This window comes from Carassius carassius, chromosome 6 (assembly GCF_963082965.1).
Source record: "Carassius carassius chromosome 6, fCarCar2.1, whole genome shotgun sequence".
NCBI lineage: Eukaryota > Metazoa > Chordata > Actinopteri > Cypriniformes > Cyprinidae > Carassius > Carassius carassius.
In genome coordinates, this window is record NC_081760.1 from 3,080,690 (window position 1) to 3,197,094 (window position 116,405).

At 36.2% G+C, this 116,405-nt stretch overlaps 5 protein-coding genes across 13 annotated transcripts in view; 3 read left to right on the forward strand and 2 right to left on the reverse strand.

Moving 5' to 3' along the window:
* The window catches only part of lap3 (leucine aminopeptidase 3), a 5,994-nt gene extending 5,197 nt beyond the window's left edge, over positions 1–797 (forward strand). The window contains exon 13 of the mRNA XM_059551929.1: positions 1–797. This exon is cut by the window's left edge and continues 15 nt beyond it. Within this exon, the coding sequence (XP_059407912.1) occupies positions 1–172 (172 nt within the window). The 3' untranslated portion in view covers positions 173–797.
* Positions 798–8,308: 7,511 nt separating this feature from the next.
* On the forward strand, positions 8,309–33,900 carry rbm47 (RNA binding motif protein 47). 9 transcript variants are annotated; one of them, XM_059551935.1, is made up of 8 exons: positions 8,748–8,991; positions 16,650–16,812; positions 22,546–22,697; positions 24,110–24,833; positions 25,049–25,517; positions 27,148–27,354; positions 28,362–28,552; positions 30,446–33,900. In XM_059551935.1, the coding sequence occupies exons 4-8, from the start codon at positions 24,141–24,143 to the stop codon at positions 30,689–30,691; spliced, it is 1,806 nt and encodes a 601-aa protein (XP_059407918.1). In that variant the 5' UTR covers positions 8,748–8,991; positions 16,650–16,812; positions 22,546–22,697; positions 24,110–24,140; the 3' UTR covers positions 30,692–33,900. The 9 variants fall into 9 exon arrangements, with proteins under 9 accessions (XP_059407916.1, XP_059407914.1, XP_059407918.1 ...); XM_059551936.1 differs by lacking the exon at positions 22,546–22,697 and adding an exon at positions 23,075–23,129; XM_059551933.1 differs by lacking the exons at positions 16,650–16,812; positions 22,546–22,697 and adding an exon at positions 8,309–8,325.
* A 686-nt stretch (positions 33,901–34,586) lies between these two features.
* Positions 34,587–43,653, reverse strand: LOC132142233 (5,6-dihydroxyindole-2-carboxylic acid oxidase-like). Its single transcript, XM_059551940.1, has 8 exons — positions 43,545–43,653; positions 41,822–42,177; positions 41,368–41,690; positions 40,028–40,232; positions 38,732–38,899; positions 38,382–38,561; positions 38,147–38,296; positions 34,587–35,799 (listed from the first exon to the last, which is right to left on the reverse strand). Exons 2-8 carry the CDS (start codon positions 42,174–42,176, stop codon positions 35,600–35,602), a joined length of 1,581 nt encoding a protein of 526 aa, XP_059407923.1. The 5' UTR covers position 42,177; positions 43,545–43,653; the 3' UTR covers positions 34,587–35,599.
* Positions 43,654–46,417: 2,764 nt separating this feature from the next.
* LOC132142113 (sodium/potassium/calcium exchanger 1-like) lies at positions 46,418–50,558 on the reverse strand. The gene is made up of 3 exons (XM_059551750.1): positions 50,330–50,558; positions 48,285–49,313; positions 46,418–46,617 (listed from the first exon to the last, which is right to left on the reverse strand). Exons 1-3 carry the CDS (start codon positions 50,391–50,393, stop codon positions 46,418–46,420), a joined length of 1,293 nt encoding a protein of 430 aa, XP_059407733.1. The 5' UTR covers positions 50,394–50,558.
* Positions 50,559–60,903: 10,345 nt separating this feature from the next.
* LOC132142234 (receptor-type tyrosine-protein phosphatase delta-like) lies at positions 60,904–114,145 on the forward strand. The gene is given in 38 exon segments (XM_059551941.1): positions 60,904–61,289; positions 63,554–63,576; positions 65,246–65,327; positions 67,266–67,305; positions 82,525–82,653; positions 83,714–83,859; positions 84,047–84,188; positions 85,407–85,592; positions 90,470–90,580; positions 92,075–92,344; positions 93,112–93,693; positions 93,805–93,947; positions 94,033–94,174; positions 95,472–95,618; positions 95,621–95,767; positions 96,089–96,282; positions 96,982–97,005; positions 97,379–97,496; positions 98,408–99,043; positions 99,501–99,598; positions 100,018–100,274; positions 101,337–101,430; positions 101,538–101,747; positions 102,021–102,181; positions 102,553–102,564; positions 102,674–102,789; positions 104,693–104,790; positions 105,032–105,155; positions 105,560–105,735; positions 107,912–108,031; positions 108,983–109,137; positions 109,779–110,064; positions 110,254–110,432; positions 110,566–110,692; positions 111,063–111,188; positions 111,333–111,487; positions 111,826–111,961; positions 113,293–114,145. Coding segments are annotated over 34 exon segments (5,766 nt in total). The 5' UTR covers positions 60,904–61,289; positions 63,554–63,576; positions 65,246–65,327; positions 67,266–67,305; positions 82,525–82,574; the 3' UTR covers positions 113,362–114,145.
* Positions 114,146–116,405: the final 2,260 nt, after the last annotated feature.

Sequence of the window (116,405 nt, forward strand, 5' to 3'; positions counted from 1 at the left end):
CACTGCCGCAGCCTTCCTGAGAGAGTTTGTGACCGCTGATCATTGGGCTCATCTCGACATTGCTGGGGTCATGACCAATAAGGATGAAATCCCATACCTGAGAAAAGGAATGTCTGGAAGACCTACACGTACGTTGGTGGAGTTCGTTGCTGGTTTGGCTTCTGAACCCTAATGTGAACATTGTGACCTTTGACCTGGCTGCATCAGAAGTATATTCATGATGTTCAGCGAAATGATAGTTTGTGTTATTAATATGTTTGCTACTGAAATTAGCAGACAAGTGATCAATGCAGTGAAAGAATCAAAGAAGTCAATGCTGAAATGTTGAAGGCACAAGAAGAAACTTTTAGTGCCAAGAACAGAAAACAATATATAATGGAAACTGTGGACAAGCACTGCTAGAACACACTGTATCTAAAATCTAGTTACTTTGAATAGCAAGGAATGAAACTGTAGAATATAAAAGACCAGTTTGCTGGACTTCCTTTTTAAAATGGTATTGTATAAAGAAGTGGGACAATTTTCTGGGAATTTTTTTTTAATTCTGCATATTTGTGTAATAAGATTACATGGTAGCAGTGTTATACCATGCATAAATGCACAAAATACAAGGTCAATAAAGTAATGTGGCAATGAAGATTGTGATAAATGTCACGGTGAAAGACTGGCGTGTTGGCATTGAGTCTGGATGTGCTGCCCAAATTATTTTTTCTCTTGAAAACATACGTTGAATTAGGTAAATGAACATTTTTCATTAATTTGATCTTTCATTAAACACTTCATTTATGCTTAAAAAATGTGCCGCCTTGTGTTGCCTTATTAATGTTGAAATGAACTCAAAAGTGTCATTATTTCAGGATTTGCTCGCCCTCATGTTGTTCCAGACTTGAATGACTGGCTTCTGCGTGAACATAAGACTTTGGAGAATGTTGGTAACTGAACAGTTTTGGTTACCGTTGACTTTCATTAAATGGATTAAAAAAATAATTCTTAAAATATATTTTTAGAAGAAAGAAAGTCAAACCAGTTTAGAATGACATGAGGGCAGGTAAATGATGACAAGAGTTAAAATTTTGGGCCAAACTATCCTTTTAAATGCTGCTTACTAGTATATTCCCAACCATGTCTTAAGATTGACACTGTGTCCTATGAAGAGGTAATGTTTGAAAAAAAAAAAAAAAATTATGTTCAAAGACTATTCATGTGATTTGGGTCATTATGTTGAAACTTTTGAACTCAATAACTGGAAAAGTCCAAAAAAAAAAGACAAGTGAGTCACTGTGTACACCACTAGATGGCTTTGTGAAAGTGAATGGAGGAAAAAGGGAAGGCTTGTGTTATCTCAGAATGTTCAGTGTTGTGTCAGCTGGGCCTGCGCACTCATTTACACACAAAACAGGACAATTTACTGGAATGAACCCCTCTCACACCATGCCTCTGTGTGTGTTTCTAACTTTAGGAACATTCTAACTATCCTCTGGGGACACAGTTGCTAAAAGATGCATCCAGAAATTGGCAAAATCTCAGAAAAACAATTTGATAACATCCTCAAAGATAAACGTAAATGTCAAAAATGTGAAAGTGTTTTTAAAAGAAAAAATCATTTTCTTTTAGAATTTTGGTTGGTATTCATTTTTATTTTCAGTCAGGTTTAACAGAAGTGATGTAAGCTGATGTAGAATTTGTGCAATAAACGTAATCTGAAAAGCGGGTCGAGATAGAGAGGAGAACGATTGTTCAAACAGTGCGGAGGTTTAAACGCACACACCCTGCTTTCATCCCACAATCCCCCTACACACACACACAACCCAAATATCCCCTTTACATGCATACACATTACCTACAGATTCTAATGAACAGCACAGCACTGTCACCTTTCTATATTTAAAATTTTTATTGTCAAGTAACTTTTACTCACAGTATTTCTGTAAATGTACAGTAGCTTTTAGACAGTTTTGCAGATTACATCTATTTTGCTGCATTTAGTTTGTAGTTGATTTATAGTCTGGTGGACAAAATCAGACTTCATTTATTCATTAAGGTGTGAATCGTATTAAGTCATCAAAGTTTCTTGGTTATGAATTGAGATTCTGTGATATGCCCATCTTGGGAGAGTCAGTGTATGGGATTTGAGAGTATAGAGTTATATGCATGAGACCTGTGTAAGGGTGAGAAAAAGCGCAAACAACTTTGATAACAGTTTTGTTCAAAAGTGCAGCCAGAGGACAAGGTCACCCTCATACAGTCAAAATATACTCTTTGCCACTTTGTTCATCTTTTCTTAAAGTGGGAAGGTTTTGTGATTAATGTAGAGCTGATATCCACCTCACAAAATCGTTTGCAACATGTTAAACTCTGTCTTAATGACACTATGAAAATGTGCATTTGGGAACTGTGCAATGATGAGGACTGAAAAATAGCTTACATTTAATAATTCAACAGACACGGCCAGTATTTTCTAAAATTTGACAATTTTGTATAAGTCTCCAGATTTTTTGTTGTTGTTAATTTACCTTAGATTTTACATTTACATTTACATTTCTGCAATGTCATACATTTGCAGTTATGCCAAAATTCCAGTTTCTGCAATCAAATGTCAGAGATTTCAATATTAACTTAAACATTTTCCATCAATTTCAAACTAATGAACTCAAAATAAAAACATTTAACATTTCCTGCCAAAGAAATGAATACTCTTAAATATCAAAGATACATTAAGTTGATCAAAAGTAAGGACATTTATAATGTTACAATAATGTTTCTTTATTTATTTATTCATGTTAAACTGTGTTGTAATGTGAATTTGGGAACTGTATGAAAAAAAACATTACAATAATGTATATTTTATATGTTTTTTTATTAAAAATAGTTGCTGTTCTTTTAAACTTTTTTTATTTTCATCAAATATCCCCCCCCCCCCCCCCCCCCAAAAAAAAACACAAGCGTTTTTCAACTGTGGTAAGTAACAACTGTTTCTTGTGCACCAATCAGCATATTGGAGTTATGGCTGCTCAGACTGAATCTCTGGCATCACAGAAATAAATGTAAAATGTGATAGTATTTTACAAAATTATAGTTTTCACTGTATTTTTATTGTAATAAATGCAGCCTTGCTGAACCAGAGACTTCTTTCAAATTTTTTTTAAAAACACTTACTGACCACCAATTTTAAAGTAAATGAAACTTGAATGAAAACTCCATTAAGCTTTAGCCACTGAAGCACAACCTCAATAATATTCATTTCTGGGTGTGTGTATGTGTTTTGGGTTGAGGGGGTGTTGCATGTATGTTTTGGGCCTGCAAATTACCTATTGTGTGTATGTTTTGGGCTGCATGTTAATGTGTGTGTGTGTGAGAGAGAGTGTGTGACTGTATTCCCCCTCTTCAGACAGGAGTGTGATTGGCTTTAAACAGATTAACATTCTAACGGTCAGAGTTTCAAATCCACCCAGTAACAAAGAACAAAAACGTCTCAGGTTACGAATGTACCCTTTGTTCCTTGAGTAAGGAACGAGACACTGCGTCCTCTAGGGGTCGCTATGGGGAACACCTCGTCGTGACCCGTGTCTGAAGCATACAATGAAAAAACGCCAACGTGTTGGCCGGCGACAGCCTCTAATGTCACTACCGGCGCGACCATAAATAAGCGCCTGGAGAGCACGTCATTTACTTCTTCGTCTGAAGCTTGCGTCCGAAGCATGGCTTAGGAAGCTAGAGGACGCAGTGTCTCGTTCCCTACTCAGGGAACCAAGGTTACATTCGTAACCTGAGACGTTCCCTTTCAAGTGAATTTCGAACTGCGTCCTCTAGGGGTCGCTATGGGGAACAGTATACCCACGCCGCCATGCTGAGGGGAGTGCAGGCCAGAACCATGGCAAACACTAAGTACCAACTTTACCATTTCCATGGGAGTTGCCCCTGGGACGTTTAGACGGCTGTCTGTGACATTATCCCTTACGGCCAGAGGCCTAGGCTACATACCCAACTAACCTGTTAGGGCCTCGACCCAGGGTAGAGCTCAAGGCTTGGAATCAAGAAGGATTCCTTTAAAGGGATATGGCTAAGAACCCAGTATTTATACAAGGTCTCGCCTGTCACACAGGGTTAACCACTTGCTCTCGCACAAGCTTGCTGAAAATTCTGTCTCAAAAGATCCCTAGCAGCAACACCCTGTTTAGATGGTTATCCGAGGATACATGGGTGGAAGGGGGCCCAAGATGAACGGGGCTTTTACCAACTCAAGAAAGGACACGAAGCAACCGCGCGAAGCCCTCACCATAAAGGATTTAAGAAAGAACGCAGAGCACTAGCGTGCGAACTTACCACAGTGTGGATTTCAGAAAGTGCACAAAGACCTCGCGTGTACACTTACCATAACATGGATTTCGAAATACTGTTCAAAGGAGGGGCTCTCGTGGCACTTTGATCGAGCCTCTCACAAATGGAATGGTGCAAAACAGTATGTTTGAGAGTCATCAACCCAATCTGAGCGCTCTGGGGGAAAAAACAGAGAACTCCGTCTCATATGAGAGGAGAACTCCGAATTTAGAGTAGTGCGCTCATAGGCGACCTTCCTTGGAAAAGGGGAGCGCTGCTAACTACCACGAGAAACACCCAGATATCCCCTCAACATTGAGGGAGCTCTGGATTGGAAAACGGTCTTAAAAACCTCTACGAAGCTACGGGTTGTGCCTTCTCAGAGATCACACCTACAGCCTCTAAGCTCCATGCGGGGGCGCACCCTCCGCCTGCGAGAGGAGATCTCTCCTGACAGGAACCTCCCATGGAGTACCGTCAAAAAATAGTAATCAGGCCCAGGAATCGTACATGGCCAGAACGGGGCTACTAACAGCAGCCGAACAACGTCCCGGCGCACTCTCTCCAGAACTCCCGGGTGCAGAGCAATCGGGGGAAAAACCCTACAGATGAAGCCTCGGCTATGTCTGTACAATGGCGTCCAGCCCCATTGGAGCTGGATGAGTCAGAGGAAGCCAGAGAGGACAGCGCGATGCTCTCTTGAGTCGCAACAGATCCACCAGAGTCTGGCCAACCCCTACAACTCTGCTTCATCACCTCAGTGTGAAGCCGCCATTTCCCTGGGCCTTGGCCCCTGGCTCAACAGGATGTCTGTTCCCATATTAAGATGCCCAGGAATGTGACTGCTCTCAGCGAGAGGAGTTCTCCCTGGGACCACCGTTGAGGGACTTAAGCGGCCAGGAGGCCCCTTAGGGTGATCTGGCTGGGCATCCATGAAATTCCCTGCAGTGCTGAGCCAGCTTTGATGATCAGCGAGGCTCCCGCAGAAGCCTGTGACCTCGGCCGCCTAATACCGGAGCACTGTAAAAACTATTTTTTTTTTTAGTCGACACATAACCACCAGCAATTTAATACACAAGTATACACAGAAAGGGTTACAATTTTACTTACCCACCCTCCTCAAGGGGCGCCTCCTTTTAGTCCGGACCATCAGTAAGGTGGTTGTTCTGTGAACATAAAACCATCCAAAACATCATAAGTTCAGCATAGAAGACTGTTATGCAAGAAATTCCCCACCTAACCTCAATTAGGTGGAGAGCTGGTGGTTACAGGGGAATTAGGCATAGGAGGATAAAAAACAGAAGTTAAAAAACACCCAAGGGAATGAGTAGCTACGTTAGGTATCGCTCCGATTCGGACGAGAACGCTGCCACGTCTGAATCACATCCCTCAGGTCCTGCTTACCTCCTCGTGACCCACGATTCCTCTTACCCTTACCTGTCGGCGGGGGAGGAGCGTGAGCCGCAACACTAGCCTTCTGCGCCTGTCTTTGATCCTCAGATCGAGACGGGCCAGGACCACTATATTGTTCGGGCTTGGACCTGGACCTTCGTGGAATGAGGGATTTAAAGGCAGCTGAGTGCGCCCTTGCCTCCCTGAACTTCTCGACCACTGTCTCAACGGAGTTACCGAAAAGTTCGGAAGGCGAGACCGGAGCATCGAGAAGAAAGCTCTTTTCTTTCCTAACGATGTCTGCCAGGTTCACCCACAGATGTCTCTCCGTTACCACCATGGCCGCCATAGACCTACCCATGGCGGAGGCGGCCTGCTTGGTAGCACGAAGAGAGAGGTCTGTGGTGCGGCGCAGCTCGCCCCCTCAAGGAAATCGCGTGCGTGCTCTTCACCCAAACAAGAGACGCAAAGACTGGGTGTGTCATCAGGTGTCAAATAACGCCGACACGGATGTACACACTGTCTAAACGCCTTACTAGTGGATGCCATGATAAACAGAGAAAAATCGCTCTTACCGTGGTCGTTCTCTCAGAATGCACGCTTCAAACAAAACAGTCAATGAAGACGAAGAAGATAAATGACGTGCTCTCCGGGCGCTTATTTATAGTCGTGTCGGTAGTGCAGCAGAGGCTGTCGCCGGCCAACGCGTTGGCATTTTTTCATTGTATGCTTCAGACACGGGTCACGACGAGGTGTTCCCCATAGCGACCCCTAGAGGACACAGTTCGAAGTTTCCTTGAAAGGGAACTGCTCATTAAAGCATGCTGACCCTACCGCATGTTCCCTCCTTTTCCTTTGAATATTTCATTTATTTTTTCTCTCCACCTGGCCTTTATGTTCAGATGAGTATATATAATTAGTCTCACATTTATATCTTACTTATCATTTTGTTTCAGCTGCATCATGCCTGCACATCCGGCTTAAGATAACTGTTTGACTGTATTAATTTATTTTTGTAATGCAACTTTCAACTTCCCCCTCATATTTCAGTAAATTATAAAGTCCAATACTAGACTAACATGTCATTTGTTTATATATTTTATAGTTTATATATCATGTGTATATATTATTATTATTTTATTATTATTCACTTTGAGGCTGGAAAAGGCTTTCATAGCAATATCATAAAACATATATAATAACATAATAAACATTCTTGGTCTAGTTCATGTTGATTTTGCTGTGTCACTTTAGTGCATAATGACTCTGCAACCAGAGATGAGGAATGTGATTTTGTCCACTCCTACTGCTTTACCTATGTGCAATTCACCTGCAAGTCATGTACAGCATTGAGAAAGTGTTTCTGATCTCTCTCTCTCTCTCTCTCTCTCTCTGTCTGTCTTGTTTTCTCTTTGCATTGTCTCTCTGTTGAGCAAGAAGAAGGTGTGTTGAATGCATTGATTGTATGAAAGGTGTTTCTGTGTTAGAATAAATAGAACTCTTCTCAGAGACTTGTATTTCTCACATGGTGGTTGGTTCATTTATTTTTGTTTACAGTCAAGTTTAGGGAATCTATGGTTTATTGAACCATTTTAATTAGTGATTATAGTTATTAGATGAATAATTTGTTTGCCTGGGAAGATGATGGAATATATTGTGAATGATATGACAGGGGCAGTTCACCAAAAAATTAAACTTCTCAAGTTGTTTAAATTCTGTACACTGAAAAAAGAAGAAGAAAAAATTGTGTAGAATATTTTTTTTATTTTTTAATAAAAAAACAAAGATATGGTACACTTTGAGCTAGACACTGAACATGAAATTTTGAAAAAGAAAGACTGAGATAATATTTTCTTGTTGAAGCATACTCCGATAATCTTTGATTTACAAAGACTGAAAGATGTTTCGCAAGTTCGGAAGTATTGATTTTTATTGAAAGGTAAATAAATATTTGAAGTATTTCAAAAAAAAAAAAAAATATATATATATATATACATTTAATTATTTCTTAGTCAGTTATTTTAATTAACTACATATTAAAGAACTACTTAATAGAGGGTTAGGGTTTGGTTTTGGGTTAATGTCTTTTAATTATGCATAATTTACCTTTATTACTACAGTAAGTGCAGGTAACAACTATGTCACAATAAAATTAAGTGTTATCTGCAAGTTAATGAGAAATGAGAATTTAACTTTGTTAAATAAAAGTGTTATTGTTATTTATAAGTTATTTTATTTATTTCTAACAAATTTTATTGTGGACATGACCATTTAAAAAAACTGCTGCGTATGACCACATTTCATGAATTCATTAAATTTGAAATGCACACACAAACACACACACAAGCTAGAGGTCAGTAAACTGGGTGAAATTGTTATTTTGGAGACAATTTCATTCAAACATTCCCAGAGGTCTATGAGGAACAGATTATGTGTTCATCTTTGTGTCACTTTGAGGTCTTAATTGCATAAATCAGAGAAACTCAATGGGATGGTAAGCTCTGATATTTGTAAGGTGTGTGTGTGTGTGGAATGCTGCTCTGGCCTGTCTCCAGGTTTCCAGGTTAAGGGAGGGATAGCGTTTCCAATCCGAGAGGCTGGAAGGATTCTGGTTTGGTGAGTTTCTGAGACGCACACACATCAACACACACACAGAGAAAGGAACAGGTTGCTCGGACCAGACCAGTGAGAAAGATGTGAGATGAAACATTTCCTGGTACTGCTGTAGACATAGACCAACACGTACGCACACTTTCTTTTCATCAGTGTCTGAAGATTTCGTATTCCTTACATATGTAGTGTTAATGAAAATTTTGTTTTTGACCTTTGGCATTTCAGACTGGTTCAGTATTTCTACAGGTTTTTTTGTTAATTTTTTTTCCTCCTCACAGCGGAGGAATGTGAAGATTATTTCAGTGAGAGGCAGGTACAGAGACGGCTGCTAATTACTCTCTCTCTCTCTCTCTCTCTCTCTCTCTCTCTCTCTCTCTCTCTCCACCCGGTCTCCCTCGTTTTCTCTCCCTCCTCCTCCTTGCCAGTGAAGGAGAGAAGCAGGGGAATGAACAGCAGGGACGGGGAAGTGAAACAGTTTGGAGACAGAAACCAAAAGAGAAAAAGAAGAGAAACCTAAAAGTTTTTTCATCACTGTGGACTGTCACGACCTGTGTGAACAGACACGGCAACGGGTGAAGTACAGAGAATCAGGGATGAATGTGGCTGATCTGCTGTACCTTTGATTAATGCAACACACAGATTCTCTTTGACAGCTACTTAAAAGCGCAGGTGCGTACATTCCCAGGCATGTCTTTTTGTGATTCTCTCCGTCAGTGTCTTATGTTTTGTCTGTTTTCCTTCCTTGTTCTCTGTGTGTCATCTTCTCACAGATGGTCCAGTGATCACATACTCCCCTCTGACCTTATTTATTTTCATAGAGTTAAACTGACATCTCTCTCTTTCCCTCACTCCCTTTTTCTTTCTTTTTTCCATCTCACAGTTGTAAGGTGTTGCGAAAACTGTGTTGAAAGTTGCTCTGCTGGTCTTTTGTGTGTGTGTTGTGTAACTGCACTCAGGGGGTGTGCTATAATTTAGTGTGTGTGAGAGAATCAGGTTTCTGACAATGAGATGGCTCAATCTAAGAGAAAAAACAATAAATAAAATCTATTGAGAGACGTCAAGGCCCGTTCTAGCCAATGTACAGTAAGACTTTGCATACTCCGTGTTGTAAGTGTAGACGTGTACTTTTTTCAAATGGGAATGGCACAACATGAACGGACAAGACACACACTTCACTTTAAAGATTAATCTCTGATTCATAAGCAAATTATTTTTCTAGAGCAGTAGAATGTTGTTGTTGTTTTTTACCAACAATATGTGGAAATGAAGTCCTGATGCATGTAAGAGGGAAGTGCCTCAGCTTCAGCTTAGTCTCTAAAATAATCTCCAAATGTAGCTACATCTTATAAAAGCCTCATTTTAGAAATGCCCAAAATATTCTTTAAAGGTAAAAATGATTCATATACTGAATGCCATGCACAAATGTATATTTTAGGGTTAGAGTTAGTTTGTTGCAATTGTAATTAGCTTTATGTAAGAAGAATAGCTAGATAACTAGCTAAACGTGCGTGTGGGTGGGTGTGTTTACTTAACTGTACATGAGGTATAATTTTGCCTGCAGAAGAGAGCTAAATCGTATAAAACCTCCCTTTGTGGACAACTAGGGACTTTTTCAATTGGAAAAATTATTCATAAATAAGCCATTTTTTATTCTAAAAACGTTTTCTATTAGTTAGCAGTAGTAATTTTAATATCTTTGTATGAAGATCATAGTCTGAGTCCCTATTTAGATATCTAGGTAAATGTCTGTGAGTGCCTTTGAATGGGTTGTTTCATGTAGGGGGTAAAGAGGTCAGTGGTCTTGAGAGCCGACCTGCTGTGGCTTTGCATTGTGGGGGATGTAGTTTAAAAGAAATAAATGAAGTAGAAAAGAAAAGACAACCTGCCTCTGTGTCTGCGTGTCTCCATGGTCATGTGATTCTCTGTTATTACTCTAAATACCGCATCTGTTAAATGTGTAGGCATGTTTATTTGGTGACAGACCTTTAGGGGCCCACTAGTGCACACACTTTGGCTTGTGTGTGCGTGTTTGAAATCTGATGTGTGGCTCTTACTTCAACCAGTTCTCACTGACTCCAGCTGCTTTCTTAGAAGGCAGCATATTTAGGTCCATATGTGTTTTATATGAATTTATATGCATTTCACTTTCATTCATTTAGTAAATATTCAAATATTTCCTTTTTATTTTGGTGATAAAAAATTCCTAAAGACTTCATACTTTTTGTCTCATGAATTGTGAGAATGAACGTTGAGACAGAGATGCTTTACTTGTATCTCTGGCTTAAACTCTCTTGCTGAGATTAGTTAGTTTCTGTCAATCCATTCAAACTTTCTGTTTTAATTAACTGATTAAAAATTTTGAACATTTGGTAGGTATGAGCATTAAGACAGGAGCAAAAATCCATGCAAAGTTGCAGCATTTGGATAATTTCCATGAATCAGTTCAATTAAACTGTCATCCCTCAAAAATGTCTAGCATTTTTATTAATGCAAATATTGTAATTTCATATTGAAAAATATAAGTTCATAATGATAGTTTTTTGTTAGTTTAGGGTTACATTTACATTGCTGCATAAAAATGTAATTCTGTTTGATGACAAAAAATAAAAATTTAGCTGTCAATATTCTTTTTTTTTTTTTGCCATATCGTCCAGTCTTATTCTCAAAATGTCTTTATTTCTAAACAAACAAACCAACAAACAAACAGTTAAAATCAGTCAGCTGCTTTCATTTCTTGATCCCCAAAAGCTCTAAATTGAATCGAATTGTAAGTTTTAGGGACATTTCTCAATTCTACATCTTTTATTGACTCAGTAGTTTTGTTTCCCCTTTGTGGGAAACACACAAATCTTATTCATCCACCTTCAGCACTTCAGTCAGCCTTTCTGACTTATTAAATATAAAGAAGGAAAAAGAGAACGATCAAGACAGTCCACCTCTCTTTCTGTGTTCTTAAAGTCATATGACTGATCATGTGACCTCCTCAGCATGACTTTAACCCTGACAGACATCTGGACAAGTGTGTGTGTGTGTGTGTGTGAGTGAGTGAAACAGGATCTCCTCTCTCTCCCTTCTGCTTTTCTTCCCATCTCTCTCCCTAACACACACCAAATACCTGCACTTCACAATGAATGCATTCTTACACTGTCTCTATAGACGGACTAGAAGAGCCGTGTGTGTGTGCATGGTTCTCCTACTTTGATTACTAGTGACTCCTGAGGGGAGGAGCTCTTTAAGACCTAAGACTTAATTTGGGATATTCTACCGTGTGCTACACACACACACACACACACACACACTAGTCTCCTTAGTGACACAAGTTCTGCATGTCTGAATCAAGTCGCTCAATTTCTCTCTGTCTTGCTAATGCTTTTATGCCGCTTCATTACACACTTCTCTCTCTCCCCTTTCTTCTTTTCTTTGTTGTAGAGAGTAATAATAAGCCCCGTTTATTAAACCAGTCACATTTTACTATAAGGTTCCATTCGTTAATGTTTTAACTAAAAGATCAAACAATGAACAATACATTTATTACAGTATTTATTCATCTTTGTTAATGAAAATACAGTCGTTCATTGTTAGTTCATGTAAATTCACAGTGCATTATCTATTGTTAACAAGCACATCTTTTGATTTTAATAATACATTAGTAAATGTTGAAATTAACATTAACTAAGATGAATAAATGCTGTAGAAGTATTGTTCATTCTTAGTTCATGTTAACTAAAGTAGTTAACTAATGTTAACTAATGAACCTTATTCAAAGGTTAAACCCAACAAACAGGATAAAATCAGCACTGGTGTGTGAATACTGATATATAGTACATGGATATTAATAACATTAACAGTAAATTTGCTATAGTGTGTGTTTGAGTGGAATGAAGGTGTGAGAGAAAGTAATGGTCCCTAGCAGTCTGTCTTCTTTAAATGTAACTCTTGCACTGATATTGAATAGTGACAAACTTACAAATGTTTCTTTTTCTGTAAGTACACCCTGTCTTACCCCTAAGACCTTCAACGTTGACTTTTTAAGCAGAAAAACAAACTAGTACAAAAATTAAACACTTTTCTCTGAACATTAATAAATAATGCATTGCATCATTGTTTAACATGAAGTGTGAACCTCTCAAAAATTGGTTTTAGTTTTGTCTGAACCTTCAATCGATGTGCAATGAGAAAAAACTGTTACTTGGCTAATAGTCAATCATTTTTAGAGTTGACGATCTGAGGCAATATTAGCAAAAGAGACAGTCTTCAGTAGTTAAAGAAATTTTTCACAAAAAAAAGTTTTGTCATTATTTTCACAGGTAATATTTTAGGTTGGGGACCAATTCTCGCTATAAGCTAGTTGCTTATTATTTTGCATTTTACTAGCATATTGGCTGTTTATTATAACCATATTGTAGATGCCGTAATCTTACTCCATACCTAAATTTAACTACTACCTTACTAACTATTAATAGACAGTTTATTGAGGCAACAGTGTTAGCTAATTAATGGTAATTAATAGTGAGAATTTGTCCCCAAACTAAAGTGTGACCTTTACACACCTTTGTTCCAAACACATAAGACTTTAATTCATCTTTGAAACACGAATAAAGATATTTTTAATGTGACCTGGGAGATTTCTGTCTGTTCTTTTAAATACATAGTAATAGTAATCCATATGAATTACCATTTCATCCAAGTCTTCTGAAGAGCGTGGTCGTATTGTACGACGAACAGATATAATTTAGGCTTTTATTCACAAATAAGCATTGATCATATAAATAAATATTGACTTAAAAAGCACATAATATATGGGTAAATGGAAGCTCGAATGTGCTTTGGATGTGCAATAACCAATTACCAATTATTTTTGTATGTATTATTTTTTATTTTGAGTATGGTTGAGCTTCTGTTTACCATATTTGATGTGCTCCACATTGATGTTTATATGTGAATAAAAGCCTAAATTATATCTGCTCATCATAAAATAATGAAGTCTCTTTGGAAGACTTGGAACTGCAAGCAGTCAAATTGACTATTTTTACAATATCTATGAAATTTTTGAAGTTAATTATTAAAAAATGTGGTAATATACCATCTTTTCCATTTTGCTGTAATAATAATAAAAAACAAATACAGCTTTGAAGTTTGTGTTCTTTAAATCTATGAAGCTTAGAGCCTTCATTGGTCCAGTATCTTAGTAATATATAAATCAGAGTTAACAAACTTTTGTCTTTTGTGTAAATCTGAGATTTTGTTGCTATTGGTGCACCATTGCACTTTGTAGCCCTGCCTACAGTGAAATCTCATTGGTTTAAAATCACGCTGTGTATTACACTTCGATATGGCTCTTCCTGTCTGGAGTTATTTAAAGCTCTCAGCGCAGTCACCATCAGATGACCTTGACTCAGAGATCTACTGTAGGTCAAATGTATTACTAGAATAGAAAGTCAGAGCGCATGTCTGTTTGCGTATCTGTGTGTGTATTTAGTGTCTTCAGTGTATTCATACAGTGTTGAAGTTTGAGTTAAACCTGTTTTGCCAGTTACCTTCACCGGCAATGTGTGACACGATATGTTCTAAACTAAAATACACATTTTTCTATCATTATCACCCCAAATACACAAATGCATGTCTTCTATCCACTGTCACTTGTTGATATATTTAATATGGTTCATATTTATCTAACACTCTGTCCCTCTTTTTCTGTAACAAACACACTCATCCTGAGGAAGAAAAGAATGTAAGAGACTTACTCAATAAATGAAGGTTTTAGATGTGTATAATAGGCACTGATAAGGGTGTAAATGCAGACTTTGCACCCTCTCAAGGCATGTTGACTCTCTATACAGCCTCCCCCTGCTTTATGACCTACCCAGAATGCATCATGTGCCCTGGTTTTATAATGTTGCTAATGATTTAAAGATAACTGGTGGTGCTATTTTACATCTCAAGTTTGCATTTTAAACGAGTGGTGATAAACTTCGGAAATGTTTCCATAGGAATTAATGTGTGTACATTATCTTGAGCTCAAGACTGTTGTAGACATTTGAGGGATCTATCCAACTGGTTTGCCACCCTTTTGTGTGTGTGTGTGTGTGTGTGTTTATTTTGTGTGGCTACTAGGTTCTTGTGATCAGCCAACCACCTAGAACAAAAATTGTTTTGCCTCTTAACCACATGCACTGTCATTTCCTGTTTATGATCATCCCCGGTCGCACTTCTCTCGTTTCCCTCCCTCATCCCACCACCATGATGTTTAGCAGTTACAGCTGAATGTGTAACAAGTGACCATCATCATATGACATCTTATTGACTCTGCAGGAAAATATAATCAGGTAGTGAATGAATAACATGTCCATGAACTTTGCTTTTTCAACGTTTCAAGATTTTAGTTTTAGTATGTGGGCTATAAAAGAAAGTGTAGCTTTTTTAGCATAATTTAGGTTTTGGGTTTGAGTTTTTTTCCCCTCTATCTTTTGTTCACCAATGCTGCATTTATTAGATCAAAATACAGTAATATTGTGAAATTTTATTACAATTTAAAATATCAGTTTTCTATTTTAATATATTTTAAAATGTAATTTATTCCTGTGCTGCAAAGCTGAATTTTCAGCATCAGTCTTCAGTGTCACATGACCCTTCAGAAATCATTCTAATTTGCCGTTTTGGTGCTCAAGAAACACACTTTAAGCTGAAAACAGTAATGATGCTTAATATTTCTGTGGAAACCTTGATTATTATTATCATGGTTTCCAATTTTTTTTTAAATGCAGCATTAATTTAATTTTGAAATATTTTTTAACATCCTACATGTCTTCAATTTAATGCAACAGTTTAATGCATCTATTGAAAAAAAAGTTGCAATTTATAATAAATAAATAAATAAACATACTTACAGACCCTAAACTTTTGAAGAGTAGTGTACAGTCAGATATTTATTTTATTATGGCGGCCTAAAATTGTATTCTGTATTCTGACTAAATAAATAGCTTTCTGTATATAAATAAATGCTATATTGAAGAATTTACACATTTGAAAACATAAATATACTTGTATAATGTTATATATAAAATAAAAAAAAACAAATGAATCTAAATCTAATGTTTTGCAAGTGAAAATTTTATTGAACGAGTCTTAAAAACATAATACATACATATATATATATATATATATATATATATATATATATATATATATGTTTTTTTCTGTAACATACATTTTCGCATCTGTTAACTTTAACATCACATCTTTTTTTTTATCCTTTATTTAACCAGGTGAAACTCATTTAGATGAAAAACTCTTTTACAAGAGAGACCTGGCCAAGATGCAGTGTAAAAAAAAACATAAGGAACAATTTCCATCATATTAAAAAAAAAAAAAAACATCAAAATACACATACATATATATCAGAAGACCCAGTGCTGAATAAGGCTTAATATAACTTTATGAACAATTACACTGACCAATGTTCACCTGCTCCACATTCTTCAGAGTTGAAACAAACTGTCTATAAGAAATAAAGTTAGTCAATTTCAATGATTTCTGAAGAAGGTTCCAGACAGAAGGTGCTGCAAACACAAAGGCTTTTTTGCCCTAATTCTGTTTTGACACGGGGTACCAACAAGTGTAGTACATCATTTGAACATAATCCATAATGGCCATGATTACTTGTTAAAATGACACTCAAATAAGTAGGAGCTAGTCCAAGAAGTGCCTTGTAAATGAAACATAGCCAGTGAGTGTTTTAGTCTTAGTTTTTGTTACATGCACTCAAGCACACACGCAAACACACACCCATCTGCAAATCAATGATTTCCACCTTATCAAAGTAACTAAAGCAAAGTAAAACACCCTGCGACTTGTAAGTACCTGTTTGTTAGGAACAGGAATGAGAAGATTTCACAGACCTTTATAGGTTTGAATGTGCATGAGGGCCACTAGGCTTCAAACTGTTCGTCTTGAAATGTTTTTGATTGCAGGAATTCAGGAAATTGATTTCAGGTTAGACTGAATAGTTTTCAGTATTTTGACACTTATAATGACCTTTTGCTCAGTCAGTGGACAACCTCATTCACAGCCCACCACACACAGTCACGCTCCTGCACAGACATCACGTTTGCTCCCAGAAAATTGGGAGAGAAAGGTTATTGGGTGTGACAATGAAAAGACGAAAGAAAGAAAGAAAGAAAGAAAGAAAGAAAGAAAGAAAGAAAAAAATACAGGAGAGAGGTGTAGGAGGGGGCACCATTGCTCTGCCCCACCCCTCGCATGCACTGAGTAAACACTCTTTTACCAACTGCACCTCCAATCACACAATCTGCTCCTCTACCCCACAGACAGTGTGTGTGAGAGCGAGAGAGTGACCGAGAGAGAGAAGAGGGTAACCGCTGACGCCAGACAAGACAGAAGGCCTGAGTGTGTGTGTGTGACTGTGTGAATGGTACACACACCAGCTACACTGCCACTCGGACACACATCCATTCACCTGAAAAAAAGCAGGTAATGCATGTGGGTTTTTTTCACCTGTGTGACCGCTGAGATTCTGAAGCATGTGTTTGTTTTCTGGTTGTGGGCACTTGTTTAGTTCTGGCTGATTTGTTTACTTTATGTCCTTTTTGAGTGACCTTTTATGACCTTCATAGGAACTTAAAACTCGCTTTGTTGAAAGGATACTCAAGAGTAATTGTAATACAAAAACCAAATACTGTTGAAATGCAAATAGTAATTTGACTAGCAGCATTGTGTGTTTATGCAAGTGAGCGTTAAATAACGTGAAATGTAATTGTGCGTCACAGTGCTGGTTGTTGGTCTTTGGACTCGACTTCTTCAGCCTTATGTTTGCTAATAGGGTGAGCCCAGACCTGCGCGTGTTACTGTTATCAGAATGGTTCCCGTATTTCTCCAGTCAGTGGCAGATATCTTGATTCTCCATGTGCAGATTTCTCACAGAAACCTTATCAAGAGAAAGTGATGAGACATCAGTGATGTGCTTCTTGGAGGCATTTTTGAGCAGATCATCAGCCGTGTGTGTGTGTATCAGCGGATTGTGTTTGATCAGGCCTCGTCACATTGTGTTGCAGTAAGTAAATTAGCTTCAGGAGTGAAGAGTTCACTATGCAAGATAAGAAACCTCAAGATTTCATCAGCATTTGTGGTTCATCCCAATGCTCTTACTTGTTCAGTGTAGATACTGTGGTAAATATAATTTAAGTGTTTTAGGTCATGGTGCATTTGTGATTCGTCCACTTCATTATGTGTGTGTGTATGCAAAAATGCCTTAATCGTTTTTAGTTTTCTACTTTTTTAGTTTGTTTTATCTTCCTGTTTTGTTATTGTTAGCAGTGTTAACTAAAACTATTAAAAATCGTTTTAATTCTTTGAAATAAAATAGTAATATTAGAGGAAAAAGTAAAAAATGTTGCATTTGTAATAACTGAAATGAAATAAATGTAGAAGTAAAAAATAAAGCGAAATAGAGATATTTAAAAACGTTTAAAAATTACAAAAGTTCAAATTAAATTAAAATGAAAGTATATAAGTAATAGTATATAAATAATACTAACACAACACTGATAGTTTAGATTATTTAATGCCGGTTTTTGTGTAGTTCCAAGTCATGAGAACTAAATCATTGTGAGTATTTTAAATGAATGACTACAGGAAAGTTTAGCTGCAGCATGTTTTCATAGGGAATTGAAACTGAGGATTACAGGAATTGAGAATGGTGTTGTGGGCATTATGGTCACCAACGTCTGACATCTTTCGACGCCAGTGTTGTCTCAAGGAACCACAATGTGTTCTTTATGTAATATCATAAAGCCATCACCTGATCATGTGCAATGCATATTTATAGAAGCATATACAGACATGCAGTCCTTTTAATTTTGAGTTTTCTTGTAACTCTGATCATTCTCAGTGCTGATTCTTGTTAGATTCTTTCTCATCACTGAATTCAAAAATGTTTAATTTCACAGTCAGGAAATCTAAGAGCTTAAATGTGTTTAATTTTGATTGTGGAGTGAGATGTGACATGTTCTTGATAGCTTTTTATAGAGATTCACTCATATATTTTCACATTTCTGTCACTTTCAGTATTTCAGATTGATTGTTATATGGAAGTCTATTCTCCATCTACATTAAGACATAAGTGCATTAGCTGTTCGGATCACATCATGAAGTGCTCAGATATCTGTTTTAACTGACATCAGGCCACTTTGGCCTTTAACTTTAACTGCTTGGCTGGTTAACAGAAGTACTAGTTCCCTCTTGTGTCACTTTCAAAATCATCCAGTAGCTTTTTCACCAGATAATCTCTTTAAAATGAAAGTTAAATTTAGTGTACTTTAAGTAAATGTTGTGAAAAAATTATACATTTTATTTCAGCAGTTCTATATTTTTCCTATTTAAAACTTGACCCTTCTGTAGCTACATCATGTACTAAGACCGATGGAAAATGAAAAGTTATGATTTTCTTGGCCAATATGGCTAGGAACTATACTCTCATTCTGGTGTTATAATCAAGGAACTTTGCTTTGGTAATTTTTGAGCGAGATGCTAACGGTCTTATCGGATTCAATGATCTATGCTAAGCTAAGCTAAAGTGCTAACACCAGACCCGGAGATCGGCTGAATGGTTTCAAAAATGGTAAAACTCTACTGTTTAACTCTTTTTTTTTAATGGAGTTTTCCTTTAATGTTAATGATCTGCACTGTGATTATGAAGTGTTGCAAAGGTCAATGCAATGTTTCTCAGAGATGAGGTTTAATAATTATAGGATGCCATTATACAGATCTTTTGCTTAGTCACTGAGAAGAACATAAGGTTCTGCACTTTTCGGTTCGTCATGTGAGTGGTTTCTCAAAATGAGCTGAGTCTCTTCAGCAATAACCATTAACTCACCAGATTATCTGTTGGCATGGCCACAAACTTTGACTCTTAATGGTCTGGTCACCTTGTATGGATGTTGAGTGTAAATGGAGTTAATCTAAACCTTGCTGGCACCCCAACATTCAGACACAGTAAACAACACACAAGTGCTCTCTCTCCCATGTCTTTCAGCCACCTTTTACCCCTGAGAGTCCCTCATGACACTCAGAGCAGCAGAGCTTTTGTGTATATGTGAGGGCTTTCATCGCTCTCTTAGTTGCTCTATGGAGTGTATATTGTTTGAAGAGCCATCTACACATCTACACACAAACAAAAAGACAGACACAAACAAAATGCAAAAAAAAAAAAAAATGCAATTCATACGTACAATAACTTGACTACACATCTTTTATGTTCCAAACCATGCAGGAAACATAAAACAGGCAATTATATTTATTGTATAACTTAATTTCATAACTAAAATTGTTTCTATTTTTTTATTTGGGGGGGGGGGGGTATCAAAAAGTCAAAAATGTCAGAATGATACAACTGTCCTAGTAGCATTATGGCTGTTTAAAAGGGATGAAATTCTTAATACTTACTTTTCTAAAGTTTTTTAATAGGGGAAATCATATACACACTGCTTATTAATATTTGAAAAACTGTTGTCTTTTAAATCAAAGTTTTCCAGTGTGACCAACATGCAAACACATTCAGGAAACATAGAACAGGAAATTATATGATTGATTATTATATAAATCTGGAAATTATATATACAGTAATCATAGATAAGACCACTGCACATCTTTTTATAAAAGCAAGGTTAAATCAGCTTGTGAAATGTTATTTGGTGCGACTTCCCAAAAATGACAAATATTTACGAATGCGTAAAGTTGCTTTTCAACTTGAAAAACATAATTGAAAATGTGTTATTTAGATTTGTACACTTGATCTTTGTCATTGTCTCAAATGCCTCTTTATCATCTGTTGTGAGAGAGTGTGTATTTGCACTTTATGGATGTATTCTTGCAACTGAGTAAAAATCACAACCTTGTTATTCATTCACACCACAGCCGCATAACCACACTATCTACAATCTTTTCAAACTGGATTACAAACACATGCACGATTATAGGCAAGCAAAAAAAATACTAAAACAAAAAACCTAGATGAGAATCTCAGTGAATTACTTTTTTGTAAGCTATTTGCTCTGCACTTTTTTTCCCCATGCAAAATGTCAACGCTGATCCATTTTCCAAGTCACAGTGACCCAGCTTTGTACAGCAGGTGTTTGTGTGTTTGCTGTCAGTTCTGGGAGGCAAGCGTGTATATTGTTCTACCCTTCTACATTTCACGCTTTTCTTTCACCGAGATCGAAGGAGTTTCACCCAAGAGATACTAATTGATCTGTCTGCATACAAAATCCTTGTGTGTGTCAGTATACACATGCTGATTGTCAAATATTGTCCTGTGGGTTAAAGAAGTCAAAGATCAGGTACTTCTGTCAATCAGTATCTTAGATAATCACAATATATTATCTTGTGATCACACACACAAAAACCCTCACACTTTTTAAGAATGGCCCTCCTTGATTTTATAATTTATTTATATCACTTGTTATTTAGTAACAAGCAAATTATTTAATAACTTTATAAGAAAAATTCTCTCACACACACACACACACACACACACACTTAAAATATATTAAATCAACCATATTTACAGTATCTTGCCTCATTCTCAAATGTAAGTACCATTTGTTTGTGTGGTAACACTTTACAATAAGCAATACATTCATTATAATATTTATTGATCTTTGTGGTAGTTAATAAAAAATTACACACACACACACACACACATATATATATATATATATATATATATATATATATATATATATATATATATATATATATACATATATAAAACTTTGGAAATAAGTTGTCATGATTAATTATTGTTACTCAGTTACCATAAGTTTAATCATCCAGTTTAATCTTTCTTTATGCTATGGAGACTTGAAAAACTATGTGCAATAGGTTTCCATATTTTCTAGCATTAGTTCAACTCATATGAAAGGCAGTAAAACACAAGTTTGAAATTCTTAAATGTTGAAATAACATGATTTGAATGTGTTTTAGAAGTATTTTTTAATTGTTTCTAATGTAGATAACTAATGTTAACAAATGGAATATTTACTGTAAAGTGTTACTGGTTATGTTTGTGTTCGAAATCTAAAGAAAAGAGTTTATGTGAGAATTTTTTATTTGAATGTTTTGTTCAAATGAATTGCACTCTGTGTGTGTGTGTGTGTGTGTGTGCAGCTAGTGATTTGTGTTGGTTAATCATCCACCTGCTGCTGCCTCAGGTTTCCTTGCACCAAGTACACACACACACACACACACACACACACACTGACTTATAAAGGTCAACCATTGCCAGGCAGGTACAATGAGATATGGAACCTAATGTTGGCTGGAAAATGAATAATCTGTTTTCCACCCACTGGATCGTTTATTTTCTCTGTCTTGCCACTGGTTTTCAGTTCCTGCAGTTTTCTGTATATCTGTACGGAACAAGGAAACGACCAAATAAATCTCACTTCCAGAAAAGGGCTACATGAGGAATGTTTCTCCAAGTCTTTATTTGTCCACAGTGATTTACCGTAATGTTAAAACATTCAATCAATATTTTAACTGAATTAATTACATGATATGCCGATTAATTCATTAAGAACCCTAACCCTTGTTGTCACAACAAAAGCTAATAACTTCACAGAAACTGACTTGAGAGAAAGAAGAGAGAGAGAGAGAGAGAGAGAGAGAGAGAGAGAGAGAGAGAGAGAGAGAGAGAGAGAGAGAGAGAGAGAGAGAGAGACTACCAGTTTGCTAGGTAAAGCTTGACAACTTAAGCCATATCAAATTAAAAACCTTGTCACTGAAGTCCACATCCGTCCGTTTTGATGCAGCTGATGCATGAGCTCTGCGTTTTCAAAACAGGTAATAATCTGAACCCCTCGGTTATATACATAACAGAAGTTTGAGCGTAAATTGATGCTTCAGTTGGAGTGGCTGGAAGGCACGATACTGTAGTCTCGATGCTTTGGGCAGTTGCGCTTAATGCGCTAACGTCTCGCGCAAGAACGGCGTATTTTCTGAACAAGTTAAATAAATGAAATTTTTAAAAACACGTCTGGATATATTGCGTTTTTATTTTATTTTTTACTTCATGTCTTGTTTTTGTTACACTTAAAATTAATTGCATGGAAATTGTCAGCTCGGCTTAGATTATTATACCCTACTACTATTTGGTACTTGGAGAATCACATTTTTCTCTTTGCCTTCTTTCTCTCTTTAATTGTTTAGTTTCTGGCAGAGATCCATGATCTCGACCTCTCCTTCCTCCCGAATTCTGCTGAATCAGCTTTTATTGTCATCCGCACACTTCCATTGACCCCACTTCTACAAAGAGTCTATCCCCAATTTAACGAACGGACAACCAGCAGTTAGTTTATAAAGTAAGTTGTTCTCCAGAAAAAGATTCTTTTTATTTTTTTTGGTACTATTATTGTTTAGGTTTTATCAAATTATCCCTTTAATTTCAGGCTGTGTTAGCTGTTGTTTCCATCGTTCCCCTTTTTTCAAATGAGTGATCATAGAAACATCTGCAGATGTATTTTTTTAAAATAATGTTTATTAGATGTTTGGCCTGTCCTCATGGCTTTTGATTAGTCAGTCTGGTTTTCTTCCTGTTTCAGCTTGGCCTTGAGCCACACATATACTGATTTTCAGTATATGTATGTGTGTAAGGGTGTGAATGAGGAAGTGTTTGTGTATGTGTGTGTGAGAGCTCTGGTTTAGTACTGCTGAGTTGCCTGTTATTCCAACCTCACAGTCACAGTCACATGCTCCTTCAGCAAGCCTCTTAGAACTCATCATGAAAACACCAGGTACCTACTTAATCATGGTGCGTGTAGTTGTTCATTTGTTTGAACTTTATTCCTGGAGTAAAATACTAATTAGTAACCTATACCTTTGTTGTTACTGTATGTCCTGTATTTGTTAGGTTTGCATGCGTTTTTTGTCTGTGTGAACTTAGTTGTGTTCTCTAGGATAAGCTGTGTGTGGGTCAGCATGCTCTGCATGTGTAACCATGGTTCCATTGCTAAGAAATCTAACTACTGTACCTTACCCTCTAAGCAGGCAGCAAGGTCCGGCTAACTGCTAAATTACTGACTAGAGCCAACAAACAGCAAAACAGTGCGATTGAATATGTACAGTATACTATATAATTGTCTCTATTCAGTAAACACACCAATTCCCCACAAAAAAATAACAAAAAACGTAGTGTCTTTATGTCAAACATGATTTCTTTGTCAAAGATCTTGTAGTTTACTTCAGTGCATCTGTGTTCTGCTTATGGAAAATTCTAGACTGTAGGATTTAGGCATTTTGGAGGGTTTTTTTTTCCATGCTAAAGAATGTAGATGTGGCTTAGTGAGGTTTATTAAAAAGCTTTAGGTGTAGAAGGGGATTTATATTTTTTCTGCATGTGTGTGTTATACAGAGAAAAAAGCACTTACAATTTATTATATTTGATAATTAAGTATATATATATATATATATATATATATATATATATATATATATATATATAATATATATCAGATATTGGATATTACATTGTACATGCTTATTTTGTCCATTTTTACATTTAGATAATCTTTGCTATCATCTAAATTTAATATTGCTATATCCCTAATTCAAATCCATTTTCAATAAAGACAAAACATGAAAAAGAAAAATGCTTGAAATTGTATTGTTTATGGAGATAGATTTATTAGTTAATTATGTGGTGATGCTTGTAGTTTGTTTCCAATGCAAGTAATATACACATACTGACCAGATGAAATCTTTTGGCTCTTTTTAGACTCCAATCCTGATTGGATGCTTATCTCAGAATGACAGCAGAAGACTCCGCCTCTGCCGTTGCTATGAGTAACCCTAGCCCTTCCTCCTCCTCTAAGGCCTCCTCTGGGCTTCCGCAGCATCACAGCGATATCCCCGATGGAGTGGCTGGGGCCCCCAATGAAGCTGCGCTTGTGGCCTTGATGGAGCGGTCAGGTTATGGTATGGTGCAAGAAAATGGACAGCGCAAATACGGCCCGCCACCTGGCTGGCAAGGGCCCTCCCCTCCACGTGGCTGTGAAATCTTTGTGGGTAAAATCCCACGTGACGTTTACGAGGACGAGCTGGTGCCAGTATTTGAGACTGTTGGACGGATCTACGAGATGCGCCTTATGATGGATTTTGATGGGAAGAACCGTGGTTATGCATTCGTCATGTACACGCAGAAGCATGAAGCTAAGCGAGCAGTTCGTGATCTCAATAACTTCGAAATCCGTCCAGGAAGGTTGTTAGGTGTGTGCTGTAGTGTAGATAACTGCCGCCTCTTCATTGGAGGAATCCCAAAAACCAAGAAGCGTGAGGAGATCCTGGAGGAAGTTTCCAAGGTGACAGAAGGGGTGCTGGATGTGATTGTGTATGCAAGTGCTGCGGATAAGATGAAGAATCGTGGCTTTGCCTTTGTAGAGTATGAGTCTCACCGCGCTGCTGCTATGGCCAGAAGAAAGCTCATGCCAGGACGAATTCAGGTTAACACCATTTTCCACTAGAATCATAGGAACATAAATACATAAAAACATAGGATAATAAAAATTAAAAATCATTGTATTTTTATTTTCATGTTATTTTTAGGTTAATTATTCCTTTATTCATATCATTTAGTATATACATCTCCCTTACTTTAAACCTAATGAGTGCATATCTGTTTCTTCGTGTGTGTGTGTGTGTGTGTGTCTGTATACAGCTCTGGGGTCATCAAATTGCAGTTGACTGGGCAGAACCTGAGATTGATGTTGACGAGGACGTCATGGAAACAGTAAAGATTCTGTACGTGCGGAACCTGATGATAGAGACTAGTGAGGATATTCTACGCCAAACCTTCGGCCAGTTCAACCCTGGCTGCGTGGAACGTGTCAAAAAAATCCGAGACTACGCCTTTGTTCACTTCGCCAGTCGAGAAGATGCTGTGGTTGCAATGGACAACCTGAATGGCACAGAGATCGAAGGTTCCCGTATTGAAGTGACCCTGGCCAAGCCTGTGGATAAGGAGCAGTACACCCGTTATCAGAAAGCATCGAAGGGAACAGTGGCTCCGACAACTACTGAAAACACCCAACAAAGTTACGTGTATCAGTGTGACCCATATACACTCACCTATTATGGCTATCCCTACAACACACTCATTGGACCCAACCGAGAGTACTTCATCAAAGGTTGGAAACCTTATTTTAACTTTACTTTCTCAGATCAGATTGAACACTGGGAGAAATGTGATTCTTCATTAGAAAAAAATCTATAGGATCTACAGGAAAGGCAATACCTTTTGATAAAATCAGAATTACATGTATACATTGGTAACAAGTGATTTTTCTTGATGACCTTGAGTATCATGCTGTTAAATATAGTTGGGAAACTAGACTGTTTTTCAACTTTCTTGGATTACAGTCTGTATTCACACATGTAATGAGACTTGATCTGTACAAACCAATTAATGTTAAAACTTTGTCCCCTTTAACCCAGAGCTTTCATATGGGAACCTCCTTTAAAACAGTGTTTCTCAACTGGTGGGAAAAAACTATGCTTAAAGTCATGAAAAGCAAAGGCCATGAACTGCACAACGTAAAATAATAAAAATAATAATATGACCCAGACTGCATTCAGGGGTGTAGGGTAATTTCATTTTTGTACTTCATTACCAATTACACCTAAAACAATTTTCCCTCAGATTTGAAGTCAAATAATAATAATAATAATAGTATTTTCTTGTAATACTTTAATGCAATAACCTTGTATTATTCATGTGATATTTTTCCTCAGTGTGTATATTTAGTACTTTTGGAGATTTTCTGACAGTGATTACATTTATATTTCTCAGAAAATCATGCATATTTTTATCATCTTTCTGAGCTACAAATATGTTTTTTTTTAAAGCACAGTAAAAGTGGAAAATTGTACTTTCATAATTTATGATTTGTCTCAATAGAGTATAATATAAAATTAAGATAAAAATAGTTTGGTTGGACAAAAAATTATTTGGAGCTGTGAATTATTGGCTTCCAAGAGGTTGCCTTCCATTGAATTTCATAATTGTCATAATTTGGCATATTATCTCATGTTAATGAAATAATATTCTTACTTTTCTACAATAAACAGCTTCGGTACTGTGTCGGCTGCTTTGAATCTAAAGTAAAATCCAGAAACGAAACCAGCTGAGAGCAACTGCTTTTAAAGATACATCCCAAAATAAGAAGCTCTGCCCTCTTTGTTGCTAATCACATCTTTAGCATGGCCACTAGATGGCATGAATTGTGAGATTGTTTTAGGCTTAAGAGCCGAGATCTCCAAAATGTATGATACTGAAACTAATGATGGGAATCTGGTATTATTACATTTCCTAACCCATAATCATCAATAACAAATGCTTGTGGTTTTGGGTTGGGTTTCAAACTGATCAAAGAACTGTGATTGCACACTCAATCTGAGACATGTTTGGTCATCCTTTATCTGATTAAAACAAAACTTGAACTTTACTTTTAATTTCAACTTTGCTCAAACACCACCACCATTCCCATCCTAAAGAATGGAGGGTAATTACAAATATCTCAAAGACGTTCACACTGACAGCAGTTTGAATTAGAATGCTGAAGAGTGATAGTCCCACACCCATTTCTCAGTATATTCAACCTGAATAGAAAGCTGACAGAGAAAGCTAATGACTTTATTTCAAATGTCTGCTCAACCTCAAACAATGGGGTTACCAGTACTTACAGTATACTGTATATAGGTATGTGCCTCCTTGTGGTTCTGTACCTGAACAGTGCCTCCTTTCATTTCTATCTTAAGCAGGTACTGTAAGAGGCCGTGGCCGTGCTGGGGCCAGTAATAGGGGCCCAGGGCCCCGCGGCTCATACCTTGGTGGTTATTCAGCTGGCCGAGGCATTTACAGCCGCTACCATGAAGGAAAGGGCAAATTGCCGGACAAACCTTACGAGATCATGTCCAATCTAGAGCTGGCAGCTGTGAACCAAGTGGGCATCAAGCCTGGCACAAGTCAGTGTGAAAATAAACCACATGCATACAGAATTAAGCTCTGCTGTTCTCCACTCCATCCAGTAGAGGCAGAATCTGAAATGATCTAGAAACAGAATCTAAAACCTGTTCATTCCGTTTCATTTACTAATGATATTTAGTACTGAAATGTATCCACCAGTTAGTGTTACATTTAACATTTAAAAATTGCAGTCAAGTAAACTGGGGTTACTTTAAAAATAAGTAAAGATAAATTTGTTAGATTCCACTGCCTCTACTGGCCTGGAGTGGAACAGCTTTCATTGCCATTACGGCTTACTCCAGTACGCAAGCTTTTGATTTTGATTTTATTGCTTAAATGCCTTCTTTGAATTATACAGTACATGTTCACACAATTCTCAAAAAGCTCTCAAATGAGTATATACTTCCAGATTAAATATTACAAATATACAGTCATCTGAATAGACTGTTATTAAGGATATTAACATAACAGAGGAACTAAATACCACTAATAACAATGCTTTGCGAGAGTTTGTTTGGGCATTGAGTTCAAGGTTCTTAATGACTTTTATTTTCTTACTAATCGGCTGCTCTGTGTCGAAACTGACTGATCTTGCACAATTCTGATCTGAGATCTGCAAACTCCTGACTGGAGTATTCTGACGTCACTTAAACCTACTAATCCTAAATCTAAATTAATGGGTGGAATGAAAAGAGTTTTTGTGCATGGAAACAATGTATGTGTGTGTGAAGGACAATGCGTACGTGGCTGCGTGTGGGTGTGTTTTTTCGTTGTTGTTAATCTTAAGCTGAGTCATACACTTGTAAAAGAGGACAGGTTGTGTTAAGTCCCAGTCTTTCTATTCTTGCACTTTCTGACTTATCTTTCACTTACCTGCATTTCAATAGTGCCCCATTTCATATTGAAAATATTTTGTTACCTCACATAGTAATATACTAAATGTGCTATTGTGTAATGTTCACCATATAGTCTGTATATTGTTCTAATTGTATGTATATATGTGTAGTGGCTCTTCCAGCTCTTGGTGCTCAGTACCCTACTGTGTTTTCTGCTGCCCCTGCAACTAAGTTAATGGATGAAGGGAAGATGCACTCAGTGGAGCACCTGATAAACCCTTTGGCCCTCCAGCATGACCCCACAGCTGCCTCGGCCACTGCAGCGGTCATACCTGCAGTCTCCACACCACCTCCTTTCCAGGTACTCACCTACACCTGAGTACATGAGACAGTTTACAGTTATTATAACACTCTTCTTCAATCCTAACACCATGAGCTTATTTGTGTTTTGACACTGAAAGCGAAAATGCTGTGCTGTATGACACATTAACAGCCAATGAAAACATTTTTGATTATTATACAGCTATGTAGAGCATGATTATGCCTCCAGCATCAGTGTTTTCTTACACTTCAAGATCCATCTAATACTTGCTGATTTGCTGTAGCTGTAATTCAATATTTAAATTAAAGAAGTAGAATTAAAAGAACTGACGTTTAAAAGTTCACTTAACTACAATGAATGTAACTAGAAAAGGAAGACTGTTGTCAAGACAAACTTTGAAAAGTCTTTTAATTTACTTAAAAAGACAAAAATATATTTTAATTTTAATTTAATAAAAAGACAAAAATATATATGTGTGCCATCTTTGAAGTGTAATTCAGTAAATTCCACTTTCTCTAATTCCAGTTCAGATTCCAATTAAACTTTCTGTTCAGTTCAAATTCCAACTCATAATTTGAAAGGTGTCCAGTTCTTAAAATATGAATCCTGACAACTAAATATGTTACAGCCTATAATTAAAGAATTCACCACGTGGTTAAAAGACCATGTTAAAATATTATAATACCAATGCTTGCTAAAAATACACAACATCTGGTCAAACTCCTATTGTCATATATTGAATATCACCTTCACAACTGCATGGATCTTGTGTTCATGCTGTCATTATGAGTAAGAAAAAAAAAGAGATGTTGAGAAAAGGAAGGAAAATGTCAACACCCATAATGCACTGGGCTCGATCAGATAATCCATGAGCGTGGATACAAACATATACTTTACAGAGCTCTGGAGCTATCAAAAGTCTACGTCAAACACGTCAGTAGTGGACTAATAAACAGGGATATCTTGGTGTTTATGTTGCTGGTTGAAAATCAGCAAACTTACCCTTTAAGGCGAGCGTATACGGTGTGATTTTTGCTGTTGTACGAGCTCACAGGCGATTTTTTTCTCTCTGGAGAAAATTGCAGATGCTCGCATGGTCGCGGCTCGCACTGTGTGAGAATAATTAGGGGCCGATCCGAGAACGTTACGAGCACCTCCCGACCTCCCGTTAATTTTCAAACATGTAAAAAAAAATCGGACACTGTCGGTCTAAATTTGTGTCATATATGTGGGTGAACGAGACTGAAGCTGACCAATCAGAAGATGACAAAACCCACATTTTATGTATATAAATAATCTATTAAGTAATTGTAGTTAATATTACAGTTCTATATTTTATTTGTTATTCCGAATTGTGCCAAATTTGCCTTTCAACTTTATGAATGAATAGGCTATACCTGTTGTATTTCCGGCAAAAGAGCAGAAATTCAGAAATACCCTTCTCACCTCAAGTTCTTCATGAAGAACAGAAAGTCCATGATTTTCTCTGCTTTTCAGCCATTCTCTTTGTCATGTCTTTGTTTCTTTTTTTTGACATCACAAGCCATAGCTGCCACAAAGAAAACTATTTCGTCCTCAGAATCCATATATTTATGAATGGCTCAAAACGTGATGCTTACATTAGAGTTTGTAAAATTGTAGTAAATTTGTGTCATGTGCGACTGCCTCCGTACGATTTTCGGATAAACTCAATATTGTCATGTGCAAGGGCTCACGACGTTCCGACCTACAGAATCGCACTGTGTATGCCTGCCTTTAATATGCAAATTTAGCTCTAAAATTAATTTAGCTGAGATTTCACTCTAGACAGCTTTACCTAAAATGAGACTGCAAAAAACAAAAAAAACAAAGTGACCCACCATCACTGTCGTTGTCAAAAACACTTTATTTGATTGTTGCTTTATCTTGTCTGTCTCTCTCTTTACCTCATAGGGTCGTTCTATAACCCCCATCTATGCCATGGCTCACAATATCCAGAGGATCCCGACTGCTGCCAGTCTGTATGGAGCCAGCTATATGCCTATTGCTACCCACGCCAACACGGCCACACTGGCAGCGCTGCAGAAGAATGCTGCTATGGCAGCTGTGCCAACCTATGGAGGGTACGCTGGGTACATGCCTCAGGCCTTCCCTGCCACCTTCCAGATGCCCATTCATGATGTATACCAGACCTACTGAGATCACAATGACTTACACTTACACACACCACATCACCACAGGCCATCAGACATCTACACCACTGTATGAGGTCTGCTGGTTAATTGAACCACGGAGAGTGAAACTGACATACAACAAAACTAACACCTTCTGACTCGTGTGAAGCTCCCTGGAAGCCTTTAGATTAGACGCTGGCAAAGCTAAATTATCTCACATCTTCATCAGCCCCTCTGGCCCACATTTATTAATCCAGACATATGACCTAGACCAAAACCATATTTATATGCTACTGATTAGCTTATCAAGACAGGTAGACTTTTGTGTTATATGTTATGGACTCAAATCCTGCAATGTGACCACAACCTCGTCTATTTTCCCTTTAGACCAATAGGAAACAGCCTGTCAGTTCGACTTCTTAAAGGAATCGATAACTCTTGCTGATTTCCAAAGCCTTCACACGACTGAATGAATGACAAGTTAACACTCATTTGCGTATTTTATCATTCATTTTATTAGTTGATACCCAGTAAAGCTGTGGACTGATTCCGAGTGATATGTTCATATGAAGAAACTTCAAATAAGACTTGCAAAGGCAGACCTACTGACACATCACCGTCTTCCCCACACACTCCAGCTGAGAATCGTGAGCCAGAGCGTCCTAATACCAATCCTCTGCATTCACGGCCACACGAATACTGAAGGAACATTGTACTATTTGTGGACTTTAATGAGAACGTATTTAATGCCTCTCTACGCTTTAGTGCATTTACTTTTGTTTTGTGAAGAAAAACAAAATTGGCAATAAACTGTAAAATGAACAAACAACTGCTGAGCAGGAACTTCAACAACCACAGAAGTAGAAGATTTAAAGTGTTTCATGAAAATGCTGTATTTTGAGTTTATAACATAAATGCATTGAAGATGTCCAAATGCATAATCTTCCGTCCGCTGGGTTTGCTGCACGCGAGTCTATATGCAAATACCTGCATTCGTTTTTTCTCCTTAACTGCTAATATTGCTTTTGCGTTTTTATATTTAGATCGTTTTAAAATTCTACTGTTTAGTTTGTTTGAAGAGGTTGTTTTTGTTTAGAAGATATTTTTCTTCTCTTAACTAGAAGATAGACAAACACTGTTTTCATGCGTATTCTCAGAGGCGAAATAAGTTTGAGTGTTCAACAAAAAGAGAAGTTTTTTCAGTCGGTTGGATAAATACTGGATAACATTAGTACTTCGTTAAAGGTATAGTTCACCCAGAAATGAAATCGTTTCAAACCTGTATAGCTTACTTTCTTCATTGGAACATGAGAGAAGGTATTTAGAGTGTTTGTTTTTCATATATACAATGGAAGTCAATGTTAACCAAATTATATTCTATTGTACTCTGCAGAAGAAAGAAAGCCATACAGATTTGGAATGACTTGAGGATGAGTTAAAGATGTTTTTGTTTTTGTGTAAACTATCCCTTTAATATGTTTTAAATGCACAAACCAGACTGACAAAAAAGTAGCTGGGTTGGAAAAGCAGCATTATTTATGATGACTATGTTCTGCTTACTTTTGCAGGTTGTGTTAGTTGATGACCAACCCTTATTTTTTCAGACCACTATACTGTGATTCCCAGCATCCAGTTCTGTGAAGTCTTATGTGCCTCATTAGGGGAACAGAGGTTCCCTTATCCGCTTTTGTGCCATTAATACAAATTATACCTGAAGTACTGTCCCATTTACCACTGAACCAATTATGTTCATGTTGTTTATTAACAGTCTTGACTTGCAGACCTTGAGTTGCAGAATAAAATCAGGTTAATGGCGCAATACTCTCAATCCCCCATCCGAAAACCTTCTATAGATGTGTGTAGACACAGAAGACGGACCATTGAGTTTTTGTTTTAGTTTTTGTAGTTCTAACCCTGCATTTTTGTAGATCACACTCCAAGTTGTGCTACTGTAGTATGGTATGTGTTAGCAGCGATGACTGTTCTGAGGTGCACTTAAATATTTTAGGGTGTTAGAAGTTCTTGTGTGTGTATATGCTGTGTGAGCAGTCACTTTTGTCTTTTTAGGGGTATTTTGATACTCCTAGAACTGAAATGAACTGGACCAAACTGAAACCAGGGAGCTCAGAGAACCTGTTAATATCCTCATTGTCTTTTCAATGACTGCTGTGTGTCACATCAGTGTCCTCCTGTGTCCTTCAGCAGGACTGCATATGTCACATGTGCCTTTATTCAGACTGCTGTCTGTCAAGTGACCTCTTAAACACTGTTTGTGATACCACAGTGCCTCTTCTGTCCTATTTTCTTTCAGAAAGTCTATTTTTTTTCTTTCTTTTTTGTGTGTGTTATACTGTTGTTTCTATGGGGGCTCTGAGTGTTAGAGTGCTGCTTTATGTTGTATTATGCTTTCATGTTCTAACAGAGTTAATGTTTTATTAAGTATAGCCTGTTTTTTTTCTGTTTTTTAAGAAGAGACTGAGTGAAAGTTTGGGGAAAACTTCACAATATACCAAACAAAGAATGACAATCCATGCAAGTCACATCACGTAAGCTAGAAACACATTTTTACACACTGCTGCGATCATCTAGGATATGGCATATCTGTGTGTTTTTGAGAAAAGTGAACCATCCCCAGTAGTTTTTCTCTGTCTGTTATCTAATCTTTTATTATGAGTAAAGCAGTCAGGATATATTTAATATATACAGTACATTTGTTTTGTGTGTATGAAGTAAGAGGAAATGCTATAATATATTTTAAGAAGATTTTTCCATCTTATACATTAGATGTGTTTAGAGAGTTTAACAACAACAAAAACGTCTTTTTTGACAAAGTGTTCAACTAATGCGAATGTGTTTATGTGTGGATATATAAATGTGGCTGTAAGTTGCCAGTGTGGAATAATACTGGCCCAGATTGATCACACATTCATTGACAAAACACTCTTTATTTTGCGATCATTTCATAAACACTACATGTGTAGCGTTTTTCTCTCTCTCCATTTTAGACTTGTTTCTTGTTACTAAAAGACAAATGAACAAGACAAGGTGACCTCGGCTGAGGACATTTAGATAATGCAAAATGTTATTGCCATAATATTCTTACCTTTTCTTTTTTCTTCTTCTTTTTTTAGATCTACTTAGAACTGTTTTCTATCTTGCATTGTTTGTTTTAAAACTTTTTTGGCATTGTTGTATTTATAGAGGTAGTTAAATAAAACATTTTCAAAAGGAAAAGTAAGATCTGTAGTTGTCTTTCCTATTCTTCTTTCTTCTTTTTTTCTAAAATGATTAGCAATTTTACTAAATAATTAAACAACTTTAAGAAAAAAAAAATTATATTTTGAAATGTATTATTTTACTTTTGTTATTGGAATTGTCAGATCATGTAAAGTTCATTTGTTTCAATTTCACAAGTAATAAGATTTGCAGATCTCTTTTGGTGATCGACAAAGTGTACCAAATCTTTTCAAGCAGGGATGCTCATTTTCAGTTCAGTTCTGTGTTCTTGGGGATCTCCATTAGCTGGTTCAGGTGCGTTTGATAAGGTTTGGAAGTGAACTTTGTGAAACAGGAGATTTCCTGGAATAAAATTGATCATCCCTGAATTAAAATGAAAATGTTACATTTAAACATGCAGTTCGTTTTTACCACTAAGGAAAGCAGTGCAGATGGACCAGATGTAAGTTTAAAGTGATGGAATGGCATCTGAACACCTGTGTTACTGTAATATGGCTGAAACTGACAGGTTTTGCTCAACATGCCCATTAAGTGCAGTGAAGTTTTTCCTTTTATTATTATTAGTATTAGTAGTAGTAGTAGTAGTAGGAAACGACTATAGCAGTGACATGCATGACATGATACAGCTTGCTGAATTGGTCAATACTGCCACACTGCAGTGGTGTAGAAATCTGCAAGGTCAATTGAGAGGAAATATACTTTATTTTAGGTCTTTTCTTCATAAATAGGTTGACATAGGGTGAAATGGGATGAATATGTTTCATGATTGATTGCCCTTTAAATATCAGCACAAAATCAAATGTTAATAGTTGCCACAAGGGTAGCTGTCATTCCAGATGTTTTAATCTGATCATGCATCACAGTGGATATGATCACGCTTTAACATCCAATTCATCTCTGGCAAATGAAAATGCTCCTCTTTAAAATAAGCCTCTTGAATACAAATTAATTACACAAACCTAGTTCTTAATTATTATTTTAATTATTGAATGTTAATTACGGAAAAGTATACTGTTCCAAAATTGCTAAATTATTTGCCAGGTTCTGTTGTCCCACTTTATTTAACCAAGACACTTTTTACTTTGCACTCTTGCAATTTTGTTCTGAAAGGTTTGATTATTAATCATAACACTATTATGGCAGTACACAATACATGTCATATGACAGTTTGAGCCTGTGTATGGACACTATCAGGAATGTTATTTTATAGTAACTAGGAGGAGTTTTTTTTCCTTTTTAAATAATAATTTATTAAAACATATATAAAATCTACTTAAAATGTTTATTTATAATTTTCTTATTTCAATATTCTTGAAATTTGTCTCTCTTGCAGTTGCTGTTGAATCGTTAAATAAAATGTTAAATAAATTTGAGTGTAGAGTACACAAAATCAGAATTTTTATATTGAGTAATATAAAATAGGCCACACTGTACAATAACCATAAGTCATGTGTTCATAGGGCATTCATAAGCAGTGCATAAACTCATTTAAATGTGTTTTATGGCGCATATGACTGTATTCTCAGTGTCTCACTGGACATGAAAAATCTGATAATAAATAGTCATAAATTGAGCCCCTTTTACTTTTATAGTGATTCCGAGTGCTAATAATTCATAATTTAACTCCTCCAGTACAGTGTGGATGCACAGTGTAAAAAAATAATAATAAAAAATGTATTTTTTATAAGTTTCTCAATCACACCACAGACTGAGAAGCATGCCGCTCCTCCTCTGTGTAACGCCTGAACTGTTCCCCTAGCAGTGGCTCCAGGCCCTCAGCCGAGCGGTAAGAACGAGCCCGAACAGCACACCCGATGACTCCGCCCACTACAGCCACAACAAGCACCACGGCAACAATCGCTATGGTGATGATCTCTGAAATAGTGTATGCCCGAGCTAAGGAGGGAGAAAGAGAGAGATTTTGTGTTTATATCAAACCACAAATGTATTGAGGTGGACAACATTTTTTAAATGCATAGTGAAATTGCCATTGCTTTCCTGTGTGCACTTCACTCTCCAGTCCAGTAGGTGGCAGAAATGTATCCTTCGGCATTGGTTTGCTAACCACCTTTAAACCAGTGACAAATTGTCTCTTTTAGGACCCCAAGTGATCCCATTGGCTTAATATGAATGTGTACTCTCTTTTGCATGATTTCAACACAAAATCAATTCTGATCTATGGAAAAACATTCATATTATACAAGGTTGAGATGTAGTATGAATTTACAATGTTATTTGTAAGAAAACGTGAGATTAAAAAAAAAGAAAAAAAGATTAACATGAAGGGCCACCCTGAGTGGGGAATAAGCAGACTATAAGAAAACGTTACAAATTCATGTCATGTCTTTAATTTAATTATGTGTTTCTGTTATAAAAAGAACCCTATAATGAAGAGTGGGAGAACCTGACACTATCTGACAAATTCAAAGGAGGTGAACATTTGTTCCACGTACTGGACTGCAAACAGCAAATCAATGGCCTCTGCAACCATTTTACTGTTAAAGTTGCTTAAAACCGAACAGAGCACTTGCACGTTCTTCATTGAGTGTTGAAGTGAATTATAATTTATTGCCATTATACTGAATTCACACAGCTGGATATTAATTCAGTGATCTACTTTTGTGATGCACAGAAGAAAAAAGATGTGAGGAAATGATGACAATCTTAGTTTTTGGGTGTACTATTCCTTTAACTTTAAGTTCGGTTAAACTAAAAAGGATTTCCAGAAATGAATATTGTTAAAGGTCCCATTCTTCGTTATCCCATGTTTTAAACTTTAGTTAGTGTGTAATGTTGACATGAATTCACAAAAAGGGGGGCGTGGTCTCCGACGGAGAAGGAGGAAGAGCTGCGTTTGTGTTTGTCGCCATGTCACAATCACCTTTGTTTGGGCTTCCCAGGGATGCTGTACTTGGAGTTTAATGGTTACAATTTATGTTTAACTCAATTCCCGAAAATTATAATCTACATGTAAAACTATGTGCAGCACATTTTGCTGAGGACAGCTTCCTCAATCTCAATCGGTTTAATGCCGGATTCGCACAAAGATTATTCTTGAAAGATGGAGCAGTTCCCTCTTTGTCTGGAGAAGGCGTTGTTTATGGACCACAACTGGTAAGTGTATTTTATTATTTAAGTTGGTGTGTTTAACAGTTTCTGTAACTTATTACACAAAGGGCAACGCTGTTTAGCTTTGTAAACTAGATGTTAGGGCTGTGCGATTTTCATGCGCATCTCGTCAGTAAAAACGCTCCAGTGATTATAAGTACATCTCCAGCACGTGCGTTCTTTTACTGTCTATGGTTCAGATCAGGATTGCAAGGTTTTCAAAAAAAATCCTACCCACTTGCTTCTCAAAACTAGCCCAATCGCATTTCCAGGAGGGTAACGTGCGCTAAGCTGCTGTCGAATCACAACACAGGAACCGCTGGCCCAATCAGAACTCATTACGTATTTCTGAAGGAGGGACTTTATAGAACAAGGAAGTCATCAGCCCGTTTTTATGACAGTGAAAACAGCGGTATACAGATGTGTTTTTTTACACGTGAAACATGAACACATGTTATATTGCACACTTGAAACACAATCAAAGCTTCAAAAAAGTGCGAAAAACGGGACCTTTAACACTTTAGAATAATGTTCTTTAATTAACAGATATTTATGAAGGAAGTAAAGCAGGACTAATGAGTGAACTACAAATGTAACACTTTAGCAACTTCTATTAGCTAGTATCGAAACAAGCCGAACTAATCAGTAAGTAATAGTGAATTTAGGAATGAGATAATTCCTTAATAGACAATCAGTAATTACTGAATGAGATGGGGCTAATTATGAAATAGCTATTATTTCGCACCAATTAATTACTTGCATTTTGGAGGAACTAGTAATTATCTGGACCATTATTTTAAGGTGAAGAACCTTTCTTTCCTTTTTCTTTTTTTTTAATAATAATCCAGATCACTAGTAGTTTTTGAAGCGTTAGGTAACACTTGAGTAATTAGTAATGCATCTTATGACCATGTTGAGAATAAAAAAGACAACTGTTGACGTTTCTGTTCTTATTTAATAGTAAGTGAAGTTTTAATGTAGTACAACTCATTAGTTCTGCATTTCGTCCTGCATAGTTATCTATTAATGACAGATTGTTATTCTAAAGTGTTACCGGGATATTTAGATTTGAGATTTTAGTTTATGGGCTTGTTATGGATCATTTTTTGCTGTGTTGCTATAACTGATTACTCACTTGGCCACTGAACCTCATAGGTGTAGCCCAGGTTGTCTGGGGCAGCGACAAACATTTCAGCATTTCTGACTGGTGGCCAGAAAGGAACCATATTGAACTCTCTGTTGTGCCCAATCGGAGCGTTTTCTTCAGGATAGACCACTGTTCCTGCTGTGTTAGTACAAAAATAACTAGTTAGAATGCCACTGAAATGTAAAACTCATTTTGGTTATTTATTATGTATGTGTGTGTTTACCAGCAGTGTGTCTCTGAAGCCATTCATCAAAGATGGCATCAGTGAACGTGTGAAGCAGGACAAAGATGGGGTCGTTTGGTGACAAGTGAGTCTGTCCACCTGTGCCATTGAGAAACAAATGAGCCAGGTTGTGCAGACTCCTCACTACTGGGTCGTAGTTTCCCTGGGGAGCACTGTAACCTAATGACACACAAGAACACCAATTAAAAATCTCCTCGCTTCTCCAAAATGCTGCAAAGACTTTATGCAGGTGGTTATGTGGTGTGCTAGTTCCTTTGCCTTTGGCTTCAAACATTTTTCAAAAAACTTTTTCAAAAGAAGTTTTATTTGCAGGTGTGAGTGTATCATACCCTCAATAGTGTTCCTGAAGCTCTGAGAAGAAGTTGAGTAATAAGGTGGTGTGTCGAAAGTGTTCAGCTCGAGACAGTCAATGATGTCCTGTGGTTCTGGTAATCTCTGAACCATGGGTCGAGCCACATTACCGGCAGGGTTTCTTCTGATTGGACTTGTCTCCGTACCTGAAAACATACCAGGTAGAGAACTTTTGATATACAGTATATATATATATATATATATTTTTTTTTTTTTTTTTTTTTTTTTTTTTAATTATTATTTATTATTATTATTATTTTTCAGAAACTATTCAAAAATACATTAAAATGCAATTCAAACATACTGACTTAAAAACACTTCAATAATTAACGTGTTTTTAAGTATTTTAAATTCAAATGTATTTTGATATTTTATGTGGGGTATGAAGTTAAATTGTCAGAATGATACTACTGTAAGGAATCATTATTTTTTTAAAGACGTCTCTTAAATGTCTCATATTATGTAGGGAAACACTTATAAGGAAATTAATATTTTAATATATTAACACAGTTGCTTCACTGCTTTTAATATTTGAAAAACTTTTGTCTGCCAAATCATGTGTGAACAGCACAGTCATGTGATCCAACCAACAAATAGAAAAAATAAATAATGTTACATAAAAATATATATTTTTAAAAAATTAAAATAATTAAATCATTTTAAAAATTTACAATTTTACAAAGAGTCATTAAATTTAATTTTTTATAAAAAAATATTGTAACCATGTGAAATCAAAATAAAAAAAAATGTCAAACTATATATATATATATATATATATATATATATATATATATATATATATATATATATATATATATATATAATTATTATTATTTTTTGTCTTTGATCTATGAATCAAATATCTTTTTGAGGTCCCACAGACTGTGAGAAAGAAGCATCATAAGATTGAATATTATACAATTCAGTTTGTCTACAGTTGTGAGTCACTTGCAAATACAATCATATGATCCTAATCATTTTGCCCATATAAGGTTTGATCTTTCTTCTGAGCTTTCAAAATGCCTCAAAGGATTAGTTCAAGCAGCATGTGAGCAGTCTTAGGTCTTGGAATGCATGTGTGTGTGTGTGTGTGTGTGTGTGTGTGTGTGTGTGTGTGTGTGTGTCTTATAGTTGCAGATGGTCTCCAATGTCTCAAACTCCCCAACACTCTCACAGATCTCCCACCAGGGAGAGGACACAAAATTAGACATGTGTTTTTGTTGTATTCTGTATATGTGCGTGTGTTCTTGGTATGTTGTGTGAGTGCGTCGTACTGTTGCAGATGGTCCCCAGTGTCTCATACTCCTCCACACTCTCACAGATGACTCTCCACTGAGAGAACACAGAGTTGGAACTGATGCCATTGGTGTCAAAGCTGCTTCTGGCTCCCAGCAGGTCATCTGTGCAGATATCACACTCACTGCCTCCTATTGCAAAGTTCCAGTATGGCAGGGCAAACGATGGATCCTCCAGCATGTCCTGTGCACACACACACACACACACACACACACACATGCGTATCCCAACATCTCCCATTAGCTGATACTTCTATCAATGGGGAATAGTTGGTATTTCTGCTTACTGCACAAGATAATCAGACTTGCCAAATATATTTTTCTGGAATAGAACATAAATCTAACAAAACTTTAGAGGATTATCTTCATAAAATAAGGAAAATGTAGAAATGAGGATTAAAAAATCTTTCATTTAATTAAATTCAAAACACATTCTCTTAATTTTAATTTTATTTTTTATATTATTTCTCAAGTAAAGTTGATCTTAGTATATTTTGACTTTAGAATTTTTTTGTTTGTTTATTTTTTTTTACGTATCTACTTATTAAGAATTTTTTTATTTTTTTTTATTAATTAATTTAAAGATAAATCTTCTTTGCAGGTCTTCTATAAGAATGAAGTATTGAAGCCTATTTCCGACACATAAGGAAAAAATTTAGTTAACCGTACAAAAGTTGAAATTCATTATGATATATACATTTATAATGATCAAATACTAAGTCAAAATTGTGACATAAAAAGTGATAATTATGAGCAAAAATTGTATCTGGTATTTCAAATTATGTCATCATGTTTATATGTCATAACTTATAACTTGTCTTGGCATGTAATAATTGTGACTTTTTATAACATATGATGTAACAAAGCATGATTACCGAAGGAAAGATTCAACCCAAAAAATTAAACTTCTATCATCATTTGCTCAACTTCATGTCATTCCAAACCTGTATGACTTTCTTTCTTTTTCTCTTTCTCTATTTTTCTTACTTCTCTATTGGAGATTTCAAGCTTTTAAAAGAACATCAAAGCATCATAAGAGTGGTCTAAAACCAAGAAGAGACACTGTAGGGCAGATGTCATCAAAGTAAATTTCACCTGTTTCTCTTCAGAAAACTTGATATTTGATACTTGTCATATGAACTTCTTTAATGATACTTTGTGCATATTTTTTACCAGTCGCTACATTTGCATGGAATAGAGCAACCAATGTACGTATTATTTAAAATATCTCCTTTTTTCCCCGTGCCATACAGTTTTGGAATCACATGAAATTATTTAAAAAATTTAGTTTTTCATTATTATTATCTGTTTTTGGTCACCTGCATGTCTCTCTCCAGTTGCAACAGGTGGTACCGGTGCCAAGTGACAAATCCTGGTCCTTCGTGAGAGAAATCCACACCTCCGAAGCTCTGCTGGCCCGGACCCATGTATGTCTTACTGACCGAAAAGTAGTGGGTCCAGACAAAATAATTATAAATGGTGATGTTCTCAAACTGTACACTTGCTCCATCCGGGCCGAAAATCTCCTGATAGCGGCGGGTACAGATGACAAGGTCAGGATGGACAGTTCTTTTAGCCTGGTCCAGGGCGTTCACAAAGGCTCTTTTCTCATCTGAAGACATCTGCATGACGTCACGTCTCACTGAAAACAGAAACAAACCCAGATGAGAAAGAAAGCAAAGCTTACAAACGTCACATACTGTATATATTTACAGTGCATATCTGTATACTTGTTTATCATGAGTATTCAAGCTTATGGATGTCTGTCCTCACCCACAGTGACTCTTTGATCACAGTTTGGCCCTGTCAGACCGTGTCGGCATCGCCCACAGTTAAATCCACTGAAGTTTCCATTGCATTGACAGGTTCTGTTGAAAAACCGAAGTGGCCATCGTTCTCTATCATCCCGCCCATCGTGAGGATACTGAGGCCCGTGTGGCCGGCGATCAGCAGTAATTGACACACATTGACCTCTCCCTGTGCTGGATCCACACTCATCATTGGGCAGTCCAGTAGGTGATGGGCAGCAGGTGCCACTCCGCAGACCTTCTGGTGTCACACACTGACGTGGGAACTGAGCGTGCGTCAGTACAACGCACATTAGCACTAAACACACACTCTTCCACATCCTAGAAAGACATTACAATATGGGACCACATGCGTTAAAATATGCTCAAAGGGATAGATCACCCAAAAATGACAATTCTGTCATCATTTACTCACCCTCGTGTCAATACAAACCTGTATCAATTTTATTTCGTCAGTAAAACTCAAAGGGAGATGCTAGGCAGAATAAAAATCATAAAGGTTTGGAGCAGCATGAAGGTGAGGGGGGATAAAATATCCATTTAAAAGTGCATAGATTGTGAAAGTTAGGTCGTTTAACTTGGCCAATATCTATTAGTAATAATATTCTGCTTTTCAGTTATGCATTCAGTTTATACTTGTAATATTAGCAAACTATTTAATTAGAACACAACTTATTTGTTTTTGTTTTCGGTTATTGTATCTAAACATCATATAACAAGATGAATATAGAAGCAACATTTTACAAAATATTAAGATTAAAATTTCAATCATTTGAATACATTATTTTTCTCATCCTGTTTGGAAAACTGTATATTATTTGTTTTATGCATAAACATCACAGAAGTCTTTTATATGCATGTAGTATACTTAAAAAAGAAAAAATTGCTAGTCAGTTCGTTTTAGCTTTTTGTATTTTGTCTTATTTAATTTTGTTATATTATTATTATTGTATAAATATAAAACATTAAATAAACAATATATAAAAATATAGCATTTTATTTTATATATTATTATCTTATTTACATTTATTTTGTAGTTTGCCGTTAAACTGGATAAATTAAGCATTGAGACAATTATTTCACTATGAAGAGTTATGGTTTGCTTCAGGAACCCCTAACCCCCCACCCCCCACCCCCAAAAAATAAAGAATACTGGACATTATGTGCAACAAAATTGCACTGAGAATGTTGGGAGATCTTTTAAGATCAGTGCAGAATGTGCACAGTAGGATACACTCTTACTACAGAGGATCAGAAAAATGGAAGAAATGTATCACTGTCAAAGAGAAACTATGGAAAGCAACAGAAGTACCATAGGCTTGCAGTTGTAAAGCAGCCTTTTAGAAGCGTATAAGGATATAAACAGTTCCAACGTCACTACCTCAAACTGTGTAACTCAATGACTAGTTATGTCCTCAGAGCAAACCCACACAAAAGGATTGAGTTAATGGTAAATGATTTCTTATATCGATTTGTCATATTGTCTCTTATGTAAAAAGTTCCTGACAAAAAAGTCATTTGCATTTATCTCACTGCATCTATGCTCAACATAAATTCTGAACTGATTTATTAAATAACAATTCATCCATGTCATGCCCTTAAGGCGCACAATGTCAGTCTTCAACCAATGCAGTGATATAAAGAATAAAAAATTATACAGGACATAAAAATAAAAGTAAAGTGTGTACCTTATATCATCCGTTCTTTCTTTTCTGCCCCAATCTTTCTTTCTCCCACTCTTTCTTTCTTCTGTGGTGTAGTGCCCCCCTGTGCTGCCCCCTGGCCAACTCTTTTATACTTACACCCCTCCTGACTGCACTCATCTCTCTGACCCCTGCATCCCGTGATCAGCAGTCAGGAGAGAGAGAGAAAGGGTATTGTATAAGACATTATACAACTCTCTTTTCTCTTCAGTGAATTTAGCTCTTCACTTGCGTCTTTTGGTTTGGCCTTTTCAGTGGTCTGATAGATTAGTGGTCTTTGCTTTCATAACAGGCAAAATATGGACAGAAACCAACCATTTATTAAAGAAAAGACACGTGTCTCATGTCTGTTACAAGAGGGTTGTGCAGGAAAGATAGAAAGACATTAACTCCTTAAATTTCAATTATTACATATGCCAAACTTTTATATATATATATATATATATATATATATATATATATATATATATATATATATATATATATATATATATATATATTCATAAAACATAAACGTATTTCTATGGAAATTGTTTAATGCAATACATTTGTGTGACAAGTAACTGTTCTGCATCAACAATACAAAACAGCAGAAAATCTAAACCCAAAATTTATTTATAGGCCTAAATTTCAGATTATTTGAATTGCATAAAAAAGTCCATCTATTACACAATTTTATTATCAAATAAATATCAAATAAAATTAACAAGCTTAATGTGTTACCAATGCATTTACAATAGCATTTTAGCAATACAATACAACAGCAATTCAAATGCATTTTAAAGACATATAAACTTTGATAGACTGAAAATGATTGTTCAAAGCTTGCCATATTTTTACCATGTCCATATATTTTTAACTGAATAAATGTAAGTGTTTTCACAATTAATAGTTTTATGCTGATCTGAAGCAGTTTAATGAAATGCATAAAACTAAATCTTACTTGTTTACTTTATGTATGACTGACAAATATGCATCAGATTACGTTTATTACGGGGGTTTTTTTTCTAGTTCAAATGGATGGAATTTTATATTCAACTCAGATACATGTCTTAGATTTAGGCCTAAATACATTTTTGGAGCGCAGGACAATACAATGGTACGTACATAAGTATTTTATAATGTTTTTCATTAAAAATATCCAAGATAAATATACTTGAGAAGCAAAACTGTGTAATATAATAAAACTTGTTTTTCTCAAATGAATATTGAGTTAAGTTTATTTCTCTTACCCCATGGGCAAATAGTTTGTTTATTTTAAACATAAACCATGTTAAATGTTAGATGTTTTAAACAAGAAAACATTCAATAAAAACTAAAACCTAAACATATTCTATGAAAACAAGTCTTAATATTTTATGCTGTTTTGCTTTAGCAAGTACATTTATCTTTTTACCCCCAAATATTTAAATATTTTAACTGTGAAACCAACCTAAAAACTGATATAACTCTGCTTTTTCACAATTAGCGGTCATACTGTACAAAGAATAACACAGGTGTGACATTTGGTGTCAAGGCTAACTGGACCGTTCAATACACATACAGTATAGACATACACACTCAGGCAGTCAGACCCTCAGTCAAATACACACACTTATATGATTAAGAATCATATTCCTTAAGGTCAGCAATGCTAAACAACTGAGGTTCTGGGGTCACAGGATGAATTCTTCTTTATGGAATCCAGTGGGATAGTTGTCATAGCAATGTCCTCCTGCTGGACCTGTGAGTACTCTGGAAGGTCATCTACAGCGGTTCTGCAAACACAAACAATCAGTCACAATGCATGTGTGTGTGTGTGTGTTTATGTTCCTCATAATCAGGGTGAGTATGTGTGGTGATATACTCACTGTTCATCGATTGAAACGGTGGTATCTGTGTTGTTTACGTCACCTTCTATACCTCCGTTTCCTCTAGCACAGATCTTCTTTAGGGCCACACTACTGCTAACAAATATATAGGAATATTATCTTTAAAGCAGTTCTTTCAATATACATTATCTATTATTAGCCAGAGGAAGGTGGTCTCTCGTTCTCGTTTTATAATTTGTTATAATCATTTCTCTTCTGGAAAAAAAAACATAACATATAATATATATATATATATATATATATATATATATATATATTTTTTTTTTTTTTTTTTCAGAAGAGAACTTATTCATTTTAAATGCATATATCTGCTAAAATAATAATCAGAACTACTGTTTTCAATGTGATAAAAATAAATGTTCTGAAGATTGGAGGAATTGGCTGCTGAATATTCCGCTATTTCATAACATTAATAATTTACTATTTTAAATTTACTGAAAAAATGTTTATTGTAATAATAGTTCACAATATTGATGTTCTTACAGAATTTTGTTTTAACAAATAAATGCAGCCCTGGTGAACTGATGCCTTACAAATTCTGTAAAAATCTCACCAAATCCAAATGTTTGAATGGTATAGATGGCTTCAGAGCTATCCAACATGGACTACAAATTCATTCAAGAACACTCCAGTCTTAGGGATCTTGTTATGTATAAGTCACTTTTGATAAAATCATCTGTCGAGTGGATTTTGTGTGTGTATTTATTAACACTCTGTAGTCATGTTCCAATAACCACTTCTCCTTTCAAAGATCCTTATATTCCTAGAATGCACACACAAACCTATTTGGCTTCGTCCTGCACTTCAGAATGTAGACAATGGTGACAGCAGTTTGCAGAATGAGAAAGAAAGCTGCTGCTATGGCTCCCATCTTCCATGCTTCCTGCCCTTTGGCTTTGGTCTCTGAAGCGTGAAAGAGAGAAAGTACTGTCAAATACAGAAAGTTACATTAATAAAATGTACTTTGGTTTGTTTAAATGATATTTCTCATGTAGCTGGCATACGTGTAGAGTCCATGGGTGCGTCAGTATCTTCGAGTCTCAGTTTGAGATCTGGTGTTGGTGGAAGCTCCTCAACAGTGTTCATCAAAACAGGCACACCATGATTATTCTTGTTTGGGTCCCTGGAGGTGATAATCTCATTTACATCACTGGACTCATGTGCTTTACCTGTAAAATCTGTCTTACCTGTAAAAGAAGTTTCCACACATTTATTGCATTACATTTATATGCAGCAGGCGAGAGAAGATTTGAGAGGGAATTTGTGTCATTAACAGCCTCACCGCCTGTTGCTTTAGACTTTGTGATAATAGTCTCCTGCAACTCAGTTGGTCCCTTGGTGTTCACTGCGACTTCTGTTGTGAAATGGGGGAGAGATTTAACAGAGTGGTGAAAATTGCAGCAGGAAGATGAGATGAGAGCTGGAGGATATGTATGGAATTTAAAATGACGCTCTCACAGTATATTCATCAGGTGAGACAACAGCTAGGTCTAAAAGAGTTCAGTATATTAAGGTGCTAAGAAACCTTTGCAAAGAGATGTTTTTTTTTGTCATCTTCAATGTGGTTTTTTGGTTTGAATGGCCGGAGATATGGGTATGCAACTAATCTTTGGCTTTTATGAATACTAAGGTAAGATTCCTCTCATAAAACATCTTCAGATCATGAAATCAGTCTTAAGAGATGCACATTTGATTCACGTATTTATCCCATGCACAGAAATAAAGGAAGTCTGCTTTATCTGAATACAGCCTATTGTGATTGAGGCCAGGTGACTCAGTGAAGCATGTAGTGCTTTTAGGAGGATTGGAGGGTAAAGTCTATGCTGTGTGGGAATTAAGGTTTAGGGGTATCTTAGTTTCAGCAGGATGAATGTGTTTCTCGATGTAGGTCACAGGAGCTGCAGGAGCAGAAACGTATAGGACAGCGTTTCATCAGAAATTAGGCTCTGGAGCTTTGGACAGACACCAAAACAGACCACACTCTCACTGGTTCAGGAAGATGTAAAAATGCAACAAGATCTCATTAATACTCATAGATGTTTTTTCATCAAGTGTGGTTCTACATTTTTGTATAATTGTATAGACTCTAACATGTCCATTATTAAAGCATTGTCTGTGTTTAATATGCATATGAACAACGTTAGAGACATACTGTATAACTGTGTATGAATTACTTTAGGCTAACAGAATATTGAACTGAAGGAATTAATAGAATGAAATTGGATTAATTAAAGTTTGAGGTAATGCATTTACCAGATGTTTGTGTGGGATTTAATATTCTCCATACTCCTAAATGTACAGCAACAACATACTTATCCTTTGATTAAAGAAAACAAATGCTATTCTGCAACATCATTCTATTCTGATCTATTCTATTATGTTTTGAAAGATTCTACTATAGTATACTCAATCCAAAATTGAAATAAAGTGATACCATCTGAATCCCCATTGATCACAGCCTGACAGAGCACTGTGTTTCAGTGTATTTCAGCGTGACTGTGTAATTAATGGTGGATAGATGACTCAGATTGCATCCAGGAGCCAGTCATCTCCAGAGATACATGTTATGAGCCTTTTCACTGCTATAAACTGAAGGGATGCCCTTAGGCAGCTTAATTGCTTTGCTGAATATTGTAAGTACAATGATCAGACAGTGAAAGTCTAATTGCATTAGACTCGAGGGAGGAAAACACCATCACAATTGGGAAACAATAGCTAACTAAAACTATGGAGTAAAACTGGTCTAGAAAATATTACAGCAATTGTAGCTTAATGGTTGGAGATTGAAATGTATCAAGATTTTTAGTTTGAAGTTGTTTTGGGTGCTAAATGCACTTAATTCTAGATTCATTACCGGGTTCCTGTTGAGTTTCCTCTGGAACTGTTTTGGCGGATGGGGGAACCTCCTCCTGTGTTGAAACTTTCTGGAGCTGTGCCTCAGATCTGGAATCTACCTCCTCTCTTCTTGCTTTAACTTCAGTCACACCTTCTTGAGTCTTTGCTACTTCCTGTTCTTCCTCTTCCTGTTCTACTTCATCCATATCAGCCACACCACCATCTGTACCCATCTGTGCTGTTACTGCCTGCCATTCCTCTTGACTATGCTCTGATTCCGTAGCCCATTCTGTATCTTGCCTTTTCACAGAGTCTTCTTCTTCTGGTGCTTGTACTTTAACCTCTATTGGCACCTCTACGTTCTCTAGTTCCCCTTTTGCAGTCTTTTCCTCCATTTCAGACAACTGAGGCTCTTTTTCAATAAATCCCTTTTCTGGGTCTTCTAAATCTTCGTCTTCAGCCTCCTTGCTTCCCTTGTTCATTTCCACAGCTCCTCTTTCTGATTCGTTTTCTTTTTGTGTATCAGTATACAGCTGGACGGTTGATTTCTCTGAATGGCTTTCCTCTGCCATTGGTTTACCCACTTCAGCAATGTCATGTTCTTGCAAAATTGATTCCACTGTCTCAAGAACCAGCTCCACTGGTTTCTCTTCGGACTTCTCTTCTGGCTTTGAAATTGATGACTTGGCTAGTCCTTGAATCTCCTCTGCAGGTTCTGTATCTTGAGTCAGTCCTTCTTGAGCTGGTTGCTGAGATGTCTGTTTACTTGATTCTGACATAAGGACATCCGGTTCTCCAGCAGTGAGCACTACTGCCTCCTCTTTAGCTGCTTCTTCTGTTGTATAATCTGCTTTGGTCTCAACCGCTGGTGACTGCTCTGCCTGAGTCTTCTGTGGCACGAGTTCACCTACAACCTGCTCCAAGGCCTCGCGTACGGTACCGGTTGTTGAGATCTGTACCGCCTGCTCAAAGGCTGCCTTCACTGCATCAATCATTTCACCCAGGCTTGGTGGGGCTGGCTCGGGGTCAGGAGAGGGGAGAGCATCATCTGTGCAAAGCAGCAACTCGAGACTTTAGAGCATATTTGACCAGGTAAACATTCATCTATCCATCTATCTATCTATCTATCTATCTATCCATCTATCTATCTATCTATCTATCTATCTATCTATAAAGCATATTTTGTGACACACATCCAAGTGTTTCGGATTTTTGAAAAAGAAAAAAAAAATACGGTGGGAACTGGTACGTCGATTATAGAAAATCATCAAAGAAATCTAGTTATGATAATGGATTAAACATTAAGAGGTTAAAACAACATCAACAACATTCGTTCGTTCACAGAAAAACCTATAATATGCATTTGTAAAGTAGGTGAATTTTTCGTAATTTTAAAGTATTAGTTGAATAAATAAACAGGAAAGTAGTGTAGCAACTACTTCTTTACTTTTTGTATAACTTATTTAGTCAGAGACATCTTCAATGGTTTTGGGTTTCACATCAATTTTCAAAGAAAATCAAATAGATTTGTGTGATTTCCCATGGAATGTGAGATCTCACAGTTGTTTTGCATGAAGGTGCTGGGAAACTAGCATGATTGAATCACTTTTATAGGCCTGAAATGAAGAAGCTAATGGGATCTCAGTCTTGAGTCTATAGAGATATTAGTTTGTTTGTACTACAGCCAATCTCAAGCTGAGGCTGCCAGTACTGTGGTTACCAGTCAGCCATGACAAACTGATTGGAAGTTGCTATTGGTTTCAGATGTGGTTGACATTGAAAACTGGGTTTCAAGCCAATCATCTGCAAAACTGTCTTTGTAATGACCAGGAAAACTGATTATGCAGATAACACTTAAGACATTGATTTTCAGCCTTAGACACAGTCCATGAATCAGTGAAACATACTGGCATCTAATGCTGACTCAACAAGCTATTTTGCCCTGAGGGTAATTCCCTAAGAATATAGTATCCTTTTTCTTTTCTTTATATATAGACTTTGTAATCTGATTCCTAAACATCTGCTTTCAAGCACAATTTCATATTAAAGGAAAAGTTACTATACCTTGTGCCTGGCAAAGATGAAACAGCAGCATCACTAACAATCCATTATGAGAACACAGTACCATGGTGGAAAATCACAGATGTCCAAATCAGGCTTCTTTTTGTAGGGTCTATTCGTTGTTTTTTTTTTTTTTAGTTTGTTTGAGTTGGATGAAGGAATAAGCTGGCTCAAGGTGTGTTGAACTAAAATGGGTCTCTGGACTGGGATCCTCGATCTCCCTTTGAATTGGCATCAAGAACAACAAGGATTTGCCCTCATCTGGAAAAGTCACAATGCTTTGCAGAATGCTGTGTGGAATCCTTGAAGCGGCTGCACCAAGCCACTATGACATGTCTCACTCATGTAGTAATTAAGGCCTACATGTGAGTTTGTCAGGGCAGAACATCAGGGCAATAGGTCCATTCAAAACTGAGAGAACATCATCATGGAGATCACATCTAGTGAGGATACCAATGTGAGATGACAAATATTTGCATTAATTTATTTTTCAAACACTCTTATCCCAAGCTAACTGCAGCAAATTTAAGACTTCATATGTTTTGTCAGTATACATGCTCCCTGGGAATCAAACCCATAACCTTTGTGTTGTGCTACAGGAAAGTTATTCCTACTGTTGGATGTTGACATTTATATTCACTTAGATTGAGATAATTTTTGTGTTGATTGTACAATATCTTCATAAATGGCTTAAAAACTGATTCGTTATTGTTTGCTGCTTGCCCTAACCTTCGCCTGTTTTGTGGATTACTCTTTTGTCTTGCCCTGGATTATACCTGTTTGCTGTTGTTTGACTCTGCCTGTGTTGACCACGATTCTAAGAAAGCCAGCAGTTGGATCGTCAACTCCATCGTCACGCCTCCCCATGCACGTTACAGGAATATTCATTAATATTCCATGTATCCATGTAAGATTATAAATTCAGAAAAACACATCAACATTTGTGTCCATAAATGTGGTCAATTGGTATTTCTTTCCTTTTTTTCCCCGCATATTTTGTCTCAACATTATATTTTTGTTACCTCACTTAAAAATGTAAAATTAAATGAAAATATACAATATTTAATTGCTTGCCATTTTCATGGATTACTCAAAAGTTGTGACTATGTCAGTTTTACATATTTCATTGTCATTTTTTATTTTATTTATTATTATATATTTTTGGGTTAGATGCTACTGCATATGTCTATATATTTTAGGACCTATCTATCTATCTATCTATCTGTTTGTCTGTCTGTCTGTCTGTCTGTCTGTCTGTCTATCTATCTATCTATCTATCTATCTATCTATCTATCTATCTATCTATCTATCTATCTATCTATCTATCTATCTATCTATCTATCTATCTATCTATCTATCTATCTATCTATCTGTTTGTCTGTCTGTCTGTCTGTCTGTCTGTCTGTCTATCTATCTATCTATCTATCTATCTATCTATCTATCTATCTATCTATCTATCTATCTATCTATCTATCTATCTATCTATCTATCTATCTATCTGTCTAATCTTTTAATTATGCTGAAAACCAAGATAAAACACACCTTTTCTTTAAAGAAAACTAAATGCACTACAGGTCATTTTGACAGCTGATTATATGTGCTTTTTCAAGAAATAAAGATTATTTTGACCCTGTTATGTTATCAAAATGACTGTAATTAAAATAGTTTTGTTGATTAAGTCTAGCCAGCAGCACCTGAAACTTCTGTTCACTAATGAGGCACAGCTTGAACTCCTCATGTGTTTGGTCTGCTGGGTTTTACTCCTTCAATTCAAATAATTCCTGGAATGCTCTTGCCTGAAGTTATCTGTTCTGAATGGGACCTAAAAGCAGGCATGATTTCAGTCATTAGTTTGTAATTCACATCATAACGAGTTCACATGACCATCATAGATTCTGGCGCATTGCCCCAGCCCTGAAACCATTAACCTTTTTGTAAGAAGTTTTGTTCCTGCACTTTTTACTCCTAGTGTTTCGGATAAGAGTTGCTTTGTGTTTGATAGCATTCGCTTAGTCATTCACATGACAAAACTGCTCTTATGAAAGAGCTCCATGAAGCCTTAATGTATTCCTAAAGGGATATAGAATAAGGGGATAGAGGACAGACCCCAATCAGTGGGTCTTGCTGAGATTGATGATGTCATCAAGTGCACAAAGGAAATTATGAATGTTAAATTGCTTTGAAAATAACAAAAAGTATTTGAAACCCACCACTGCAGACAGATACTTCTTTTTCAAGAGTTTCCCCCTACTTTATTATTCTCTCAGGCTTTTTTGGTGCTGTGGTTCGTGACTGTACAGAGATTAGACCAGTGTAGTCTGACAGTGAGCTATACTAATGCAGTCACATGCCGCTCACATTGTGTGTGCTAAGTCCCGGCAGGAGAGAGGCACTGTTAGCTTGTGACTGCACTGGGATTACTGAGCCATGCAATGCAAGACCCAAACACACTCATACAGCAGCAGGGAGCTGAACGTAAACACACACACACACAAACACAGACTTAGCTTTTTGAAGATGTTGTCATACGCACATGGACAGTGTGATTTGAGATGAGAGATCACCATTAAAAAACACCATGGGGAATGCTTTTGGGCAGTTGCATGACACTCATTTTTGTCTTATAAATTAATTTAGCTTTAAAAATGCAATTCATACAGTCAGTGACTTGACTATACAGTTTCAATTGTCAATATTTAGATTAGTTTAGTTTAAATATTTATAATATTTAAATTAGTTTATTTAAATTAGTTTTATCGAGACATTAAGTCACAAATATCAGGGTGATACAGCTGTCCTGATATAGTAATTAAGAAAAAGCCTCATTACACTAATTATTGAAAACCGTATTAATCTAACCTAACCTAGTCTAGTTGTCTAATAAATACAAATATTGTTGGTTCTTTGATGAATTGCTTTTGTTCCTCTTTACTAAGTGACTTTAGATAAAAGCGTCTGCTAAATGCTCATGTAAATGCATCATCCCTGATTTTTATTTCTTAGAAAAAACACACAGTTTAACAAAACTGCTTCACAGCTCATTAATATTTGAAAAACTTTTGGTGCAACCAACATACAGAAAATAACTCCCTGAAGCTTATAAATATATTTATAAATTAATAATTAATTAATTTGAAATTAATTTGAATTTTTTTCTGATATATGATATCAACCCTTTTATTTTCACAACATTACCTAGAGCAAACTCTTAATGATGACATAAGGGATTTTAAAAGGACATCTGAGTCTAACCTTTGAAGTTTCCTTAGGATCAAAGTGCAGGCTCTCCTTTAGCCTTCACATCTTAATGTCAGTGTACAAGACACTCTATACCCAAAACTGAGAGTTATACAGAGAAAGTAGGCATGCACACATTCCTAATATCATAATTGCAGACAGGGATCAAAATAGTTTATTCATCATCTTACAGTAGAGTCCCTGTGCAAGATGTGAACAATAAGTTTTGCGTATGTTCTAGCATGATTATGAAGTTGCAGGAAATTTCAAAGAGACCCGCAAAAATGGTTTAAACACCCCAACTGTTAGTGAATACAGAGTGTGATATAAGTCTCTTATTTGAATCATTATGACAGCTTCAGTTAAAAAAAATTATTCACTTTAACATACTGTATGCCATCCATGAAGAGAGCAACTAATTATTATTGAAAATCTGAAAGAGGTGATGTCATGGTACTGTACCTACATAAAAATTATGGCTCTGCTTGTGCCCCTGTGTGTGCATGTGAAAGTGGGGGAAAGAGAGGGAGAGGAGCATGTTTGATGTGGATTTCGAGGTATCTAGGACATCTTTTTAGGTCAAAAACTTTAGAAATCCTGTTTTCAGAAAGCTTCCATTTTTCATATGTAAATCAGCACCGTGGAAGCAGCAGAAACATCAGCACCAATGATACATGCGTTATTAATATTCAGAGAGAAATTTGTAATTTATGCAGCCTTCGTTAGGAAACTTATCAAAAGAAGAGAACCAGTAATGGTAGCATTACCAGTCGACAGGCATGCTGATTTTGCTGTGATTTTGTTGAAAGCTTTCTCTCATTACTTGTTCATTTTAATGCTCCAATTCAATTAGGAGAATAGAAGCCTGTTATTGAAACCATACCTAAGGGTTTGTTTGATGTTACTTTCCTTCCTTCTTAGCTTATAGGTTTTAGGCGTTTGCTTTCGAAAAAAAAAAAAAACATTCTCTTTATTTGTCTGACCAAAGGAAGATGGGGAAACCTTTTGGAAAACAGTCATTATTTGTGCATTTTGACCATAGTGGCACAGAAATTATACTGTTCAACTGATGTAGCTCTTCAATAATCAAAAGTATATTTCCTAGCTACTGAAATATGTATTATTATTTAGCTACTGCCAAATGTATATTTAATGCATGAGGGCACTTGCCCAGAAGGTAACTCTTACAGTAGAATCTCTACCGTTTAAATATGATGTTCTGCCATGGTGATTTATGGATGTAAATATGGATTGAATGGTCCTAATGTATTGATTATTATGTCATCCAAATGGAATATCATATAATACAAATTAATTACACCTTCAGTTTAGACTGAAAGCAAAAAGATCCACTCTCATTTGATTCTGGTCCAAATAAATTATCACGGTTTAGCTGGCTAGTAACTACATAATTCTTATGCCAAAAACATATTTTTTCCATTCAGAATATATGTGTGTGTGTGTGTGTGTGTATATATATATATATATATATATATATATATATATATATATACACACACACACACACACACACACACACACTTGCGTGCACTAGCTTGGTATAGAGCTAATCGATTAAGAAAAGGTCTGTTTAATTTTCTTGATTATATGAAATCATGATAAATTCATCATGAGTTCAAATATCAAAACTCATATTGTAGCATATAGTTTTTTTTCTTTTCTTTTTTTCTCCATTATTATTATTTAAGGATGCTACTGAGGCCAAAAGGTGAAGTACTAACTTGTTACTATGAAAGTAAATATCACGACTGACCCACCTGCAGCAAATTCCAAATAATTTTACTGGTTTTGCTTCTCAGATTCAGTTTACTCAGTAGTGGATGTGGGACAGCTTGCTCAGATTCATAGCTCCCTGTTCAGATCGCTTTATTACCAAGGATAGTTATCTGAGCTGTATGTAATCAGTGGAACCGACACATATAGCTCATTAAGCAATATTCTGTACTTAAATATAGCGCTTACATAAGCATTGTATATTACGTAAGAGGGATGTCTTTATTAATATTTCATAAATGTGTGGTGGCTTTTGTTTTCTGTTCCTCCTCGATTATCTGCGTCCCTTCCTTTAACATTATTGGTGGTCCACGAGCACGCGCGCGCACGCATGAATTCTACTGTGGGAGTGCGAGGGTGTATTTGCGATCATTATTTTAATAAAGACAATGTGTAGAGACAGATATACTGAGCCAGACTGGTAGATAACTTTCGTCATTCCTACACGGCACGCCCTCTTTTAAACAAAGAAATACTCGGAGGGGATTCAAAATGAGACACGAGGAAACTGGGTGGGTGCTGAAAAAAAAGAGTGCAAAAGTGGTGTCTTGCCAGCAGAGGGCGCGTGTGGCTTGATAGAAACCCCTCATTTCAACCACGTGAAGCCTGTCCCCTCTCACACCTCCCACTTTGCTCTCCATAATTTACACACTTTCTCACACCAACACCTCTGTTTCTTTATATTTAATTTTATTGTTTTAAACGGTCACTATTGGATGCATAATGTGCTGCGAGAACGAGAAGCAGAAGGAGAGAGAAAGGGGAGGAAAGAGAGGGGAAAAGATTCCTTACTGCATCTTCTCTAAGGCAGAATTGGGTCAGGCTGCCTCTAGGGTGTAAGAGCATCTACCTACCAGTCAAAAAACCTGTGTGTGTGTGTGTGTGTGTGTGTGTGTTTCTACACTAGAGCTGCACTTGAGTGTATAACAGTATTACATTTTCCAGTGATGTCTTAAGGTCTGATGTGTCTCAGATTTACTTTAATGACTCATAACTTTAATGCCAGCTTTCCCAGCTACCTGAGTCTTAATGGATTTGAGTGTGTACGCTATGTGAGATGGATGAATGTTATAGTGAATAACTGACTGAAGTTTATAGTGTTAGAAAGAATGATTGTCCTGTGCGTAACAGAAGGTTCTTTGCTCTTTGTAGGTGTAGGTCACATTTCGCCTACATCGTTGGGGTCCAAACGTCCCCACAAGGATTGTTTAACCTGAAATCTTACATTGTAGGGGCCAGCTAACAGTTCCTGCGAGAAAAGCTTTGTTAATCAACATACCAAATAGTTTTTTAATGAAAATAGCCTGACACTTAATTTGGCTATATATTGAAAGTTTATAACTGGTCAAAAGTTTGAAATAATTCTGATTTTACTTTGAAGTTTTTCAAAGGAGTATCTTATGCTCACTATGCATGGCTGGATTTTTTATTTTTTGGGAAATGAGCCTATAAAACAGTAATATTGTAAAATACTATTACAATTTCAAATAACTGTTTTCTATTTGAATATATTTTTGAAAGTATTTTATTCCTTTGATGGCAAAGATTCATTTTCGCATTATTACTCCAGTATCACATGATCCTTCAGAATTCAATTTGAGTACCAATAATAACTGACAATAAAGGCAGTTGGGGCAGCAGTGGCCTAATGGTTGGAGAGTCAGAATTGTAACCCAAAGATTGCAGGTTTGAGCCTCAGTACCGGCAAGGACTGTAGGTGGAGGGAGTGAATGTACTGTACAGTGCTCTCTGTACGACTGAGGTGAGACCCTCCATAACTGAGTATCAAATCAGCATATTAGAATGAGCTCTGATGGATCATGTGACACTGGAGTAATGATTCAGCTTTGATATTACAGGAATAAATTACATTTTCAAATGTATTAACATACAGTATATATATATATATATATATATATATTACTGTATACATTAATATAAAAACAGATATTTTAAATTGTAATAATATTTCATGATATTACTGATGTTACTGTTTTTTTGATCAAATTAATGCAGTCTTGGTAAGTATACGAGATTTGTTTAAAACAAATAAAAAGTGTATATATAACATGTAGTATTAACACGCAAAAATAAACAAGTGTGTATCTGTGTAGGCCTGTACTGTGGTTTGGTCATGTCATATATTGTACAAAACACAGGAGCAGGTGTTTACATGCCGCCATTTGGATGTGGTCACACAATTTCATCAACATGACACCTGAATCTGGTTCCTTGGCCGAGCAGCAGTTGTGCCTAGAATGACAGGCTTGTGGCAGGATGTGTGGATTGCTACAAGAAAATATGATATGGGTTTCAATCATTCATTTTCCAATGCCAGATTGAAAAAAAAAGCCCCAGTCGGATCTAGAAAAGGGGGATATGGTGAACGTAATTTCATCTGAGAGGACAGAAGGGCAAACTATTGCAGTATTATAAGTGGTAGACACTGGCTTTGTCCTATATAATAACACAAGTAGGTTACAAGGCCCAATTAAAAAAAATAAAAATAAAAGTGGTCCCAAAGTATGTGAGTAATTTTTTATTGAATATTGAAAATAGTAAGAGTATGCATTTATGTGGTAAAATTGATTGTTTTGTTTTTTTATGGATTTTTGTGGGTGCAAATTCTGACTTCCCAATTAGATTTGACAAATTTGGTGCATCCTCTTGAAAATGCTCCAACGCCCATCCCCATATCTGTCTCCTTTTCCATGGTATTACCATGTGATTTAATGAACAGATGATCAAAGCTGTTTCTGGGACTCTGCTATACGTCTAATGGTCCCTCTACTGTTTTAACAGTGTGAAGGAGGAGAATATGAGACAAAGACGATGGAGGAACATGAAACTTAGACTGTGCGAAAGAAAAAAACAAGAGAGAGAGCGCTAAAGTAGTAATGATGTGCTAGTGACAATGGGATGTAAGACAGGAACAAAATGCAATGAAATTATCCAGTGCATTGAGAAGTGTGTGTGTGTGTGTGTTTTCAGACCATAATTAATCTGCACACTGCCTCTCTGAAGGGCAAAATCATTAAACACCCAAGATAGGTTGAATTTTTTTAATGATCAATATTGGATCCCATAATTCATGTTTCATTGTTTTTAATTATGTACTTATGTAACCAGTGATGTTTATAGCATTATTTAATGCATATTTTATTGTTATTTAGATAATTATGAGCGATAGATGTTTAATGTGTCCAGCGTGTTTTGTGATTAGGCTTGATTATTTCTTCATTTGCAGTGGTGTGTATATGTGTATGTGATAAACAGTGACTCCTGTGTGTGTTATCTGGCAGTGATTCTTATGAGAAGTGAGACAGTCTTTCACTGAAAGATCTACCACCTGCAGTCTCAGCTGTATGGTGATGAGACACACACACACACACACACACACACAACCACACATACTTACACATAAGTGCTCTCTCACACATACACACAATCTACACACATTCTCCTTCATGCATATTGTCTCCATATCTCACACTCAGACAAAGTGAGACAAGAAGTGAGAAGAAAGGTGTTTCTTCTTAATTATTCTTGCATGCACAATCTTATATTTACTTATTAGGCTGGTCTTTTACTCTTGAGTGTTTTTAATATATTCATTAACATAGTGGCTGACACACACATAAAACCTCTCAGGGGATAGATGCATAAAGAATTATGGCTGCACTTCTGTGACCTGTCACCTAATAGAGCAAGGTGCTGAGTTGCAAGTGTGTGTGTGTGTGTGTGTGTTTGTGTGTTTGTGTTTCCTGACCTTAATGAAGGTGTAAACTCGACCTCTGAAGGTGAGGTCAAAGGTGTTAAAGGGATAGTACACCAAAAAATGAAAATGATGTCAACATTTACTCATCTTGATGTCATGTCATGACTTTCCGTCTTCTGTGTAGCAGAATATTTAGAAAAATGTCAGTTTTGTCCATACAGCCAGAGTTCAGTGTTGTTTTGAACCCGATAACTTTAATTTTATGGACAAAATATAGGAATAGCCATACAGATTTAGAATGAAATGTAGGTGAGTAAATGATGATGATTTTGATTTGTGTTCATTTTTATTTTAAGGTGAACTATGCTTTTAAAAACAAACACATTTCCAGCAATAAATATTTGTACTTTTGCCATCATCCACAAGTATCTGCATATTCTCTTGACTTTCATTTTTAAATATTTTAGCTCATTTGATCATGCTTTTTTGATATTTTAAATTGTAATAATATTTCACAATATTGCTATTTTTACTGTATTTCCCATTAAAAAATTGCAGCCTTGGTGTGTGTAAGATACTTCTTTCAAACACATTAAAAATAGTAATTATTCCAAACTTTTTACATGTACTGTTATTTCAATATATGGTGAAAGTAAAGGCATTAAGAGCATAAAAATACAGATCCCAAACTTACAGTAGTGTAGGAAAAAAAATTATAATCTGGTCCCAAAATGTATGAAAATTTTTCTAAATACATTCAGAACATTTCTGATAAGTGATATTTGGTAACATTACAAATTTACTGAAATGTAGGTGAGCAAATGATTGAATGAAGGTTTTATTATTATTATTATTATTATTATTATTATTATTATTATTATTATTATTATTATTATTATTATGTGAGCTATCCCTTTAAACACAAATGCATTTCAAGCAATAAATATTTTTAGGCATGCCATCATTCACAAATATTTGCATATTCTCCTGCCCTTTCATTTATTAAATATTTCGGGAGATATTTATAATAAAAAATATAACATAATATATTATATGATAAAGGAAACATAATATATATGCTTCTAGTTTCCAGTAAAAGTGTACAGTACTCTCAGCTCCCTTTATGTAATATATCATATTTTAAATATTATTATATTTCCATTTTGCAGATTTCCCCTCTGCAGAACTGCAGAAAGTGTGAAAAAAGCTGAACAGATTCTGTCTGGGCCTGCTTATTATTCACCTTCTCTAATCATCTGTTTCTTATATATTAATTTAGGCAGCCAGAATGTGAGAACAAGAGACAAAGATAAGATGAAGGCTTGTATTAGGTCATTTAGTGTGGTTTGCATGTTGTGTAATTGAGTATTTGATGTGTTTGTGTGTATTTTCTGTACACAGCCCCCATGAGCACAGGAAGCTCTGGGTGGGCTATACGACCTAATTTTTATTTTAACATGAACACATACTCTGAATATCATCTGCACAGTGATGATCATGGAAAATACATGAATATGTATGCTGTTAAAGCATTGTTGTGTTGTTAATGAGATCACACTTCATCTAATTAAGCCATGTGATGTCCTGGAATAGATGCACAGTGTGTGTGTGTGTGTGTGTGTGTGTGTGTGTGTGTGTGTGTGTACGACCGCGTGCGCTGTCTTTTGATGAGTTAATGAATGATGATGAGATTTCTATTGCTGAGCTCCCCTTCGGGCTTGTATTATCATGAGGTTGTGTTAAATCTCGCACATAAAAAAGCGGATATCCAGCTAAAAAACAGTTTATAGGCTATTGAAATGTTCTGTGAAAAAAAATCTATCCTAAATCGTCACCCAATTTACGCGCGCGCGCGCATGTGTGTGTACTGGCTGCATCCTGCATATATTTGTTCTTCATCAGATATGTGTTGTGTTGAGATCAACTTGCGCTCTGAATCTTCTGGCTCTGCGCGAGCCCGAAGCGCACCTGCGTGTGGAGAGTATTTTTAAAAGCAGGATGCGAGCACTTCGCGTGAAGCGCACCACTTCAAACGCTTCTAAAGCTCTTCACTTATATCGGGTTATGCGCGTGGACACGTCGGGTTTTTGAGAACCGTACAGACTGCACTCGTCTTCTGTCGGAGTTACCAGATCTTGAACTCTCACTCGGGCGGATAGAGAGACGGATCTCCACCGGGATCTCCTCGCACCGCGACTATACCTGGAGTATCCGGTAAGAGCTTGCGCGGCTTCACAATAGAGCGAGGTCGTCCGGTTCTTTGGTCAAGTGTGTGTGTGTGTGTGTGTGTGTGTGAAGGCTGGGAAATTCAGACGAAGACAAACTATTGCTAGGTAGTCAATTTATAAATGTCCAGGATTTCATAGTGCTCACACAGAACACGTCACGTTAAATTGAATTATTTATTAGAGTTGTTAGCTCTCTAGAACATTTTAGGACAGGATGAACTCATTAAAAGTCTTGAAGTTTGTTGGTTTTCTTAAAAATTTGCAATGACTGCGGGCTATTACAAACCACACTGTAAAAAAAAAAAAGTCCAAATATTATCAGGAATAATGGGCTACAGTAAAACTGTAAGATACCTTAAAACACAGTACTATATATATATATATATATATATATATATATATATATATATATACTTTTTATTTTTATTTTTTTAAAGAAAATGCATGCCATTTTACGTTGTAAAAATGTAGCCTACAACGAATTAATTAATTAATTTAATATGCGAATAGAAAATACGTAGTAATAAATATTATTACCACATGGATTCTTATTGTTGAAGTTATTTCGGTAACACTTTTGTTTAATATTATATTCCTACAACTACAAATTACTACACAAATATTATACAGTTTAATGACAATTTTTACCCATAATTGTAAAAATGTAGCAACAATAGAACTGAATGACATTAAATAATGTTTATGCATTATGCTTTATGTTAGTTTGGGACTCTTCATGTCTGTGAACGTATATGAATTCTCTTGAGAACAGGAGGTCACTTTATTCTGGTGATTCTCTGAGAGACAAGAGGCTTGCATAAGCAGTTTTTCTATTTCTGTTCAGCCCTGTCATATTTTGACATTTTCTCACAAGACTTGTGTAAAGTGCTGACTTCTTCCCGCTGCTCTAATGTGTACTGAAAAGGCAGCCCAGTTTGAATATCCAAGTTCTCCCTTCCATAACTCAGTCACAGACGGCCACATTATTTCAAAGTAAGAGTAAAATAAAATGGAAAACAGTGTGTTGGAAAAGAAGCTCTATAGGTGCTTTTCTCCAATTTTAGCGCCTCTAGATTTAGGCGAAGTGAAAATGAGAGAAAATGAGCTGTGTCTCCCTCATGCTGTGAGGATGACTTAGTGTCTCTCACCTTCATCCTGACACCTCATCTATTATCATTAGGCACACAGTCAAACAACTCTCTCAAAATGTGAGTGTGAAAGTGTGTGTACGATTGTGAGAGAGAAGATGAGTCTAAAAAGAAGATAGAAAAAGGGAGAAAAAAAATCATCTCTATCTGAGATCAGGATTGACAGTCGTGACCTGCTCCATTTTCACTCAAACATATGCATGCCTTTTTTACAGTGTGTGGTGGTTAGTGCATTGACTTGACGTGACCCCTTGACCTGTCAGCCAGTTGGTCCCTGAATGGTTTTACCTACCCGTATCAGTTCTGTAGTGTTTAAATTAAAGACACCAAACTCAAAATGTGTCCCTTTTAATTCGTGTTATTATCATAAATAATTGTAAGTATTATTTTTGTTTAAATCCATATGCAATGCAAAGCTGAACTCATTACTCCAGTCTTCAGTGTCATATGATCTTTCAGAAAGCATTCTAATAAGCTGATTTGCTGCTCAAGAAACTTCTTTTTTTTTTTGTGAAAACATTGCTTATTTATTTTAATGAAAATAAAGTTCAAAAGAACAGAATTTATTTGACAATCATTTGAAACACCATCTTGGCGTTCTTGAACAATTTAATGCATTGCTAATGAATAAAAATATGTTTCTTTCTTTTTTCTTTTGTTAAAAATAAATAAATAAATAAATAAATAAAATACTTTGAACATGCACATATTGACCAAACTGACACAAACATATCTTTAAAAAAAATAATAACTGAAAATATTATCTGCAAATTAGTTCACATTATTTTAATCATTTTTTAGCCCTAATATATTTTATTTAAAACCCTAGTTTCAGTTTTAGAGGTTTACCAAAGCAAAATCTAAATCTTTCCACGTATTCTCTTGGGTATGCATGGCCCTGGTTGGGAATCACTGTGTTACAGTACATTGACTATGACAGAGCATCTGATATTGCCACAGTTCATGGAGACTGCATTTTTGATCTTTTGTATGGAAAACAGTTGCATGATAATGAAGTGTTGGTGTAATGCTGTCATTTTGGATGACTGTATTCATCTCACTCTCTTTTTTCTCTCTCTCTTTCTCTCTGTCTGTTTTTCAGATTGACTCAAATAGAACACAGAGGTAAGTGAGATCTTCATACTGGTATTTTTACAGCTTGGAAAAACTAACAAGCAGGGTGACAAGAGTGAGAATGAGAGGTGATAACTGAAATGCAGCACATGGCAGAGATCAATCTTTAAATTTACTGCACCAGAAACCCTTTTAATTCTAAGATAGATGAACCACCACAAACTGAATCTACTCAAGACTGGAACGACCATCTACACTTACACCACCACTTGTGTTAGTTTATTACATATTTTGTGCAATTTGATATTTCTTTCATCTATGAGTGAAAGTGTAGTTCTAGCAGCTCAGCTTCACATTTTACTGAGTTTTTAATTTCGTAAATTCAGCACAGAAGATGTGAAAATTACGCAGATTCCTTCTGGGCCTGGCATGAAAATGGTGGTATTCAAAAAGGCCACTTTTGCATCTTTTTTTTTATTAAATAGCCAGTAGTAAAGGCTTGTCTTATCTCATATTCAACACTCTAACAGTGTTTAGATGTTTTAATGTGCCTTTCTGTACAAGGCCATGCTGGAAGGCACTGATGTCCACTGAGATCAATAAAACCTCCATTCAGTGGGGGGGGTGAAATGTCATTAAACCCTTTTGGTCTCTCTCTCTCTCTCTCAAACACACACACCCAAACACACACACACACACACACACACACACAGGGCTGATTGTTTTAGGCTCTTCAGTCTATATACTGTCTGACTCAGGAACACATATGAGCATGCACACTTTGTGTATTAGACCCTATAAACCATGTATTACATAAACATAATACTTAATAAATAAGCAGTGCTGAATTTTTGTTTCCACCACATTTCTCAGGTAATTTTACAACCAGTTTGTGATCAATACTGTTGGTCGGTGAAAGAAAGTGAACAGCACAACCTAGTGACCACATGTTCTTACTGCATTCCCACCCCTTTGTCCTTTAAATCCAAAATACAACCCATCTGTCACAGCAATCTCACACTTGAGCGTGGTCTCTCGCATTTATGGTCTATATTTCAAAATTGAGCCAATCCAAATGTTTGCAAATGATACAGCATACAGTGGGATTCCAAAACTCTGAGACTACAGCGAATTGTTTCTCTATTTTTGCCTAAAATGACACGTTTTCTGTATTATTTCTAGGTCACTGATCAAATGTAAACAAATCTGTACCAAACGCCAGATGCTCAGTGGAACATTCTCAAATGCTGAATAACATTGTTATTATTATTATTATTATTATTATTATTATTTATTTGCTAGTGGATATCGCACATTTCTTTACAGTAAATTTTTTTGTCAGTTACATGTGTCCTTGGCTCTTGCTGGATACATATAAAAATTTAATAAAACAAAAATAAAATAAAATAAAATCTTACTGACTGTAATGTATATATACTGAATATATGACCATTATCTGTCATGCAGATTACTACAAATCTAATAGTAGACATAATTTCATTTCATCTTACTAAAGTGACACTCACAGTAAGACCCTCATATTCAGACAGATGTCTCTTGATCTGAGAGCATTTCTGGTAGAATACCTGAATCAGTTGTTTCCAAACTAGACCGAAAAATCCCAACTGATGCTTTCAGTGTGTGTGGATGTCTGAGAGAGAAGGATTTAACAGGGCTGTGTGTTTGTGTGTGTGTGTTTAATGAGTTGTTCATCTTTCAGGAGAGTCCTGTGGAGTCTGTCCTTCTTTCACCCAGTGAGAGACAGCTGAGTTTAGACTCTGTTTAAACTCACATTAGCACATGTAAGTTTTTTGCATTCACACACATTCACACACACTGGCTCTGTCCAAAACCCAATGAGCCTAGCTAACAAGCATGCCAGTTCATAAGTGGCTGATTTGGAAGACTTTATATTGCATAGACAGCAGCAGCTTGTGACAAACAAATGTGACTCGAGCAACAATTGTTTGATATATTTAGAAAGGTAGCATGTTGCTAAGCTAACAACAAATAAAATAAACTTTACTCAAATAAAATGATCCAGTTGTAAAACTAAAATGTCTAATTGTCTGAACAAACTTCCATTGGTTAGTCAAACCGATAACTTTGCCATTGAAATGCACTTGTAGGTGCCATTTACGCAGAATTTCATACCTGTTCACAAAACTTTGGGTGGGAGCATGGGAGAGAAAGCCGGTCACCTAAATATACACTGCTATTCAGAAGTTTGGTTCAGTAAGAATTTTTTTTTTTTTAAGAAACCCAGTATTGCCCTATATCATGAGTGATATTGCCTTATGTGTTACCATATAAGACCATATATGATTCACATACATACAGTATGTTAATGATATATGTTAACCATTTATGTCAACTATATATATATATATATGCAACTTTATTTTCATATGCAATTTTTGTTTATATATGTCTTTGTAATGATTGTTTTCTATCATGTCTCTCTTTTATATTTACTTCAGCATTTATAAAAGTAAGATATGAGATAAGCACCCCATGACTGTATTGATCACTTGACACTGAAGACTGGAGTAATGATGCTGAAAATTTAGCTTTGCATCACAAGAATAAATTACATTTAAAAATATATTTGTAAATATATTTCACAATATTACTGTATGTTATTGTACTGTGTTGCTTATAGTCAACATTTCCAAAATCTTTAAGTAGTTTTCACTGTGGAGGCTTACATGCATTTACAATTTGGTCTAAAATAGGAATATCAGAAGGAGCACAGTCATGCTGCCTAATTTGCGAAAAGCCATCACATATGAAGATGTCTTAAAATGCAGCCTCAGTAATCAGCTCACTAGGATTTGGAACAGAGCCACTCTTTGAAGCTTTAGACTGCTTCCCTTTTTACATGCACAAGTACAAATGCCTCTCTGTGTTCCCCAAACCCTGTTTCCCTCTTCCTGTGTTCCCACACAGTTGGTCCTCAAGTAGCTCTCTGACCAGCTTCCGTAAAGCCTCACAGCAAATACCGCACACATGAATACTGTATATGACCATAAAACCTCTGCGGATTTAGCGCGTTAGAGTGCGTGTGTGTTTTATAGTGCATACACTGCTGCATTATTTAAAGCTGCTCACAGATGCATCCAACTCTTTCTGACAATGACGAAGTAATCCACTAAAAATACATACTTACATCATCTGTCCCTCTTCCTCTGTCTGTTTTTTCTCTGACTCTTTCCGTCTCTCTCTCTTTCTCTGTTTCTTTCTTTCAGTCTTTTCCTTTCATTCCCTCTCTCCATATATTTTCATTCACTCCTAGGTTCACTCCTCATGTCTCTCTTTCTCATGTGTGTGTGTGTGTGTATGTGTGTGTATAATGTGCTAAACTGGAGCTGCATTAGATGCATTAGATCGTTTTCCCCCTCTCCTCTCAGTCGCTCAATAACTATCCCTTTCTTTTTCTCACTCTCCTTCCTCTCCATCTCTTTATTAGAGGTGGTACTTAAGGTACTTATGAATCTGGTAGTGCATTAAAGTGATAGATGAAGATAGTATATTTCACATAGCTCATCTATGAATAGAAGGTGCAAATAAACCATTGGAGAAAACCGACACAGCAGGAGCCACAACTTTTGCTGTTGATTTTAAGGCATTGTCTCATGCTGTGAGACTGCTGCTGCCCTCCTCTGGAGGCTGATGTTTTAACATTTTAAAACCTGAAAGATATGTTAATACTGAATGTTCTTCTTTTTATCTCATATCAGCTTCCGTAACTCTGACCAGCATCATGTGGGACACTAACAGGTAAGAACACCTCGATGCACTTTATAACCTCAAGCTCAACCCAACACTAGTTATTCCAGTGCAGTTGGCTGTTCTGTTCTATAGAAATCATACATATAATATATCCAACCATTCCAGCCTCAGCCAGTTTTGTGCTTGATTTAATTATATCAATTATTATATTGTATTATATAATAATCTATTACATTATACTAGAATTATTAATATAATATTGATACATATTCTTTAAGGACACTTTGATGAATAGAAGTTCAAACAGAGAAAGTAGTAAAGAACAGTATTTATTTGAAATAGGAAACTTTTGTTAGATTATAAATGTCTTTACTGACACTTTTGATCAATTTATTGCATCTTTGCTGAGTAAAAGTATTATTTTTCGGTACAACAGTATGATTGTGAGTGGGATATTGCTTTTACAATAGAGTTTAAGAAACAAGAAATTATAATAGAGTGTCTCACGTTTCATACTAAATATGGCCAGTTAGCTTCTACATTTTTTCCCTCTGCTCTGTTCATGAAAATAGTTGCAATAAAAGCCAAAGTGTGGGTGTGAAGTGACAGCAATTTCCCCTCTCAGCTCAGAATTCTTTAATCACTCTGCTTCAGCTTCACCTCAGATTTTTCCATTTTCGCTCTATGCTCACTCATCTGAGAGGGATTTAGAGCGAAGGGGAAAACAAATAACTTTCTCAGACGTTCAAATGTAACTGGTTATCTTGTTTACTATATATAGTGTTCCTGTAGCTCAAGTGGTTGGGGGTTCGATTCCCCGGGTACACATGATAGGTAAAAATTGATAGCCTGAATGAATTCAGAATCCTAAAAATAAAACAATATATAAATAAATACAAATCTATCAAAAATGTATCAGGTTAATAATAATAATAAGAAGAAATATTAGAATGGCTTCTGAAAGACCATTGACTGAAGACTGGGTTAATGGTGGCTTGAAAATTCAGCTTTGCCATCACAGGAATAAATTACATACAGTAATATATATATACTTTCAGAAACATTGGAAAATTTTACAGACTCCAGTATTTGTGTATGCCTACGCCACAATTAAAAATGTATAATGTCTTTGCATTAAATATAAAACCAAGTAGCATTTATTTTAAAGAAATATACTACAAACACACAATTCCATCAACACATTTCAAATAGAAAATAGATATATTGTTCAAAATGAAGGTTAACAAGTCATGCACACATTCTAGTTGTAAAACAGTGTGGAACATGTTTATATTTACATGTGCAGTTTAATATGAAATGTTCTGAGAAAAAAGCATTATTTATGTTTGATATTTTGCATCTGAAATGAATTTCAGCTATTAAATGGACAGAAAATACAATAAATGTGTACATGCAATCGCTCAGTGACAGAGATAAAGGTTTTTTTTAGATGTGCAATAGTGTGGATATCATAAAAAGATCTGATTATGGTCACTTCAGTTGAACAAACTGTAAGAATAGATTAGGTTCACACATAGATGAACTGTGACTAACAGCTCTTTGTGTGCATGTGTTTATGTCTATTCAGTTAGTTGTTTTTTAGTTGAATTAAATGTAGACGAGGTCATGTACAGTACAGTAGGAAGTCAGCTGGAGTTGATCAGTGTAATGAGAATGTCTTTTACACTTAATTCAGCTGACAAGAAAATAGACACTGGCCATGTGATCACAATAATGCCCTCTGTGTGTGTGTGTGTGTGTGTTAGAGGGAGATAGGAAGGATGAATATCTGGGGGATGGGATGGGATGGATTGTTTTTTCCTATTTCTTTCTCACGTGCTCACACTCACACAAGAAATCCGATTAGTGTGAGGATTACAGAGCACCAACCATTTTAAAGAAAACACACGCACAGAAATCGCATGAGTGACAGAGAATGCTGAATAATCTTTAATCAACAGTTCACTGAAGGATACACATTAGAGATGATAGAAGTTCTGATACTCCTTCTTCTCTTTCATTTTCAAAGGCCAGATCGAGAGTAATTAAATGTCAACACTCTGATGCTGTGTGTGTGTGTGAGTGCATGTGTTTGGTATCTTGCTGTGTGTTCATTTGGTGCAAAATGTCGAGTGTCTCCTGCTCTTACACTGACATTCTGATTAAGAGCATCAAATACCTCCATCTATCCACCAACATACTAAAAAAAAAATTATTTGTATGATGCATTATACATGCAACCTTACATTCATACGGTCGATTAATGAGGTTTCCAGAAATAACTCTTCCTTATGTGTGTGCGTGTGTTTATGTGAGGGCTGCCGGGTCTGTGGTTACCTGAGCACTTTCTGCAACTAAAGCAAATTAATGCCCTCATTTACATACCTCTCTGGGAACTGGGGTATTGATGATGCATACAACTTTGTGACTGTGAACCGTGTGTGTGTGTGTGTGTGTGTGTGAGAGAGAGAGAGAGAGAGAGAGAGAGAGAGAGAGAGAGAGAGAGAAGAGAGAAAGAGAGAGAGAGACAGACAGTGATCATGAGAGTGAAACAAATTTCATTCTGCATTTATTTCATGTATAGTTCAAATTCAGCCCACTAGAAAAAATGGCACCTCAGTTTGCATATAATTAAATTCTGCTGCAATAAAAAGTTAATTAAAATAGTTCATCATAAGTGTCCCTATATTTCTCACTTCCTGAGATGCTAAAAAAAAGAAAACAAGAAACATTTTTGCATGTAGATTTTTTTTTTTTTTTTTGTACAATAGACAATCATACAATAGGTTTTTTTTTTTACAATTATTAATCACATATTGGCAATACTGCAATATGCAATACAATGTCATCATATTTTAATATATTTATTAGTACACTATATTTTATATATATATATATATATATATATATTTTTTTTAAAATAAAATTAATGTTTACTGTTTTTTAATGGAAAAAAACGAAATGAAAAAAGGGCATTACACGATGTCATAGACAGCAGTGTCAGTTTATTTATATACTGTATATATATATATATATATATATATATATATATATATATATATATATATATATATATATATATACATTACTTTAAATGAATATTATGACTTAGACATTAATTTTTGCAGTTCCATTTGAAGACACAGAAATTCCGCTCTTCATCTTTAAAATATGTCATTCATATTTTATCATTATATAATAATGTCTTTGCAATACCATAATTCTGGTATTATGAATATATATTTTATATACTATATTTTTATATATATTTATATTACAAATGTTACTTTATATATATATATGCATGCATACACTAATATTACTATATGAATATTATAGTAATTATAATTATATTATTATATTTTGTAATAGTTGGGTAATTAAACACAATAAAACATAGGGAAAGGTTGTTGAAACTGTATTCAGGATGAAGATGTTTTACATAAATGTCAGGTCGGTATTCTTTGGAGTAAAAAGTGTGGACTTTTTGTGTGTGAACTATTTAGGATGTTAAAGATGAAGATATAGGGACCCTGAACTGTCACTGTACAAACTGTCAACTTTCACTGGCCTAGTTTCTGGACGTTTACTGGGAAGTTTCTCCGATGTGCAAATGCAATGTCTCCAAATTATTTATTTCCCCTGAACCGGAGATTCATTCCGGGGCACCTGACGTCACTCCGCCGCCGCTCCCTCCTGCCTTGAGCCCGTCCCCTATATTACGCTGCGCGTGAGTGTGTGCGCGAGCGCTTCTGCATGCACACACAGCATCAGCATCATCAAAGAGAAAGACCTGCGAGCTCTTTACGCGCGCTGGAAACACGCAGTGCTTTTGCTGCTCTTGTGCATTTAATAGTGCAGCCCAGCTCCGGTGATCATCAGAAAGGAGAGGACGGGTTTCTGGATTATAACTCTGGTGCTTATAGATGAATTCACAGGCGGTACCGAGCCGGTGAAACCAGATTGAAAACCTGGACCCGACAGCGATGTTGATCAGGTAGGCGAGGATTAAAAGCCTCATCCCCTCCCCGGTTATCGTAGAGGAAATGACAAAATAATTTAATTGTTATGTTCAGTCATCCACTCGAGCTACAATTGCATGTGAATCGATGGGAAATCCTTTATTGTAAATCATAGGCAGGCTAATACAGAAGACTAAATTGCATGCACATTCCCACTTTTTGGCTGCTATTTTGCTAGCATATTAACATGATGTGTTTTTGAAAAGGAGTATTGCATCATGTTCTTAATATTTCTATTTGTCATATTTATGCTATATATATATACATATATTTATATAGGAACTTGCAATTGCTTTATTGTCTTAATTGACTGGGTTTTTGTTGAGGTTTCCCCACTACTTTAGATCATTCAGTGATGTTCGGGGAACCCAGTGCTAGGGCATTATGCTGAGCTTAAAGTATTACTGTTTAAGGCAGAATGTTCTCCATGGATCATTAAAAACATTCTTAATGGACCAATAAACTGAATGACTCTACATTTGAGCAAAGTTCACATGGAAGGGGATTATGTGTGTTGACTTTTGTTATACCTCTTAATGCTCTTTGTGTGTGTGTGAGAGACAGAAGGGGGAGGGAGGGATATTATGATGTTTGGATATTAAGGTTTGTATATGCAAGAGAACAAATTTGGAGGAACGGAGAGTTTGGCGGTTGGTCTGAGCGAGGTGTAAGTGTTTGACCCGTAATGCCCAGAGCTGTGAGAAAATGACAGATGGACGAAGTGAGAGAGAGAGAAAGAGATTTTCTTAGTTTTTAATCATTTATTTATTTTCCATACCTGCAGACTAAGGGTTGCTAGGAGCACACTTGAAAACCGGCACTATTTGAAAAGCAGGTTGCCTCAGCTTCAGCAGCATATGGTTTATATTAATAATGCAGACATCACAGAGGCACAATTCTTGTGCTTATTGCACAGACGTTCATCTCTGATACCATTTATAGGTGTGGGTCCTAAGTGCTTCTGCTAGTGAAAGTTGTGCTTATGACACTGAGCTGAAAGCTAGCTGTAAAATCTCTTCCTGAAACTGGAGAAGAGTTTAAAAGCACTGATGTGCTCAGTACTCAAGGCTTGATCAGCACAAGTGTTCTGCATGTGCATTACTGTCAGAACCATATGGTTTAAGGGTTCTTTTGAAAAAGATTTCTAACCTTCTTAAGAAGAGCTTGTGCTCAATAGCCATTATTAAGTGGTTGAATGATTGATCAGTGCAAAACTGCCAAAAGTTACATTTATGTGTGTTTCAAGCTACTGTTGAGAGAATAGAAATGCAAAAGAGTGAGGAGTTTGTGATGTAGCCTATTCCTGGATTTGAATACTGTTAGATGAAGCACAGTGATATGGAACATAACTTCTGCATACTTTTTGTACTTGATACATAGTTATAAAAATGGAAAATAAATGTATAACTTGTTAAAATAAATTTAAACATTATACAAAATTATGTCATTAAACTCTAGAAGGCGCATGCTTATAAATTCTAACTCAATCTGAAATAATCACGTCATTATTCACATGAAGCAGCTGATTGGCTTCTTTTCGCATCAGCAGCCAATGAATGAGATTGCTGCTCAATGGTCAAGTACTTGGCTAGTGATTGCTGTAGCAGTTTCAGCGCATTTCAGAAACCCTCCACCTGCCCCAGCTCCACCTGTATAGATCTGCTATGGGGTAATTTCATGTATGTTATATATGGGTGTTATTTCATATACGTATGTTATATGAGCAGCAGCAGTAAGCTTCTGTGAGAATATGCAAGTCTCAAGAGAACCAAGTTTTGTTAACAGCAAAGATGAAAACCAGTCTCCTCTTTACATAGAAATCCATTTTCCTTTACAAATCCTCGTTTTCTAATTCGTTACTAGTGTTTTGCTCTCTCCACTGCACTTCCACATTATCACCTCTCACCGGAGCTTACTCTACGCCTATGTTCTTCAAATTCTTAACACCCATTGACTGTCATTATAAAGCTTGGAAGAGCCAGGACATTTTTTTATATAACTTAGATTGTATTCGTCTAAAAGAAGAAAGTTATATTAACTAGGATGGCTTAAGGGTGATTAAATCATGGGGTAATTTTCATTTTTGGGTGAACTATCCTTTTAAGATTCCTGTTGGGTTCTCGTCTCTGGCGACGTATCCTCAAAGCGGCTCAAGCGACGATAATAAATTTATCCTCGTTGTTGGCGACGCACAGAGTCAGAAGACATCTAGTCTCTTTTGAACACTATCACTTGAGACTAAGATATCTAGTCTTCCACTAACCTGCCGCACAACACACTCAAAAATGAATTCATTACCCTTTCTTAATTTAATTGAAGAAAGTTTTTACACACCATTTAATTTAGTTCATTCATAATAACTTTATTGTCAACACAATTTAGTCGGTTACTTTCATGTTACTTTATAATTGAATAAGAGGCAAAAAAAAAAAATTAGAGTGCGGTATAGACAAACTCCAGAAAATGTATTTTATATGTCTTAAATCACGGCCGAGAGGACCTCATACCAATCACAGAGAATCCTCACAGAGAAACAGTTTATATAGCAAAGATGCATGGCAAAGTTGACATGATTTGGTTTTTGACGACTTCAGCTTGTTAATCAACTCATGGGTTTTTATGGTTATTTTTATATTTAGACAGACACCTAACCATCTTGTCCATATGCATCCATTATTGCTACACTCTAACTAAAGCAGACAAATGTTAGGCCTGCAGGGAAATGAAATATTAGTTATGATCAATCAAAACATTTCCTTCACAACTGACAACCAATTTCCTACATGGCTGTGCTAGTTTCAAGTCTAGATCTTTCATCTTTTTCTTCTTACATGATAAAATAATTTCAGCTCAAATCGATACTTCATGTCCATTTATTTATTAATTTATATTTCAAGGAGCTGTGTAATAAGTGGGATAATGTACAGTCGGGTACTGTACAGAGATGGTCATTATTGCAAAGTAAACCTCAGAATATAGGGTTTATTTTGCAGTAATGACCGGCTTACTGTACATTATCCCTTACTTTACTTCTTGAGTATTAATCTGTTTTGACGGTTAGTTTTACTTCTTTCTGATCATTTTTGAGCATTACTACATCTGTTGGGAAGTCGTCTCATTTGAGATATGTTTTCAGTCATGCTTACCTCTGTAAAATGTAAAGATGCACATGTAATTTTTTTGACCCCAGTGATAATGGCATTGCAAAAATAATGACTGTATTTAAACAGGTTCCCCGAACAATTATGTCCGTCTTCCATTGTTTAGATAAACATGCCCCAGATTTCTAAAATTGGCTAAGCCATTGCTGCTATGTTGGGCTTGTTGGGAAGTAAACGGAGCAATGTTTTAAAAGTGCCACAGAGCCTAAAATGACTTATAGCTGTCTTTACAAATGAAGCTGAGATAAGAGAAAGTACATGAACAGTGAAATATTTACACTCTTTAGCTTTAAAAATTCAGTAAAGCATGTGTGGTTCTGTGAACTTGTAGACAGGTCTTGCAGGATGCAAGCATATTCAAGCTTAATTTGATAGGATGGGTTCTATAAGCTAAACATCAAAGAGTGATGATCAAGGAGACTTTGTAGTGATGGATAGTTCATGAACTAGAGGTTCAGATCCTTTTATTAAAGCATTTTTGCCTCTGAGGAGGGGGCAAACAGGAAGCTAGTGTTATTCACATACAGTAAGCACCATGGCTTATAAAGCGGTAGTCGATACAAGTTATTCTGAAGTTGTTTTAATAAAACTGTGCAGTTTCATGAATCAGTTTGATTTTATCGATTTGTTTAGATCATCAGAAATGTTCCCTGAAGTCTCTGTAAAGAATTTTAACGTTATATAAGTAAATGTGTATGTAGGTAATGAAATATTACTGCTGTATTTTGGATTAAGTTAGATCATTTAATATAGTAGTGACTGTAATGTCATGTTATCTAGTTGAGTCTGTTCAGTTGCACAATATACTGTCTGCATGCCACATAAAGGAACACACTGTTACAGCACTAGCCAACTATTCATAAATGGTTAATAAACAATCGTATTGCTAGTTTTACTGACAGCTACAGTATATGAAGAAATAAAGTACCTATGTTATATGCCTTGGATGCCATGTTCCAATTTTGAACAGCAGGGAAAAGTATTGGTGTATGATTAAAAAGAAGATGAATGATCCTGAGTCGCAAGTGATCCGGCACTTTAAAAAGGCTTGTTGTAGTGATTATGGTTTGTTTTAGCTTGGTGCTACAAATTCCATTTGCAGGATATAAAATACAAGCTGTTTGTCTTAAGTGTTTTTATTTAAGCACATAATCTCAAAATATGTATTTAGGGGTTCCATAAAAAAAAAAATATTTTTTTTTTTGTAAAATATTGTTTTGTATTTTTTGTATCTCTACAAAGTATATTGCAGAAAAACTAAATATCACAATGTACCTAGTACATATAGTTATTTATTTTAGACATACACTGGGTCTGTAAGTGAACTTTGAGCTCTGCAGGGTTTCTGTTGTTCAAAACATCCGGATTGGTCGTTCTTTTTGTTTATTTGTTTCGTTGAACAAATCAAAATAAAAGTTCTTTCTTTGGAAGACTGAAACATCTAGAAGGTCTTTAAATGATGCATTGAGGTGCAACCGTGAAACAGTTTGAAGAAGTCACATGGAACATGCAGAAGACCCATGTGATTGTGTCATGCAGGGTGTTCCATATGTAGAAGCTTCAGGTCACTTTTGGCCAGAATGAGAGAGATGTGTGTACCTGTTAACTGTCACAGCTGCTCCACGTCAAAGTAGCTCTAATTGGAGTTCTGCGTTGTCAAGGCAATGAGTGCCTGCCAGCGAGACTGTCCCACATCTACATGTCATGTTGTCCTCATCTGTCTCTTGCCCCGACAGCTGCATTAGTTGTACAGAGACTTAATGGGGGGTTTTGTAGAGTTTGTGTTTGTAATTCACTAACAAGTTCTTGTGTTGAGTTACAGTGGCCATATGGCCAAAGAACTGTCTTTATTTGCTGTTATATGTTTGAGTGCCCATGTGATGGGAGGCATATTAGAGATGAGAAGCTGTTTCAAAACTAGAAAACATTGTCTTGAACTCAGCTCTTAGTACCTGGTGGTGATTTCTCTTTCTAGTTAGTGATTATATCTTTGAGTGATTGAGTGAGCGTTTATGTGTGTTTTTGGACAAACACTGGAAAACACACACAGTATTTTTCCTCCCCAATACTGCAAATCAGCTTATGTAACTACTGTTAATGCCAAACAGATTTACTTGATAGATCTGCAGGGGTCTTTGACCTTTTTCAGGCCAGGGAACCCCTGGTGGATAAGAGACAGAGCAGGGACCCCTGTTACATTTGAAGCCTGTCCTATAATAACATTCATATGGTATCAAATGTTTGGATTTATTTACTTTTCTATGATGCTTACATTGCAATGTCGTTAAAATGATTAATGATGTACAGACAGAGTCAATTATATGGTGCATGTTAATTTTAGTTAATGCATTTTAATGTGGGAGGGATAATGAAACATTTAGCTGAAAATCAGTTTATAATTTTTTGCACAAAAATGACTGCAGTACTGTCAAGAACCCCATGTTGAAGACAGATTAATAGTACAACAGTTGTATTTATGGCATTGCAGGTCCATAGTTAATAAGATGCATTATAAAATGCTGCTTAAGCCCATGGATTTTTTGAGCACAAATTGATTAAATAGATAAAAACTGATGTTGTTCTGCAAAATAAGAGTGCATTGTTCAGTCAGAGTTTGAGAGGGAGTTTAGTGGCTCATCTATTGAGTTTTTATTGTAGTCAATTTAATGCCTACAGAATTTTTGATTTTTTTTTCACTTGAAATACAGGGCATGTGGTTTAAAATAAAAGTTGTGTAGGCATTAAGGGAATAGTTCACCCAAATTCTCACATCATTCCAAACCCATATGGCTTTTTTTATTATGTGGAGAGTAGAAGGTAGTTTTTGAAATAGGCCTACTGTATATCCTGGTCAGTTCTTTCCATATAATGAAAGTTCTTTAAAACAACAAAAATCACCATAAAAGCATCACTGAATGTTTTGTCAGGATTGAAGTCAATGACATCAAACAGCATTGCTTCTCAGCTGTCTTGTTGTGACCGATCAAAAACATTTTTTCCCATTACCCTAATTTTGCCCAACACCTTAACCTGCATTCTTCGATCAGCTTATTGAAATATGAATGTGTGATATGTATCAGGAACGCATCCAAGTGTTGTATATATCGTAAATATATTATATACTCCATGGGCTCTATTTTAACGATCTAAGTGCATGGTCTAAAGGTGCACTCAGTGAGGGGCCGAATTCAATTTTGCTAGTTTAACGATGGGAAAACGGTTTGGCACATCCGGTGCATGGTCTAAATTGGTTGCCCTATTCTCTTAATGAGTAATGGGTATTTTTTGTGCGTAACATAAATAGCAAGAAACCAAGCAGAGTTCATCTCCCATCCTCTTTAAAAGCCAGTTGCGCATGCTCCATGACGGGTTCGCTATTTACATGGCGGAATGTAATTTTTAAACATTTTTGTGTGCTGCTGCTTTTCCCTGTGTGTGTAATAAGCAAAGTGTAGAAATAGTAATAGACACATATTACTAACGTGCTCTTTAAATAACAAAGAAAAAATATTGCACCAGACTTTAGACCAGGTTTGATTAGTCTATGGTGCAGTATATTTTCAGTTCCTCAAAATAGCTGCGCGCCAACAATGTGCCTGAACACACCTATTTTTTAGACCAGCATACCCATGGGCGCACAAATGCATTTGCTATTTAAACAAAGCGGTCAGGACAGGAAAATGAGAACTGTATTGGGCTGAAACTAGCAAAAACACTTGCGCCGCATTGAGCCGGGTGTATGATAAGGCCCCATCTCTTTTTTAACCCAAGCACTATAAAAAATATCTCCTCATCTTGTGCAGCTGAAGGAGAAGTGGTACAGTCGTAGAAACTGTAAACATGAGAGGAGAATCTGAGTTTCACGCTGACATTTTGGAATACTCGGGGGTTTATAATGCTTTATTTACCATCAGAACTCACATGCTAAATAGGATACTATGTATGGAATGCACGAATGCTTATGTTTCGATGTCACTAACATGAACCTTATTTAAAAAAAAAAAAAAGTGTTGTAAACGGTTTTCTTGCATTGCCGGGTCATTGGTTTGCATGTAAACCAGTAAAATGATTTTTGGCAGTTATAAGCATATTGGTGTGCATGTAAAGATGCAGATTGATAAGAAAGCCTTCACAATATGAGACATCAAAGGTGCAATATTTGAGAATGAAGAGCAATATTTGTCACTAAGAGTTATTGTATGGCTTCAGAAGACTTGGAAAATATTGCATGAATCATATGGGACCCTTTTATGGTGCTCTTTGGTAGTCTGGTTCCCATTCACTTTTATTGAATGTAAAATAACAGGCAGGATATTCTACGAAATATCTACGAAACATCTCTTTCTGTGTTCCATGGAAAAAAGAAGGCTATGTGTTTGGAATGACATGGGGGTGAATAAATACAAAAAAGGTGTCATTTTTATGTAAACTCTCCTTTTAACATGTACTCCAAATAGGCTAAAAGCTCATCACAGACACTCTTGTGTTGTATGACATGCTGTTAGCCCTCTCATCAAGCCTAAATATCACCTAACTGCAGTCTAATTGTGTCTGTGCATGTTAACGTGATTGGTGCCTTAGTAATAAATATCAATTATTTGACTCGTTGCATCTTTGAATAAGTAAAAAAGATGCCGATTTGTTTAGTCAGCTGCTATGTCTAGCTGTTCCACAAATACACACTTGCTGTCTGCTTTCTTTCATAGTCTCTTGTCTCTTGCTCTCTCTCGCTCTGTCTCTCTTATATGCACACAGACGTAGCCACAAAGCTTAGCTATCGACTTCTGGCACAAATGGAGTTGAAGCAGGAAATATCAGGTTATCATAATGATCTCTGTTCTTCCCAGATTAGGCAGGGTAGCAATGGCTCTAACACAGGGGAGAGGAAAATAATCCACACACACACAAACAAACAAACACAAAATCCACATTGAAAATCTACAATCCAGATTCTAACTTAAATCTGTAAACTAACAAATATTTGTAGGATTTTGAAAAGTCTAAAACAAAGAAATTTTAATTTAATTTAAAATGTAAAAAAATTTAAATTAGGAAAAATACATTAAAAGATTATGTGCTATTGCAACCATATTAATGCCTTTGTGATAAAGGGCGCAGAAGATGCCCTTTCAAAAAATGCTGGAAATTGTGTGCATGCCTTCATAAAGTAAAGATTAATTAATTAATTAATTAAATCATATATGCAGTAGCAATACATTTTTCTGTGCTACATGCATTTTTAAAAAATTGTTATTCTTTTAATTTGTAATATTTAATGGAAAATTTGTTTAATTTTTTTTACTGAAATTCTTATGAAATATAAATGAGAAAAATACATAATAGCAGCATTTTCACTCATTGGTCTTAGCTGTAACGTATCTTTGGTGGATATGCTCAGTGTAATTTTGCATCTGCTGATGCCTTGCATACATCTACATATTTTCCTGATAATAATGTGTATTAGGGATTGTGTAAAGCTGATGTGTAGTGTTTTCCAAATGAGGCAGATGGTGTGTGTGTGTGTGTGTGTGTGTGCAGGTTTAGGGGTTTGAATGGCTTCAGTTTCACACGAGTCAGAGGTCAGACTGACCCATTTCCTCCACAGCAGAATACTAACGTGTGGAAACACACATCATTTTGGGGTTTGTATGTGTCACCGTTCCCCGTTTCCTACATCATCCTGATTCCCTGCAGGAAGTGACACGTGTGGTCTTTTCTCTCTCAGTGCTGTAAAAGTGAAGGAAGCCTCAGAGAGCAGTGGAGGAATTAAATATAGATAGGACACAGGGGAGGCAGCACGGATGAGGGGGTCTGCAACCACTCTCTCTCTTAATGATGTGATGCGATGTGACAAGCATGGTGCTCATGGGGGCAGAGTTACCATAGCGATTCCCAACACTCCCCCCATCTGTGGCAGTCTCCCATGCACAGCATCCATATTTTATGCAACTTTTACTTAGTGCAGTTCAACTGCCCACCCAACCCTTTCTACCTCTCTCTCTTGTTCTCATCGTTATATTTTCAGAAGCAAGATGCATTATACATTTATGGGCTGAATGTTATAATTATTGAGTTTACTGTAAAGTTTTCCAGCCTGCTGGAGAGAGAGGCCTTTAGGAGCTGTCTCAAATTATCATATATTACATGCTGTTTTTATACTTAAAGTTTTACAGAGTTATAATCTGAACTCTCTATAACTTTAAAATGATTTTTCTTCCCACGTTTGCTATAACCAGGAAAGTTGTTATTGGTTTTTGTTCATCCTACTGTCAGCTTTCCCCTCATAAAACTTTTTCGCTAACTCAGCTGACAGTTGTAAAGTGTGTGTAATGGCAGATTGTTGTAATGTTTGTGCTGCAGAACGAACACGATGAAGGCAAAAGACTAAATGCATATAAAGAGAACAGCTACAACACAATTGATGCGGACAAGAACCCACCACAATGAACAGAAATAGAGCAACTTAAGTACATGTGCAACAAGGATAATTAATGGCACACACCTGAACTAAAGGACGAAATCATACTGATAACTATGATAACCAACACAACAGGGAAAATGTGCAAACTGAATAGTCCAAAGTGATATTGTGACAGTTTATCGCAACACTTAGTACTAATAGAATAAGCGACAACATTCTGAAGTAAATTAAATGATTAGATGAAAATTCTGTATTCATGCCATTCCAAACACTTACAGTACCTTTAAAAGTGTTTGTCTTCGGTAAGAGTTTTTAATGTTTCACTAAGATTTTTTAATGTTTTTGAAATTAGTCACCAAGTCTGCATTAATACTGTGAACTTCTACTGCAATATATAATTTTATATGGTAATATATTTAAAAATGTAACATATTCCTGTGATGTTTGTGTAATGGTTTGTCTTATATGGGCAATAATGCAACTGTTGCGCATGTATTTTATTTGTGTGAATATAATATTTGCATGATGTTCGTAGTATTAACTCAATAGTACTGTGAGTGTAAGGCTGGAGAGCATTGCAGAGTTATTTACATTTTTAAATTTACATTTATGCATTTAGCAGACGCTTTTATCCAAAGCCACTTACAGTGCATTCAGGCTATAATGTTTTTTTACCAGTATTTGTGTTCCCTGGGAATCGAACCCACAACCTTTTGGGCTGCTAACGCAATGCTCTACCACCATCTGTGTTTGCAAAAGCGACTGTACAAGGCTGATTTTGAGATGATGTATTTATGTTCAAAGCAGAGAAGAAAACATTTTAGAGTAACTTTATAAGTAGTATGCAAGAAGTCTGTTGTGTGGATGAAAAATGATGCAGTCAAGAGGAGTGGAGCTCGCTAAATCCAGGGGAGAACTCATAAAACAGGCCTTTTTAAAGGTGGAGTTCCCATTTGGGGAGGTCACTAATTTATCTTTAAATATCTGTGATGACAGTGACATCAAATGCTGCTATTGCCTTGACTGACTTTTTTTTAATAGCTATTAGCTAATAATAATTTGAAGATAGAGTACTTATACTGCTAGCGAAACTAATTGACTAATTGATTAATTCTCTAACAAAGTCTGCCTCCCGGGACATTGATTTAAGACTTTGAGCCAGATTGTGGACAAATCTGTCTGATTGGAAGCATGTAGAATAATAAAAATAAAGGTGTAAAAACACTCTGAAACATAAAACAACACTGACACAAAAAAAATTGTGCAAGTCTCAATTTTTGATGTCAGTCACAGTTACAGCAAGAGTTTCAGTAAGTTGACTTTGAATATACATTATCACAAATCATATGGCCTTCTTTTATGCTGCTTTATTTATGTTTGTTTATTTGTTTCTTTTTTTTTACTTATGTTTTGGAGCTCAACAGTCCTCTATTCAGTTTGGAACAACATTTGTTTTTGGGTGAACTATTCCTTTAATGCAAGCTCGACTACTCTCTGTCTGTGAAGGCTCTATGTTAAATGACCACTCAGTGATTTGTGATCTGGTCCTCAGAGAAAGTCTTCCACAAAGTGTACTAATTGATTAATGTTATCAATTCATGTCGTGCTGCGGCCTACACACGTGACTGACAGATATGTTTGTTTGTTCACATGTTTACTTTAGGTTATGAGTGCAATTACAGCTTGGTGATCCGCAGATAAGCCAATGAGAGGATGGCCAGAGGTCACATGATCTACAGAAGCGCCTACCAGCTGATTCTTCTGAGCGTGCTCCAGCTGGCACATGCGGAAAGTGAGAACACAGATGTCAAACAAGCATAAAACATAGACAAAATCCTGTGAAACTCAAAATAATTGCTGGCTGTTTTCGTGAAATTTGTGAAACCAGCGCAAAAGATAAAGACACACTTCAATGCAGCTTACAATGTAGCATGTTATTATAAGGTTTCAGAGCATGCTAAGCAATTTCATCGATCTAAACCAGTTGGAGGGATTATAATGCTGTCCTCCATTTGTTTCCTTCACCGCACCAAATGTTCGAATCAGTGTTTACAAGACAACTCTGACTACGTAAAGAAATGACGTCAACATTTAATACATGGATTTGTATCTTCCATTTGATGCATGATAAAGCATTAAAGAAGATAATCAGATGGGCATAATGTTATTCTCTAGAAGAAGAGGAAAGAAATACAGTTTTATAGTTTTAGTTGTTAAGAATTTAAATGTAGAATTTTTATTTGTAAAAACTATTTCAATTAATAATAGATTTTCTTTTTTTATGAAATTATTTTATAGTAATTATTATAATAATTTTATTGTTCTCTATTTAGTCTTTTTAACTGTACTTTATAAAAATGTAAGCGTAATTGCACCCAAGGGCTTTCTAGTGTAAGCATTATCTGTGTCTATGTAGATGAAAGCATGTAAAGTGATTTGATCGCACATCATCTGGGGTGATGACATGAAATTTCACCCACGCACTCACTTCATTGTCCTGTCTGAACCTGAGCTGGGCCTTTGGATAGTTACACATGCCATTAGTTTGGAGCTGATGGGCAGATTAATGTGCGTCATCCTTAGATCGAGTGGATTAGCAACCGCTGCAGACTGCATCAATCACACCACTTACAGTATCTGCAGTTAAAATGTCCTTTTAATGCACACCTGAAATCAGAGCCTGATTTTCAAAAACGTTTTATGATTTTAAAGACAGGTTTTTCTCATTTTTAACCAGGGATGAAAATGTGGTACATATTTTAAGACACGCCTTCCTTTTAAAGGTGTGTTAACACATGCTTTGTTATTGCGTTCCGCTTAAACAGACAACAAATCTCTGTCTTCCTCTGCAGCTCCTCCTCAGTTCACTCGGACGCCCGTTGATCAGATAGGTGTTCAGGGGGGCGTGGCCTCCTTCGTATGTCAAGCCACAGGAGATCCGCAGCCTAGAATCACATGGAGCAGAAAAGGCAAAAAAGTCACCAACCAGAGATTCGAGGTAAACACATCTCAATTGTACAAACATAAACCGTACAGACAGCTGCACGGTTGTAACACTAGTAAAATGAGATTCCCACATTACTTCACACATTTGCTCTGGCTCAAAGGATGCCATACACATGGTCTATAAAGACACACAGGCTATTCAGGGAGTTCCTAACACATTTCTCTCTGTGTGTGTGTAGGTGATAGAGTTTGAGGATGGTTCAGGGTCTGTGTTGCGAGTGCAGCCGCTGCGGACCCCCCGTGATGAGGCTGTGTATGAATGTGTGGCATCTAATGATGCAGGAGAGATCAGCGCCTCCACACGGCTCAGTGTTCTCCGCGGTAGGTACACAATTCTGCACTGACAGAATTCATAAGAAATACCAATTAGATAAAGTATTTTATGCAGTGACCAATAAGCAATATAATGGTGCATATGCAAGTATAGGCCCACGCTGAATCTCTGAATCTATAAGGGCTTTAATCATTTTCTGTGTTGTTTTTGGGATAATTTTGTGGATATTATGTATTATTATTTTTCAGAAGGTCCAATTCTGCTGTTAACAAACCATTAACTATGACTTTTGCATCCATAAACTGCTAATTTGCTCCTTATTAATAGGGTAGTTGTTAAGTATAGGTATTAGTTAGAATTAGGGATGTAGAATATGGTCATGCAGAATATGTGCTTTATAAATTCTAATAAACAGCCAATATGTTAATAATAGGCATGCTAATAAATAACTTGTTAATAGTTCCCTATACTAAATTGTTACTTTTTTTACTGGGATAAAAGACCCCAAAATATGATGATTTAATCCTAAAATATTATGGTAACTGTAAAATTCTTTGGATTAAAACCAATTTAAAAAATATTAAGCATATCTAACAACTGGCTTATTTTTTTTATATATTATTATACATTTGATCAAAAATATTAGATTTTTAATAAATTGATAATATATATATATATATATATATATATATATATATATATATATATATATATATATATGTTATCAATTTATATATATATATATATATATATATATTATGATACATTTTTTATATTTTTATTTCTTACTTTTTTAAAATCTATAGAATAAGATAACTTATGATGATGGTGTATTTCATAATTTCTGACTTTAGAAAACAAAATGAAACAGTAATAATATTACATGGTTAATAAAATGTGTTAATAGTTAAATTAATATATTACATTAATATATTAATATATTAAACTGAAATAATACCTTGGATAAAGCTTAAAATATCATCTTTAATACATATTCTGTGTGTGTGTGTGTGTGTCTATATATATATATATATATATATATATATATATATATATAAAATTAAAAATAGTCTTAGATATATTGTTATTTTTTATTCTTTTAAATAGTACCTGTTGGTGCTACAAGAATAGATCCTTAATGAATGAAGACTGAAAAAATGTGTGCTGTTTTGCATAAGATCTCTGTATAAGATCACCTTCAGCTTGAAAAGATCGAATCCATTGAAGGCAGAGGTGTGAGTGTAATGTGTGTTTGTTTATTTCAGAGGACCAGCTTCCCGCTGGTTTCCCGTCTATAGATATGGGTCCTCAGCTGAAGGTGGTGGAGCGTTCTCGCACTGCTACCATGCTGTGTGCAGCCAGTGGAACACCTGACCCTGAGATCACCTGGTTTAAAGATTTCCTCCCCATAGACACATACACTCACGGGCGGATCAAACAGCTACGCTCAGGTGTGTGTGCTCATTTACACAGTCTCTGTGCTCTTATTCTCCTCGGTTTTTTAAAGGTGCACTTAGCAAATTTAGCTCTTTAAAAAAAGATTTTAAACAATGTACACTCACATGAGATGAACAGTCATATCAGTAGCTTATAAAATTTTTTTAGTTCTACATGTTGAGATCACATGACTAGCTGAGTTATGTTTACACTTGAAACAAGCTACTAATATTAATGATATTAATAATAATAATATGATAATATGTTTACTTCATATACATAATTCATTAGGGATGCACCAGTATTGAAATTTATACCGTTATGGTAGTAATTATTTTCATGCTGTGCGCAATATTGAACTTTGCTATTTTGTTTGTATTTACAATTGATAACATTATAATATACATTGTGTATAATACATTATAATATACATTTTTAGATTTGTAAGAGACTGAACAGTGTTATTAAATTAAGCGCTTTTAAAGATTACCTTGAAGTAAAAAATTAGCATTCATAATTATCTTATTATATATAATTAACTGATACTGGATTAAATAAAAGAAAAATAATAATCTAATATTATAGATTAATTGATGTGGTATTGATATACTGTACACTATTGCTTGAAAAGTTTGGGGTCAGTAAGATTTTAATTAATTATTATTTTTTATTCTTTTAAAGAAATCTATACTTTTTTTCAGCAAGGATGCATTAAATTGATCAAAAGTGACAATAAAGACATTTATATATTATTATTTTTTTTTTATTTCAAATAAAGGCTATTTCTTTTAACTTTCTTTTCATTTAAGAATCCTGTAAACATTTCTACAAAAATATTAAGCAACACTAATATTTTTGTCTTCAGAATATTATAATGTTTTCTGACTGGTCATGTGACACTGAAGACTGAAGTAATGATGCTGAAAATTCAGCTTTGCATCACAGGAATAAAATACATTTTCAAATGCATTCAAATAGAAAACAGTTATTTTAATATGTAATAATATTTCTCATTATTACTGTGTTGAGCAAATACAGTTTTGGTAAGCATGACACATTTTCAAAAACATTTAAAAGCCACCCCAAATTTTGAACATGTGTGTATATAGTTTATACTGTGCATTGCTATATGTGACCCTGGAGCACAAAACCAGTCAAACATACATTGTACGGGTCAAAATGATAGATTTTACTTTTATGCCAAAAATCATTAGGATATTAAGTAAAGATCATGTTCCATGAAGATATTTTGTTAATCTCCTACTGTAATATATCAAAACTTAATTTTTGAAAAGTAATATGCATTGCTAAGAATTTAATTTGGACAACTTTAAAGGCAATTTTCTCAGTATTTTTATTTTTCAAATATTGTCATATCCTAACAACAGATGATCCTACATCAATGGAAAGCTTGTTTATTCAGCTTTCAGATGCTGTTTAAATCTCAATTTCAAAAGTTGACCATTATGACTGGTTTCGTGGTCCAGGGTCACATATACTTTAGAAAACAAAGTAAGCAAAACAAGGAAAAGGTGATAAATCATAGCAGTTGGAAAAATCAATTGTCCATGCGAGCAGTCACTGTCAGACCAATGAAACAATTCCCATACCCCAAACCTCTTAAAGTTTCTCACACACACACACACACACACACACACACACACACACACACACAAACAGTCTCAAACACACTGTTTTTGCTGTACGAGTACCTTAAGTGATAAATGTGCTGTCTCTTTTTCTGTGTTTTAATCTACAGAGTCATTTGGTAAGTGTGTTATTCTGAGGCACAACACACACTCACACGTTCATGCTCAAAACAAACAAACATATTGTTATTGGTAAAGCGCATGATGTGTCTATATATTGTATTTCCCCTAACAGTACAGTCACCCTCTCTCCACACACATAGTCAGCACATAGTGTGTTCTGTTCAAACACAGTAGTCTTACCTGAGCGCTGCCCCTCTAACATGTGCTACTGAGCCTCTGGCTTCCACTCTCACTTAGGTTTTATCACTCACTCCTTCACTGGCTCACTCTTTAACTTCTCCAAACGCTCACTGCCCTCGGCATTGGATTTCCTGCATCACTACCCCCTCACTCTTTCAGATCTCTCTCTCTTTCTCTTTCTTTCTTTCTTTCACTTTGTTGCCTAGATAGGTTTGAATGTCCCAATGCTGAATGTTACAGTGGCTTTTCACCCAAAACCGTGGCCTTTTTTGGCTTTCTTCTCTTTCTGGGCTTGAGTCTGCCTGTCTTAAGTCTCTGTGTTCTTTGCAATTTTTCAAAGGTATTTTCTCTGTTGCACTGGTTTTATGAACGAATAATCTAAACTAAATAATCGCTATGTCAATGACGGCTTGGTTGTAAATGTTCCGTCATGTTTTGTCAGTTGTATTTTCTCTCACATTTAACACTTGGTATTTTAAATGCGGCACTGATATCACAGCATCTTTAGTGGGAAGAGCTTTGATGTAGCAGATTCTTGGCTTTTTATTCCACTCTTCAGTCTTGTAATCTGGTTATTTAATTTAATAAACAATCTATCATGAATTATTCAACTGCACTGCATTTGCAATCGGTTGTTTTTCTCTGAAACCATTAATTAGATTGCACAGGGCTGCCGTAAAACGGGTTTCCCTTTTTTTCTTTATTTCTAATTCTAATCCTTATTTGCCTTTTTTATTTCTGCCACTGAATAAAAAAGGTCATTTTGACTTTTATCTCACAATTCTAACTTTTTTTCTCATAATTGCGAGATATAAACTTGCAATTGTAAGAAAAGTCTTTCTTTCTTCTTAATTAAAATTGGACATCATAACTCACAAATGTTTAATCTCCCAATTCTGAGAAAAGAAGTCAGAATTACGAGAAAAAAGGCAGAATTGCGAGAAATACAATGGCAGTTGTGAAAATAAAGTCAGAACTGTGAGTTTGAGAGTTTATATTATGCAGAAAGTTTCATTTACCTTTTTTATTTTTTATTCAGTGGCGGAAACGGGCTTCTATATTTTTTATTGTGGGAATGGTTAAAAGGATTTCTGAAACAAGGATATACAATAAACCAGCTGCGTTATATTTGTGAAAAACTGAAATTAATGTAGAGCATTTTGGAAAAAAAATGTACGTTTATATATATATTTGAAAATATTTGTAAAAAAATTATATTAAAAAAACGAACTTTTTTTTTTATTCATCAGTATTTTAAAAACATGCTAAATGACGGAAAATGTTCAGTTTTTCCTGGTTAAGACGACCTCTTCTGTCATCTCATAAAAACTCAACATACACTTTGCACTTAAGACATGAAGAGTCTCCCTCCTCCCTCTTTCTCTTTCTCGCACTCTTTCTTTTTGCTGTTTTTTACCCCTCTATCTTTCTGCTCTCTCTCTGTCACTCTGTCTGTTTGTCATTCTCCCTCGCTGCACTAACTCGTCTTCTCTTTAATCTCCCATCTGCTTTCATTCTCACACATCCAGGGGGTACACCTATCCGAGGTAAGAGACTAAAGCAACCCACCACATCTATCTACAACTTACCGCACTCTTTCTTTCTGCCTCTTCCCTTTCCTTTCTCTCTCTCTCTCTCTCTCTCTTTCTCTCTGTTTGACTAACCATGTCATTTTCAGAGACTGTGTTTATCATGATTAATGTTTGGATTCTGTTGCCATGGTAAACTACCTCCCCTTTCCAATGATCTTATCTGAATGTGATATTTTCATGTTATCAATAGACATTAATTATGTGAGTTGATGCAAATCATTTGAAATATCTACTTAAAATGAAAGAGGATTTACTTTAGTAGTTTTTCAGTGTGTTTTTTATTTATTTCAGGGGCAGATTTGTAAAGAGCCCTGTGACACATGTCTATTGCAGTTTTCTTTCTTGTGGGTTGATGCATTACTCTTTGAAACAGGAAGCGTGAGCAGGACATATCGAAATGCTCATCCCTGAAACATTCTAGAGGATATTATTGGATAAAAATTTGAGAGTCCTCTTTAGTTTTTGGTCTGTTGTCCTTGAAAGCTATACATTTTAAATGTGTATATTACATAATAAAGCTTATAGCCGTGGACCAAAAGCCAAGAAAATCTACTTTTTTTTGTCCCCCTCCAGTCCAGAATAGTTGCATCATTGCTTAAAAGGAAAAATATAATATATACAGTATGCTGTAATTTTTTTAGTTGAGGAGCAGATGACTTTGAACTGATGTTTTTGAGCTAAATAATGGGAGCAGAGAAGAGACTAACTAAATGATCCTGTATTATCTTGTATTGTGAAATATAGACCATTAGGTTTGCAATTTCAGTGACATGCTTGAAATTCTTTGCTCAAATTAAAACATTTGATCAGCTTTTGCTGTTTTTCTCATGCTCTTCCGATCCCTCTGCGGATTTTTTATTAAACACCATTTCATTTTTCAGATAGAAATTTCTCCGTGGATGACAAATCAGGCTATTTTTTTATGTAATAGTATTAAAATAACATTGTTAAAAGAGGCTGACTGCTTTTCTTTTTCTCTTTCACAAATACAATTGTTTAACTCTTAATATGTTGTAGGCAATATGTTGTTTATGTTATTATCGGAAATTTGTTACCAGAGTTTTTTTATTTTTATATATATATATACTCTGATACCTCTGTCATGCTAAACAGTTTGTGTGGGAGGAATGTGTTGTGACAGGATAAAATGTAAAATTCATACAGAAATATGAGACATGACATTATCATGATAGAATTGCTTACTAACTTTGCGAAACGTATATATGCCTGTCTATAGAGCTTAACTTGTACACAACCCAGAACATTATTTCCAAAGGACTGGGCTGGTGGCAAAGTGTGTGTGTTGTAAATGAAAATGCCTTTATATGTATGTGCGTATGTATCCAGGTGCACTTCAAATTGATCAGAGTGAAGAAACTGATCAGGGTAAATACGAGTGTGTCGCGACCAACAGCGAAGGAACGCGCTACTCAGCACCAGCTAACCTTTACGTCAGAGGTACAGCTTTGAGTTACTTATTTGAGTGTCGTAGAATCAGAAAATGAAACCTGTAACTAACACATTCTTATGAAGAGATACAGAGAATCTGTGTAGTCTGATTTTTCTTAGATCATCTGTTCTTAACTTATTAATCATTTGTTTATTTTTCCTTGTTGGCTCATTTCTCACTGCCGGCTCCTCTGTAGAGTTAAGAGATGGTAAGTGCTCTTCCTCTCAAATCCAACTCTGTGTTTCTTACTCTAATCTAAGTCTCAGACTCTCACATCCACATAGTCTAATCCTTCCCCTCCCTCTGGACAGTCCAACTCACTCTCCAGATCTTAATACTGCATATCAATCTGACATTTTTCACCTGATCCTACTTAACTGCATTCCATTACATCATGCTAATAGCAAATGATAATGCCATGCACTCATCTGAAATTGTGTCCATCGAAACAAAAAAATGTAAATGTATTGCATACATTCATCAGAGGTTATGCATTTAATTATAGAACACTTAGACATTGCAGCACCATCATTTTTTGTATTTTCACAATTTATAAACAGGGGAGAGAAGGGTAAAGATTTGTTCCCAAAAAAAATCTAATGCAGTGGAGTGAAAATTAATTATATAGTATATATAATATATTTCATGGTGTCTTAATGAAATTACAAGAAAGCAGCCCTAACATAGAACCAAAAAAATGCTTAAGTATTATATAGAAATAAAACACTTTACACTAAGGTTCCATTTGTTAATATTAACCAATAATTAAAAATTATTCTAAAGCATTTATTAATCTTAGTTTATGTTAATTTACATTTGCTGGCATTATTAAAATTAAAAGTTATTTTACAGTAATAAATGTATATATTACATAAAGTTATATTACGTTAAATACATTTAATTATTTAACACTCCTGAGCTAGCATGAATTAACAATTTTATTTAATACAAATATGATTTAGAATACAATTTAAGATAAACAAATAAAAAAATAGAAATCTAACATAAATGAGAAAACTAACAAAAATGACTGATGCTTCCCAGTTTTATTTTGTATATTATTAGCATTTCCATAAAGCAGACTTGAATTTGTCTGGCACACTTTACCCCACAAGAACAATTGTCTTTAAATTCTTCATGGCTAGTCCTTAGCAAAATGTTCCTGATTTTGTACTCTAGCAGTTCACCAACTTGTATAATATATTTTTAAACCTAAATAAATTTGCTTTAACATTCAAATAATTTGAGTTGCCATGTGGAATATGTATGTTGAGCTGTATTTGATGGGTCCTTTCTAATTATATAGTCACGTCACAAAAAGTCTGGCACATAAAAGAGGAGACACAGCCACATCGTATCCCACTCTTCTGTACAACACAGACTGATATCCTGCGGCGTACAACATCTTGAGGGTGTATCCTATTCAACCCAATGCTCTCTGTAGCATTAATAATGTCTTTAGCATGAATTACTAAATGGCTCACTGTCTCTCACACCCTCAGTGCGTCGCATCCCTCCTCACTTCTCAGTGCCACCGATGGATTATGAGATCATGCCGGGAGGTAGTGTGAATATCTCCTGTCAGGCAGTGGGCGTTCCCATGCCATATGTCAAGTGGATGCTGGGATCAGAGGATTTGACTCCAGAAGATGACATGCCTATTGGGCGGAATGTTTTAGAGCTCACAGATGTAAGCCAGTCTGTCAACTACACGTGTGTGGCCATGTCGACTCTCGGAGTTATTGAAACCATTGCTCAGATCACAGTTAAAGGTACGCAGGAGTGATGTTAAAAGATTCTTTGAAAATGCATAATGTTATTGAAGAAAGTGAAACCATTTAGTTAAGCAATATGTTCCATGGGCAGAGCCAATATTTAGGAAGCAGGGTGGCTGATGATTGTTCCAAAGCCTGGAGAGCGGCCTTGCTGTCTAATGCCTGGCTAACTAAAGTCGATGACTTGGAACACTCTTCAAAGGCAACAACTCACTCTGAGAGCACACAAAATCAACATTTCTCTCCCTTTATTCACCATCTTATTTTTATTGGTTTGACTGAGCTTGTTTCCGTGCATTGAGATTGTCTTCCCTGAAAAAAATTAAAAAATCTATTTCTGCTTTAATTTGGCCAAAAATAGCTTTTTAGGAGGCAGTGGAGGCAGTATAATTGCTGCCTTTTGGAACAACCTTCACATGATGCCTTAAATTGCTACCATATGTGATGTAATGTAATGATATTAAATGAAAATGATAAAAAAAGTTGTTGTTTTTTTTAATTATGCTTTAGAAAGTAGTCACCAAAGCTGCTTTTACTTTATCACATATGCAGTAGAACAGTTATATAGTGTGAAATATTACTGATTTAAAATAACAGGTCTGTAATGTCACGTTTGATCAGTTTAATGCACGCATCCTTAGTAAAAGTTTAAGTGCATGTTACTGACCTCAGGTGAGGGTATAAATATGTTTATTATTAAATGTTTATTTAATATTTAAAATCTATTTTTGCCTAATTTATCCATCGCTTCCTTCCTTCCGTAGCCCTTCCCAATCCTCCAGGAGCTCCAGTTGTCATGGAGCGATCTGCCACCAGCATTACTCTAATGTGGGACAGTGGAAATCCACTTCCTGTGTCATATTACATCATCCAGTATCGTCCCGCCTCCTCCACCGACCCCTTTAAAGAAATTGATGCCATAGCAACAACTCGTTACAGCGTGGGTGGACTCAGCCCCTACTCACACTACCATTTCCGGGTTATGGCGGTGAATTCGATCGGCCGCGGCCCACCGAGTCAGACGGTGGAAGCTCGCACGGCCGAACAGGCGCCTAGTTCCCCTCCTCGTCGCGTCAGAGGTCGGATGCTGAGTGGTTCCACGGCGATGGTGCAGTGGGAGGAGCCAGAGGAAGCCAACGGTCAGGTGGTTGGTTACAGGGTGTATTACACGTCAGATTCATCGCTGCTTGTGAACCAATGGGAGAAGGAAATGGTTCGAGGGGCCAATTTTTTGAACATACGAGACCTGACACCGAACAAAACTTATTATATTAGAGTTCTCGCCTTCACCGCAGTGGGAGATGGACCTCTTTCCAACGATCTGCACATCATTGCCAGAACAGGAGGTGTGCAGAATGTGATGTTAGGATTATTTTATAGATTCTAATATTGCAGCCTATTTTGTTTGTGTTGCATCATTCTCCAAGCATCATCTTTCTTCCTCCTCTCATTTCTAGTCCCATCCCAGCCCACAGAGCTGAAGGCAGAGGTGAAATCAGAGACTAGCATTCTTCTGTCGTGGATCCCTCCTGCTCACAGCGGCACAGATGCCATCACTGGCTATGAGCTCATTTACAGGCTTGGAGACCAGCCAGAGCAGGTACACACAGACGCACACATACAAAATGTTTTCATTTTTGTAGTGTCCACTTTTATGCTAATTACTTTAACCCTCTATCTTCCAGAAAATACCATTTGATCCCAGCTCTAGTTATCTGCTGAAGAATCTGAAGCCGTTTTCCACTTACATATTTCAACTAGCAGGGCGCAGTAAACACGGCCTAGGAGCGTTCACCAGTGAAATCACAGTTCAGACTCCACAAACACGTATGTACTGTGCAGACTGCAGACAGTTTGGGCTCTTTTTTTGGAAGAAGTTGTCATTTTTGTTAAGTTAAATTTTTTAAAAGTGGCAGTAAAGACATGTATAATATCATAAAAGAATGCTGCCCTTGTGAACTTTAAATCCTTTGAATCCTGAAAAAAATGCATCATGGTTTCCACAAAAATATTAAGCAGCTGTTTTCAATATTGATAATAATAAGAAATGTTTCTGAAGGATCATGTGACATGAAAAGCTGGAGTAATGGCTGCTGAAAATTCTGCTTTGGCATCACAAGAAAAAATTGCATTTTAAAATATATTAAAATAGTTAGCAGTTATTTTCAATTGTAATAATATTTCACAGCATTATTTTTTTTTTTTTTTTTTTTTCATCAAGTAAATGCAGCCTTGGTGAGTATAAGATACTTCTTTCAAAAACATTAAAACATCTCACTGATTGTAAACTTTTGAACAAGGATATAAAAACTATGGGATGACAGCATCCAAATTTAACAGGTAATTAATACAATAAACAAAATAATTTATCATAATTAGATAATACAGATAATAAACTTATAACTACAACCCAATTTATAGTGTATATTTAGAAAAATTTTAACTGTACAAAATAATAAGCAGCAGCATTTAACTAAATTAGTCATGAGCCTCTTTGTGTACCTATCAGTATGATCAGATTCACTTAAATGAATCAGTTTCCCCATGCTACACATGGAAGAGCAGAGTTTAAGAGAGCATGTTTTTATTACCTTTGTTCACTTAGCTGCAGAGCTTTGGACACATTGCTACTGTTGGCAATTATTGCTTGTTACTGTGAAAGCAATACACTAAACTAAAAAAACAGCTGTCGGGTTAATGGAAATTGGAGTGAGTTTAGTTGGTAACTCTCCAAAACTGGTCCACACATTCACGTATAACACAAAGCAGTCTGCTTTTGGTAATGTCATCCCTCCTGTCTAACAAAGTGACAGATGTAGGTGGATGAGTGTAGAGAGCAGGTAAGAGCAGGAAAGGATCTGGAAAGAAGGAGTCAAACAAGTAAGTTTTATGTTAAAAGTATTTGTTTCTTTTTTATGTCAGTTTACCATATGTGGACAGGTCATTTGGAGTTTGATGTCTTAATTTATTTTACCACAGCATTTTATGTCTATTTCGTCTTTTTTTGTCTTGTCCTATGATTTCATTTCCTTTCCACACATTCACATTCACAATAACACTAAAACTAACCATCGCTGCTTCAACACACATTTAAACCCGCCCACTTCTCTAACCACCCAATCAGAGTCCATGCCCCCTCCCCAGGAAGTCACATGCATAAGCCCCTCCTCCACAAGTCTATTGCTCAGCTGGGCTCCACCCCTTACAGATGTAAATGCAAGCATAACTGGATACTCCATCCGATATGTGGCAGTGGAGAAAGACCTTGTACAATGATCTCGGACATCCCGTCTAACTGTTTCCGGTACCGGATAGAGGGGCTGAAGGAAGGGACCCTGTACTCCGTGACAGTTGCTGCCTTCACTGACACAGATCAAGGGCCTGAGAGCCTACCGATATTGATCTGCACAGAGGAAGATGGTATGTCTATATGACAGTGCCTTAATTTGACCCCCTGACCTACCAAAGACACATTTGTCCTCCCAACATTTGCCTTATTCTGAAACAACTGAATGCAGTATTCCTGACTTCCCAAGATCCTCTTTGGATTTTCCTGCTTTAAGGATTTTTCCATCTGCATAAATAATTGCTTTTTTGCACCCTGCTCAGATCCCTTTTCATGGTAAAAGCTCAATGAATTGAACCCTTACACCAAACCTCTTTTCCTTTTCTGTCCTTCTCCTGTGAGCTGGAAGGAAAGCTCAGGTGTGACTGCATGTCCTTTACTAAAATATCCTTTAGTGCCCAGCGCACCGCCACGGGGTGTGGATGTGGTGGTCTTAAACGCCACCTCTGCCAGAGTCTCATGGAAACCTCCAGTTGCTGAGCGACAGCATGGAAGCATCTGTGGTTACCATGTGACATACGCCAGACGAGCAGCAGGGGAGAGAACAGTCTCTCCTAGAATTAGGGAACTCCTACTGAGAGACCCGCAGGTACGAGACATCACACAGACACACACACACACACACACACACACACACACACACACTTAAATTTGAAGATATGTATTATAGATATGTATGTATTTATATGTATTTACAGTGTATTCATGTGTAAAAAAAAATTCAATGCATATGTAAATACATGTAAATACATAATTTACTGCTAGCTAACTGTTTTGTTAATAGGCACAAGGTTTATCCAAATATTCACTCCATCGCATATATCAAAATGAACTTGATCAAGGACATGTGATGAATATTTTCATCACATAGTTGTTTCATAGATGTTTTTTATTTTTCAAGGTTTCAAGTAGTGCCACTAATTGAAGAATCACTCACATATATTAGAAATATGATGCAGATGCCATCTATCACTTGATCTGGACGATCATGTTGTTTGTTTGTCAGTAATTAGGCTTCTTAGCTCAGCTAATGCTCTCTAAATGGACTTTAATGTGCCTAAATCATCAGATAACATCAGTATATGCTTATTATCCGCATGCTAGGACAGAACCTCTGATAACAATCTCGAAAACCAAGAGCCTTAAAACCACCATGTAATTGTTCCAGTAAACCTTTCACACTATTTATTCTCAGTAGACTTTTATTCTTTGTGTTGTTGTGAATAATCATATTACATCTTGGCATTTACTTCAATTTTAACTATCTGTGTCTTGTTTTTGTAAACAGCCACAGAACGAGTCAAAACAATATGTGAGTATATCTACTTTGAACATGACCCAGAATTTTAATACGTATATTTACATGAATAAAAGTCCCTTCAAGGCAAATTAGTTCCTTCTGCGGCCATCTTGGTTGTTAATCTTATTTCATCTTGTCAGTAGGCATGTAAGGCTTCTATACTTGAATGGGAAAAATCAAATCGATAAGATAACAATAATAGCTTCTATAGATGCTGTGCTAAAATAACAGTCTCTCTGTAATTGAGCATTGTGATTTCTATTAATTTTGCAATATTTTTTTGTCCACCTTATTCAGTCTCTGATATGAATATATGTGGTGCAGTAGGATATATATATATATTTTTTAAATAAGTGTTTTAATAAGGTGTGTATGTGTTAATTAGGACCTGATTTTGACTGATTTGTGGCCGAACACGAAATACTCTGTGACTGTGACTGCATTCACCTCAAAAGGCGATGGAGCACGCAGCAAACCTACTGTCATCAGAACTAAGCCATCATGTGTGTACACACTCCCACATACATACACGTTAATGATTGGTATACACACTTGTTTTTATCTTTATCTCAATGTTAAAGAGAATGAACACCCAAAATCATGGAAATCATTTACTTATCTTTTTTTCCAATTTTGCGAACTGGTTCAAAGGTTTCACTGAATAGATTTCCACTGGATAAATTTTCCAATAAATCTGACTACTTCTGTTAACAATAAAATATGTCAAGGCAAGCAATGGTGGATGTCAAGATTTTAAGCGAATATCACTGAATATTGATTCGTTTCAAATGATAAGATATATAAACGAATCATTCAGACCAATTCTGTGAGCCGGATCAAACGATTCACTTATTCACTACCGTGGATGTTGAATGTTTTCAGTGAATATCTCAGGATACTGAGTCAGTGAGTTCAACTTTTTGATTCATAAATAAACATTCAAACTGATTTTGTCCCAACTGCATCAAATAATTCACTGAAAAGCATACTACTTCTATTAACTTAAAAATGCACCTAGGAAAGCTTTTGTGGATGTCAAGATTTTTTATGCATATCATTAGATACTAGATACATTAGAGTCCATGACCTTACAGTTCAACCAATTTGTGATCAGATAAAATAATTACTTCACTCATTAAAGCTATGGTGAATGTCAGTATTTCAGTGAATTCATTCATAAGGACATTTCAAAGAGTCATTTTTCAAATTTGAAATCTTAAGTCCCAGTTCATTGTAATTCCATAGAAAAGAGGATTGCAACTTTCTTCTTTTTGGTATTGCTTCTTTTGGGTTTTTTGATTGAACTAATTGTTGAAGTAACCACAAAATCAAGTGTATCACTTACCCAACACATATCTTTGCTGCAGTGCTACATATTCAGTGTTGATCTACATTATTGTTCTCTACTCCACAGTGCCAGGTTTGCCCCTTCTTACAGTCGCTCCATCAGAGGATGGTTCTGTCCTGCTAAAATGGCAGCCTCCTCCTGCTGGTCTGTCCCCTGTGCTGGGTTACAGGCTCTCATACGGCCAGGCCGACCCGACCTCAGACTCAGACGCTGAGAAACACAGCTACACCGTCTCATCTTTGAGCGCAGGGGTGCTGTATGTGTTCCCACTTGCGGCCCGTACTATATGGGGTTACGGTTCAAGCACTCAGGTCACACTTCTAACACCAAACGTGGTGCAAACAACTACAGGTGACATGGTAACAGCCCTGGGGACAACAGATGCTCAGAATGTGAGCGTACAGGAACCCATTCCACATTTGGCCAACTTAACAGCTGAAGGCATCAACTCCTCATCTGTGATCCTGAGATGGGAGCCACCAAAAAGCTCTGACCGTATCCAAGTTTACCACGTGTGGTTCGCTGTCTCTTATGGTAACGGCACAGACATTGCCATGGAATCGGACGTTTCGGAGGCCACAGTGGTTCTAAATGGCCTAAGTCCAAATACTGAGTATGTAGCGAGAGTGTGTGTGCTTAGCAAACATGGCCCTGGGCCCTATAGTCTCCCCATATCCATCAAAACACAACCAGCACGGGACGGTAGGACTCACGTACTGTATATCCTCACACACAAACATTTACAGTCAGGCAACCCTTACTAAACAAAATCACGACATTTTCATTATTCTGTTTCTGTCTGGTCTTTGTCGGTCTGAGTCTCATATTTGGCGATGTCCATTAAGTCCAGATAAAAGGTGAGAATCTTTCTGTAGACGGATCTAGGTGAATATGGATTGCTCCATTATCTGGTAAGACTGCTGTGGTAAAGGTGAGCTCTTGGAAAGGAGTGATGAATTCTTGTCAGCACTATGAGAAGAAAAAGTGACTAGCTTTTTTCTGCTGAAAATGTTTTTAGTAGAAACAGCTGGAAATATTCTTTGATGTTCTTCATGAATGCTTTAGCGATGTCGGAGGCCAGAGGTTCTGCTCGGGTGAGCTGAAGTATTGATGTGTGATGTGTTGATCTGTTGTTTTTCTCTCTGTCTTTCTTAATTAGTGTTTGCCGTGAACTTCAAAGTGAAAGCTGCTATGAAGACTTCAGTTCTGCTGAGCTGGGAGTCACGAACCACCAGTAATAAAGCACAGTCTCTCGTTGTAAGTACTGCAAAATACAGTATGCGTGTGTATGCGTGTGCGTGTGCATGGTTCAGGTTGTGTTGAAAATCTAAATGGCCCGCTTGTAGACCCCGGACCCCTGGTTGAGAATCACTGGCTTAGATGACAGACGATATCATTAGCTCAGTATAAAAACAAACATGTGTGTGTGTGTGTGTGTGTGTGTGCAGTTCCTCCATTACCACCTTTTCATGCAACATATTGAGATGGCATTGTGTATGATATAAACGTGTTTGTATAAACGTGTGAGCGTGTGCATGTTAGCAAGTGTCTGAAGTGTCAGTCTTAATCTAATTCTGCCCTCCTCGACTGTGTTTATGCCACAACACGTGTAGTCTTGGCTGATTAAGTATGCATTTTTTGCTTATTTGCTCTTCTGATTTCTCTTTCTCTGTTAGATCTCATATGGTGATGGTGAGAGTGTGGAGGTGGATGGGCGGCTCGGGCAGAAGTTGGTGACTAAGCTGGAGCCCCAGTCTCTCTACACCTTCCTGTTGACCAGTAAAGCTGATGGCACTGGAGGCCTGCAGCACCGTGCAGAAGCCATGACGGCTCCAAACCTGCTGACCGGGAAACCCCAGCTGCTGGACAAGACCAGCTCTCAGAGCATCGCTAACCTGCAGCTGCCCACTGTCCAGGGACAGGCTAATGTCAGGTCAGGAAAATACTAATGAAAGTCAACTTTTCAATAAGTTAAAAACGGGGAAGTCGTGGCCTAATGGTTAGAGAGTTGGACTCCCAATCGAAAGGTTGTGAGTTCGAGTCCCGGGCCGGCAGGAATTGTGGTTGGGGGAGTGCATGTACAGTTCTCTCTCCACCCTCAATACCATGACTTAGGTGCCCTTGAGCAAGGCACTGAACCCCCAACTGCTCCCCGGGCGCCGCAGCATAAATGGTTGCCCACTGCTCCGGGTGTGTGCTCACAGTGTGTGTGTGTGTGTGTTCACTGCTCTGTGTGTGTGCACTTCGGATGGGTTAAATGCAGAGCACAAATTCTGAGTATGGGTCACCATACTTGGCTGAATGTCACTTAAAGAACAGTTTTCTTTTTTGATATATTTTAAGATATTGTAGTATTGTTTAGTCCTGCTATGGCAAAGCAGAATTTTCGACAGCCGTTACTCCAGTCGTCAGTGATGTATTATTTGTAATATATTCATTATAATATATTGATTTGGTGCTTAAGAAACATTTATTATTAATACTATCAGTTTTGAAAGCAGTTGTGTTTTCAATATTTTTATGTAAACATAATATTTTTTGCAGAATTTTGATGAATAGAAAGTTCAAAAGAACACATTTTTTACATTTTCAAATAATTGTAATAATGTAAAATTCATTAATCTAGAATGTATTTATTTGTAATAATGTAGAAGTGTTTACTATCTTTTTTTTTCTGAAATGCAGCCTTGCAGAATAAAATATACATAAATGTGTGTGTATATATACACATACATACACACACACACACACACATACATATATATATATATATATATATATATATATATATATATATATATAAACCCCTAACCCTATATACTGTATATGCTGACCTAAAAAAAAAAAATTATTTTCATTGATGATTTTTGTCGGAATTTTATCATTTCACAATGCATATATATATATATATATATATATATATAAAAATTCATATAAAAATAAGCCAGACTTTTCTTTCACCCATAATAATATAATATCATGTTTTTATTGGAAGGGGTTTCTACATTGTGGTTGTCCCTCTGAAGAGGCAGAGAGGAGGAAACTTCCAGAATTTATGGAGTGATCCAGATGAGATGAACATTGATGAGGTAATACATTTTTGCTGAGGTTGTAATTTCAATATTTTGTACAATTTGATCAAGTCGCTCACGATTAACTCAGCTCGTGTGCTTGTCCTGTTTTCTGCTTTCTTCAGCTGCTGAGGGAGATTAATGGCACCGGTCACTCTGTGCGTCTACGGAGGCAGGCGGAGGCAAAACCATACATCAGCGCTCATTTCCAGAATCTTCCAGCTGAATTCAAACTGGGAGACGGACGTGTGTATGGAGCATTCATGAACCGACCTCTTGTGAACGGACAGGAGTGTGTGTGTTTCGTGCTGGCTATTCTTGAACTGGGCCAGAACGTAAGTCTTTCTTTTCTCTCTCATGTTGGAGTATTCTGGGGTCCATTATGATAATAAGAATAATAATTTCATCACCGTGTGTGCATCCTTTCTCAAATTATGATATACTGATTATTTTTTTAAAAGGGGTGAATGTCTCAAAATGTTTGGGGCAAAACATAAAATGCATTAAAATATATATATATTTTTATATTAGAATTTTTTACACATTTTTACCATTTGAAATAAATTTATGGTAATGTGCTTTGTGTCTGTTCGATCTTTGATTGACAGACCTTGTACTCCACGAGTCCATTCTCTGATGTCGTGCTGTTCTCCGATGTTGAGCCGCAGCCAATCGTAGACGAGGAGGAGGGGCTTCTGTGGGTGGTGGGGCCAGTGCTGGCCGTCATCTTCATCATTAGCATTGTCATCCTCATCCTCCTATTTAAAAGGTGAAAGAGAAAGAGAACTGAGCAGAAGAGTGATTGAGAATTTGATGGCATTCATGGGAATTTAAATATTTAAAATAGAAAAATCATACATTTTAATTCTGCTCTGCTCTACGTATTTCTGAATTGTTGTATCTCCTAGCTATTGCTTGTGTAAACTTAAAAAACGGAGCATTTGTGAGTGAATCATTCATTCGAGTCAACCCCTTTGAATGAATCACGATTCACTCATTTGAATGGAAATGGAAAAGAATGAGAGGGTAATAAGCAAAGGGATGGAAATGATAGATGCTTTCTATTTTACTTCAGCAGAAGCTGATTTTATTTATCCCTAATTCTTTTTTCTCCCCTCGCTTTATCCATGCACAAACCAGCAAACCAGACAGGTCTGTGTATTATGTTTCTCTCTCAATCTAATTATGACTGAAATGCAATAGAAACTATTTCCTGCTAAGTGAGTGTTGCTTTAATGCTCCAGCGCGTGTGATGTTACAGGAAGCGGGCAGAGCTGGAGGGCAGGAAGTGCAGCTTTCCCAGTAGCAGTAAAGCCATGAGTTCCCAGCATCCATCTGACCCAGTGGAGCTGCGTAGAATCAACTTCCCAACGGCTGGTAATATGCTGATGAAAAGACATGTCACAAACACACTCACACACAGGTACAGAGTGCTGAAGAATCAACTTTCAGTCCCCCGTTGATGCACACACACTGTCTGTATCAACACAGTGTTGTCTCTTTCCTAGGTTTGCATGCATCTATCATCGGTTATCGACGGTTATCAAGTTAGTTGTGGTTTTCGGAGTCTGTACTGAATGCTTAACTGCCATCATCACATATTCAGTAACCGCTTTGGCTTTAGTAACCAGCATGTGTTGGACTTTCCACTGATTTCTTTGTTTTATATTTAGCCAGTGATGTTTTATATCCCCTAACCTCTAAACCCTCACACAAGCTTTCTGCATTTTTAGCTTTTCATTAAGTCATTTAGTGTTATATTAAGATGTTTTCTCATGGGGGCCATTGGCTGGCCTCCACAATGTACTGTAGGTGATTTCAAGTTTTACTATCCTTGTGGGGACATTTAGTCCCCACAATAATGGCAAAAACTGATCTACACACACAGACGTGCACACAATTACGGCTAAATAAAACCAGCTATATTAAAGATTACAGTAATTCAGTGTTGAATCAATGTTGATCTTGGTTTTGCTGAACAGGCAACTATTGCAGACCTGAAATGAACTCTTCTCAGTGATATTCTAAATGCAGCAAAATTGATTTCTGCTTTAAGCTTAATTTGATCTTATTCAGCTGTCTCTTTGTTTATTACATCTCGTCTAATACTTCTGACCGTCTTGTAATCTATACCCTCCCCTGCGCACATTCAGTATAGTTCAGATTTTATTTCTAAAGATTTTAGATGTGTTTAGATGGGAATGTGTGTCTGGGTGGAGACCAGTCCCTTCCTACAAAAAAAAACAAACGAACACATATATCATGAAATAATTGTAAAAAAAATCTGCGAGGCTGTTTACTTAATTGAATATAACATTTGTGTATTCTTTTCTGCTGAGTAGGTTAAAATGTAAATTCATTTTCAATGACCTACAGCTCTTCACCAGACTATGAGCTTTTCTATTTAAATAAAACTTTTATTTTTTTTTATAGATGCCTAGTGTATCACTCTAGCTTGAAATTAGGCCTCTAAATTATCTGCGTGATCAAAACTGAAAAACTTTCTCCTTGGGGTCATGGTACATGTGTCTTTCTGCTGTGAAATATTTACTCATTTGAATAATGTAAATGTGAGAATAATTTATATATGTAGTAATATTTCAGGATGGACACTTACTGGACTGAAGCAGCTAGGTTTACTTGATTTTCTACGTATCATTATGTTTTTTTTATTTTTAGAAAAATCATGTTAAAATGTAAGTATTAAAACTAAAACTGCAGAGCTTTGATCATAAATCTAAGAATTTAAATATCTTTTATTATATAAATATCTTGTATAAATATCTTATATCTTTTATTTGGAGGTTTATATGCATTTTTTTGTAAGTAGACTGCTTTACTGTTATAAAAAAAACTCATTCATTTACATTAAAAACTAGAATTTCATTTTACTTTTGGCCATATAAAAACCAGTGACTGCGCCAAATTGCATATTTATTCACAGTTTGGGCCTTTAAATAAAACTGAGGTGTTTTTTCCCCCTTCTCGAGTATGAGCTTCAAATTCTCTTATTTCATAACACATTTTAGATGTTTTTTATTGTCGAATAAACTGTGACATTAAAAAAAAATTGTTAAATGATATTTTTTATATATCGGGCTTTACAGTGTTAACTTCTTTTAGCAGTTTTCTCCTCAAAACACATACACGCATGAATGCTAGTGCAAAAACGTAGATGAGATCACTAACATTCCCTCACACTGCTCAGTGCACTCTCTGTCCAGTAGTGTGCGGTGTTCTCAGCGTCTGAAGTGGTGTGTTTGTGTCACGTGATTGACAGGCATGACCAGCCACCCTCCAGTCTCCGTCTCAGAACTGCCAGCTCATGTAGAGAGGATGAAAGCCAATGACAGCCTGAGGTTCTCTCAAGAGTATGAGGTCAGATCTCACACACAAATGCACGTACATTCACACCCCACACATGTACATTAAAAACAGATCGGCCCATGAATGATGTATATTACCACCACATTTTTACATACACCACTATAACACCCTTTGAGTACTTTTTCTGTGTGAGTGCTGATTTCATTGCACAGGCCGTGTGATGTTTGTAATGTGAAGTACAGTACAGTACAGGCATGTCCAGTGTGAGTCATGATGCGCCTCTCTCTTGCAGTCTATTGATCCCGGGCAGCAGTTCTCATGGGAACATTCTAACCTTGAGATTAACAAGCCAAAGAACAGATACGCCAACGTCATCGCCTACGACCACACCAGAGTAGCTCTCTCCAACCATGATGGTGAGAGCGTGTGTGCTCAGTATGTCAGTACTGCTGTTTCTGTGTATTTGAGTGAAATATCACATTTTTGAATCTTAAAGAGGAGCTATAATGGGAAATCAACTATGAGAACGTTATTACCCATTCATATTATTTTGGTGCATGAAATAAAGCTGAAATAAAATAAAACATTATAAATATAAGATCAACTTTACTGGATACATTTGCGGAATATTTAAGATCAGATCTTGTCTTTTCCAGTTAAAATCACATATACATTGCACTTCTGAGATCTGAAGCTTTAATAATAGAACTGAATCAAAACTCTCATTTACACCTAATAGAATTTATGAAAGGCATGTTGAGTTTATAGGTTTTTTTTCTCTTGTTAGTTTGAAAGTGATGCAGTTTTTCTTGTTATGCAGGTGTTCCTGGAGGGGACTACATCAACGCCAACTTCATAGATGGCTATCGCCGACAGGGCGCATACATCGCCACCCAGGGCCCCATGCCAGACACGTTTAGTGACTTCTGGAGGTTGGTGTGGGAACAACACACGGCAAATATCATCATGATCACCAAACTTGAGGAGAAATCCAGGGTGAGAGCACTAAATCACACAGATACAGACCACACTCGAGTCATGTGGCATCATTCATTTCCAGACAGAAACATGCAGTCTCTGTTCCAAAATCTAATCTAGTACAGTATATAGGCAGCACATTGAAATATATGCACACAAAACATACTTCTATTGTTACCCAGCTAACAATTTTTTGTTTAAACTTTGAACGAAAGTCATGCCCTTTCAGTTAAACTTAAGTGATTTCGGGTGATGTTCAGCAGGATGATGATGTGTCCAGAGAATGAACAAAGTTGAATAAATTTTAACTTTTTGCAAATGAGCTGCAACATTATGGGAGTGACTATAAGGTGACCATAGATCCCCCTTTTTTTCTAAATTGCCAAAAATGTCTGGGTTTTTGCTCTGCTTTCCTTATGCATTATGTGTAGATGTATGTTGTAACGGAAGCACACATAAAACGAGAGATCCAGTTGCAGTGTTTTAATAGGGGAATCCAAAAAATCGAAATCCAAACAGGCAAAAGGTCAATAACAGAAAGGCAGTCCAAAACAAGAAACACGAAAAAAACACTAGAGAACACGAAAAAGCAGGGTGACATAAACCAAGGACTCCATGAAAATGATGAAACAAACAGGGTATATATGGACAGGTGAAAATGATGAAAGTGGGAACAGCTGAGTGCAATTAACAGGTGTGCAATTAACAGTGATGAATCCAGACAAAGGCTTGTGGGAAATGTAGTGCCTGCAGTAGGGTGACTATTTGGGGAAGTGAGACCACTAGTGGACACCCCGATATACACAGACCAGACACGGAGACACGTGCATTACTTAGAATTTCTCTGTAGATCCCACCTTCTCACATGCGAAGATTGGTCACTTATGTGCAATGCATGCATACTATTGGTCATACTATTTAATAGCCATTATCTTCAGTCACTACCTTATGAAAACAATATGGAAAAAAAGCCAAAACCCCAAATTTTTTGGCAGTTTAGAAATCCAGGCCAGGAAAAAGAGGACCCTAGGCAACTACCAATGTGAATGAAATCAGTGATCCGTCACATGATCTGTCTTACGTGAAGTACAACAGTCGAGTGAAGACATGTCAGAGAAGTTAATGTTACTGAGGGTGATATCTCTGTTCTGCAAGATATTTGTCCAATCACAGGCAGGATATAATAAAACTAATTCAAAACCATGTCAGAAATTGCTGGCATTTTTGTCTTATACTTGTCTTATTGTTCATCATGCTCACTATACAATCACAGTGATATATTAAATGCAATAGATTTTTTGTCTTTTTTTTATTTGGTGGTTTGTCAATTCTGCAACCCACCAAAAATGTTACACTAACCAAAGATTCTTACATTAAAATTTGGAAAAGCTGTCTAGGTAGGCAGCCGACTAGATTTTGGAACAGAACTGCTGACATACTAAAACACTTAATCAAACCCATAAAAACACACACATACTAACCATACTAACTTTTTTTGATCAAACACAGCATTGATATTTTCCGTATTTCTCAGTGAGTGTTGTGTGGCGTTACGGAGCAGAGTAAGTCTTATGCTGTTTGTCTATTACTCTCCAGATGCCTTCGTATTTCTTCTCAAAGGCAAGACGTCTCACTTGGCTAATTGGACCACTCTCAGTTTTCACTTGAATGGTTGATATTCCGTGTCTCACCTCTTTCCCCCTCATCCTTCTACACATCTACATGCTCTTTTTCTGATCTGTCTCTTCTCGCTTCCTCTTTCCCCCACTGACTTCTGAGACACATTTTGCCAAAGCGTAACTTGAATTTTTGGCTGGTTATCCCACTATCACTGCATGCTGAAATGTACTCTCAAAGGGTGTGTCTCAGTCTATTCCCTAATTCCCTTTGATGAGAATTTGTTTGAAATAGGTTAAAAGGCATTCTGTTCAATTCTATGGAGTGAACTGTTCAGTGCATTGGAATGATTTTGATAATGAGGCAATCCACTCCCTTGGTAGTGTACTTAGATGGGGAGCGGACTGACACATAGCCATGTGAGTACTGTTATTGATGGAAAGCAGCCAGGCTGAAGAGCAGCTGACTGTCAGTGTTGATCTCAGCTGGTTCTTCAGCTCTCCTGTAATGTTGTCTTTGACATTGAGACATATGCAGCAATGAGATGTTTACTAAGTGTCTGCTGAACTGTGTGCAGAATAAATGTGATCAGTACTGGCCCAGCAGAGGCACAGAGACATACGGACTGATGCAAGTCACTTTACTGGACACGGTGGAGCTCGCAACCTACTGCGTCAGGACATTTGCTCTTATTAAGGTAACAAAGCAGCAGTGATCAGCACATAAACATTATATAGAAACCCTTGAAAAGTTCTGTAAAGATTGTCAGAATGTCTGCTATCAAAATAAAGTGCTACCCAAATAAACCATGCAGTGACACAATTATGCATTTAAATGTTTTAGTGCAACGAAAGGAATGTAAACACATGAACATGCTCTGAACTATGTCGAATAGTGAGTATTCTTTAAAGCATCAGTGAAAATCAGGTACAGCTTCAGTAAGTGTAGAAATATAGATGATATTTGAAACAATGCATGAATTATCTGAATATAACACAAACACAACACCACAAAAATATATTGAATATAACCAAACAGTTATAATAACAATTATAATATAATAATAATATAATAACTATTTACACATACCTCTTAAAGAACAGATATTTGCAAAATGTATTGCAGATGAAATATCAGTGAAATGAGGTTGTGACTGTTATTGTGTTAAATAAGTGAGTGAAGTGACATTCAGCCAAGTATGGTGACCCATACTCAGAATTTGTGCTCTGCATTTAACCCATCCGAAGTGCACACACACAGAGCAGTGAACACACACACACACACACTGTGAGCACACACCCGGAGCAGTGGGCAACCATTTATGCTGCGGCGCCCGGGGAGCAGTTGGGGGTTCGATGCCTTGCTCAAGGGCACCTAAGTCGTGGTATTGAAGGTGGAGAGAGAACTGTACATGCACTCCCCCCACCCACAATTCCTGCCGGCCCAGGACTCGAACTCACAACCTTTCGATTGGGAGTCCGACTCTCTAACCATTAGGCCACGACTTCCCTAAATATTGAGGACCACATACAATATGTGGGAAATATGCTAAATAAAAAAAAACTATTGCTGCTTGGATGAGAAGAAATCTAGTCTAGTCTAGTGTGTGGTACTGTACTGTGCTGAATTGGGTTGTTTCTGTGTGCAGAGTGGGAGTGGCGAGAAAAGGGAGGTTCGTCAGTTCCAGTTTACAGCATGGCCAGATCAGGGGGTACCTGAACACCCCACTCTCTTCCTGGCCTTCCTCAGACGGGTCAAAGCCTGCAACCCCCCAGACGCCGGACCCATTGTGGTCCACTGCAGGTAACTAGAACAGAATTGAGTTAACACATTTATATCCTGTCAGACATAAAAGGGTAAGACTGTTGTTAAATCCTGTAGCAATCAAATGTCATATACATATAATACATATAAGAATACAAAAGACATCCAGAAAAACATAAAATGCCTTAAAACTGTGAGAAAGCTCTCGTCAACTCTTTCCTGTTGTTTTCCTCATTGTAATCTTTTTCTCATTTTAGTTGACTTTTTTCACATGGCCAATATTAGTCATCTGTAAGTTTTTCTATTAAATAAATCGAATTATTCTATATTTTTCATTTATAACAGCATAGGGGAAAATGCATGGAGAAAGAAGAAAAATAAATAAAAATACTTATAATTATTTTGAAATATAAAATATAATTATAAAAAAAATATATAATTTGTGTTTCTCGTTCTTCTTTTATCTGATGTTTAGCTTTGAAAATATTCAGTGAGAGAAAATCGCCAAAAAATGATTTTATAGCTTTAATTCAACCTTTATGCTGGAATGTGCTAATGTGAGTGCTTGTGACAGAAGCACTCTCTCTCTCTCTCTCTCTCTCTCCGTCTCTCTCTCTCTCTCTCCATCTCTCTCTCTCTCTCTCTCTCCGTCTCTCTCTCTCTCTCTCTCTCTCTCTCAGTGCTGGTGTGGGCCGAACGGGCTGCTTCATTGTGATTGATGCCATGTTGGAGCGTGTGAAGCAGGAGAAGACGATAGATGTTTATGGTCATGTGACTCTGATGCGATCTCAGCGAAACTACATGGTGCAGACAGAGGAGCAGTACGTCTTTATTTATGAAGCTCTGCTGGAGGCCGTGTACTGCGGCAACACCGAGGTTCCGGCACGGACCCTTTACGCTTACATCCAGAGACTGTCACAGACAGAACCGCCGGAGCACATCAGCGGAATGGAGCAGGAGTTTAAAGTGAGTGCATCCCACCTGTAGATTTTAAAAACTAAAAATAACAGGAAAAAAAAGTTTTTATTTGCTCCATTTGTTTTATAAATAATGCATAAAATACTGTAGTATTTCATGTTGCTGGCAGTTTTTAATGTGCATGCTAAAAAATGTAAAAATCATTTGCTTATTTCTATTTCTGGATCCCCTTTTCAGCGGTTAGCTAATGCCAAAGCTCATAACTCCCGATTCGTCAATGCCAGCCTTCCGTGCAATAAGTTCAAAAACCGATTGGTCAATATCATGCCATATGAGACCACACGTGTGTGTCTGCAACCAATCAGAGGAGTGGAGGGCTCAGACTATGTCAATGGCAGTTTTATAGATGGCTACAGGTACATTGCAATTCTTCTTTTCTTATATATTTATTAGAATATATAAAATAATGCAAGCCTCTGCAACATCAATATTTGTAAGCTGGTGAAATTCTCAGCTCTTGAAGTTTTCATTTCCTTCTCATCACTCTAGGCAGCAGAGGGCGTATATTGCGACTCAGGGGCCGCTGGCTGAGACAGTTGAAGATTACTGGAGGATGCTTTGGGAACACAATTCTACTATAGTAGTTATGCTTACTAAACTCAGAGAAATGGGAAGGGTTAGTTCACACACATACACACACACACACACACACACACACACACACGTCATTGTTCATTGTAAAGTGGTACGAATGCTACTCAGTGTTATTTTAGTATTCATATACCATTATAGTTGTTATAAATATATTGAATTAGCTCTTTTTTTTATGTTACTCTTTGGGTTTCATTTATTTTTTGTTTGACTTTTTTTAGTGGATCAGCTTATTTTAGTATAAAATTTCTCATTTTCATTTAATTTCCATTTTTATTTATCCAGTTTTCCCTTTTATTTCAGCCTCAGTTCAATTAACAGAATGTTTGAAATCATTTGAGTTTCAGATAACGATAGTAATAGTGATGAATGTGTGAATTGTTTTTCTTATGCAGGAGAAATGTCATCAGTACTGGCCATCAGACAGGTCAGCACGCTATCAGTACTTCGTGGTGGATCCCATGGCTGAGTACAACATGCCTCAGTATATACTGCGAGAGTTTAAAGTCACAGACGCAAGGGTATATTAAAACACTCATTAAAAATGCTCATTATTACTGTTTTATATAATGCTTGAAACACAATTCCATGGTTTATATAACTTTTCCACAGACCTCTGGATGAAACATCCACTGTCTGTCTCTCATGGTGTGTTTCTCTACTAGGACGGTCAGTCTAGAACAGTCCGGCAGTTTCAGTTCACGGATTGGCCAGAGCAGGGCGTGCCAAAATCTGGTGAAGGCTTCATTGATTTCATCGGTCAAGTGCACAAAACAAAAGAGCAGTTTGGTCAGGACGGGCCCATCACAGTACACTGCAGGTAGAGAACTGACAATGTATTTCAGCCTGTGTTCAATTTAGTAGTCCGTCTTCAGCAAGAGACTGATTTATGAAAGCATTTGACAAGAGGTTTATTTTGTGATAATTAACTCCCTTGACTGTATGTTCTACTTCTTATTGCAAAGTTAGCTACCAAGTCAATAGAAAATGAAATATATAGATTTGAATCAAATGACTTGATTATATGTTTATAGTACAAGTAATCATTGTAAAAAAAAAAAAAAAAAAAAAAAGTCATGATTCAAAATGCCAATCAGATGAATCAAATGATCTTAATGTATGGCTCGGTGTACTGTTTTCTGTGATGTGTTTGTGCAGCGCTGGTGTTGGGAGGACAGGTGTATTTATCACTCTGAGTATAGTTCTGGAGAGGATGCGTTATGAAGGAGTGGTAGACATCTTCCAGACTGTCAAAATGTTGCGTACTCAAAGACCAGCCATGGTGCAGACGGAGGTAAGCTTGCACACTGCAACCCACATGATGCATGATGCAGTACTCAAGTCTTTCTTCTTATACTACTCTGAGTTCCAGAACGGATTACAAGCATTTTTCAAATATTGAATATTCCATAGCTAAACATGCAAAGCCATTGGTCTGTTTCTCACAACTGTGATTTTACATCTTATAACTGCTTTATTACTTATTTTTGTTACTTCATATCTCAGAATTGCAACTATTTCTCACAAATGTGACAGCAATTTTATAGTTCCTAATTGCATCTATTTTTGAACTTAGACTTTATATTTCATAATTACAATTACTTATTACACTTATTATAATAATTGTGACCCTGGAGCACAAAGGCAGTCTTAAGTCGCTGGAGTATATTTGTAGCAATAGCCAAAAATACATTGTATGGGTCAAAATTATAGATTTTTCTTTTCATCCAAAAATCATTAGGATATTAAGTAATGATCATGTTCCATGAAGATATTTAGTAAATTTCCTACCATAAATATATTAAAACTTAATTTTTGATTACTAATATGCATTGCTAAGAACTACATTTGGACAACTTTATATCGTCTCATTAATCCTATAATATCAAGTATAAAACAAAATGTTATTATGCATATTAACACATTACTGTCAATGTACTGATTGATATTTATACTACGTGAGTGAGGTACTTGTCAGTGCACATAAGTTACAAAAAGTACTGACTACACTAATTTAAAGAGTTTTTTTATTATTAAACTTACTAAAACAGATGCTTTGAATCAGGTTTGGAAGTCCAAATGGTACCAAACTCTCAAAAACATTAGATGATGCGTTTAAAACAATAACAATGGATCATTTACACTGGTAGTGCCTTAACTTTCTCAACCCCCTCAGATTCCAGATTTTAAAATAGTTGTATTTCGGCCAAATATTGTCCAATCCAAACTATACATCAATGGAAAGCTTATTTATTCAGTTTTGTGATCCAGGGTCACAATTATGGATATATTTCTCATTATTGTGACTTTACATTTCATAATTGACTATTTCTTATAACTGTGACTTTATTAGTCCTTATAATGACTTTATATTTAGCATATTTGTATCTTCACAACTTACGACTATCACAGAATTGCAACTATTTTGCATAATTGTTTCTTCACCTCACATATAAAACTGACTTTATTTCTCATAATTACGGCTTCCTAATATCACAAAAATGTACAAAGTTTAATTCACCTTCTTATTTTTTTTTTATTAAACAGTTTTCAGTAGTATACTGATCAGCACTCTGAGATTCGGCTCAAATTATGTTTGTGTGTGTGTGTGCGCGCCCTCCACAGGAGCAGTACCAGTTCTGCTATCGAGCAGCGCTGGAATACCTGGGCAGTTTTGATCACTATGCAACATAAAACCTTCCTCTGGACCAAGGGCCACATCATCACACACGGAGACCTGCATCTGATCAGTCTGACAGTCTCTTTCTGTTGCTCACAGCTCAAGAGTCTGTTCGATTTCTCTCGACAGCACACATTTTAATAGCCAGACAGAGAGGGAGGGCAGCTGGGATACAGAATTGTCACAACAAATTGTAGCTCCATTCATATAGCTGAAAGTTGTCGAGTCATATTTGGGGTGGATTCAAACTCTGGCAACCAGCCAACAGAACCAATGAAATCGCATGTGCTGTCTGGACCGATTCGACAGACCAATGAGATGCCAAAAGCAAGGGAGGAGACAACAGTCAAACTATTTAATGATACTTTTAGTTCTCAGAATTCATTCAACACCAGACAACCCCCCGGCCCCGGTTCATTGAGGAATGCAGTCCAGGTTTAGAGTTTCCACTGTTTTTGTCACCAGTTTGTGGATAGTAGATCCACCAACTCACTTAAAATGAAATTCTGCCACAGCCGAAGTATTGGTGCTTATGCTAGTATGCTGCTCGTTTATCTGTAGCACACGCACTTAGATATATACGTGCATATCTATCACAGATGAACAAGCTGAAAATGGAGATTTGTTTAAAAACAAATGTGCAATATTAAACGTGAACCACACCTTCAAGGTTAAATCCACTCAAATATTAGAGATATTCTCACTGTAATTATATCGTCTCATTATTCCTATATGATATCAAGTATAAAACAAAATGTTATTATGCATATTAGCACATTTTATATATATATATATATATATATATATATATATATATATATATATAAACAGTCAATGTATTAATTGATATTTATACTATGTGAGTGAGGTACTTGTCAGTGCATTTAAGTTACGAAAAGTACTGATTGCAGTAACATTTAAAGAGTTTTTTTTATTATTATTATTAAACTTACCAAAACAGATGCTTTAAATCAGGTTTGGAAATCCAAATGGCACAAACTATCTGAACATGACATGTTTAAAACAATAACAATGGATCATTTACACTGGTAGTGCCTTATAGTCACATGTTTAAAATGGTTCTCTATTTAAGTTATATGTTCCACATTTATGGATATGAACCTGCTTTTATTTAAAAAAAGAGATAATTAGTACAAATGAATTCAATTCAGTTACATCCATCAGAGTGAATTTTAATATATATTTCACATCAAGACCAAATTTAAGTACCAGGGTGATTTATTCATCAAGTAAAGTACTGCCAAGATGACTAGACAATATTACTGAAAGCCAATATGTGTCCATATTTGAGAGGACATACGTTTATTGTATCTATATTTGGCTAAAAGAACTGCATATTCCATTACACATATAATAGCTATTATAAATTATTTCTATTTGAAATTTTAATGGAGTGTGCAAGAGGAAATAGTCCACACCGCTGCAGGAAACGTTCATTTGTAACGGTTACTGTTTCTATTCTTGTTTATCAGTGTTATTATGATCGTATTAATGATGTTAGTGTGCTAACACCAACAACGAAAAGGCAGTTTTTCATGCTGGTGAGGACGCATTCGAAAAGGGGATTTCAAAACTCAGAGCTAGTTGCCTCAAACTAAATGAGATTTTAAAAGACTTTTCACTTTTCACAGTTGGATGTCCAGAATTTGATTCCGAAAACTTCGGCAACAAACTGACACATAAAAATGGCCCTAACATGTCTGTATCAACATCATGGACCATGACAGTCTTAAGGTTATGCTTTCGGATATGACCGCACTGTTGTTCTATGCACTAACCCTTACTATTTCTTCAACACAGAAGGTTATTTGTATTGAATGAGATGAATTTTAGTGTTGCTCACAGTGTGTGCATGTTAAGAGAAACACAAGTTTTGGTTCCAAAGCTTAAGAGATAATATGTGTATAATGTTATTGTTGAAACCTGTTGTTTAATATGAGTGGTTTTCCTTCAAGTCCACCTGCAATAGTCATCATTCAGTAATTCCTGAGGAAGTCTGGTCCCTGCAAACTTCAGCTCATTTCCCTTTGGGTCTAAGGAAATGTTATACTTTCTTTACTTTCGCAGCATCTTTGTGTACTTTTATTTTTTTAAACCAGAGTTGAGTTAGTTTTGTATTTTGAAAAGCTAACATGCAAATCTTCCACTATCTACCTTCTCCATATTGTTACATCTTACAGCGTATTAATATCATAACCAAGTTTCAGGGGTTTTCAAATGTCAACTTTTGTTGAAACTAGCTATGCTTATATTTTCTAGAGGATGTCAGTTAGCATTTGTTTAATGGGACATTCTATGCTAATCTCAAAAAAATAAAAAGTCATCTATTTTCCAGTGCATGACGGTCACCATTTGTACAGAGATGAAGGCACCCTCAGATTTTGATGAATCATGTAAAAAAATAAACTAGCACAATCTGTATCATGTAATCTGACCAAATATCCATTTTCATATTGTTGAACATTGTGAGTGGTTTTACAATTTCACCCATCAACAATTAATGTGAAACACAAAAGGGAAATCTTTTACCTCTGGTTTTTGTATTAAATGTAAATATTTCAGAGGACATTTCTTTTTCTTTTTTTTTTCCTACTTTATGTAAGGACAGATGTGTGAGGATACAACTGTATTGGAAAAGTTTTATTTGTTACAAATAAAATGGTAAGAACTTGTTTTGAGGAACTTTCCATTCCTCCTGATCAGTGATTGGTTTTTATTGAGAATACTCAAATATTTTAACCCTATAAAATATTATGTTTGATACATTAAGGTCTTTAAATATCAATATGATCAAACCTTTGCTGAAAACACTTCTACGGGCTTTTTGTCATCTGACTGATAGTTTATACTTTTTAGTATAATTTTTAATGTTTAGTGTCATCACATCTTTTTGTTGTTAAATCTTTACTGATTTTTATGAAGTACATTTTATCTTAGATGAACACTTATTGGACTGAAGCAACTTAGGTTTACTTGATAATGCATAGATGACTTTTAAAACAAATCAATGCTAGTAACAAATATGATACGCTAGACT

What these genes read in the sequence shown, in the direction of transcription:
- rbm47 (XM_059551933.1), top strand. Translation starts at nt 24,141, where the DNA reads ATGACAGCAGAAGACTCCGCCTCTGCCGTTGCTATGAGTAACCCTAGC. An exon ending in GGGCATCAAGCCTGGCACAA is followed by an intron (nt 27,355 to 28,361) that starts GTCAGTGTGAAA and finishes ATATATGTGTAG; the next exon opens with TGGCTCTTCCAGCTCTTGGT. An exon ending in CCACACCACCTCCTTTCCAG is followed by an intron (nt 28,553 to 30,445) that starts GTACTCACCTAC and finishes TTTACCTCATAG; the next exon opens with GGTCGTTCTATAACCCCCAT.
- LOC132142233 (XM_059551940.1), bottom strand. Translation starts at nt 42,176, where the DNA reads ATGTGGAAGAGTGTGTGTTTAGTGCTAATGTGCGTTGTACTGACGCAC. An exon ending in ACTGGGGACCATCTGCAACA is followed by an intron (nt 38,900 to 40,027) that starts GTACGACGCACT and finishes GTATGTTTTCAG; the next exon opens with GTACGGAGACAAGTCCAATC. An exon ending in GCTTCAGAGACACACTGCTG is followed by an intron (nt 38,297 to 38,381) that starts GTAAACACACAC and finishes GTACTAACACAG; the next exon opens with CAGGAACAGTGGTCTATCCT.
- LOC132142113 (XM_059551750.1), bottom strand. Translation starts at nt 50,393, where the DNA reads ATGGTACTGTGTTCTCATAATGGATTGTTAGTGATGCTGCTGTTTCAT. An exon ending in TCATCTTTGCCAGGCACAAG is followed by an intron (nt 49,314 to 50,329) that starts GTATAGTAACTT and finishes TGCTTTGCACAG; the next exon opens with ATGATGCTCTCCCCTCTCCT. An exon ending in GGAAACTCAACAGGAACCCG is followed by an intron (nt 46,618 to 48,284) that starts GTAATGAATCTA and finishes CTTCTTTTACAG; the next exon opens with GTAAGACAGATTTTACAGGT.